Source organism: Malus domestica, chromosome 17 (genome assembly GCF_042453785.1).
Source record: "Malus domestica chromosome 17, GDT2T_hap1".
Classification (NCBI taxonomy): Eukaryota; Viridiplantae; Streptophyta; class Magnoliopsida; order Rosales; family Rosaceae; genus Malus; species Malus domestica.
Genome location: NC_091677.1, coordinates 32,172,430 through 32,316,608, shown reverse-complemented (window position 1 = coordinate 32,316,608; position 144,179 = coordinate 32,172,430). Strand labels below are relative to the sequence as shown.

Below are 144,179 nucleotides of genomic sequence, written 5' to 3'. Positions count from 1 at the left end.
CTCTTTGGACGTGAATTCTCAGCAGACCCATCATGTTCTCCATTCGATCAACACCAGATTTTGTTTATTTCTTTTCCACAAATTCAACTAGTACAAAAAATGGCAGGAGTAGGAAGGAATATGCAGGAGAGGAGGATGAGAAATTTTGTTTTCTTTGTATTCAAGTATTTGGAAGGAATTTTTTATGCTAAACCACTGCCTTTCTGCCTTTTATACACAGAACTGTCTGAAGAATCAAAGACTTACTATTTAGTTCTAATTTGGTGGTCGCTTCCGAAGACAATACTTTATGCTTTAGCTGCGACTAGAAGCCCGCCACCCAATATCCCTTTATTTTTCAACATGTGACGTTACAAAATCAACCCAACCAATACTAGTCACGCGCACTCTCAACAAAAAATATAAAAAAAATAAAACAATAGTCACGCAGACCTAGACTTTTCTCTCCACCCCAATAATGAAAAAACAAAAGGAAAAATACAAAACGATGAACCTTTCTAGTAAAATAAAATGTAAAGTGTAGATTTAGTTTGAATTATTATCTTAATGAGATTAAGTTTTAGATTTTTTTTTATTGGGGCAAATTAAGGCTTCAAACTTGTTAAGAATTGTTAATTTCCTCCTTTCTTACCATTTTTATTGCATAAAGTATAAACAATTTAAAGTTCTACAGTCTACAGAACTACTAGAAATGTAAATATGAACTTAGTGGTTTCTTAATCATCATATAATTATGATTACAAGGTATTACAGTTGGTGATTTTAGTTAAATTTGAAGAAATTTTTTTGGGTGACGGGAATGCACACATCAGTAGTGCAAGTAGCGTTCCTTTCCAATTCAATAACGTCATTTGCCCCACTAAGGCTAAAATAGTTTTATCTTTTATAGAATAATCAATAAATAATTTTTTTTATTTTAAAAAATAAGCCTCATTCTCGAGGCCCTTCCCCAACCTTCTAATCATGCCCCTCCAATTCCTCTTAGCCCCCCGACAACCACCATCGCCACCTGGGGTTTTGCCCCACCATGACCTCGTCCCCTTATCGTCCCACCTTTCTCCTGGTGATCAAGAACTGGCGTCTTCAAATCATGATGATGAAGCAACATGATAGAAGAAGATGATGGTGCCAAATTGAGATTTTAGTTGTGTGATGGAGGCTGGATCTTCCATGGGTGTTCGTGGTTGGCGTGACGTGGTTGTTGGGTGGAGGACAGATATTTTGGCGCAAATGCCGGTGACCCTTTGTCAAAAAATGCTTGGTTTCTAGTCTGCAATATCGAGACGGCGGAGGGAGATGGAAGAGAAAGGACACCGATGTTATATTAATTAAATATTTTTTTTTTAATTGCTTTAATGGCGGGCTTGGTGTAAACTCCAACTTAAATGCACAGATGTCAAGACTTTGTTGGTGGAACTCCAAATCAGCAAGAGTTATGGTACCTCGAAATATGGGAGGAATGATGATGACATGTAGGTCGAAAACATCCTTTGATATATGAGGCTTTGGGTCTTTTCATCTAGAATAAACTTTTCTACGACCATTGAATAAGTTTATAATTTGGAAACGAAAATCAAAACCAACGTTGAAACTTGAAATCATCCGTTGCTTTAGCTGCAAGCATTACAAGACTATGTACGGTTAATCGGAGGATAACATGCAATGATATTATAAGTCATTTAATATTAATGTGTAATGATATTTTTATTCACTTGTGAATATGAAATTTAGGTTTGCCTTCCGTGAATCTTGAATTCAATACCATTTCATTATAGAATTAAATTGAAATAAATAACTCACCATATCAAAAATATGTGATACAAAAAAAAAGAAAAAAAAAAGAATTATGTCCAATCTAAAGGTCGGATATTCACACACAAATCACATGCGAAAACATAAGATTTTATTATTCAGCAATAATGCTTATGTCCAGTACAGTGAGGTGGGCTGCTTTTCTTTTTTCTTTCTCAATTTTTTTTAGAAATGGGAATGGAAACTATTTCTTTGTGTAGATTCCGAAGTTGTTCCAAACAATAAGATATGAATTATTAAATCATTCCATACCAAAACAGATTAGGAAAGGAATACAACTCCCATTATCATTCTAATATTATAGTCATGCAGATGATTAAATTTATTTTGAAGGACTTGGTTGGTATTTGCTCGTATGCTTCTAGTAGTTTTATCAAATTATGACTCTTATGTGCTATTTTGCAATTATTATTCGTTTTTTTTTTTTTTTTTTTTTGCGCGGTTGAACTGTTCAAGACTGAAGTGTCTCCAAATTCACCCGTTCATTTACAAATACTTCTTGGTTAGATACGGTAGGTTCTATGATAGCTTGATCCCAATTGGTAGTGGTTGTCGAGATTAAGATTTGTAATTTAACTGAAGTTTTTAGTTGCTTGAATATAGATTATGCTAAATTTTGATAATCGAGCATATAACAGTAGTTGCAATGCGGATAAGATTGTTGACCAACCATTGTGTTTAGGTCATACTTTTGGTTTTTTTTAAGAGTGTAATTTAAAAAAATGACTAATGCTACACTTATCACATATTTATACTATGATTTGTACCATTTTTTTTTCATAAAGTTAGAGTTCACTAACACATGTGATTCTCATCTCTATTAGACTGATAGTACAAATATATAGTAAGTGTATCGTTTTTAAAGAGATAATTTATGCACTCGTTTGCTCATTCTAAAAATATCTTTTTTATTTTACTTTTTTGTTTCTTGAATTTTCATTTGATTTGTGAATATTAAAAAAAATGGGTACAAAAATTACTTTCTAATTTATTAATTTAAGCGACAAATGTTTTTTTTTTCCTCAAAATCTAAATAAAAGAAGATGTTAGCAAGGAAGATGTGGGGTAGTTTTTGTCTCCACACATCGCATGTTGACATGTTGTTTGTTACAATTCATTCTAGAATTGTGAAAAAACAATGGGCTTCGAGAAAGACAAACAAGGAATCTTGGGGTCTTATGACTGCTTATTTTTAGGGCTTATTTTTAGGGAGTATGATTTTCTCATTTTCTATTATTATCTTTCCTTCCTTCCTTTTACATATTATTTTTTGTCTTATTATTTTTGTAAAAAAATTAATATAAAATGTTGACGTGATTAAACCATAACGTTCAAATAGGAGGGGAAAGAAGGGAAGAGAGATTGGGAGGGGAGAAAATCCTCCTCCTATTTTTAGATATGCCTTCTAAAACTTAATTTAATCTCATTTTATTCATTGTAACTCAAAAGCTGTCATTTTACTCTTGAAATTCAAAGTTTGTTTCATTTTTTTCCCTCTAAAACTCGATCTTGACTCCATTGTGCCCCATAAAACTTGAAAGGTGTCTTTATAAAACTCAAAATTCACTCTACATTGTCTCAGGTCTATTAATTTTTTATGTGGGTTTGATTTGAGTGCGCCAGGCTAATCAATTTATTTTTCATTTTTTTTCATCTCTTCAATTTCTTTCAAACTTCATATTCTCTTATTGTTGAATGTTAACAAATAACAGATATTTATAATCAAATTTATTGCACATGTGTTATAGTTTTGTTGGACGTTAGGTCCCACATATGTTTTAGGAGACAACCTATAAGTTTCAAAGAGAAGAGAGAGTTCACAAGTCAAAATGTAACGAATTTTGAGTTTTATGGAGTAAAGTGATGACTTTTAAGTTACAATGCGTAAAGTGAGATCAAAATAATATTTCAAGAAGCACAGCTAAAAATAAATCTTACTTAACGGAACTGTTTTACTGAATAAATAATTGAATAGTTGTTTAACTAGTGTCATTGTTAGTGTGCTTTTTTCTTATCAGTCTCTTTCGACATTATCTATATAGCAATATAAATATGTATTTCAAATGTCTTTTTCATTTGGTAAACCATCTGTACATAAACTTCTAGTCTATGTCACTACGACATAATTGCCCATTTACGACGTGCAAAATACGTCGTGAAGTAGCATTTAAGACGTATAGCCTCAATATGAGTCCGCGTCGTAAATAATCTCAATTATGACGTGCACGTTAAGTTGTGAGTGATGAAAAGAAATACGCCATAAACTATTTTAAGGCATCTAGTGGACTATGTAATACATTTTTTTACGATGTTCGCTGAACGTTGTAAAATAGTATTCATGTAGAATTGAATGTACAAAGTTTTTTTTAATAAAATGTTAAATTCATATTAAGGAATTGGAGAATAAATAATTTCAAATACACCATGCATAAGTCTTAAATCTTAAACTTTTCACTTATAAATGCAGAATAATACCATCAGACCAAGTGTTATGGCTATGATTTTTTTTTTATATATTTTATTTTTGTCAAGTGTTATGGCTATGAATGTACAAAGTTAGATTGGGCGAAAACATTGGGGATTGAAATTGAATTGAGCTTAGACGTAAGTACGTCCAGGTTTGGGCTTGGGCTTAGACGTAAGTACGTCCAGTTTGGGCTTGTAATATCAAATATGACTGGATAGTTTTATTGTTGCTGTGCAATTCCCAATTTTCGGCACACATATTGAGAATCAATCCATGCAGTGCCATATATTCCAATGTGTCTGACGCGTTTAAAAGTGTTTTTAAAAATAAAAAAAAAGAGTTTTTAGTGAAATTAATTTTGGATTTCAAAAGCATTTTAAGTACTTTTTAAAAGAAGCACAAGATATTTGCTTCTTGCAAGAAGCACTTAAAATGTTTTCCCAAGATTCAATTGGCTTTTTATTAAGAATTGGTTTCAAAAATATTTTCATCAAAAACGCTTTCAGTCATTTTACAAACATTTCCAAACAAGCCTATAATCTATAAGGTACAAAAAAATGTCACATTGGCTAGTTTTATTATCGATTGCTATAACATATTAAAATTATTTAAAGTTGGTGTTGATATGGTTTTCTCCAAGATTCTAAAAAACGTTAGGCGCTAGTCGGGCGGCAAGTAGGGGCCTAACGACTAGGCGGCTAGGCGGGGTCTAAGCGGACGCCTAGGCGGCCTAGGCAGATTTGAATAAAATAATAATATATATCATATAAATTAGTTAATTTTATTATATAATAGATAAATAAACATCGAGTAATACGTTATTTTTGGAAAGATATACACATATAATGCAAAAGTATAATATAGTCTGATCTTCAAAAGAAAAAATAATAAAATATTATATTGTAAGAATATAATATAATGTTGTTTTCAAAACAGAACAAAAAATTTATCTAATATATTTATTAGTTGATATTGGGTAATTATTATTTATGTTTTTTTTTTTATTATGAGGGACTTTCACACAAAACTAGGCACTTTTTCTACTTTTCTGATTTTCCCTGCTGCCTAGTCTAGTCTCTATCTTCTTCTCTTCAACCCTCTATCTTCTTCTCTCCTTGAAAACAACAAATCACAATAACTCCAACACTCCATCTCTCATCCGCACATTTCCCTCTATATGTGTTGACCCTAAAAACTACCAAACCTACGTGGCACGCAGGCCGAGTAATCTATAAACTAACTACGTCATTCAGTGAATGCGGGGCGTGCCAACTCGTCGGCCGAGCTCGGTCGAGGAGTAAATTTGTTGATGTTGCGTTGGGTGCGCGGCTGACTTCTACGTCTTGCGATTGCGGCCGAGAAAGTAACACGTCTCGGCCTCTTGGGCTCTCGAACCTGAAGACAAGGTTACTATTCTTACGAAGTTCACAAATCGCCGTCGTCGGATTCGGTCATAGTGATGTTATTCGTCAGAGTAAACTCTCGCCGAATCGACACCAAAGTGTAAGGGCACAAATACTCAAAGCGAATATAAGTCTTAATAGTGAACGTGGTTCGGCCGTCTGAATGCCGAACTCTAAATCCCACTTGGGAGTATCCAATCATAAAATAACTCGGTGTGCAATGCGCCGAGCTCAATAAACTGTAACACCTCACTTCGCCGATAAGGCTAATGAGACGACCTCAATCAATAAGGATTCGGAAATCCTTCTCAACCGAGACTTGGATAAGTAACCAACCGTCATCGCCGCAGTGCTGTTGATGCCAACGGAAGATACTGCGGGACCGGCTGATTCTACAATGACAGAGTTATCTATGCCGACTTAAGATATCACCGGTTGCTTTCACAATGCTGTTGATGCCAATGGAAGATGTGTCAGCGAAAAGAGAAAATAAAAATCTCAAAGTTGTTGAGAGAGTTTGCGCAGGGCAGTTGTGTGTTGAATTGGAGAGACTTCTTTGTTGCACAGCCTTCTCTATTTATAGCACTGGATACCTTTAAAGCCGAGTCAAAACCCTACTCGGAGTAGGTCTTCGTCTCCTGATCAAACAACAACTCGACCAGTCCTATTTTCTCTATGATTATGAACCTAGTCCTTAATTGAGCCGGATTCGCTTTCGGGTTATTAATCCTGCCTAGACTCCTTATTGCACCAGGACTCGACTTGTCCTGCGTCATGACCTAGCCGTCCTAGGTTTGGAGGCCCACGATCCATGGTATCCTTGTTGTAAGGCCTCCCGGGCCGAGAATGATTCTATACTCGGTCCAAACTAATATTTTGGGCCCAAACATTGCCCCCTCGCTTCTGAGGCCCTCGGCCTGAACCCTCTGGTCGAGCTCCGACCTTGAAGAAGCGAAATTAAAACTCAAAACTCAAATGCTCTTATTCCTGAGGCGCATTTATTAAGCATGATTGCACGATCTTGATCCTGCTAACCACCACACTACGTGGCATTCTTTTATAGGGCTAGTCCATAATAATGACGTTTGAAGCGTGCGGCTCCCTGAACCGTCATATCATTATGGCCTTATTGCTGAACACCACCATGTCGCCTCGATCTACGAACCATTCAGCATCGTGCAGACGCCAAACCGTCTTTCACCATAAATCTCACCGCCACACGCAATCGTGCATCTCCCGAAATACGAAACCCTCGATCTTTTCAACTGGATCTTCTGAATGTTCATAATGATTAGCGAATTTCTTGGTCGATTTTACCCTTCATTTTAAATTTCGAACGATTGCCCTTCCCTCCATCGTCCTATAAATACCGAAATCCTCTCATTTGTACTTTTACGTTTTCCAATTTTCTGAATTTCTTGCCATTGCTCTCCAGTGCATATCTTCCTTCCAAATTTTCATCTTCAACCTTTAACCCAGAAAGTTCTTTTCTTGTCATTCCTTCAAACCATTCATCATGGCCTCATTTATCTCCAACCTTTCCAAGGAGTGTGACCAATGCCAGAAGATCATCGATCGGAGTTCAATCAAGACCATCCGATTTGAGAGCAACATGAGCACCCCTCATCAAATCTTGGGTCCTCTCTTTAAGGCGGCGGTGTCATCGACCATTACTGCACTTCTCCAGGAGCATTGCTTATCACCCTTGCTACAAGGGTTCGACTGGTCGAAGTGGGATGTAACGAGGCCCCAAGGCTCTTGGCCCTCGACTACTACAACCTGGGCAGCCTGGGTTGTTCGAATGGAAAAAATCTTCGGCGAGCAATGGAAAGCCCTAGGCATCTACGACGCCATTCGCCTTTCATCTATGGACAAGGAGCTCCTCCTAGCGGCTTTATGCTTTTGGTGTTCGGCCACTAACACCATGGTCCTCCCTCTCGGCCCCATTGGCCCCACCATCCTCAACCTTACTGCCATCCTGGGGACTTCCCCGACTGGAATCCCAGTCGACTATGCCCTCCCTGGGTACCCGTCAAACCTTAATTTGAAGGTGCTCTTTGACAAACGGGCCCTTGAGACGCTAAGCAGTGAAGGCCAAACACCCTCGAAGGAAGAGGTTCACAAGCTTCACAAGAACTTCTTCAACTACAACACCCTCTACCTCCATTTTGCCGGCCGAGGAGAAGAAGCTCTGTGAGAAGGAGAACACGAGGCTTTCCTCTTCTATTGGTACAACAAATTCATTTGTTGTACCAAATCTAATAAGTGTCTGGTCGAGAACATGCCAGTGGCCGAGACCCTAGCTATCGGTCACACTTTGGCACTTAGCCTGGCCATTCTCGCTCATCTTTTGCGCTGCTTGGCCGAAGCGACTCAAGATAAAGTCGATCCTCAACAGAATGGGCCTCTCTGGGTCTTCCAACTCTGGCTGCAGGTCTACTTCGCTCCTCTTCGGCCAACGATTGCTGATTTCTCGCACAGGGAAGCCTTCGGCCTTCAATTGGCTCTTCGACCAATCCCCCCTCACCAAGCCAAAGAAGTATTCAGATACTTATTCGCTCTCGATGCCCTTTCTAATGACGAGTTCTTAATCTGTCGTCGTCGAGAGTACCCTTCGTCGATCAGACTTCCTACCACAGCCTGGGGTGCGGACGAAAATGCTAACCTTCGCCAATCCTGGGGGTCCTTCGTTCTTACCCGCGACCTGCCTCTCGGTTGTGAGGGTCGCCGAGCGAGTTGGGAAGTGTACCACCCCAACTTCCTCGCTCGGTAGCTTGGCTATCTCCAAGGTTGTCCAGTCCCTCTTCTTTCCTCGAGGTCGGTCCTAAGCCGCGGACGCGAACCTGGCTATTCGGAGAAGGAATGCACCGACGCCAAAAGGGAGTTCCAGGAGCGGTGCCAGAAATTCCACCTTCGACCGGCCACTCCAGAGACTCTTTGCACTAACACCTTCAGTGACTGGTGGGAGCAGTATACCGAACAGTTTTTTGGTGTTCCGGTCGAAACTATTTTAAATAACCTCTTCGGTGGTCAAATAACCTCTTCGGTGGTCGACCTAAGAAGCCATCTGCCCCCCAAGCCCAAGGTAACGGTTTACTTCTGCCTTTTTCCTTCAACCATGAACTACTGATCTCCTTTACTGATTTGTTTTTACTTTCTCAGGTAGCCGATCGTTGAAAAAAGTGGTTGTGGTTGCTGCTGCTGCGACCGAGAGAAAATCGGTCATCTTCAAGAAAGCAAAAGCTGCTGCGCAGGCCTTGTTGAGCAAACGGCTTCGTCGAGAAGTCGAACCGACCACCGAACCTTCTCGGCCCGCCAAACGGATCAAAAAACTGGTGAAGAAAGGAGAACGGGAGATTCACGTTATCTCTAGTCATACTATGGGAGCGACGACTCCCAACCTTTCCCCTTCTCCCCCCATCGCCCAAGCCCCGGTCGAGAAACGGTCAATTTCAACCGAGGAAATAGTCCGAGCACGGCCTGTTTCTGAGGTTGGTAGACCGGTTGTTATCCCACCGGTCGAAGCTACACCTGTCCTGGAAAAGGCAGTCCCTGCGACCAAGAGAAATTCCCCTGCAAATCCAAAACCCTCGATCTCCGTTTTGGAAGAAAGTGAGGGGAGCGACGAGGTTCCACTAGCAAGTCGCCCTCGTTCCCGTCATCAACCTCCTCATGTGTCTGAGGTGGCTGCCCAAGTCGGCCCTCCCACGGCCGACCGTGGCAAACGACCGGCCGAAGAGCTAACAGTGGCGACAAAAACGCCCGCTCCTCCACAGGACCAGGACCTATATTTTTCGTTCGAAGCGGCTGTCCCGGTCGGCCCTTCTACGACCGAACGTGGCAAATGACTTGTTGGAGAGCCAGAGGCGACGGTGGAAACGCCTGTTCATCCTCAGGACCAGGACCTCGATATTCCTCCGCAGGAAGCCATCTCGGCTTTCGTAAGTGCCCTCTACCGCCTTTCCTTGATTATTTTTCTGTTATAGAACTCTAAACCAGGAAAGTACTAACTGTCAGGTGCCTATACACTCTTTTCATCGAAAATTCTATGCACTGAAGGGTGTTATCTATGTCTTTTGGCCACCTCAGTGGCCATCGAACGTAGATAACCTCCATCGGCCGCGTGAGCTGAGAAGCAATCTAAGATACTGGGCTCGACCATTAAGTTCTTTAGGTTCGAGCAACGATCCTGAAGACATGGCCGAAGTCTCCTCTCGGCAGGTTTAAAAACAAAACCTTCTTGTGGTCTTTTTATGATTTCCTTGAGCTTAACCTGATTTTGTGTGCATGCTTCATGGGAAGTAGAATTTAAAGCCCTCTTGTCCAGCACCACTGGAGGGGCTGGTCCTTCGGCCACCACAACTGATGCTGCTGACTCAACTGCTCTAGCTCGATTGCGAGAGGTCTTGTCCCTTTCGGCGTCGCAAGTACTCGAATGCAAAGGTCTTGATTTGCTCGGTGCATGTCTAAATGACCTCGGAGCCGATAGTCAACTGAGCGGCGAGGCTATCGTTCAGGCGTCGTCTACCTTGGAGCGGGTTCGGAAGACCTTTAGTATCTTCGAAAACGCTCTGAAGGCCGAACAAGACTTGCAAGCTGCCACAGCCGTCCAAGATACTCTCCGCCTAAAGATTGATGCTTTGAAGGCAAAAGGAGAGGCCTTGGCTGACCTCGACCGTCAAATGGTCGAATTAGCGAAACGAAGGTCGGCCATTGCTTCCGAGCTTGCTAAGGATTTCGAGTCGGGCGGCAAAGCTTGTTTAACCGAGTATGCGACGAGCACAAAACGGGTCGAGCAGTTAAAAATGGACAAGAATAACCGGCAGGCCGATATCATAATGGGCGAGGTGCGATGGCTGGAGTTGAAGGCTCTTCTCGGCACCCTTCTTCCTTCTTCACCTTAAATGTACACTGATCGATTACCTCGATATGTATTTGTTCATCGGCCTTAATGAAATGAAATTTTTTTTATTCCTGCATCTCCCATGTGACTGGATAGTACTTCTTTAAAAACTTCCCATTGATTGGCAATTTGTGAACTAAACCAGTCCGATCTCTAAGATGATACGCGCTTTTGCCGAGAACCTTGTGCACGACAAAAGCACCTTCCCAAGTTGGCGACCATTTGCCGAACCTAGGGTCTTTAATTCCCGTGGGCAACACCGTTTGCCAAACTAATTCTCCTTCGCCAAATATTTTTTGTCGGACCTTTTGATTGTATGCTCGTTCGGTAATCTGTTTTTGTGCCACCAACAAGTTATAAGCATCGAGTCACGCTTCTTCCAAGTCTTCCAACTCCTGTCTCATGGACTGATTATATTCGGCGCTGAACAAACTACTTTGTTCAATTATTCATAACGAATTTATGCTTAGCTCGACTGGTAACACTGCGTCGTGTCCGTAGATTAGTGCATACGGGGTTGTCCCAGTCGTCGATCGGAGCGATGTTCGATATGCCCATAAAGCCTCGTTTAACTTTAAATGCCACGTGCCAGGCCTTTCTTTTATTATTTTCTCGAGAATGCCAATCAATACTTTGTTACTTGCCTCGGCCTGCCCATTTGCTTGTGGGTAATACGGTGTAGACTGTTCAAGCTGAATTTTTAAACTTGCCGTATATTCTCTAAGCCTTTCGGCTGTAAAGATTGTGCCATTATCAGTTATAATCGTTTCTGGTACACCGAATCTAGTCACAATATGTTCTTCCACAAAGTCGCAAACTTCTTTAGACGTTAGCTCAGCATACGATTTAGCTTCGACCCACTTAGTGAAGTAATCGGTTGTTACGAGTATCCATGCGTGCTTGGCAGCCCCGGAGGATGGTGTGATTTTACCAATTACGTCTATAGCCCATCCTCTAAATGACCATGGTTTAGTGACCGAATGTAATGACTCGGTCGGGACCCGCTGTATAGGACCATGAATCTGACACTATATACATCCTCGTGCGAATTCGATACAATCCTTCAATATTCTTGGCCAAAAATAACCGTGTCGCCGAAGCAACCACCGCATTTTACGTCAGGACTGATGAGCTCCGCACACCCCCTCATGGACTTCTGTGATTGCTTGAGCACTCTCTTGGGGGCCGAGGCATAGCAATAATAGACCATCTTCCCCCTTTCGATATAACTCATTTTGGTACGTGACATAGTTCGTGGCGTGAACTCGTGTCTTGCGACTATGTTTTCCATTGGGATTGTCAGGGTACTGCATAATGGGCTTTCTCCAATCATCTGGCATTGCCTCGATGGCACAAACCTCTATAGGGTCTTATCGATCTAGCAACGAAGGTAAGGACATGACTCTGGTGCGTATCACGTCGTCGCATCAGAGGATTTGCTGGTTAACCAAGGCCGGGTATAGCTATCGTAACACCGGTATTTCTCGGCCTAGCTTGCCCCTAAGGAGTTGTGCACCGGAGGCGATTTGAGCCAACTCGTTCGCGGCGGTATTATGGGTCCGGGAAATATGCTTGAAAGTAATACCGGCGAAGGATTCGGCCAAATAGTTGGCAACCATATGGTAGGGTGCCAGGGTACAACTCATACAGCGGAAAGACCCATTAAGTTGGTTAATCACAAGTTCAGAGTCGCCGAGGACGAGGGCACGGGTGGCCCGCAAGTCATGAAGGAGGCCAAGGCCGATGATAAGGGCTTCGTATTCGGCCTGATTATTGGTGCAGTCGAAATCCAACTTGAGCGAAAAATACCAACGATCGTGGTTAGGAGATTGAATGACAATGCTAACGCCGGCCGAGGATGAAGTACTTGAACCGTCAAAATACATCGTCCATTAGTTGTCGCGTGTTTCAACCATGCCGATTTTGACGTCGGTGTCCCCAAAACCATAGGGGGAAGGGCGTTGAGCAAGGAAGTCTGCCAATGCCTGGCCTTTGACAGCTTTCTGGGGCACGTATTGCAAGCTAAACTCGAACAACGCCATTGTCTATTTCCTAATTCAGCCTTTTACGATTGGCCAGGTAAGCATGTACCGGATGACGTTGGTCTGGGCAATGACTTGTGTGACCGACGGAAGCATGTAATGTCGAAGCTTAGAGGCGGCGAAGAACACGGCGAGACAGAGCTTCTCAATGGCGAAATAATTGATTTTCAGTTGATTAAGATTTCGACTGAGGTAAAAAATAGCCTGCTCCCGCCCGGAATCATTATCTTGGGCGATGAGGCAGCCGATGGACTCTTCAGCCGCCGAGATATATAATTTGAGAGGTTTACCGCGCCGGGGTGGAATAAGGACATGTGGTGTCGTGAGGGAGACTTTGATTTGTGTAAACACTGCCTGATGCTCGTCGGTCCACTCAAATTTATCTGAGTCCTTAAGTTTCAACAGCGTCGAGAACGCTTTCATTTTACCTGCCGAGTTAGCTATAAATCGGCGGAGAAAAATTTATCTTATCGAGTAAGGACTGCAGTTGTTTCTTCGTCGTCGGGGGTGGAGCACTGATGATTGCACGTGCTTTATTTTCGTCCACTTCAATCCCACGGTGATGCACTAGGAAACCGAGAAAATTACCGACTGACACACCGAATGCACATTTGGCAAGATTCATTTTGAGATTGTGTTGACGCATACGGAGGAAAGCCTGTCAGAGATCATCCAGATGAGTTCACCGTTGTTTGGATTTAATTACAACATCGTCGATATAGACTTCGACGATGGTTCCAATTAAATCATGAAATATGGTGTTCATTGCCTGTTGGTATGTGGCGCCGGCGTTTTTGAGGCCGAATGGCATAACAACCCATTCGTAAGTGCCGAGTGCCCCCGGGCAGCGAAAAGCAGTTTTGTGCACATCAGCTTCGGTAATGAAAATTTGGTTGTACCCGGCATGGCCATCCATAAAAGATAAGATGGCATGATTTGCTGCCGCATCTATTAACAAATCTGAAATCGACATTGTATACTCATATTTGGGAGTTGCCAAATTCAGATTTCTGAAGTCAATGCAAATGCGCAGTGCACCATTTTTCTTTAAAACAGGAACGATATTGGCCAACCATTCAACGTACCAAGCTGTCCGAATGAACCCGGCGTTCAAGAGCCGAACCAGTTCGTCCTTGATACCGAGTTATACTTCGGTCGAGAATCGGCGAGGTGGTTGACGGAAAGGTTTACATCCAGGCTTAATACGTAACTCATGTTCGACGAGAGTACGATCTAAGCCATGCATTTCACGGTAGCTCCAAGCAAAACAATCTTTGAACTCCTCAAACAGGGCACGAAGTTCATCTTTCATAGGTTGTGGAAGTAAAGCACTAATAAACAAAGGTCGTGGGTCATCGGCCGTCCCAACATTAATTTCTTCCAGGGGGTCCTTAACTTGGGGCCGATTGTCTTCACGCTCGGCCGGAGCAGCTTGAATTTTATCAGGAGATAAGACGGGACCATTATCTCCTTCAGCGAGGAACTCGACGAGGTTGACACCCGAATGTGGCTGCCTAGAGATAGTATACCAATGGCCCAGCAGTCGTTCCATAGTATAAGAAACCATGGCCTGTCGTTGTTCCCGATCGGTGTCAAACATCAGGGTCGGGGAGGAAGTTAGCTAACCCGAGTTTCGTCGAATCCTGGTGGACAGTCTCGGCGTCAACCTCAATAGCTTTCTGAACAGAAATCCGAGTCAACCGTCCTTCATCATTGAAGCCTTGTATGGTGATGTAGCCGACGTGGTCATCATAATACCGTGCTTGGATCATATTAACTTCGAAGGGTTGGCTATCGGCCGGGTGAACAGTGACCGATTTGCCATCCCAAAAGACGAGCACTTGATACAATAATGAAGGAATACAGCTGGTTTGATGAATCCAGTCTCAACCGAGCAGTGCACTATACTCGGTCTTGGAGTCGATAATGAAAAAAGCGGTCATGTGAGTACGGCCGGTAATATTTACTGCTAACGGAAGTACTCCTTTGGTTTGGGATTTGTCGCCGACGAAACTACTCATCGTGATCCCGGACGGAATAAGTTCGTCATTAGAGCGACGTAAGGCCTTCATGATGTTTACATGCATGATATTGACAGTGGCTCCACAGTCGACAAAAACTTTAGAGACTGGATACCCTTCGATATAGGCCGTCACATACAATGGCTTCAAATGATGAAGTTTGGCCGATGATGAACGAGGAAACAATTCGGCCAAAGCTGCTTTCAGACTATCATCTTTTGTTATTGACTCGACTTCAGCAATATGTACAAAATCGATATGACCGGCTTCCTCGGCGAATACATCACCATCGAGGAAATTCGGTTGAGTTGTGCTTGACTGAAAATCAGCAGGCAAAACATGGACCATACTGATTTCCATGTTATCCAGGACTGACAGGCCCATCGAGTTATGATCCTCTTCGCTAGCCTCGTCTATTTCCTGGTTGGCGACTGCGGCCTACGCTGCCGTCAGAGTTGGACAAAGAGACTCTTTTGCTCATTCGTCAATGGTTTGATCCCGCGGTGTTTCTTCGGCAGCCTGTTGGTTTTGCGTAAGTGCCTCCGGTGAGGCTGAGATCGAAAGTGTGCTTGGGGCCATAAGCTGAACTTGCTCCTGGTAGTGTATCCGGGCATCCCTGGTGTCGAGATAGGCATCCAACCGTGCGACACATGCTATTTCATCGGCCGTAAGGCCGAAGAGAGAAACAGCCGAAAATACTTCGAAGTGATATCGTAAATACTGAAGGTCCTTCATTGAGAAAGGAAGGTCGGCTGCATCGATATTAGTGTATGGGTCGACTTCAAAACCAAAGACACGTGTTTTTCGTATGTGTTGGAACTCGCTTTCAATCCTGGGTCTGAGGTCTTCTGAATGATTCGCTCGGCATCAGGGCAAGTTAGGACCAGATCGATTGTGTCTTGACATGCTTTCGGTAAACCATACAGATCGTTGGCCAAATGTTTCTTATGAAACTCTCGCATATATTCCAAGGCCTCCTCGAAGAATGGTGGATGCAAATTTCGTCAAATTTTGATCAAAGGTTCTCGTGTGGCCGGCGGGGCTAATTTGCTTTCAGCTTCTTGCCTGAAATGCTCGAGGCGTGCCTTCATCTCCCCAGGCCGAAGAAGAAGTTTGATCCGTTTATCAGCCTCTTCGAACGTGGTTTCGATATCTTGGTTGACCAGCCGTTTCCCTTGAACCAACTCTGTCATAATCGCTGGAGGTGGTCGTTCGTCGTCGGTGGCAATTGTGTCCTTCGGCCGCCATTTAGGGACCGAAGTTTCTTGGGCTGCCCGTCGGCGGGCCATGCAATCTATTCTTTGGTGCCGGCGTTTCTGGGATTTGGACAGTGCAGTGTAAACGTCTTTCGAAGAGTGATATGTATACCAACGTTGGTCTCTAGGTTCGGGAGGTTTGAAAGGTTTTTGGCTCCGCGATGATTCCGAGCTGCTAGAGTTACGTATATAATAGTCCTCGTCATAGAACGGAGCATCAAAATCGAGGCGCCGTCTGACTGAAGGTGTCTCTTTCATCCTCACTTTAGGACCGAGCCTATCAAAAACCCCTTGATGTTGGCCTACGTTGGTCGCCTTTTGCTGGGTTGCGGCTGTAGGTTGTTCCATTATAGGCGGAGAGGACTTTTCTTCTGGCTCAATGTTGACCTTTGCTTTACATTTACTGCATAAAATCGCCGTCCCACTGTCTTCATCAGTGCTGTAATCCATCATAGGCTTGACAATAGCGGGTCCCGTTAAAGCTGTAGGTGGTTCGTTTAAACGAAAATCGACCATGAAACGTGGCCGAGAGTTCTGATTTCGAAAGCGTTGCGTCACAACAGCTTCGGCCTTCCCTTTCCCTTTGTCCTTAGGTAGGCACGCATTGACCATACCTACTGTTGCCGTGGGGAATGGGTCAGTATCAACGCTCATCTTCTTCTCTAAAAATCTCAGTTTGCCATTATCAATCCAGCTTTGGACGTTGTCTCGAAACACGACGCAATTATTTGTCGTATGTTTACTTGAATTATGGTATTTGCAATATATCTTTCCTTTAAGCTCTTCGGCCTTGGGAATGTTATGTCCAGGCCGAAGTTTAATGATCTTTGCTGATAACAATTGATCAAAAATCGCATTGGCCTTTGTAATATCAAAAGTATAGACCTTTGACGTTTTCATTGTTTCTTCGTGGGCCGAGCGGGTTTTGGCCTCCTTAGAGTCAATTTGAGTCAGTGCCTTGCAAACGTATGGCTTATCTATGATTATCTCGGCTGCATCCACGCTAACACATTCACCTTCGGCCGATGCATAACTGACAGTAGGATTTTTGTAAATCGTCCCTCTGGACGGAGCTTTCGAGATCTTCTCTTCACGGAGCAAATAATCATACTGCTCAACATGCTGGGCTAGTTCAAACATATCCTGAAAATTTGCCCCCAAGAATTTCTTTTTATATTCCACGTCAAGACCATTTAGAGCAAGTCTTACGAACTCGACTTCAGGGAGAGGTACTCGGCACCAATTCCTGGCTGATTTAAATCTGGTAAGATAATCCATTGGTGATTCGTCGGATGCTTGAGCCATCCTTGCTAACGAGGATACTGACACTTCCATTCCTGGTCGATAAAACTGCTCATGAAATTTCTCGACCAACTTCTCCCAGTTCTGGACAGAATTCGATGGAAGGTTGATATACCAAGCAAATGTTGAACCCGTCAGCGAAAAATTGAACAGTCGCAGTTTGTGAAAGTCGCTATTGACATCTCCGCATTGCGCAGTGAAACGAGCCACATGTTCCAACGAGGATAAGGATGATTCTCCGGTAAAAAAGCTAAAATCTGAGATTTTAAAACCTCTAAGGTATTCGAACTGTTCCACATAAGCCGGATACGGATGTATAAATTTAGGGAACTTCGGCCTTTTCTTTATGGCCGAATCGATCATCCGTTGAACCTCAGTCATATCGACGGGTGTTGCTTCCACTCTCTGGTCGGATCCGTCTAACCTACTGTTTTATCCTCATCCTCTTTCCAAGTTAATTGGTTTAAGCCGAGCAGGGATTGACCCGGCCGGTGCACTTGGTAAGAGATTATTTCTCGGTGGCAAATGTTGAGCAAGATCGAAAGTCGTACCGTCGCTGACCTTACTAACCAGTATCTCGAGTAATCTGGTTTGTGCCTCACTGGTATTGCGTATCACGTCATGAAGTTTATCGATTCCTCGACTAAACATCTGCTCGACCGTCTGAGATTGCTCATCGAGCCGTTTTCGAAGAAACGACCTTGTTGGTGGATCAGATCATTCGCCACCATCTTCGTCACAATCCTCTATTATCCCTTCATTGAGGACGCATGTGTTCCTGTCGGGGATTTCGAGACTGCGAAATTGACCGCCGAGATTAACTTCCCTTTCTCGGCAAGTTGCGCTCGTGGACTCAGGTGTTACGGCGCTGATGGGATTCTGCGCCTGTGGCACACTGTGTCCTATGTTCTGAGTTGGTAAATCGGCTGTTGATTTTCCCATAGCTGTTTTCTTTTTTACCGATCGTGATTCAATTGGCATGAACTTCGTAGTTTAGCACTGGGTCCCACTGGGCATGCCAAAATGTTGACCCTAAAAACTACCAAACCTACGTGGCGTGCAGGCCGAGTAATCTATAAGCTAACTACGTCCTTCGGTGAATGTGGGGCGTGCCAACTCGTCAGCCGAGGAGTAAATTTGTTGATGTTGCGTTGGGTGCGCGGCTGACTTCTGCGTCTTGCGATTGCGGCCGAGAAAGGAACACGTCTCGACCTCTTGGGCTCTCGAACCTGAAGACAAGGTTACTATTCTTACGAAGTTCACAAATCGCCGTCTTCAGATTCGGTCACAGTGATGTTATTCATCAGAGTAAACTCTCGCCGAATCGACACCAAAGTGTAAGGGCACAAATACTCAAAGCGAATATAAGTCTTAATAGTGAACGTGGTTCGGCCGTCTGAATGCCGAACTCTAAATCCCACTTGGGAGTATCCAATCATAAAATAACTTGGGCGTGCAATGCGCCGAGCTCAATAAACTGTAACACCTCACTTCGCCGAGAAGGCTAATGAGACGACCTCAATCAATAAGGATTCGGAAATCCTTCTCGACCGAGACTTGGATAAGTAACCAACCGTCCTCGCCGCAGTGCTGTTGATGCCAACGGAAGATACTGCGGGACCGGCTGATTCTACGATGACAAAGCTATCTATGCCGACTTAAGATATCACCGGTTGTTTTCACAGTGATGTTGATGCCAACGGAAAATGTGTCAGCAAAAAGAGAAAATAAAAATCTCAAAGTTGTTGAGAGAGTTTGCGTAGGGCAGTTATGTGTTGAATTGGAGAGACTTCTTTGTTGCACAGCCTCTTCTATTTATAGCACTGGATACCTTTAAAGCCGAGTCAAAACCCTACTCGGAGTAGGTCTTCGTTTCCTGATCAAACAACAACTCGACCAGTCCTATTTTCTATATAATTATGAACCTAGTCCTTAATTGAGCCGAATTCGCTTTCGGGTTATTAATCCTGCCGAAACTCCTTATTGCACCAAGACTCGACTTGTCCTGCGTCATGACCTAGCCGTCCTAGGTTTAGAGGCCCATGATCCATGGTATCCTTGTTGTAAGGCCTCCCGAGCCGAGAATGATTCTATACTCGGCCCAAACTAATATTTTGGGCCCAAACAATATGTTACCAAGAGAACCCTCTATCTTCTTCTCTTCAACCCTCCGTCTTCTTCTCTTCTTGAAAACAACAAATCAAAACCACTCCACTCCAACCCTCCCATCTCTCCTCCGCACATGTCCCTCTATCACTCCCTTTAAGCCACCACGGTAATTCTTCGTTTTCATGCACAGAAGTTCTGGGAAAGAGGCGAAGCCACACCGACTTTAAGTTTTGATTATGTGCGATGCGATCGTACTCCTCCATCATGTTGTCGACGTCCTCGTCAGTGGTGACAGAGATCAATGGGTCAGTTTGCACATACGCAAAGCGAAAAGACGAAGGCCGCCCAGCTCCGCCTAGGGCCATCTAGCTCCGCCTAGCGCTGCCTAGGCGGCCGCCTAGATCCTTTTCGATTTCTTGAACATTTTGCCCAAAATCGCCACGGAAGCCCATTGCCCAGTGCCTAGGCGCCGCCTAGGCCGATTTTTAGAACACTGGTTTTCTCTTTGTTTGTCATAGTATTATGTCTAATAGCCTTCATGCACGCGCCCACGCATATGCAGAAGGTATTTTTTGAATCACAAAGTGCTACACGCAACTTACACTTTCTAAATGTATTTATATGCGTAAATTGACAAAATAAAAGTCAAATATTTGAATTAAATGAATAATCTTAGATCTTGCTAGAAGAAATCCCTCATAAATCAATTAAAGCAACTGAATCCACATAATAAAATCGATCTCTATTGAATTCATGGAGTAGGATTCTCTTCTCTTTTTTTTTTTCCCTCCCCTTCCCTCCCCTCCTATTTGAATGGTCACAGTTAAGCCACGTCAACATCTTATATTAATTTTTTATAGAAGGAGAAAAACAAAATAGAGAATGTGAGAGGAGTGGATGGAAGGAGATGGAAAGATGAGGGAAGAGAATCCTTGTCTTAAATATTAAGAATAAAGAAAATAATATCTAATAAACAATTGATTGAATTACATAATTGTTAGTCCATTATGAGGCTAAGCCCACCATCTTCCCCTTATTGTAGATAATATAGTTTTTTCAAAAGAAAAAATAATCATTTGATAACTAATTTAATCATATTATTATCCGCATACGAAAGACGTTTTTTATAACCAGCATTACACGCCTCTTAAGAAATTTTGAGCATGTTTAAAAATAGAAAAAATAATATTTAATGAACAACTTATTGAATCACATTATTGCTAGCATATTATGAGGTACTAATTATTTATTTATTTAAAAAACTGTACAAAAAAATAATTATTAAAAAACTTTAAAATGACGAAAATACCTTTTCCACATTTGATACATTATTTTGGATTGTTTTTGAAGTTTTTTATTTGAGGGACATTTTTGTCCAATAAATTTTAGTGAAGACGCCAAAAAACACTATTCGTCACAGCCAATTAATGTTACTAGTCAACACCACGTGTCGCATCCGTATAAATCCGAGTAGCGGATCTGCTTCCTCTTTTGTACGCTGGTTTAAGATCATTAACCGGAAGTTGTAGGCATATATTTTGTACGAAGCTAGCTTTTCATGAAGATATTCTTCTTTCTAGACAACACCTTAAATTTCTTTCCTCTTCTTGTCATCTTTGAGTCTTGAATCGTGGAGACTTCTGGTTTCTTCATGTACTTCCTTCCTTTCCTTTCTCAAAGGACTTTTGCGCGTGCCCTTCGCGCGCTGTCCTACTCCTCCTCCTTCGGTTCTTGCAAACAAGCTTGGTACTACCGTTGCCTTGGCCTTGACCCCTGAACGCCAAATCTCTTTCTTCCTCTCAAGATTCGTTTTTCGTGTTTCATGTTTAGTGTTGTTTGTTTGTTTACTTGGATTTGTCTAAAATACTCTTAGAGCGAAAAAGAAAAGGCGAAAAAAGAGTAAGAAAGCATGCTGAAGAGGAAGGTTTTGGAGAGAATTAATTTACAGAAGCATAAGAAGACCAGTACTGATGCTACACATACTGTGAAGACGAACAGGTTTTTGATCACAGTTAATGTTCTTGGAAGCGCAGGACCGATAAGGTTTGTGGTGAACGAGGATGATCTTGTAGCTCGAGTCATCGACACTGCTCTTAAATCCTACGCCCGCGAAGGCCGGCTACCTGTTCTTGGTTCAGATGTCAAGGATTTCCTTCTACACTGTGCTAATGCAGGATCTGACGGTATGCTCTCAGAAACACATATCAAATCAAACTGCCAACAAGTTTTTCATTTTCAAGTTTTAATTTGGACGTTTGTCTTCATGATGATGAGTTCTAATTCTTCTGATTTATGTTGATATGTCCATTTCGATTTCGTGGTGCTGCAGCAGCATAGCAATTAGCATTCCCATTTCTAGTTATTTTATTTCATTGTAATCAATTTGAAAGTGGTTTTGTCGTTGGAGGTAAATGCATGAAACTACAGTTTAATTAGGGTTATGCACGTAATAAACAGCGGTTTCATGCATTTAGAGAAATAATGAAATGATTCCTATCACGAATTAGCTTTGTATTTTTTTTGTTATAAATTGGAGCTAACTAGATTTACTTTGTAGCTTTAAGTCCGTGGGAAACTATAGGATCTCGCGGGGGAAGGAACTTTGTGCTGTCCAAGAAGCAGAAGCAAGTGCAGAATAATAATATTGCTGAAAGAAAGTCGGAGATAACAGCTCCAAAGGGAACGGTGAGTAGCTGGAAGGCATGGCTTAACAAATCATTCACTTTCAAGATATCATCTCACTGAGCGAATACACTCATCTTCTCTTGGGGAACATATATATTTTTATATAGTTGATATGCGACAATAATTTATTGTTCCAGTAAAGTGTGAGACAGTAATTGAAATCATCGAAGATTATATATATTCCTTGTCAATAATATAAATTTATGCATTATTACTTGGTTTTGAGCCACATTCATACTATTCTTCTGTTATAATGGAATAGAATCGAACTTTTGACCTAACTTAATCCTAACGCGTTTTCTCACCAACCTTCATCATTTGGGCTAACCCTGATAATGTTTACGGAATATTCTTAACTTTTAACTTAATTAGAATCTTTCGGCGTGATATATGTTCCTCGCTTCAATTTTTCGTCATCCTATTGGTTCAAACTTTAATAAAGGGATGCCTTGAGGAATTATTAGGAAGACGAATTCGAAGGATTACTTGGTGGGGGAGATTGTTTGGTTAAAGAAACAAACTTCCTCGCATTCATGGGAGAATAAGAATATATAACTTTGTCAAAATAGAGGCTCATGTTTAAAGGCTAATAGGACTTTATTTGTCATGTAAGAAAAGTAGAGATTAGGTTCAAATGTTCTACCAAAATATTCCAATTAGGTTGCTTCCCAAATTATCAGTTACCGCAAACAATTATAAAGAATGGCTAGAACAAAGCCGACTGTGCCTGTTGGATCTCTGTGGGCATTGTTTTGGGGGTATGTGTTGGTCCATGTTGTATTCATTGGGCTTCAAAATATGTTGCAATATTTTCGTGAACAAAAATATAATAAACCAAGGGAGTTTTAACGAAAAATTCACGGTACTGTTCATTTTAACAAAAAATCATATTTTTACACTAAAAAGTCAATCCTGATACTATTCACTTTACCCTTTATTTTTTTCTTATCGTTAAAATTCAAAGTTTACAAACCCTTTTTGTTAGTTTTCCTATAAACGAAATGCAAATTAATAAGTAGTATCCTAGCAATCTTCTTATTTGGATCTTCTTTAATTTTTCATTTATTTTGACGATCTATACAATTGATGATTTGACTTGTCTCTCTCTAAACCTTTTAAAGAGAAATTTTGTATGAAATGAACCAAGTCAAATATTATTAAAACTGTCTGATTAATATTGTCATAGTTTCAGTGTTTAACTGAAAAACATAATTTGCCCATTTATTAGATGACCAAGTATTTAAATGGTTCTGATTTTATTTAATTTGTTTCTCATATATGATCTTTAAAGGGTGACCAAGTATTTAAATGGTTCGGATCACCGTGCAACAATGCATAATGATAAAAAAGAATAAAAGGTGTTTTTTTTGTCAAAAAAAAAAAGAAAGAATAAAAGTTGCTAGAGTAGGTCCAAATGAAAAAGTTAGTTGTATTCCTTTGTTGGTAATGAAACAATAAAAGAATAATCAACAAATATAAGTTCATTTAACTTCCAACAAATTTAAGGCTTGTTTGTGGCTATACTCCATGAAACTTGAACTTCATTCCATTTTCTCCTTAAAACAAAAGTATCGCCACTTACCATTTAGTACTACAGTCTAGTGGTATTTCTCTTCACTTGTAAGTGAAAGGTCTTAGGTTTGATTCTCGCCAAAGGCAAAGTTGAACCACATTATTATGACAAACTCATTGTAAGGCTTAGCTCATTCTCTCACTCATTTAGTAGAGATACTATTGTTTGTTAAAAAAAAAGTATCACCACTTTATACCTTGAAACTTAGGGGGCAACTTGGGTTGGGTCAACTAGAACCCTCTCATGCCCAACCCAATTTCAAATCCTTTCAAGGAGGTTAGAATGAAGAAAAAATCTGCCCAAATCTAATCAACCCAATCATTATTGGATTAGGTTGTGTTGATGCCTTGCCTACCCATGTCAACTCACACCCAACATGATTTTGAGGTCGAATTCGCTCATGCACATATTAGGCATCACACTTCATGTTCTATGAGTTATGTGTAAGTATTGGAATGATTATACTTGAAGTTCATTGGTGGTTTTCATATAGATAATGAATGGTAGTGTTACTTTTACATTTCTTTTGGTTTAAACTTTGATATAAGTCTTGTAATTTATTTTCAACTTTGCATTGTTGAAACATTAGAAATAGTCTTCAAGTTGTTTGCTTTAACTTTTGTGTGGATGGTGATGTGTAAATGAAATTTTAACTACTATGGTGTTGTGTGGTTCAAAATTTGAAAAATCATGCAAAATAAAGTTTTATAAGATTGAACTCGATAAAAAGTTGAGCAAACTCAAACTTAACCTGAACAAGTCCAAACCCATTAAAATCCAAACTTAACTAAACTCACATGAACCCGAACCCAACCCAAACTGGAATAACAAAAATTGAGTTAGAGTTGGTTGACTATCCAACCGGCCCGAGTTGTACCCTTACTGAAACTCCATTTTTGCTTCACTTATGTCAAATAGGTGTGTTAAGTTTGCCGACGAGTAAGGACAATACAGTAATTTCATCCTAGTTGGAATTGTTGGATTAACAAAGCTGTCAGAACGACCAATTAAAAGTTGCCACGTGGTTCCTTTCCCACGTCCTTTACACCACCGTTCTCCCCTCGACTGATCGTTCTTTCACTTACAGTCACCATTTTATCGTTTGGGGATGAAATTCCGGTTGGGAATTGGATTGGGCTGTCTGGAGGTTGTGGAGGAGAGTGGTTGTACAAGATTAACGAGAAGACTTTTTATAAAATCATGACTAAAGGAGAGGAGCAAGTATGATGGAGAAGGGCGTTGGGCTTCAATCACATACAACAAATAACAACACAATTGAATTAGTTGTAATTATCATGATTTCTTTGGATGTGAGCTACGACAAATAAAGAAATTAGAGTAAAATGTAGTTATAGTCCCTGAACTATGACTAAATTGTAGCTATGGTCACTCAACTAAAAACTCATTAGATTTGGTTATTGAATTTGACAGAATGTGTAGCATTAGTCTCTCTGTGTTAGTTCCCTTAGATTTTCCATCAATGTGTTTACGTGGCATGAAATAATATTATTCAATTTTAAAAAGGAGAAATGTTCCAGGAGAGAGAGGTGTTGTCCCGCCATAACTCACACCTTACCTCCATCCTCCGCCGTTCGAAACTCACTCTTTTATCTCTCCCAACCGCATGGACATCCGATCCCTCACCATCATAGCGTCACCCCCGACATTCCAGCCGCATTCCGTAACCAATTCCGCATCAAATGCAGTGGGTGGGTATGATACTTGCGATGAGTTTTGCGGTTAAAGTTCTTATTGGGTTTTGAAGAGAGAATTAGGTACAAAGTTTGGTGTTGTTAGCATTGTTGCCGGTGAAGGAGATAAAAGAAAGCTCTTTTCTTTTTAAGTTTTTAAAATTTTCATAAACTATTATATTAATCATAGGTCCCATGTGGTCACCACGTCAACATATTGACGGAAAACTTAACAGTGTTAGCATGGAAGGACCAACGCTTCCAAACCTAATGAATTATTAGTTGAGGTACCATAACTACAATTCAGTCATAATTGAGGGACCATAACTACAATTTACCCAAGAAATTAATTAATTAATTAATTAGAGGTCAAACAATTATTTCGAATAATTAAAAGTTTGGGTAACTTGTAGTTCCCCTGAGCTCAAAGATCGGCTCAGGTGCATCGCGGGGTGGGTCCCACCACCTTACATCAAATCAAATAATGTGGTTGCAACATAAGCAATTTATTGGGTCTCACCATGCCACATCAGCAAAATTAGCATCTATTTGATGGAATACACGGCATACCTTCAAAGTAATGCAAAAATTGAGTTTCGGGGCATAGCAAAACATAAACCTAAATTTAATAACATCAAACACTTTGGCCGCTAGTGGCAAGGACTCTATTAGATAACCCAACGGGTTTATGGATGATTTTAGAAGCCTCTTCTTACGTGTACCAGTTGTAAATTCCTACTTAATATAGTTTTGATGTAATATGTATTAATTAGAATGGGCGGCAACATATTTTGACACATATTTTGACACCTATTTTATAGAGTTCAATTCATAACTTTTTTTTAATAATCCAAACCATTGAAGTTCTCCTCTAGTGTCTCTTAAAACCCTACATGTGCATCCACTTCTCCTTATTGAAGTTGATCCTTCTTCAAACCCTAGCTTCCTAACGGTAGTGTCTCCTTTTAGTTCTCTCATTCTGGCCCTAATACTGCTTACTTTCTCCAACTACCCGAAATTAATTACCCTTTTTGGCTTCATCAACTGAAAGCCTTTCTAGTCGGTCATGATCTTTGGACATTCGTTGATGGTTCTTCTCTCTTCCTTTTACTACCATTCTCTTCTCAGAACTCATTCTTTCTTTAACTGTCGGTTGCGACACTTCCATGAAGGTTTGGGATTGTCTCCCAACCTACTTTGCTCAACGTTCCGTTGCCCGTGACTCGACTTCCACAAGGGTCATTTGGTATTCGTCGCATTCATTCACACATTATACCAGTTTTGTAATCCCTCCTATTGAAACAAGATAGAACTAACTCAATTAAGTATCCAATTAAGTTATACTAAGCATGCAATAGTTGCGATCTAGCAAATTTATCATAAGAGGTGATGGTCGTTCAATCATAGGCTAAACACAAAAGATAAAATTAAAAAGTAGTTTGGCTCTAACTCATTGTTTTATTTCTTTTATACGTGGACACTGCACGTTAATAAATTGACAATCTAGTAGATCTTATTAGAAATAAATTTGATCCAATGGGTTCAAGGTTTTAAAATGCGCTAAACGCTAGTTGAACGGCTAGCAGGTGTTTAGCGCCTAGGTGGTTTTTTAATTTAATTAAATTTATTGTATGACATATAAACAAATGGGATCAATCATATAAATTATATTGAAATACATAAATTACAAAATAGAATGATATATAAATTATAAAGTACGATAACATGTTAAAAACATGGGGAAACATATAATGAGTGTTCATCCGAGTATCAAACAAATCTTTTTCAAATTGAAAAAATAAAATGCAAAATGAAAGTTATCTATTTTCTGTTTAAGTGAGAGTCGCAACCTAAGTAGGTGCTTAGGCGGGGCTAAGCATGCGTCTAGGTAGGTTTAAGCGTCATTTCTTATTTTTTAAATGCAAAACCTAAACTCTTCACTTTAGTATTGAAAAAACTAGTTAATGGTTCTTATGAATCTAATTCCTTGAAATTCCATTCATATGGGGTGGTGGGGACTCTTAAAACTAAATGGGTTAATAACTTAATTATAGTGATATATAGCAATCTCCAACAGTGAGGGAGAAATTAATAAGCTTTTGACAATGAAGTGTGAAGCAAATCCTATTTTTCTAATCGCATATTATTTAGATAATTCTGTATATTAATAGTGGAGAAAGCATGTTTACTCACTCATGGAGAAAGAGACATTGGAGAGGGAGTAGTTACTGAAAAGACACCACTTCAAAAGTGGGAGCTGTAAAGAAAAAGCTTTCTCATGTCTTGAAGGGCCCTTGTGTTTCTGAAAAGATGAAGACATATTGCATGTGTGATGGAGGCTGACAAAATCAGTGGAACCACTAGTCAATTTCAAGGCCCCAACACCATTGTTTGCTGTATATGCTTTTATCTTATAGAACTTGACCATTGATCGACTCAACTTGTCGTTCTGAGATTTTGGTTATAGGAGAAAGAGAGTGTGATGATACAATTGTCACCATGTCAAGATTTAGAGTCAGACTAGCTGCAGCCAATTATTATTCACATTGGTACTGTCCAAACTCAGTCATCTGTATAGCTAGATAGGTGTAATTTTATCACAAAAAGATTTGGTGCAATGAAGAGTATAATCATTCAATATAAGAGATGTTGTAATTTATTCTATCAAATTTCCGATGTAGGATAGCATTCTTCAACATCTAATGTTATCAATCATCCAATCATCGTCTCGGTTGCATAGCTTCAATGCAAAGCTAGCAAGACCACCTATCTGCAAATGTCGTATTCTCTGGGTTCTTCTGAGTGGTATAATTAAGTGAAACGATCTAGTCTCATATGCTTATCAATGATCGTCTCTATATATTTGGGTTGAGAATAATCTGCTGCAAAAAAAGTTGAGAGAGAATGCTGAGAGAAAATTAACATAAAAACGTCACATTCTAATATGCTGATATTTCAAGTCCAAATTATTTTTATTTCAACTGACATTAAAAGTGATCCAAAATTCATAGAATAATACTTTCATTCCCCTGGGAAGGATTAGCTTATTCTTACATTTGTAATAATGCATTTTTGACGGAAAAAATTCATAATCATAACCGTTCAATGTCTTAATATTCAGTGAAGATCATCATTACAAACAAAATTTCAAAATACAGATCATTTAATCCTCCAAATATATCAAATAATCTACGTTTCATTATTTATTTTTTTATTTTTTTGAACAAAAATTGACGCTACATTATTAATATGCTTATTGATACCTAGACCGTTAATTTATTAGATACATTTCAAATAACCCAATTATTTTTTATACAAAAAAAAAAAGCAAACATACAAAAAAATATGGAGAATGCAGTTGTAAAAAATAAAGTAAAATTTAATGCCCGGAAAAATTCTCAACACTCAAGGTTAAAATATTAGGAAAACTAAAGAAAATTTCAAAAAAAACTTTAGTTTTAATGAAAAATGACAAATAAAGGTGTAGTGAATAGTATCAGAAAAAAAGGTAAAAATGTGGTTTTTCGTTAAAAATGAATTGTATCATGAGTGTTTCGTTAAAACTTCCTAAAATATTTGACATCGGGTTAAAGGGGTTGCTGACTAAAAATTAGGACCTTGGTTTAAAAACGGATTAGTGCTTTTTGAATATAAATTGGGAATGTTGTCCTGATTCGACGGTAGATTAGTGATGAATATAACTGGAAAAAGCCGCCCTCTAAAGTTGCAAATGCGAAACGGTGGACCCATGACTATGAAAAATGACTGCTCAATCGTGGAACGTTGTCGTGGTTGATATTGGGTTAGTGCTTGCTAAATAGAAACTAGGAATGTTGTCCTGGTTTGACAACGGGTTAGTGCTTGCTGAATATAAACTAGGGACTTTGCCATGGTTTGACAACGAGCTGGTATGCCCTAAGATAGATGGTTCAAATCATAAAAATATAGTGGGGTGTAGTTTTACAACCAGAAGAAGCTTACTTCATAGACACCATCTGAGGGCTCATCCTGCAACACTATGTAAAAACCGTCTACTTTTTGTTCTTCCCTTAAATATTATTTTTAATAAAATCACACAAATTGAAAACTATATGACCATTAGATTATAAGGTGATTATTCAGTGAAGCACTGTGTTTGTACATTTTCTTCACGGTTAGAAGTCTTACGAATTCAAATTTGCCTAATTATTTAGAGCATTGAAATAAAATTAAAGTGGCGCACACAATGGTACCCCTTTCAATTATTCATCCAAAGATATTTTCCTAACATTATTATTCCTAAGATAATAACCATCTTTACATGATAAAGACTGAAGGTGGGTCCTCAAATACTGAAAAAAACAACGTTCTAGAACGTAGATTGAAATGAATAAACGGTGGAAGACATAACAGTACTATATAATGTTTAGTGATGAAAATAATAATCTTGTTGCAATCTTAGTTTAGTTAGGAATGTGGTTGTGTAAATTCTAGTAAATTTTTATTGGGATTCTTTAGTATATTTTAGATGATTTTTTTAATACCTAATAGGTAAGTAATTTACCTTCCTACTACTATAAATAAAGAACTCACAATAAGGTGAAAAATCATACCTCGGAATTCACTCAATTCTCTCTACTCCTTGCTGCACACTCTCTCCATCCCTCTATATAATTTTTCAATTAAATAGTTTAACAACACGTTATCAGGATGCTCATGACGCTAAGCTAAAGAAAGTGTCCACATTTAATCATGGAAGTAATACGTTTCAATCATTCTCAGTATGATTAACCTTTTTATTGATTGAATTAATATACTTATATTGATTCAATTTTTTTCTTCTGCGTTGAACGTGATACAACGTATTGGAGCTGAAATTTCAAATTTCCGGGAAGAATCTTCTACAAATTCAAAGTTTTTTTTTTTTTTAGCCAATCAGGTTCTTCCAACCCAACCAAACAAATTTTGGTTGGGTTGGTCGATAAACGTACTAAAGTGCTCACCCCTATACAAATCAAATGCTCTGTTTTATTTAAGAGGATGGGAACCAAAACGACGTCAATTTGGACTAATTGTTTCTTCTTCCTCCACGGTTCCACCTCCTGTAGTTGTTGCTTTGCCGAGTGAATGCTTCTTCACAGGCATGTTTCAGGTCAACTGGGTGGGCAAATTAGGCTCCGGTCAAGGGGTTTGCCGGCTTCTGGATGGGCAACCGTTGCCGAGTTGGTTGTACCATTTCATCGAACACATGGTATGCACGAAATGCCCCCTGCCCAAGCGACCATGCGGTCATCAACCCGAGGCTCACCTAGCCAACTTTTCAACGTCCACAAGATCAACTGACCCACTTTGACCCTTTGTGGATCCGCCCCTCACTAGATGCATCCTCTTTTGCTCCACATTGTCCTCGATGCATTCATGTTTAATTTCATTCCTATCTTTTGCTCTACAATGTCATCGATGCTTTTATACAACTTTTATTAGTCTACCTACGTAAAAATTCTAGATACTCCAGAATATTGAATAACCCGAATATTTTAAATTTTTTTTTAACAAAAATTTAACGGTTAAAACGTTCAATATATTCCATACTCTGAAGTATACATGAAAATCCTCTCGCTAGGAACCTAAATGGAAGTCAAAGTAGCCCGAAAAATTGTTTTAAGTTCAGGTTTTCCATCATGATCTCTGCCCCAAGAGCCAATGAATGCCTTTCCAATTTTAATGGCAATGTGTCGACCTAATGAAGTTCCTCTCCGGTGGTCCAATCTTAGAACAAAGGTGCCTGCCTGGCTGCCTGCAGCTGGGATTATTAATCATGCCACGGTGTGGTCCACTGTAACACCTGATTTAGTCATACAAGGATCGATTGATCATTGCAAATTCCTAGTGTTTATCCTTATCTTCTATCTTTGAGCATCCACAAAATCACTGCATGCTCCAAGTTAATTAAATTCAGTAATTCACTGCATTTAGTAAGTACTGTGTGCATTGTGAGGCCTATATAATTACTATGGATGTATTTGGTTGGTTGGTTGAAATAAGTTGTGACCAACTAAAATGGACTTGAATCTAGTCATTTGTTTATTGTGTCAAAATGTGAGATGAACACAATTAGATACAGGGCTGGCCCAGGTCCAGTCTGGGCAGGACGACCATCCGGGGCCCAAAAAAATTAGGGGCACCAAAATTATTAGTGTAACATATTTATATACATTTTCATAAGAGTATAAATTTAAAAAATTTGGTTTAATGACAATGAAATTTAACTAGAACTTGTGATTTTGTTGTTTCAATTTAAGAAAAACTAATGAAAATGGCTTAAAAACTTTGAGTTTTAACGATAAGGACAAAATAAAGGGTAAAGTGAATAGTACCATGATTGACTTTTTAGTGTAAAAATGTGGTTTTTCGTTAAAGTGAACAGTACTGGGAGTTTTTCGTTAAAATTCTCTTTAATTTAATGAGGAGGTTTTGAGTTCAAAACACTATGTGTGCTTATTTAAATTCCAATTTTTACAAATTTCTTCTCATAATAGTATAAATTTATAAAATTTGTCTAAATGATTAGAAGTTTAATTAGAAGCGATGATTTTTGTATTTAAAATCAACGGCTACAAACAGGGGTCCACTTTAAAAGTTAGAATAACTTTAGTCATTTGACCAAATTTCAAATGCCCGTATTGTGTGCCTTAATAGATTTGGTGGAAATGATCCGGAGATGATCCTTTCCCTTTACACATAGCCTTCTTATTACATTTTATTAAATTACATTTGGCCAAAAAAAAAAACAAAGACAATGTTCATATTTTTCTTTATAAAAAATCCCCAAAAATTCACTAAGGGATTATTGACAGTTTACTCTTATATAAACCACAGAATCATATACATGCCCTTTAAGGGAAGATATTCTCAATTTTTTAATCACACGATGAGCCGTTAGATCAGTTTGAATGAGATCATGCGGTTTGGATTAAATTTTTGTCATAACCCTATCTTCATCTGAATACCAAAATCACACGTGAAATCATTAATTGTTGCTTCCTTCTGAAAGCACTTGAACTGTTTTTGGAATCTAAAAATAGTTTATCTAAAAACAATTTCAATCATTGTAAAAACACTTTTAAATGAGCCCTAAGCCACTAAGGACTAGACAAATTCTTTGAAGATATTGAATAAAAATGAACACGATTGCTAACTCAAGCATCAGAATGCTCTTGAGATCTTGAACCGGGAGTCTCTAACTTTACATGTGCTTTCGTAGTATCCAAATAGATTTGCACATCAGCTTACAAATCCTTGAATCCCTAGTCAGCCAACTATTCAAAATTTTACCTTTGATTTGAGTTGGCATTTCATGGGTAAAAAAACATGTCGGGGGAATTCCGAGACACAGAAAACAACCGTTGGGAGGATTTGGTTAACTAATCTGTAAAATATTCAAATACTTTGCTCTTCACATAAAAAGGTAAAATCGGAAACCGTAATTTTTTTTGCAACGTAACAAAATGCAAGTTGCCACTTATATATATATATCCACTTCAAAGACAGATAAACAAGAAAACAAAACACAAAATTGAGTCCAACTTAAAACCGGGAGCACTTTGCTATAATATTTATCATGCTTGTGTCACCTGCAGTTTCTCTTTCAGATGGTGACATATAGCATATGCAGGCCATGTTTCTATCTTTAGAATCATCAACATCAGCTAAGTCCACCCTACGCTTACGCAGGGAAGACAACTTAGATGGATTGGTTACACCGACACACGCGTCTCGGTTCAACAATACAATACTGCTGCTAGTTTTACCGTACATGGCATGATGTTATTGAACAGAGATACCACAACGACAACGTTCTCAGTACATCTAAGCAGATCCATAATAATAGACACATAGAAATTATTGTACGTCAAATAACATCAAAAGTGTTGGTTTTAGAAGATGGGATGTCTAATGTTTTTTCACCCAGAGAACTAATGGGATGTCTAATGTTCTTATACTGGATAGAATATGAAAATGTGTCAAATTTACAGAGAAAGCAAAATGCTTTATTTCTCGTTCAAGAATCAATAATACAATGTAATCTTACTCCACTTGACGTGATGTTATTGAAAAGAGACGTCCCAGTGGCAACATACTCGTCCGTGTGAGCCCTTCTATTAGGCTATAGATGATAAGGACGTCAAATTTGCAGAGAAGGTAAAATGCTTGCTTTCTCATTCAAGAATCAATGCTCATCATTTTTATTCAAGAAAGAAAGATAATTACACATTCTCTCAATGATTCATTGATCCCCCTTGTTGGAAGAACTCTTCAACTTGAAATTATGCAGACGGGCCTACAAAAAGGGAAAAAAAAACCTAGAAAATTTAAATACAAGGAGAAATCTGACCGAGAGTAGGAGCCACATCAGGAAAATGACTTGCATAAACCTCATTAACCGCTACATAGCTTTCCTATTCAATAATGCATGATCATGTTCAAGTTTTCCTTCAAATGACAATGCACTATTAAATCGAAATGTCATGCAATAATGGTTCCGCTCTATGTAAGTTGCTCTTCCACCTCAGGCCATGAAAAACGACCATTACAATTACAACCACACAGTATTACACCACTTGATTGGATTGGATTGGTTTTACAGTTTCACATTTGACTGTAGTCCCGACTCTCTCTCTACTGACAAGTCACAACTCACATGGTCACAGTGTCGCACCCCATTGGGTGCCCAGTGGTTCAATCAATCAATCACCACCCCCAAAGGTTCTTTTAGAGTCGGTTCTCTATCTTACTGAACACTGAGTTGACTCGCACACTCACTCGGTTGCGCTCGCCAGCTGCCAAGCCGAGGTGGCTATGAGCGGCCGGGTGTGCCACCCAAGCATGAGAGACCCATTGTTCTCCTCCACCCGATACCCATCTCCGCCGGCGAAAAGAGCTAGCAGCATGCTAGCCTGCTTGAACGCGTTCGAGCCAAGGTGGACCGGGTCGAACCCGGCCGAGTCCATCCGGCCTCGCCACTGACTCAGCGTCTCGTGTCGCTCGACTCGGTCGCCACCTTCACATGCCATCACGTTGCATATCTGCCTGCCCAAATACACCTCGGACATGACCAAATCTTGACTCGGCCCCGATGATCCCTCCAGCGAATCAAACAAGTTTGAATAATAATGCAATGCCTCCGTGAACCGGTCCAGGAAAACCGGCCCGTTATGGTTCGCCTCCTGCTCCACAATTGTCACAATCTTAGGCTTCATGGCCTTGATTGATGACAACACTTTATCTACCGCCCCGGGTCGAGCCAAGAGGCGGTGAAGCTCGAAAACCGAATTCACCGCCACAACCTCGCCCTCTGACGGGCGGATGTCGAGCATAGACGGCGTGAGGTCCGCCAGACTACTGGCGACGAAGCCTCGGAATTCAAACTCAACCCCGATAGTTTCCGCCAGTTGGGCCAACTTCCATCCTACCTGCTGCAAGGCGTCAGTGTTGTCGGGCTGCGGCGGGCCAATACCCGTCAGGCGAAACGCAGGTGGCCCACCAGGCCTGAGTGCCAGCGCCTGCATGAGCGCTGGCCATTGCATCCCCTGTTTAAGCCCGAAATCGATGACGTGTACTCTGCTCGCGGTGGCAAAAGCCTCGAGTATTGCCTGGTTGGCAGTGAAGTGAGCAAATTTCAGATAAGGGCAGGTCTCGTAAAAGTGCATCTCGAGGATGTCCGAGTAGGAAGAATCGAGGCAATCCTGAGGGTAAATTCGGTAAATCCGACGAGCCAGAGCTTCAGCGAAGTACGTGGCGACTTTTCTCATAGCGCCGGTTTGGGAAGCCGCGAGTAGGCCCACGTGCTTTACAAGCGCGTCTGCAAGCTTCAAATTTTCCTGCTGGACAGCCTCTGCACAGGCCATGAGTGTGTGGACGAGCCGCACGCCGGTTTCTTGCGAGTCAACCAGGACCCGAGGCCGAGTCGGATCGGATACAGCGCCGGAACTAGACCCATTAGAATCGGACCCAATTGAGGTCTTCAATCGCTTTCTCGTACTCTCGGAATCCGACGGCGAATAAGCTGGCGGGTACGCCGCCACGCCCGGAATAGCCCTGAGATCGTATTCGGAATCGTCGCTGAAAACTCGACTCCGCTGGGAATTGGAGAAGCTCATCGAGGTTATCGACGAGGACTCAGCCGGAGCGAGAAGAGGGTCGTCGATTGAGGGCATATCGTCGCCGGTGTTGAGCTCAGAGAGCATGCTCTGGACCCACCCGGAGAGATCCGACGGGTTGTAGTGGACGGTGTCAGAGAGCTGAGAAATCCCATCTTCCTGAGCCGACCCCATGACCATTTCGAGCTGCTCGAGCTTCTCCGCCACGTCGGCCATGTCGTCGGACCGAACCTTGTACCCCAAAACGGCAAGCAGCTCATCCATGTCGCCGCCGGCGCTGTACCCGTCTTGGTCATCTTCCCAAATCTTGGCCTTGCCGTTCAGGGCGGAAGACGGCGGTGATGAGTATTCCGGTTTGGAATTGTTTTGACGTGCAGTTACAGTTGCACGGCTATCGCGGTGATCTCTCTTCATATTTTGGGTTTGTGAGAAACAGAGGAAGAAGGCACTGAAAGATATAGAAGAAACCCCCACTAGGCTTTGTCCATGTTGGTCAAATGGGATTTTGGGCTTGTAATTGTTGCAGGTTTTACTTTTTTATGAGAAAGACTGAGAGAGGAGAGAGGAGAGAGGAGAAATTTATAGTTACAACGGCAACCCAACACAAGTCGTACATCACGTGTTTGTATGTAAATGGTAGAAAATTTTATTTTTTAATTTATTAATTTTTTAACACATATATCTCACAATTTATATAGCGATACGTGGTGTACCATCTCGTATGAAAGTCACATTGAAAAAAATACGGGGTGGTACATCACATGTTATTATATCAATGGTGGAATATGTGTGGTAAAAAGTTAATAACTTAAAAAATACAATATCCCACCACTTATATAAAAACATATGATGTATCACCAATTTCTCATCACAATGAAAATTTTCTCGTACATTACGTGTTTTTATATAAGTGGTAAAAAAATTTTAAAGTTATTAACTTTTTAACACACATATCTCATTATTTGTATAATAATATGTGATGTATTACTTCGTGTTCCGAATAGAAGAGATAAGGAAACATTGGAGGCCATAACAAGTGGGATATTTTTTATTTAATTTGTGGGCTTTTGGGATTGTGATTATTTATTTATTTATTAAATGGTGAGGGCTGATTGGGGAGTTTGTGCGGTGAGTGTAGAAATTTGGTCCGGCAGGTACGTAAACAAGCGTAAAAAAGGATAAGAGCCGTGGCACCACGGAAAGGATCAGGAGACCATTAAATTCATCAAATTCATTAATTCAGATTTTTAAAATTTGATTTAATAATTAAAATTATTATAATTTTTAAAAAATCATATATTTTTAACTGTTATATCAAATTTTAAAAATCCGAATTAATAAATTTGATGGATTTAATGGAAGAGATCGGAGAGAATCCCTTTCCGTGGCAGCACCGCCACGTTACAAAAAAAAGATGCTGATTGCGAATTTGTTAGTGATGAGAGAGAGAGAGAGAGAGAGGAGCAGGAGGGCACACGGCGAACAAATCAGGGGGCCGTACGCTTCCATCAATTGAGAGCCATTCCCATTCTGAATGAAATACAAGGTCCAGCTGCGTTGTGTACCTAAACGCATTTGCAAACCCCCACTGCCCTTCATCAGCACGTCTCTATATGCTAACGAGTAATGCTACATTTATTATATACTTGTACAATTATTTGTACCACATTTTAATAAAGGTAGAGCCTGTTAACACATGTGAGATTTATCTCAACTCATCAACACATATGAATCTTATCTCTATTAGAGATATGTTACAAATTATAGAACAAATATGTGGTAAGAGTAGCATTTTTGTATGTTAATTGCTATATCCAGTAGAATAACGAGAAAATTTGAGCATGTTTTCCTGAATTTTAGTTGAATCATAGTTTTGATTTTTCCATTAGGAAAAAATATTGAAAATGTCATATGAAATTATACATCATTTTTAGTTTGTTATATAAACTAAAATTTTGAGTTATTTGCCGTATTAACTTTCAAAAATTATTAATTTGTTATATCAACTTAACTCTGTTAATTTTTTTCTCAAAATAAGTCATGTGCCTTGAACATGACGTGGTTTCAAGGTTATTCCATACTTTTAACTCCCCATAACTCTTCAAGATTATTTCGAACATTTCAACATTTTTTTAAGAGGAAATTATAGCAATGGTCCCTCAACTAAAAATCAATTATCATTGGTCCCTTAACTCATTAAAACGTGTAACTATGGTCATTTTCGTCAACTCCGTTCAAATTTTCGTCAAAATGAGTTACGATCAAGGGGCAAATATAGAAAACCAAATAAAAAAAATTGTCACAATGGTCCCTCAACTTTAACCCAATTAGAGAAATGGTCCCTCAACTTTAACCCAATTAGAGAAATGGTCCCTCAACGTTAACTCAATTGTAGCAACGGTCATTCCAACATGAATCATTTTGATGAAATTCTGGTGGAGTTAATGATCATAACTGCACATTTTGATGAGTTAAGGGACCAATGATCATGAATTTTTAATTGAGGAACCATTCCTCTAATTAGGTTAAAGTTAAGAGACCATTGCTACAATTTTCTCTTTGAACAAGTGGACCGCGTTGAATTCTTAAAGTTTGTAATTAGTTAAACTCCATGTTAGTGTGCCTAGTATACTTTTTTAGTATTTCACCATAAGTTTTTGAAACGAACATGACATGTTTTTTTACTAGTCAAAATTTTTGGTTCGTACCAAAAAGAATTAACTTGTGAAAAGGAGGTTATATGTCTGAAATAAATTTATTCATCCATCTCCTAGTGTACATATATCTTTCTATTATAAATATAAAGTTAAAAATCCAAAATAATTCAAACAAAAGTCATATACAACGCACATGACTTATTCAAATCTCGATATTAGCAAGTATTGAGTATATTTTCGTGTGCAATACAAAGGATCAGTGAATACATTAATATAATTTGCTCCCCCAACCAGTGATCAATATGACTGAGATGTCCAGCGAGTGTCAACAACACCTGCTCTAGGTCGAGTCGGAAGAAGTAGTTTCCGTATACAAAACCCACATGAGGAGGGGTCTGAGGATCAAGTCTTACGGGAAAGGATCTTTTTCATGAAGTCCACTAAGGTATATAATTCGAGTTTTTGAAATTTGATCAAACGGTTACAAACATGATCTTACTTTAAAAGTTTTAAAAACTTTAATCATTAGATCAAATTTCAAAGATCCGGATTGTATGACTTGATGATCTACTTGGTGAAAAAGGATCTGAAGTATATCATTTCCCAACTTTTACTTCACACTTTGACATCTGGACTAACACCTCACCAATCAGATCGAGCTTAGTGTCAGCATGTTGCCACGTGGAGAACCCTCAGTGCAAGTGCTTTACACGCCCCCCCTCCATATTGTAAACACCATCTCGAGAATACCATCCAGCCTATGTATTCAAGGGGGGCCCACGATGAGGCGGGAGTGCCGGAGGCTTCAAATGTCGACATCGTTTGTGGACCCAGTGGGACCCGCCGAAAAATAAGTATACTTCTTCTCCTCTTTGTGGGACCGGCTAACCCAATTTTTATACACGGAAATGGGTACCGCATCACGTTTAAGACTAAACGGCGTTTTATGTAACGGCCTTTTTGAGGACGAAAATGCTTTTTGTGTAAGAGGGGGTCCGCTATCCGAACCTGACACCTGTCCAATAGGGCTGACACCTGTCACTGAAATTGATCCATCACCATTTGATTCTGCCACGTGTTTTTTGGGTCCATCGTGCAAAGCGTTCAAGATTCTCTCAATCGCGGTTGTCCCAGACAATATGAGATCCGCTCCGGGGTTTTGTCTCTCAAGCATGCAGTTTGAGAGATTCGAACCATTTAAAAAAAAAAAAAAAGGATTAATACTGTTTAAATTTTTTAGTTTTTGTGAAGTTGATTAGTAAAATAAATTAATAAATATCGTAAAATTAAAATTGAATGGCGCAATCTTTCGAGGTGCATACTCCAAACAAAGAATGCTCCTCACTCACACCACCTCTACGGCTCCATGTATCCCTCGCCGTGCAGTCCTTACCTTTTACTTTGCGTTAATATCTATATTTTCTGTTCTGCAGTCCACATTACACTTTACGTTTTAATTTTTACTTTTTACCTTCTCACGGTAAAAATATTTGCATTAAGCATGGATGTTAATCATTCCAATATTCATTGATATAAACTAACAAAAGTGGTAACGAATTACCATTAGGTTTAATCTCATTCAGCTCACAAAATCTACCAACTATTGGAAAGCAATCAAACTTTTTATTTGTATAGAGAGAGTTCCTCTTGAAAATTGTTTGGAAGCACTTCTAAAACAATTGAAATTGTTTTTAGATTATAAAAAACGCTTCAGATAATATTTGATCAAAAAAATTTAAAAGCTATTTAAAGTTGAAAAAATAAATACTTGAAAAGTTTTTATAAGAAGCGCTTGTATTTTTCTTAAAAGTTTCATTTGAAAGAGATGCTTATTTTTTTTTCTTCTCCTTTGTTTTTAAGTATTTTCAAATTAAATCATGCTTGTAATTTTGTTATTGGCCTAATACAAGTACTATTCCTCCGGAATTTGACCTTGTTTATTCCTTGAACACACAAAATTAATTCTTCTTCCAAATACAAAAGCCAATAAGATTCCTCCATCGCAAATTACAATCTCATCGGAAAGCTACTATCTTGTCGCATTACGTACGTACGTAATCCCACAATTATTTCCAAATCAAACATATTAAATCGCTAATCTTGATGTACGTATTTGTCATTTGTTAATCATATAATGTTGTATAGATTAACAGAAAACATGGTGTGTGTAAATGTTAAGGCTTTTTGTTAATCATATTACTTATGACTAGATGCTTAGATTAGTGTTTCTTTAAATATTCGCGCCGGCAATTAACGATCAGAAACAGGTACAATAAACAAGTCGTTTGAGATTTAATTAATTAATCACACATCCTAATCTGAGCTCCTGTTGATTACAACAACTTATTCCTAGAAGTTTGAAATTTAACAATAAAATACCCATCAATTATGTAGATATTGTCATAGTCGATGAGATCATGAAAGTAATGGAAGAACTGACCCATTAAAACCATATTATAAAATGACGAGTGACCGTGTTTAGAGTATAATTAACTGAAATAATACATGAGATTAAAATAGGGTCGAGTCACATTCCACATGGTGTCCTACTTGCCGAGTCAATTTACTCGTTAATTATTTTGCTACTTAATACTATAGTTTAGTAGTATTTATTTTTATTTGTAGGTGAGAGGTTTTAGCTTCAATTTTTGTCAAAACAAAATTTGAACTATATTATTGATAGTTCATTATGAGGTTAAATTCATCATCTTTCTTTTATTGTGGATAATATCATTTGTTCAAACAGAAAAAACTCATCAATTTTTTTATGTAACAAAGAAAATAAAGGCTTGACACAAAGGTAGGTTTCGAGAGGTGACAATCGGGTTGTGTTCGAACATAAGCTACTAAGACTTAATAGCTCAAGTGTTCGAACGTGATCTTTTATTCTTTTTTAGTTTACACATGTTATTAATTATTTTAGGTACTAATTTTTTATGGGTAGTGTTATCCACACATTTTTACCTTTCACGCACTCCTCTTAAGTATCGGTTGTAAAATCGAATGAATTGAAGAAGATCAATGAACAAAAATCATCAAGGGTGTGTATGAGAGGTAAAAATGAGTATGTGAATAGCCCTATCCTTTTTCTATTTTTTTATTTTGTTAAATGTGTGAACTTCAAAAATAATATTTGTAAATAAAAATAATAATTAAGAAAACATTTGCAAATCTTAATAAACTAAAGATGAAGGCTAGTATCGTGAAATTCGCACTTTGCTACATCACTTAACAAAGAGCTTGACAGAAAACTTAACGGAAATATTAAAGTATTAAAAAAATCAAAATTTAGGTATGTAAATGGAACAAAAAAAAAAGTGTAGCAAAACGATATTTAATGGTAATCAAGTGATAATTATCCAAAAGTAAATTATGAATCTACAATTTGGTTGGAAGGGAACAAAGCTTCAGTTTATGTGTCTATGGGCCATAGAGTAGTACATCAAAACGGCATGTGGATGGCATTGGATTTGAATAAACCTTCCTTCAAGCCCATCACTTGAGAGCCCACTCTTTCTCTTCTTCTAAGTAGCTAACGGGCGTGTAACTTGCATTAGTTTAATTCGAATCCCCCCCAAGCTCAATTCGATTTTAGACCTGATCGGACAGGTTAGAATGAAGTAAGCATCCACTCAAATCGAATCCGACCTTATCTCGATCATTTATTGGGTAGGTTGATGCTTTTTTTTGCCATGTCAACTCAAACCTAACCCAATTTTTAGTCTGAATTCTCTCATGTGCATATTACTGATCCCGCTTCATATTTTATAAGCCAGATACAAAATTGAATGACTCTAATTGAAGTTTGTGTTGATTTTTATTTGAACAATGAATGATAATGTTGTCTGTGTTGAAGGAAACTTTAGAGAGTGAGGATAGAAGAAAGATGACAATAGAGAAAGAAAAGGAGCTTAGTTGGTTTGTAATTGCTTGCTTTTCTCTCGTGGCCTTATATCTTTATTTATCTAAATCACATGAGCTTCACTTGCCCTACAAGTAATACAAGTCATAAGGGGTTTGGATTCCCAAATCTTATTGGAATCCTACTTCTAGATTTGCACACTCAAACTCTTAAATAATAGTAACTACAACACTCTTCCTTGAATATGTAAAGCTTAAGAAGTAGTTGCATCAGGTCTTCTCGGATGATTGTTGAGATCTTGATATGCACCAAATCTCAGGTTTCCTAACTCAACCTACAAGTAGCAATGGCAATGGTATAATAGAGAGGAAGGGGAGAGAGAGAGAGAGAGATGTTTTTGTAATATATTTCTTTAGTGGATATAACTAATCACTTAACAACTTAATTAAAAGAGAGAGAGAGAGAGAGAGAGAGAGATGTTTTTGTAATATATTTCTTTAGTGGATATAACTAATCACTTAACAACTTAATTTAAATACTTATTTAATAGCTAAATTGTGATTAATATAATCACAGCTATAATAGATCTTCAAACAACATAGGAAGTTACACACACGTGATACATCCCGACTCAAAATATTCACCTAGACTCCGAATCAAGTTGTGCTGGCCGATACCATAAAGGTGACGAAGCCAGAAAGTGTAGTGATGTGGAAAATGTGAATGAATTTAAACCTAAAAGTGCCTAAATCTAAGAGTGCGCTTGTGAGCGGGAATGAATCCATTTCACACGTGATGTCAGAGTATAAGTAAAGTACAGTAGAGGTAAGATGAGAATTATACCATTGAATGTAAACACCTATATCAAAGTTTGCCAATAATCCTTATTGACACGAAAGCTCAGCTACCAAATCTGGACGGGCGAAAAACAAGGGTAAATGGGCCTAAAAACAAAACTTTGTAAAACCTTTTCGAAAATATAATAACCCCTCGTCATAAAATAAGTATGGTTTCCAAATATAACATACTACGTATAGTATGAAAATACTTACCGTAACAGTAAAATCGTCAAAGATGCAATACTTCATAATATTTCGTAAAGAAACACATATCACCCGATAATACCAATATCTCGAATAAACAAACATATACTAACAGGTGCTCATTGACGTATGTTGACACACGAGTTCATGCAGAGGTATTCTGAAATGAATAGAACTAGGTGTAATAATGATTTACGCTCTAGTACTACAATCACGTGAAGACTAACGCTATGCGCATCACATATGAGTCCTAATTGCCTATAGCAATCTAGGACATGATTGACACCTACAATGGATCCAAAATGAGCATATGGTGCACTGTGAGCATACACGGGAAGCCTGGCCTTGGTTCGAGCGAGTACAAACACCAGTGTAGCATGCATGATGAGCAGTAATATAAATATGATCATACTACAGAAATTTAGTAATTGACAACGATAAAATGATAATATTCTTGACCATAATTATATTCTTGGCCTCACGTCAAAATATGCATAATCGTGCATCCGTAGAATTTACGAGAATTTCATAAATTCTACCAATACACTATTTCTAACAAAAAACGCTAGTCTAATCTAGGCGTAACGTAGAAAATTCTTTATTAAATATATAAATGGAAACTAAATAAATATATAATATTTAAAAGTAAAGACCCATTCACAAATCATGTTGTCGGGTTGAACCCGGCTCGCGAGCTTTGAAGATCCTTGCGATGCGTTTCACCTAGAAACGAAACTGTTGATGCACAAAATCAGTGAGGACTTTGGTACAACAGAAAGTGTTAAGTTTGTGACCTTCACTAGATTTCTCCGGTCACTAGTGTGGATAAGTATGTAAATGGATAGAGACAGGGAAACAAACACAAGATGTACGTGGTTCACCCAGATTGGCTACGTCCACGGAGTAGAGGTGTTCTCATTAATTGTGAAGGGTTTACATAAGTACATAGGTTCAAGCTCTCATTTTGTGAGTACCAGTGAATGATTTAGTATAAATGACATTAGGAAATATTGTGAGAGAATGATCTCTATTTATAAAAGAGAGTTTCTAGTTTCATTCTGACATTGACACGTGTCGTGTTGTGATTGGCTTCTGATGTTGACACGTGTCGCGCTATGATTGACTTCTGATGTCGACATGTGTCGCGCTATGATTGGCCTCATGGTCGGAGGGAAACTCTTCTGGGTCCTTGACGGTATAACGTTGACCGGTGCTCAGTAGTTTCGGGATTTGTCAAGTATGGTATAAACAGAAACCATTAACGTAAATATATAATGCACTAACGTATAAACGCGTTTTTCGTACAAAGTACAACTAATAAAGGAACTATTTTTAAATGGTCGAAGGTCAAAAAACGGAGGGTGGATTTGGATTCAGCAGGTTGAGAAACCTAAGGATGGACCTCCAGTTCCTCCACGCACCGTTACAAGGTGGCTGCATTGGCAACCACTCGCCGACCATCACGCACGCCATGTGCCGGTCACCACGCACGCCACGCGTCTTCTTTGCATGTTTCCAAATTTTGCAGATTTTCTTCCCAACTTTGAAAGATCATTTCGAGCTCGATTCTTAACTAAATTCGATGATTCAAAGGTCAATTTGAAGCTAGAAATGTAGGGAACAAAACCATACCAAAATGGGGCCAAGTTATGGTCGGCATTAATCGAAAAAATATTCTAAATGTGGTTATATGGTCACGGACCCTTGCTGGAAAAACTGTAGAATTTTCTTCTTCCGAGTTATTTCAACATTAACCCTTCACCAAAACGCTTGAACTAAGTCACACATCCATAATTTCAATGAAAGAAGTTAAATCTAGTGTTCTTGGACCTTACCTTAGTTGGAATCGACAAGAAATCGTTGGAGAAGATGATGAACAATGGTACTGGCTACTGTGCAATGCAAGCTTCACGTCTGGGTTTGATGTTCACGATCTGAGCTTAATAGAGATGGGGAATAACAAGGTGTGGTGGTGGTTTAATGGTTTGGCTCACCGGAGTTGGCGAGTGATGGTGGTTCAGGATTACAGTTCACAAAGACTGCAGAGACGAGAGTGAGAGAGATGAGTGAGCTCGAGGCTCTGTCCCCTTGGTTCTTGCTTCATAAATGAGTGGTGATCTGTCGTGATGTTGATGGGCGTCATGGTACTCTGACGACTCTACATTTGCAGAGAGGGAGAATGATACAGAAGGTTTAAGAAAAAGAGAGTTATGGTGTGGGCTGAGAAAGAAAGAGAGGTGAGGTGGCAATGAGAAAGAGGAGATAGTTGAAGAAAGAAAAAATAATAACAAAAATGAGAGATAAGGAGACACAGGAGAAAGGGAAAAAGTGGGGTGTGGGCCCCATTGGCTCACAAAACAAAGCCACAAAAGAAAAATAGAAAAATATCTCCCATAACATGAATTTACAAAAATTCCCTTCACGCTCTGTAATTTGTAAAATCTTTGTCGTAATTCCGTATTCAGTTTTGCTTGAGCCTACAGTCAAGTACTTCAAGGATACGCTAAAAGAATATTTTGTATGTCTCACTATGCGCTGTCAACGAAAGTCAACAACCTTGCCTCTAGGAGTATTTTTCGTCAATTCACTATTTTCAAATTAATAAAATCATAAAATTAGGAACGGATTGTTACACACGAATCTAAATTAAAATTCCATTAGGGAAACATAAACTCATAAAAACCTGAAAATGGTAAACCCCAAAGCGGGACAAAACCTAAAGATTTGGTAAAAAAAAGTGAGAAGTGCAAAGTCAAAACTTGAAGAAAACAAGCGGTGATTAAGGTTTATATCAAGTATGACCAACCTATAAGTGTCTCGCTGGAACCTTGCCAGGTTAACAAAACCGAGTCGCATTTTGGGAAAAAAATTTAAATAAATAAATTTGAGACGTGTTTGCCACGCGTAAAGTTACAATCTGGAACTTCTTGGTACACAAAATCAGCTGTACGGAATATAGCTAGCTCCAGTATCACTCTTCGCCACTCCTAATCAGGCTAATCTCCACGATAAGCTTTAGAAATTGCAATGTTGACCACCGCCAAAATCCATCCGGCAGCCTCCGCTGTACTCTCCTCCAGCATTAAACACCACCTCCGGCCGCCTCCCAACGCCGTCGTATTCAGAACCAACCCCAACTCCCTGCGGCGCCGCGGCACCACAAGAACCCTCACGGTGGCAATGGTTGCCCCTCTCGACGTTTGCGCCAAGGCCTCCACCACTGTTCCCAACAAGCTCGGCGACTGTAAGTCTGTTTGGTGTCCTAGAAACTGCGGGAAAAATTCGCAAATTTCAATTGGGTCTTTCTTAGTTTAGCATTTCTTAGTGTATCCATGTAGCAGATTTGTAGCATTGCCATGTTCGCGCTTCCAGTGCTCCAAATACGTAGAAATTGATAATTTAGCTGTTCTTATCTATGTTTTGGAGGAGGTAAAAATGAGTGGAAAGGTTTGGGAATTCCAATAGTTATCGAAATTATGGAACTTAATGTGAAAAGATGATGTCTTTACATTAGAGCTTTACATTGTTACTTACATAGACTGAACGATGCAATGAGCTCTCATTGTTAGTGCAGATTCTGGAACCGAAAATTACCAAAAGAAGAAACTAAACATTTGACAGGCATTATTGGAAATGTCCGATATGTATGTCGATTTAAACTCTTGAATAATTTTATTGTTATGTAATGGTTTATGATTATTGAGTGGGAAATCGTTTAATGTGTTATTGTACGTAGCCGTAGCATTTGAATCGGGGGGAGCGCATGGTTAACTGTTTCTTTGATAACTTGTCTTTCCTAGGTCCCTTTTGTCAAAGGGTGTTGCTGACTCTAGAGGAAAAGCATCTCCCTTATGACCTGAAGTTGGTAGACTTGGGCAACAAGCCAGAATGGTGATTATCTGAATTGATCTTGGATTAAATTTGATTTCTTTCGTGTTGTTTCTTTCTCTGTGGTTGAAAAATAGTTGCTTGGGTATGCTGTAGCGCATAAATGTAAATTGAAATTAGCTGCTGCTATGTCGTTTTATCATTTCAGTTCAATGATTTTGTTTTATCAATTTGTTCCTGCTTTAGGTTCTTAAAAATTAACTCGGAAGGTAAAGTTCCTGTGGTCAAACTTGATGAGAAGTGGGTTGCGGATTCAGATATTATTACACAAGCACTGGAAGAAAAGTACCCAGAACCACCTTTGGCAACCCCCCCTGAGAAGGCTTCAGTGTATGTTATATGTCCTTTACTGTGCATTACTGTTTCTTTTACTTTTCACTAGGACATATCACATATGTTATGGGCTTGACGAATGGCGAAATATTGGAGGGCCAATGGTAGTCTTGTCTAGATTTTCATTTTACTTATTCTGAGTAGTGCTTCCATCATGATTATAGAACCAAATTTATTTTCCTGATATCATGGGGCTGTTTTGAGAAATATCTTATGTTAAGTTCACCTTCAATTTGTTCGTTAGTCAAAACCTGTACTGATTTATTTTAGAATTCTAGTTTTGACTTTGCTGTCTTGTCATAATATTTAAATTTTTTAGAATTATATTTCAAGCACTAGAATAAGAAATTCTGATTCATCTTTGCAGTGGATCAAAGATCTTCTCTACATTTATCGGTTTCCTAAAGAGCAAAGACCCCAAGGATGGAACTGAACAAGCTTTGCTAAATGAACTTAGCTCTTTCAACGATTATCTCAAAGAAAATGTGAGCCCTTCTACATTCCTTCCAGTTCATATTAAGGAAGATTTCATCACATTTTTGAATAACTTTTGCCTTGAGTTTATATCAACTTGCCAATTTTGTTTTGCTTGTTCTTGAAAGATGATTTGTTTGCATATGAATAATCAAATGAATAGCGAGAATGGGTTTTTTATACAACTGAATAAAAAAGTCTGCACCCAACAAAAATACTAGTGATCAGTCCAAAAATTGGCAAATGGTCTGTAAATTTCCTATCTATAACACACTTACCCTCAACATTTGGTGGCTGTTTTCTGTTTCTTAAAGACTCTTTGAAATGTCTAGTCCAAAGAACACCTTGTATTCTGTTTTCTACTTTCTCACTTTCCTTGAATAAAATTTTCTTTCTTACAAAAAACTGAGCCACAAATGATTGCTTCTTCCTCCTCCTGAGTCACAAGATTACCGTGTGTGAAGGTATGATGGTCAGTCATTGATCTTCTGTTTGATAGGAAACTTTAGAGAGGCATCAGTATGTGCCTCGATACGGAGATGCCCTGTAGATTAATAGAAAGTACCACAACCTAAAGAACCTTTGAGGTACTTCAAAATGCATGAATACATTCATGAGACCTGTGAGGAAGTCGTGCAGTGGTCAATTGATTCACAACATTGATTGCATGGGAGATATTTATTGACACGTTTTGGAGCCAAGGCAATATATGTCTTTCATTTAGAATGTCAAACTATGTAATTCCTCTAAGACAAGTGATTCACAACAATGGTATCTTAGCATTCTTATCCTGCTAAATCCATGTGGGATTAAACCATCAATGGTTATAACACAAGATTAAAAACAGGGAATCATGTTGTAACAATTTCTTGTTTACCTAAAAAAAAAAAAGCAGCTTTAGGTTGTGGTTTCGGTGTAGTAGCCCTTGATGCATGTGCATTTTGTGAAGTTAAAATCTTCTTGTACAGTCATGCTTAGAAAAACCAAATTGAATGGTTATATCTCTGACATTTGTCTTTTGATTTATGTAAGGGTCCTTTTATCAATGGGAAAGAGGTTTCTGCTGCTGATTTGTCGCTTGGACCCAAGTTGTATCATCTAGAGATTGCTCTGGGGCATTTCAAAGATTGGTCAATTCCTGATTCCCTTCCATATGTGAAATCTTACATGAAGGTATGTGAATTGACATTTGTGTGTCACTAACAAGTTTACACTGCTAAGGAACAAGAGGTTTATCTTGATTATGAAATTGACACCACAACTCCTGGAATTTTGCTAAGAAATTAACTAATTACATCCAGATGCACTTTTCCTGGACTCTCATCAGGAATTTTGAAATTGGACTTGCAAGAATGTCTAGGATCGGATGAACTTATCCCATGTTAATGAAAGTACTGTAATGTCTAGGATCGGATGAACTTATCCCATGTTAATGAAAGTACTGTGACCATATTGTAAAAAATTTTGCGATTGTTTGAGTTTATCCCATCTAGTTCTTGCTTTTTACTCATGCTTGTGGGAGGACTAGAACCCATTTTGTACATAGTGATGTATGTTCCTAACACTGCTGAATTTCTGACTTGCAGAGTATATTCTCACTGGATTCATTCGTTAAAACTAGTGCCCTGAAAGAAGATGTCATTGCGGGTTGGCGTCCGAAAGTCTTGGGTTAAAATGTCTTGCCGCTGTTCTCTCTAGGTATATACTTTAACTTTACCTGTACTGTACCTTAATCAAGTCAATCATTTCTGTATCATTGACTTAGTGTATTGGAAGTCACATTGTCAGATGAGAGAGTACACCGAGTTCATAGACTCTGGCGGGAAAAAGAAAAACAAGGTCATTGAACGGGTTTAGAGTTTGGAGTGTCTTGTGTGTATTGTAAATTAGAAACTCCTCAGTTAAGTATATGTGTTGAGTTGCTAAGTGGATTCAAATGCTAATGCAGATGTTGGAATATCTCAAGTTTTGCCATCCTTCTGTTTTTTTATCTACTTGCCACCGAAGCTCAGCGAGATAATAGTACGTTGAGGCTGAAGCAAAGTGAGTGATCTTGCATAGCTCGAGTACAGAAGGTGAAAATATAGTTACATAAAATCGCCTAAACAACAGTTTCCAGCAGGTTTCAACACAAGACGATAAGCATCAAACGCTAACATTGAACTTTTCGTGCATATTTTTCGTGTCAATTGTGCATCATGCAAATGAACCCTGCTCGGTTGGGTTTTTGTGCACCCGAATAATAACGAACAGAATTACAGTGTTCAATATTGTTCCTCTACCTCTGTCTCTTGGCTACGAAATTAGCGAAACAGTACAATGGAGCCGCCCTAGCAGCATCGAAATGAGCAAGCTCTTCCAATGCTTGAGTCTTCAACTTGGCAGCAAAATCCTTTGCCCCTTCAATCCCCATCAGCTTGGGATATGTTGCCTTATCGCTTACCAAGTCTTTCCCCGCCGTCTTTCCCATTTCCTCCGACGATTTCGTGACATCCAAAATGTCATCCACCACTTGATACAACAGGCCGATGGAACCAGCATACTTCCTCAACCTTTCTACCTCAATGTCGTTCCCTCCTCCCATTAGTGCTCCACAAACTGCCGTAGCCTCAAAGAGCCTTGCGGTTTTATGCGCATGAATGTACTCCAGTTCTCGCAGCGTCACTTCTTTACCTTCGCTTTGAATGTCCATCATTTGACCCGCCACGACGCCTAATGACCCAACTGCCGAACCAATCTCTGCAATGGCTCGAACCACGCGCCCCGGCGAGACTGCTTTTATTGTCTTAGCCGCAATGTGTTCAAAGGCAAGGGCTAGAAGCGCATCACCGGCTAAAACCGCAGCATCTTCACCAAAAACCTTGTGGCTCGTGGGTTTTCCACGTCGAAGATCGGCGTTGTCCATGCAGGGGAGATCATCCTGGATAAGTGAGCAGGCGTGAATCATTTCGAAAGCACAAGCTGTTGGAAGGGCAAGAGACTCATCCCCCCCAACTAGTTCACATGAAGCAATGCATAAAACTGGGAGTACACGCTTGCCGCCACCCAAAAGCGAGTACCTCATTGCCCTATGGATTATGTCGGGATGTTGCACCGGCACCGCCGCATTCAACGCTTCGTCCACCATCTTCGCCTTCGCCGCCTTGTATTCGTCAAATTCGAACACGCTAGAGTGACCGGTAAGTTTTGTAACGGTTGAATGAAACTTCATGAGGCCAATGATGGGGTTTCTGAGAAGTGCTGGACTTCGGTAGCTTCGGAGGATCGCCGCAAAAAGAGCCATAGTTTGGTGTGGAGATTAATCTGAGTCAGAAAATAGTGTTTGGTTACCAGGAAAACTACAAGTAGAGAGAAAATTTCATCAAAAACAATTGATGGTTTGGTTGGATCTGAGGCATTGGTTAACATAATCAGAAAAGTTTATTTTATTTATTTGTTTATTGTTACTTTTCTTGAGATCGAGGTAGCAAGATGGGTTTCTATAACATAATATTATCATTTTCATTTAGTGTGTATCATGATCTGGAGGCACGTGAGTCTACAGTCTAGTCGTCGAGAGGCCGTTCCATAACCACTAATTTTGCAGTTTTTTATTTTTTATTTAAAAAAAAAAATTCGTCCGAGGTTCGCTACAGTAAGGTCAAAATGAACTAAAACATTAGGAAAGTTTGCTTATCTAAAGATATGGTTCAACATTATGCATTGAAAATCAGAAGACAATCATTTAATATCATTAAGCTGTCAAGTAGTAGGGGTGGGTTCGGTACGATTATCGTACCAAAACCCTTGTACTAATTACCGTATCAAACTTTTGGTTTGGTAAAATCTATTACCATTACCATACCAAACTTTCGGTATACCGAAGTTCGGTATTGCTAAAAATTCGGTTGGCATGGTATGACAATGGTAATTGCCATTTTGTTTTGGGACAAAATATGTTTTTGTTTTTTTAACCCAATTCAAGGGCAAAACTTTTTTTTTTTTGTATCTTTATCTCATATATTATAGATTAAATTCATCATTCACAATTCACACACATAATAATTCAAATGATGCATCAAGATTCATCATTAAAATTAAGCTTACAATCCAAATAGAAGTTATAAACCAAAACAAATAGAAGTTAACAATCCAAATAGAAATTAAAGTTTCAAACCAAATGAAAATTGGAAGTAAACTTCAAAAAGGAGAATTAATTGATTAGTTATTCAAGCTTGAGATGTCGAAGCTTTTGGAGGAGGCATTGAACTTGTAGAAGATTGAATTTGTGTCAAGCCTACATTACAAAACAAAGAAAACATATTAATTAGTAGCAAGAAGAATTAAAGTTGAAAACCATTTAATAACAAATTTACTAAAAAAATTAAAGCATATCTTTCTTGTTTTATCTTCTTCCATTTCCTTGTAAAATTGAAGCATATCTTCCGTTGGTTCCTTGTAGAAGTTTACTTCATCTGCCCTAAGCCAACCACTAGTACGTACTAGTGCCTCCATTATTTTAGGAGTCAAGGATACCCTAAAAGGGTCTACAACCCTCCTCCCTAGGCTAAATGCATTTTCACTAGCAACAATAGAAGTCGGGGTTACAAAGATATTTTGGCTATTTTTGAAAGAATTAGGAACTCTTTTGTGTTTGATTTCCACAATTTCAAGAGATCAAAGTCACCAACAACAATGCTAATATAAGTAGGGTTTTATTTTCAAATTATTGGAATATTATAAATATGTGTTATATAATTATCTATTATATAATTTCTAAATGATATATTATATTGTATTTTCGGTATGGTACGGTAATACCGTGGTAATGGTATCCATTACCAATACCGTACCATGAAATTTTGGTACGGTACAATACCGTACCATTACCGATTGGTACAAAAAATTTGGCACAAAATCGGTATGGCACGGTTGGCAATTCGGTTGGCACGGCAATTTGGCAAAAAAATCCACCCCTATCAAGTAGTATCATAAATTTTCAAAATTTTAAAATAAAAACGTGTTTAGTAACTATTTACAATTTTTTTTTAATTAAAACAACTCATCTGAGTTTTCAAAATTTACCCTTACAGTAATTTTCAAAAAAATGAAATTGAAAACCAAAAATAGAATAAAAATAAAAGTAAAAATGAAATGGTTATCAAATGGTCATTTAATTGATTAAGACATAAACTGAAACTCATTGGTTGCCTAACTCCGTCGGACAAAGGATCATCTCCGGATATGAGCCTAGGGATCAATAGATCTGGGTCATTGAAATTTGATCCAATGGCTACAAATAGACCCCCCTAAAAGTTATAATAATTGAAGTCGTTGGATCAAATTTCAATGGCCTGTATATATTGATCCCTAGGCTCAGATCCAGAGAGGATCTCTGTCCCTCAATGTACCACACTTAGGTATGGTTTGGGGTTGAGGTGATTTAAAAAAAAAGCTGGTATGAAAAAAAGTTAGGAGAGTTTTTGGTGTTTGGTAAACTTCCAACTTCAGTTTTTTTTTTTCACAGTTTTAGGTGAAAAAAGCCAAAAAACAGAAGCAGCAAAAGACAGCTTTGAAAAACTGGCTTTTCAGCTTCTGCGCAAACCTCTAAAACACGGGTGAACAATGACCCTTTAATGAAAGTTTTTGGCAATCCTACCCTTTATCTCATAGTCTGCTTCATATAAGAACTCATCAATCAATGCACGTATCAACATACAACACCAGCCAAATATCTTTTTTCCGAGAAACATTTATGCAAGGGAAATAAGAGAATCAACCAGAAAAAAATCAAATTGAACCTAACCCCTCTATCCCCTCCTTTAAGAAAATATTTTCCCGAAAAATGGGTTAGAACCCTACATTTTGAGGTGGAGCTCTCTACGAGTGTGCACAAAGTAAGTTTCTAAACTATACAATCCCATATTTACCTAAGGCATAATTTAGCTTGCTTGAAAGTGGAAAAAAGTATAAGCAACTAACTGAAAATTTTCTGGGTCAGAAATTTTCTCGGGAAACAAATAGAACCCATCGAAGCGAGTTCTGGACTTATTGAAATAGAATCGCAGGAGGAGTGGAGGGCCTTGCGGTGCTCGAGACACTGCGCCAAGTTGTTGATGTCCCTTTAGTCCTTCAACACCTTCACCAAATCGTCGTTGTACGAAACCAGCTTCGAAATTCCAGAAGCTTCTCCCATTTCTCGGAGGAAGCTTCTCCCTTCATCTCTATCATCCCCTTTCTGCTCCTCCCAGCTTCATCTCTACCAAAGATCTTTGATGATGAGGGAGAAAGTGGCGAAAAGAATGGAATTTGGTGATGAGAGAAAAAGTGAAGAGACAGAGACAGAGAGGCAGTTGGACGGGAAGGAGAAAAAAATGGCGATGATTCTAGAGAGAGAGAAAAGGAAAAATGTAATAGATAGATAAGCTTGGTTTTGGTCATTTCACATCGTCACAGTTGTTTTGCATAAAAGTTTACCAAACACTATCATATTGCTTTTTTTCTTCCAAAAGTACTTATATAAAAAAGTTTACCAAACACTGTGCCACTTTATTTCACAGCTGCTTATTCTCATAGCACAGCAGAAGTAGTTTTTTTATAAAGCACATCAATACCAAACCAGTCCTTAGAGCCTAGCTACAATCATTATCAAGTTTCTCCATAGTGGAAATGAGTAATTATTAAGTGAGTATTTTAACTTAGCTTCAAACAAAGTTGCCGATAACATAATATATTAGCTAGAATTGACGTGGTTCAAACAAAGATTTTCAATACAACACTATTTGGTTGATATGCAAATACAAAAACACGGAAAAGGATCCTCTCCGGATCCACATTGTGGGGATCCTAGAGATTCTCACATCTTAACCGTTCATTGTACATTATGCGGTCAATTTCTTCAAATACTATTTGTATTTAATTTTAAATAAAATAAATAAATGATTTCTGACAGCACGATACACGATGAATGACTGAGATGTGGGAATCCTAGGATTCCCACAAAATGGATCCGCACGGATCCAATTCCCAAAAACACAGTGTTCAAATCTTCTTCACCAAAAAGGACATGGTCTCTCTCTAAAAGTGACACTTGTCCAATTACTGACACACCTAGCGCTAACTCCTATGTTATCTCCTAAATTTGAAAAAAGGGTTTTTGAACTTTAATCCTTGAAGAAAATTAAAATTCAATAAAAACCTGGTATTAGATTGGATATTGATTTTAGTCCTCTAATGTGTACTTAATTCAAATTTATATTATATTTTTGTTTTAATATTTAATAGATATCTTATTTAATGTCATTATATTAAAATTAAAATTATTTATTATTATACACATTTTAATTCATTATATTTATTTTACTTCCTCTAATTAGTGTACCTAAACGTCTGTATCATAATATATTTTACTAAATTAGTGTACCGAAATGTATGTACCTAAATATATTATAGTGAATTAGTGGCACATAAGAAAATATGCAAAAACATGTGTACTGAAAAAAATTTATGAAAACATTTTCTTATATAGGATACTTATCATATTGAGAATTAAAATTTATAATATTTTCATAAAATTTAATTTATGAACACCATAAAATTATAAATAAAAAGAAGAAACATTTAATATGCTGACACTAAATAAAGTTTAGCGACAAAAATTAATTTTTAATCTTGTATAGAACATTTTTCTAAACTTCATCTTATTTAAAGATTAAAATCTAGTTTGCTATTTGAAAAATACGCAAGAAACCAAGCGGCTCTGATATTCTTCTCTACCTTTTCTGATACACAACTTTTTTGCACCCAAAATCCGTCATAGCTGGCGCTCTACCATAAGTACGTGGACGAGCAGAGCACGAAGGAGATAAAGAACATCCTGGTGAAGTACGACAGGAGTCACCTGGTGGCAGAGCCACCTACCGTTGAGAGAGGATTGCCCTTTTTTCAATTATCGAAATGATCTTAATTAGCATGTTACTGGTAGTAACATATGGCTAATCCACCGACGAGCAGACCTAAAATCAACTAATGACAGTAGAAGCCAGATCGTTTTTAACATCAAACCATCTCCCCAACGGAGCTGCCTCCTTCACCTGCTCCTTTGCTCTCTCCATTCCCACAAATATTGGATATTCGTCTTGCAGATGCAAATCACGGGCAATATCATTGACCCTGATCTGGTATCGTCCAATCTCCAACAAAACAAATTTACAAGAAAGATGCCAATTGGGACGATACCTTTGAATGAATAGTAAGTATTATATTTTACAATGATAATACTTCCAAACTATATACCAAGGGAGCCACCCAGAATCCAAAAGATGAATAAAGATGCCAATTTGGGATTACTTATTACAACTTCTCTTCAATCGAGTCCCAAGTATTACTCATCGCCTCGTTTGACACACATTATTAATTTGAATGGATAATTCACTGGATTCAATGTACTTAAAAATAAATTACCTTTCAAATTATCTCCGCGCAAAAGAAATTAGATTAAAGTAGTCATCAAAGAAACTCATATACCTTTGTAAGTATAGCAATGCACAAACGCACTTAAACGTCTCTTCGATAAGCATTGTATAACAGGTTGATATTAGGAATAGGCAACGGTTATAGTGGGCGGACCGTTTAAGCCCTTACCCATATAACCGTTTACCCATTAAAAAATTGTATAAACGGTTATATCCATATCCATAACTGTTTATAAACTGTTGATCGTACTCATAACTGCGTACCCATTTAACCGTAATTGCATACCTGTTTATTGTTTTTAAGCCTAAAAAAAGGTAAACGGGTAAAAGGTAAATGAGTATGCAGTTAAATAGGTACGCGGTTATGAGTACGGTTAACTATATATAGACGATTATGGGTATGGATATAACCGATTATACAATTACTCAACGGTAAACGGTTATGAGGGTAAGGGCTTAAACGATTTTGAGTAAATAACCGCAGTTACCTGCCCGATATTACCGTTGTCCATCCCTAATTGTGGTTTGGTAATTGGAAATGATAGTTTGAGGGTTTGAAGAATGTATGTAGAAAATAAGATGAATAGGAAATAGATTGAAGAATTCATTTTTATAGAGAAAGGGTAAAAAGATAGATAACAATCCGACGGATGAGATTGAGATAACAAAATCTAATCCAATGGTTGTAAAAACTTGAAATCTTATCTTGATTCATAAAGTTCATCATATTGGAGAATTCATTTTTATAGAGAAAGGGTAAAAAGATAGATAACAATCCGACGGATGAGATTGATATAACAAAATCTAATCCAATAGCTATAAAGAGTTGAAATCTTATCTTGATTCATAAATAACTTATATCATGACATAGGCATGACATACTCAATAATAAAGGCATGACATAATCAATAATAAAGGCATGACAAAATCCAATTATTATGTAGTCATTCTAGTAAGTTTTTTGCGAAGAAAAAAAATGTGATATCTAAATTTGAAATTTTTTTTGTCGAAATGTTCACAAAAATGTTTTACAACAGGAAAATGTAAAATTAATTCAAAAAAATTTAATGCAAACAAAAAATTATCACATAAAGTTGTAAAAACCTCAAATTCCGGAATTCTACTCTAAGAAAAGAATTTCCCATTTGAAGCAATATTTTTTTCAGGAACACAAAAATTTCCTTTAAATCCCTAAAGTCCTCATATGTAGCGTTTAGAGTCCATTGGAATGCTCTAAGTAAATGGTAGACTCTACACGGTTCAATATCAAAAAAAAAAAAAAAAAAATATGGATGCTAATTTTCTACTTTGAGGTTCATGTAAAAGATTTAAGCCCATCATGGTGACTGGGCTGCTTGATGTTAGTTGGCATGGTGCTGGGTTCGATATTTGTGATCGCTTTTAACTCACAACCGACATGTTGGTGGGTTTGAGTTTGACCAAATACACTTTCATGCCACACCAAACACCCAATTTCATGCCACACCAAACACACATTAATATGAATTTTATGATGCAGAAAAACAATGAAACAAATCTCTTGAATTATCATGATTATTTTTGTTAAACGAAATCATGCAAATTCCCAATATTTATGAAGTTTTAACTTCAATTTGTCTCAAAAAAATCCATTAGTTTTGTTGTTGTTTTTTAGCAAGTCGGGAGAGCTGGTTGCATAAGTTGTCGGGATGCCTTTGTAGGTGGAATTAATTAGAGCCAAGTGAAATTTCTGCCACACCATGTGACTCGAATTTTAAATTCTCACAGGTTTTGCTACTTTGTTTAATTTTGGTCCCAATTTTCTAAACAAATTTCTTCCTCTGGTACATCAAGTCACCTAAAAAAAGGTAGCGTTTAATCCTAGTCAATTTATATTGTTTGTTATCTAAATCACATCATCATTCTCTCCCACTACAACCCACGTCTACATCGTGCTACTAGGGGAAGCAGTGGAGAACTCCAGGAACTTCATTTGGTCTCCAAAGAGGTAAGACATGTAGAATTCATCAGATCTCTCTTTTTCGTTCAACTTGATAGTATGTTATCGAAGCTTGCATTGTGCTACTGTTGGCACTAGTTCCAATGTTTGCTCGAGTTCGTTTCAGTTCCAAATGCAGAACTAAAGAGAAAAATACAGAAACCAGGTTAAATAGGACATTTCAAATATGCACACACCATGCACAACAATTGGATAGAAATGTAATTTTTCCTACACCTTGAAATGACATAATTGCCCTTGTAAATGGGTTAATTTGTCAAACCAAGTCAGCATTTCTCCCTCCTTGTTCGAAAATTTGTGGTGCCCAACCCTTAGCTCCAAGAACCCTAGCCCCAAACGGCGCGACCCTTTTCCACCTCAATTTCGACAGTCGCAACCTTTTCCACCTTATTTTTGGCCGACGCTACCCTTTTCCACCCCAATTTCCGACTGGCGCAACATTTATGTCTGCTCTATATATTTAGAAGGTGTTGTGATGTGCATTTGCACATCCTTTTGAAATATTTGAAAAAGTTGTTTCCACCCCAACATTTGCACATCCTTTCCAAAAGATTTCAATGGAAAAATCCCAAAAGAGGTATGCTTTGAAATGAAATTTCATTATTTGAACTTAGGTTTTGTAAAATCGAGAATTTTGGGATTTGAGTGCGAATTAGAGTTTTGTACTGTTAAGTTATTTGATGTTAATTTGTGTTATGCATGTGCTTTACAAGTTGGTGGAAGTTAATTGATTGAAACATGTTCATCAATTCAAGCACTATGTGCATAACCCGCGCATGTCTATATGTTGGGCACGCTTGAATTTGGTTCATGAATTCGTTGAATTTATGCATACTATATGTATATTTTGTGCATATCCTTTTGATATTATTGAAAATATTTGATTGAATTTTGTTCATGAACTGGTAGATATTGTGTGCATATTCTGTGCACGCGTTGATGTTGGCCATACTTGGTTGTATTTGGTTCATGAACTGGTTTAATTTAGGTAGACAATATGAATATAATGTGCATATCCTGTATGCATGCTTATCTTATTTAATTGATTTTCTTATGTTCTAAACATTGCATGTCAGAAGTCAAATCTGCGCCTCCGACGGAACTCATGTGCCTGCCAGATGAGGTGTTTCCTGTAACCATCTATTGTCTGTCATACGCCTTGGGGTGTCTAGGTAATATTAAGGCCGATTTTCAAAGGATCTATTGAAGAAATTTGAAGCTTTTTGTTTTGGCCATTTAGTTGATGTAGACCGCATTGACTGGTTCGAGCAGCTCACCCATTGCATTATCCTTAGGACTATTAAGGATACAGTGAGTGATGATTCTATCTCTTTCCTTTTTTAGGAACATGTCGTGATTTTTGGGAGTCGCAAGTTTTGTTTGGTGACGGGACTCAGTTTCGAAGAATTTCCCCCTCCCCAAAAGAGAAGGAAGATGAATGTCGTCTTAGAGACATCTATTTTAGGGGGAAGAAGAAGATAACCCTGAAACAATTGGAGGATTAATTCAACATGTGCCAACATCCAGAAGATACGTACAACCTCGGCTTACTGTACTTTGCCTACTTTGTTGTTTTTGGGTAAGGATGAGTTAGTCATTGACTACTACCTGCTTCATTTGGTAGATGATGAAGATAAATGGGAGACATATCCCTGGGGATCCGCATCATTCCAAGTGTTGATGCCAAACATATCCTTAGCTGCTTTGACCTGCCACAAAGTTGTAAAAGAAAAATTTGTAGAGAAACTAGGGGGCGCGATCCGAGACTCCTATAACTTAAGAGGGTTTTCATATGCTTTTCAGGTAATTTCCTTTTTATTTTGTTGTTATAACTTGAACGCACTTTTGCATTCGTTTTCGCTGCAACTTATTCACATTATTGCTTTAAATTTTGTAGATCTGGTTGTTTGAAACTTTGTCGTACTTGAGGTCCAAAAACTATGCGAGGGTGCACATAGAGAACCCTCAGTTTTTGCCCCGGATTTGCTGTTGGGACACATACTTAAATTCGTCCCAGCATCGCCTACGTACTCATTTTCCTTATTAGATGTAACCGACCTCCCACTATGACAAATCATTATAGGTACTTTCCTCATGTTTTGTTGCACAAACCTGAAATTACACATAACATAGGTGCATCAGAACTAGTAAACAATTGCGCTTGTGATATTAAAGTACAAACATGCACACCATATGAACAATATATGCACAACATATGCATACCATATGCACATTTTATGCACAACATATGCACACAATATACACACCATATGCACACCATATACACACCATATGCACACCATGTGCAAACCACGGAAAAAAACTGGTCGAATATCTGAATATGACACTTCAAACAAAAATTGGAACATACCCACCATATCCATAAATCATTGATATAGAAACTTGGAAATAAACACCCTACCTTAGTTCCCTCGAAAACCAAGCAAAAATGTGCCTACTGAACCTTCAATCGCCAGAAGAGATAGAATTTTAGTCACCAAAATAATTTCTTGTGTTTGGCAATGAAAGAACTTCTTGTGCTAACACAGAAACAAGAAAGGGAAAAATGACAAGAAAAAGGTAAACCTTGGAACAATGTGCTATGGGCCTAGGGATTATCTTAATCACCTCACCTTTATCGTCACCTTTATTGTCAACTTGGGTTCGCTCCAAAACTGGAATGCCATGTACAATGAGAGGGAAACCTACAAGAGTTCATCAATAATAATATATTATAAAAGTAAATGGGTTTGAATTGAGGTTTTGTTTGAGTACTTAGTGATGTAACCTTGTATATAAGGTAAAGGAGGGGAAGACTTTTTTCTTCCCACAAATTGGAATCAACTTTCAAGTTGGGACAAAAAAATGACTGCTGGGAATTCCTACATCGTAGGTCACATCCATCAAATCCTCACCACATAAACACTTTCAACACATTCCCTATTTTACCTAACAGGTTTTGATCCACATCATGCTTAAAAGGCATTCCACTTCTTAGATAGCCAAAACAATTCACAACACATACATGTCCAAGTGGAGACATGAAATTGAGGGTTTTAACGTCGAGTTGCAAAGGTGGTACAACCTCATTTTGGGAACTATTATATGATGATAATTGTGTTCTGGAATGTTTTTGCTAATTATTATACGAAAATAAACATAAGGACTACATGTGTTTCTTATCTGCGCCGCTTACCATGTCCTTAAGTACCTTAACGTGAAAAGTATGAAATATGTAAATACGCACTATATACACTGTATATACAACATGTATATGACATAAACACTATATAACGGTGCATAAGTCATGCAATGGATATGCGCATGTCATGCACATGCAATGCATATGTAATGCACATGTCATGCACATGACAAGCACATAAAACATACAATGTATGCACTTGTTATGCATAAAATTGGAGATTGGGCAGCGAGTTGCATCTACCATTTATAAGACACCATTTACGGCATACTATTCGTATAGTGGATACAATTACAATATAATCCACAACAATTACATATATCCAAAAGATTGCAATTTGCACATTACACAACTCACAATGTTAAATTCGTCAACCAAAATAATCATATCATATGTAACGACAGTAATGTGTATTTTACAATTCACAAAGTCAAATTGTATACATATAAACCAAAACATTGACAAAAGGCTGTTGCAACAACCCCAATATGTCTGCCTCAACCACATAACAGAAGACAATGATGGATGGTTAGATATTGACAAACCTAACTGAGCAAACAGCAACAACCACTTCGATAACTTTGTTGAAATCCACTCTCGAAAATGTAATATCATCAGTCCCAACAAAAAAAACTCAAATATTTTACTTCAAATCCTTAACAAGCCAGTCAATGACTATCAATATTTGTAGAGTTCTTGAATGATATCATGAACCAACAAACTTCCTTATAGGTGATGGATTTCAGATCCCCGGATAGCGAAATACGTTGGTCAACACATGATTCTAATAAGCTCATATTTACATATATATCTTACATCAAATTCACTTGTCATTTCTTAGATAGTTCCTTATATTTTTGAGCTATTTACCTTGTTTTTTTGTTTTGTGGGATTTGTCAAGCAAAGAAAAGAAAAATAGCACAAGTGGGATTTTAAGAAAACAAATTCGTCAAAACTGCTTGTGTAGATCAGCTGACTTTGGAAGCAAGTTGCAGACAGCTCAGAATGAATTAGAGAATGAACCTTATATGCTTGGAAAACTATGGATGTCTATTTTCTGGAACATTTCACGGATTGCTAATATCATTTTTCTTGAAGAAGTTATGGCCGTTTTAACACTGAAAGGTTCCTAAGAAGCTGAGCAGTTTGTAACTGACAAGAAAGCATTGAAAGCAATAAATCCAATAAATCTAGCAGCCAAAACTGATACAGCCAAGAACAAACCAGCTGACACCTATTCAAATATCAGAGGAAATGGAATTAAAGATGAGGATTAAGTGGGACTAATGGGCATAAAGGCTACCTAAAGAGTTACAATTGTTTTATCATTTCCTCTCACTTATTGTCATCACTAAATGGCTGTTAGTAGGGTGAGTTATGGAGAAGAAACTGGGGCAGCAAGCAAGAAAAAAAAGAAGGCTGCAGGTTGCAGCGGAAAGGAAGAAAAAAAAAAGACAAGGCAGCAGCGTTGGGGAAGGAAGGAAAGGAAGGAAAGGAAGGAGGAAATCTTGGCATTCTTTTCTTTCGGTTTTATCTTCTCAAACTCATGTCCTTCTTTTGGTTTTATTTGAGAATTATGTGTAACTAAATTTTTAGTAGTTAGGGGCTGTTTTGAAACCCCGAATATGATTCCAAGTTTGTTATGACATTTCGTTTAAATTACTTTTATGAATGGATGAAAATTGGTTCACCACTTGTCTCATTGATGAATTCTTTGTATTTTCTACGGATGCATACTTAGTAAGCATATATAGGATTCTAATGCTATAAATATGTGTGTGCATGCCCTTGTCGAATGAGGACCTACATATGTTCTAGAGTAGTACTTGTTAATTGCGATTAACATGTAAACTAATTTCTAGGATAAGTAAGACAACGCTAGTACTTACGATGCCTTGTGATGACTCAAACTCTTTTCGTTCTTAATGATTTCTACTTGTTAAATCTATGAGCACGCCATTCTAGATTGCATGCTAGGGACTAAGTTAAGTTGAAAACGTCATTCTCTTAACATACTACATAAGAAAGAGTAATAGGTTGAGTTCTAACATTGAGCCAACTTAAGCATGATTATTTGGTGGTGGATAGCAATTCCCCTAACTCGTTTTTCTTAATTTGTGAACAATTTAAAATTTGTTTCTGTCCTGTTTTTGTTTGATTTAATTTAAATAGAAAATCAACTCCAAAAATCCTAAACATTTGTATGAGTGTAGCTCTGTGTGTCTAGTGTCTGTATATAAAATTTCATAGACTTTAGATAAGTGTAAGTTGGTCTAATAATTAGTTTTCAGTGGCTGGTCAGTAGGGACACTAGCCCAGTTTTTGTGACATTTTAAGTAGTTAGATAAAATTCTTATGCGGGAAAGACTCTTATTTTCATATGCTACAATTGACAAATCTTAGTGTTAATAAGGAAAATCAATAGGACATTTGAGTTCTACTTTGTGGTGTGCTTTTAATCCTATCAGATTTGTAGGTAAAACTAACACAATTCATATGTAAAACAAACACATTCATATGTAACAAATAACACAAACATCGATCAGTTCAAAGTAAACCACCACATATGGGCAACCGTATTCCTTACAAAGTATGAAAAGGTTCGCTTACATTTCTTATGAGAAACCTTCTTTAGACGGAGCTTCCTTTTTGTCAATCTCGTTTACGTAGTACCAACATCGGAATACCATTTATCGATGCCTTACTTAAGAGGTCATGAAGTTCTGTTCTTTAGACTTGCAAGTTATCATAATCAGCAGCATCTACAACATAACTGCAACATGAAAAAAATGGACAAATTCAACAGAACATAAATTGGTTTCAAAGATAAAACATCTTATGGAAGATTGACATCATTGCATATGTAAATAAAAGACTAATAATTCTACTGTCTCACCAGCAATAACTACATCTTTACTATCATAGTTGGGAAACAAAATAAAACATTCAAATCATCAGCCTACAAAATGTACAAGTAAGCACACACATACACAATAGAGAACTACACGACAATATTTTTCTCGCATGATTCGAAACCTGGGTTAAGCACCAAGATCCCACAACTTTATTGTTGACATTCCCTTTTCTTACTTTCTTCATCCAACCTGTACACAAAAAAGATTGCCTCAAGTAAGATAATTGTGGCAATGCAAATGCCTTAAGTGAGATAACCTGTGCATGTAGTGTGTATTTCGTGTATAATTTCTTACTTATTGTACTAAGACTTGTAATTCACAAATATTTTCAAACAAACATCAATTCGAGATTGAATTCACAAACATTTGCAAGTTCATAAAAAAATTAACAAATATTGAGCATGAATTAAAACGCAAAACTCTAAGATTGAAACCCAAAATATAAATAACAAAACCCACAAACAAATGAAGACTTCCAGAACACATTCCGAGCCCTCTCTTCCCTATCCCTCTTTTGTTTGACTACCCATCTCTGCAAATCGAAAAACCTAACTGAAGAAACAAGTAAGTATTGCAGAAATGGATACAATGATCGAGTTAAAGAAGGAAAGAGATGAAAGAGAGACGAACCAGATGGTTGTGGAAATATGGATGTCGAAGCTTTACTGGCCGGAAAGAATGGAACTTTCCGGCCAAAACACAAAATCTGATACAAAAATTTTGTGCATGGTTTGCATGGCTTGTGCATGGCCGGTTTGTCTTACTTTTGTACCAAGATTAAGAAATTGTCCTATTTCTAGGTATTTCTCCTTTTTATCACTTTGTGGGGTCCATTTATGGAGGCAACCAATCAAATTCTTAGAATACACAACAATATTTATTATATATTGCATTATATCTACTAAAATAATGCTCTTGTAATGTTAAATCACAAACTAGGACTTAAGCTTGACTTGGTCTTTACAAACTAGGACTTAAGCTTGACTTGGTCTTTACACATCCAGTCAACTTTATTTAATTAAAAAAATCAAAATTAAAACTTAATTAAAACTCTTAACACTCTTCCTTAAACTGATTTCTACTGAAAAATAGTTTAGAGTTTAGACACCATTACGAACTCTTCTTCAGCTGCATCCACCATCACAAGTCCTGCCAAGTCTTCAAACCACTATTTCTCAAGATATTGAAACAAATGCACTTCAACCAGCTTCTTCAGTTTTTCAAAGATAGGCTGCTTGATTGATTTTGTATGTATATATGCCAATTGATCACCAGTCTTGCAGCACTCAAGCTTAACAACTTCTTCATTATAGAGATTTCGCACAAAATGGAAGCGAATATCAATATGCTTACTCATTCCATGCAAAACTGAATTTCTTGATAACTTGATGGCGGTGATGTTATCATAGAAAACAGTTGTTGACCCTTCTTGCTTCACACCAAATACCTCCAACATTCTCTTTAGCCAAATAGCTTGGCAAGCACACGAAGCCGTTGCTACAAACTCAGCCTCAGTAGTAGATAGAGTTACCATCTGTTGCTTCTTCAAAGACCACGTGATTGCTCCTGAATTTAATATGAAAACATGTCCATAAGTACTTTTACGATCATCAAAATCTCCAGCATAGTCACTGTCTGTGAAGCCAACAAATTCTGAATTTTCTTGCTTCTTGTAGAACACATCATAATCAATTGTCCCCTTTACATATCTCAGAATTCTCTTTGCTACATTCAAGTGTATTTCAGTTGGCCTTTCCATGTATCTACTGATAACACTTACTCCATACATAAAATCAGGTCGTGTGAAAGTCAAATACATAAGACTTCCCCACAATTTGCTTGAAGAAAGTGCTGTCAATTGCTGCTCTATTTCTGTCTTTGCACAGCTTTAGTCCAAGCTCCAATGGTGTTCCAATTTCCTTACAATCAATCATCTGAAACTTCTCTAGAATTTATTGTGCATACTTCCTTTGATAGATGAAGTTTCCAATGGCTTTTTGGATAACTTCAACTCCTAAAAAGAAACTCATGAGTCCGAGACCAGTAATCTCAAATTCCTCCATCATCGACTTCTTGAACTGTTCTATCATTTCAACATTTTTACCTATATATATCATATCATCAACATATAAGCAAAGAATCATCATTTTACCTTCAGTTCAATGCTTAACATAGAATGAGTGATCATAGGGACATTTATGAAACCCTAGCTTTGCAAAATGGTCATCAATGTGACTGTACCAAGCCCGAGGTGCTTATTTCAGTCCATAAAGTGTCTTCTTCAATTTATAAATTTTCTCTTCTTTCCTTTTTACCCATACCTTTGTGGTTGTTCAACGTACACCTCCTCATGCAACTCTCCATGCAATAGCACAGTTGATAAATTAACCATGAATATTGAGCTGCAAGTGAGATTACCAACCTTATTGTGTCTTGCTTGGCCATTGGAGCAAACACTTCTTTGTAGTCAATTCCAAGCTTTTGTTTGTACCCTTTTGCCACTAGATGAGCCTTGTGCTTGTCTATTTCTCCTTTCTCATTAACCTTGGTTCTAAAAATCCATTTAACACCATCAATCTTATGTCCTTTTAGGCAAATCAGTCATCTCCCATGTATTGTTTTTTTCAATGGACTATATCTCACAATTCATTGCATTTTTCCTTGTTTCTTCTTTTAAAGCTTCTTCGAAACTGATTGTGTAACTATCTACAAACAATGTAAGTGAGCATTGTCATCACCTGAGCTTGTGTAACTTGTGTCATAGTCCAACATCCAAGCTGGCCTCTTTCTCGAACCTTCACCTCCTAGATTGTATCTTTCATCTTCAAGTTGCTATGGTACTTCTTCAATTTGAGGTGGCTATAGAACATATGTGTTTTCATCAGAGACATCATCAACTGGTATTTGTTGTTTGGTTGTCTTGTTCACAGACCAATTCCATGTTGCATTCTCATCAAACACCACATCGGCTAATAATAATATTCTCAGTTTCTGGATTGTACAATCTATAAGCCTTCTATACATCACTCACACCAAGAAAGACACATTTCTCACTTTTGTTGTCTAGTGTTTTCCTTTTCTTGTCAGGAACATGTGCATATGCTATGCATCTAAACACTTTGAAATGCTCCACTGAAGGCTTTCTTCCATTCCATGCCTCTTGGGATGTCATGTTTTTAACAGAAAAGGTAGGACTTCTATTAAGAACATGAACTGCTCAAAGAAGTACTTCAAGCCAAAACTGTTTTGGAACATCTCCCTTTGCTAGCAGACTTCAAACCATGTTGAAAATGGTCCTATTTTTCCTATCCGAGACGCCATTTTGTTGTGGCGTGTAAGTAGCAGTAAGCTGCCTTTTAATTCCATTTGCATCGCATAAGGCTTCAAATTCATTCGAACAAAATTCTCCTCCACTATCAGTGCGCAAACACTTGATTTTCTTTTTAGATTCATTTTCCACAAGAGCTTTGAAGCTCTTAAATGCATTGAACGCCTCTAACTTCTCATGCAAAAAATACACCCACGTTTTTCAATTAAAATCATAAGTGAAGAAGATGAAGTACCTTTTCTTTCCATTTGAGATTGGATTAATTGGTCTGCACAAGTCTAAATGAACCAATTCCAGAATTAAGTGAGCCATGGTTACTTTTCAACTTAAGAATGCTTCGCTTGGCTGCTTTGTTATGACACACTCATCATAAACCATAGTTGGCATTGAAATTTCGGGCAAGCCAGTAACCATTTCCTTCTGGTAGAGAGTTCTTAGGTCATTGAAGTGCAAATGACCAAATCTACGGTGCCATAACCATGACTTTCATCTTCCTTCGCATGCAAGCATGCATTTATAGTCTTGAGCTTCAATGGGAACAATTTGTTTGGTGACATCTTCACCACTGCAATGGAACCTCTCTTCGGATCATATATTTCACATTCTCCTTGAAATATAGCAATCTTATACCTCTTGTCTTGAAGTTGCTTAACAGGTTTGCTTTCAAATCAGGGATGAAAAAGACATTTGAATAGTCTCAATGAAGTCATTCTTGGTCCTAATTTGAATCTCTCATTTTCCCATAACATTCACCGTTGATTTGTCTCCAAAACTAACATTGGTACGAAAACTTTCATCCATATTGACAAAAGAAGACTTACACCCACTTATGTAGTTGCTGCAATTAATGTCCACATACCAAGTTTCTTGACCAAACTCCTCCATAGCATGGAATGCCATTAAGAGTGTCTATTCCTCCTTTTTCTCAGCAAAGTTTGACTTCTCTCCCTTCTCCTTGGGAAGCTTAGTGTAGCACTTATTTTTGTAGTGGCCATAATTTCCGCACCTGTAACATTCAACATGAGACTTGTCGAAGTGCTATTTTCCTTTGCTTTGATGATCATCATCTTTCTTGGAAACATGAGATGATCTGCTGTCATCCATATTCCTAAATCTTCCCCCTGCTCTTGGGAGCCACCACGATTCAGCTTCTGTTCATGGACAACAAAGGAGCTTTGCAACGCATCAATTGACATTTCCTCAATGTCATTTGACTCCTCAATGAATCAGACCACGTAGTCGAACTTGGGAGCCATTGATCTCAGGATTTTCTCCATAACTTCATTGTCTTCAATCTTGTGATCGTGAATTCTCATCTTGTTAGCAATTGCCCTTACTTTTCCAAAATATTCGTTCACACTCTCCATTCTTCATTTGAAAAGTCAAAGTTTCTTCTAATCGCTTGAAGTTGTGTTCGCTTTTCTTTTCTTGATCCTTGATATTTCTTCCTCATTGATTCCCATATTTGATAGGAAGTCTCATTCTCAAGAATGGTTTCTAGGATGGATCTATCGATTGCCTGGAACAAGTAATTCGTTACCTTCAATCCCTTAGCTTCAATTCATCAACCTTCTTCTGTTGCGTCGTCGTTAGGATTCTTTGAGGTATATCAACCCCTGTTTCCACAAGGACAAAGTACTCTTTGGACCTTAGGAAATTCTCCATCAACAATGCTCCATTGGTCGTAGTGACCATCGAACTTGGGAATGGCTAGATGCACAAAGCTTTCACTTGCCTTCTAGATTGACATTGTTTCTTGCTATTGCAGGTTTTTTTCTCTCACTCGTTTTTTTTTTTAGGCAGTAAAAACTAGCTCTCATACCAAATGTTGGTTTGAAAAACCCTAGAACCCCAAAACCCTAGTTGTGCTCTTGTAATGTTAACTCACAAAAAATATTGAACTGTTTCTTCTCATTAACACAAAAGGGAAGATTACATCCTTTTAAAGGAAAGCAAATAAATAAACTCCACTACTGAGATAATGTGCAAATTTTGTGGAGATTACAACCCTAAACAACTGAAGCAAATTTAATCATGGTGAACAAGCTTAATCATTACTCCTACAAACTAGGACTCAAGCTTGACTTGGTCTCTACACATCCAGTCAGCTTCATTTAATTAAAAAAGTAGAATTTAAACTTAATTAAAACTCTTAATAATTTTCATTTTTGGTTTCTGGGTAAGTGAATGCTTGAAATTTTTAATTTGTATAATTACTTTTTAAGTTGGTTTCACAGGAAAAATACGGAAGAAGTATATTTTGCACCATCCGACTATGAAAGGTTTCAGCCTGTTCATTTGTCTTCTTTGATGTACACTGCAAGAAGTATATTTGACACCCTAGGATCAAGAGTCCCCAAAACAGAGTCCTATTCAGTATAGAGTTTCTCAACTTTTACAAACTGCTTGAATTTCGCAAGCGAAGATAGCATACATGTATACTTAGCACATTCATTTTGACAATCTTAAATAGGGATTATAAATTTGGACCATTAATACATAGTGGGCAAACGTTTCATTTAGTTCTTTGCATTTACTAATATTAATTTTCTGTCTACATTCTCCTCATTTCTTTTTGGTTTAACAGGCTTTGGTGCAGTCATTCTGTTTGTATTTACAACAGGTTGCCTTTCTATTAAATTCTTTATTATATACTAATTTATTAGTTAAATAATGGTTACTCATAGGGTGGGGGGATTTTAGTTTCACTGTCCATTTTAATATGATGGTTTTCAATTTATATTGATTACTTATATAATGCAAGGTAGACTTACTCATTAATCCTGAGTGATGAAGATATGGCTATCAAGTTTTTAAGGTACGCTAATATGTATTTTTATCTTATTTTTTCGTGATTTCACGAACCTCTAATTGTGTTGCACTATTATGTTAATAATTTATGGTTTAATTTTATTAAGGTATTGTGTATCTGATACGAAATGACAGTAATTCCATCTATGTATATATATTAGTTAAAAGTCATAACTTTATTTTGAATTTAACTGATGTTTGCAGGGATTAATAGTCTTAGTCACACCTGCTGTAGTGATCCGCATTGCTATAGCTACTTTGGTTGCCCTTTGTTTCAAATTGCTACCACTCAAAAAATTGGAATTATCACAAGTTTGGTTTACTAATGCTTGGAATAGAGATGGTTTCAGGGAAGAAAAGATACGCCGGAGTAATACTTTGCATAGGCAGCTTAAGGGAGAGGAGAAACATGCCTTGGTTTGCATGCATGTGAATATTGGTTTCTCCTTTTTTGCTAACATTTTTATCATGTTTTTTTTATTTTATTGCTGATACGATTTTTCTTCAGTTTTGAGGAATATGAGAACTAATTTCAAAATATTATTAATACTCTCCAAGCCCCGCATAGTGTGCCTTGAAGTAAAAAAAAAAAAAAATCTTTCACACGCTCATATAAGAAAGTCTAGTTCTCATAACCCCTAGGAGACAATTACAAAAGCTCATTAAATGAAATTTTTTAGAAGGCATGAAAACACCGCGGGGAATCGAACCCGGAGTCATCCCTGTCTTACCCCTTACGCCTTATCCGTTGTGACACAAAGCATAAATGCAATCAGACCATTACTTACGCTATTTATATCAGTAACTATAGTAAACCCTAAACCCTAAACCCTAAACCCTAAACCCTAAACCCTAAACCCTAAACCCTAAACCCTAAACCCTAAACCCTAAACCCTAAACCCTAAACCCTAAACCCTAAACCCTAAACCCTAAACCCTAAACCCTAAACCCTAAACCCTAAACCCTAAACCCTAAACCCTAAACCCTAAACCCTAAACCCTAAACCCTAAACCCTAAACCCTAAACCCTAAACCCTAAACCCCAAAAAATTTGATTTCCTAAATTACCTAACGGAAAGCCCAGTTTGCCCAATTTCTCTCCTCTGCGCTCTGATTTCAGCGGAGCACAAGATTCCTATCACCATTTCGGCGGCAACGCACCACCTTTCGACAAGATTTCGCCGGAAGCGGCCCACTTCGGAAGAGACTTCCTCTTCCCCAGACGGTATTTTGCTTCAGGTTTTCTCCTCTTCTTTCTAATCTCTTCAGCTTGAACTCAGTTTGATGAAATTTGATTTATGAAACTGTAAAAAGTTTTAATTTTGAAGTATAATTGTATTTTTCTTTACGATTGAGAGGATTATCGGGCAGTATTATTAGGACAGAATTATGAGAGTGAAAAGGCAGAAGCGTCACCGGAAGAGTGTGAGGTTCTACACTGCATGCTACGGATTCAGACAGCCGTACAAGGTGCTCTGCGATGTCACTTTCGTGCACCACCTCGTCACCAATCGCATTACCCCCGCCAACAAGGCCATCTCTAATGTCCTCGGGGAACCTGTCCTGCTATTCACCACCAAACTAGCCGCTCTTCCAATCGTACAAAAGGAATATCTACTAGCTTGGCTAGAAGTGTAACCATCGAAAAGAAAGAGAGCGGTCAAAGTGTGATGACCCGGCAAGATGTGCGAGATGCAGCTCGCTCACATATTGGAGATACTGGCCTTCTGGATTATGTGCTGAAGTCAATGAATAATGTGATAGTTGGGAATCATATTGTGTGCCGTGCAGTGAACCCAGCAACTCGGGTTTTGGAGTATACAATTCATGATCTTGCAGATGGGGTTAAGGTCTCGGAGCCCGCTCAGTCGTTTCAATCAGCAACTCTAGTTCCTGGAGTTGATGTGTACAATGATGTGCTTTATCTATATGAGCACGTGCTGTTGGAATACCCGGAATCAGAGCAAATGGTTTTGGCTACTCAAAGACTATTGGGCGCCAAGCACTTTGTGAAGGAATGTTCACACAGGGATGATGAAGAGCAGTCGTTGACAATCTTTTGCCAACTCTTGACTGATATGGAATTCGTATTCAAAAGGGAGCTGCCGCCTGGTGAAGTAGTAGTTTTGCCACTGCATGCAACAGTCAGGGAACTAAAGCGAGCAGCTGAGAGTGCACTGAGAGATACTTACTTTATCACAGAACGGTTTGAGGTCATGGCAATCGAAGGCTTGGGTGAAATGGAAGATATGGAACCCCTTTTTGGAGTAGCTGAATCGGGAGTAGTAGTTGGTGTGAGAGGAAGCGGGATAGATTTAGACACGCCACTGAGGTATGAAGGCGGATCTGACATTTGGATTGTGAGTTGTGACTGCGGTGCTACAGATGATGACGGGGAGAGGATGGTGGCATGCGACTTATGTGAGGTGTGGCAACACACACGCTGCCGCGGAATTGAGGATGCTGACACTGTTCCACCTGTGTTTTTCTGCTCTGCATGTTGTGCTCTACTGGCGTCTCCTACATATTTCCCATAATTTTATAGTTACTCTGATTTATAAGTTGGGTTTCTACAAATTTCTGTTTAGGGTCATGAACTGGTGGTATTCCAAGATTAGTCTCAGTTGCATTGTGGTTCTCTTTTTGTGACTGTAATATGATTGTTTCTTTGGTTTATCCGTTTTGTTTCTTGAATTTTTTCTGTTTGGGCTAGAATTGGTCATTTTTGTTCCAAGAATTGCTTATCTTTAGCTTTGTTCCTTGGTTTTTTTGAGTGGGGGTTCTACTTTGATGTTGAAGATTTTGGTTGAAAGAATTCTGTAAAAGCAACGACTACATCCAGCAAACAGCAACAATTTCGTCGAACAAAATTTTCGACATCATACACTAATCTAATCTGGTGTTCATACATATGGGATGGGAAATATGCGTGATTAAATAAGCGTCCTCATTTGTCACGTTGATCCTTTTATTTTCGGGAACTCAACTAGCTGCAAATGCCACCAGCTTTTAGGGCTTTCTTTCTCATACACTTTCGCTGGCACCCTTCCAGTTGATGACTTTCCATGTTCTTCAGATAATCCGGTCTCAAATTCTTGTACTGCAACTCGAAAAACAGATGCGTCTTAATTCAAACTTTCATTTCGCATGATATACAAAAAGGATAGCAAAAAACTAATACAGCGTGACAAATCACAATATCCACATAAAAAACACTAAGTTAATACAAGAGTATCCAATAATACGATATGAATGTTATCGACCCGAATACATGACCATATATATACGTATATATACAGCCATTGGGAAGTTAGGTTCGTAACTGAAACTCTACAATGAATTACATAAATACACCATAACAACATAACGGTAATATCCACAATTAAATTTAATATGGTTGAATATTTTTTTAATTGAATTTTCAAAGTTATAATATACAAATGTTTAGGGAATTATTATTGGCACTCCAAAAATCTCATTTTGCAATCTAAACTTTGTATAATTAGTAAAAATAATACTTGTAAGTAGTAATGAGATTTTTGGAATATTAATAGCAGTTTCCAATATTTATAGAAAAGAACCGTATAATTGATTCTTATGGTTGATACAATTGATACAGAGTCAGGAAGGTAAATATCTGAATGATTGTTACAATCAATGCTAAGTAAGAAGGGAATCGTTTCAACATATGTGTTCAAGTCACCGTTGATTGGATGGTAATTTAGGCAAATATATTGTGTTGATGCACAAAACCGGATGGTCTTGGTACAACGTAAATCCGACCGTGAATCTGCATAAAATGTAAATGACACAAGAGTTATCGTGGTTCACCCCAAGGTTTGGGCTACGTCCACACTGATTGTATTATATTTATGGGGGGCCAAAGGCCTATTTTGATGGATCTCTCTCTAGCCTCAACCTTTGCCTCAAATTGGCTCTCCCATGAAGAGAGTGAGGAGTCCCTTTTATAGAATAAGGGTTCCTCACTTAGTACATATTTACCCCTTCACTTATTGCATAATTACATTTGAATCCTCCGAGTATTTATACAATGTCTAAATACGGAGGCCCTAAATATGGTATAAACATATTGTATAATTGTTGAATTTCTCAATAGGCACTAATCACCCTTAATTAGTATTATTAACTCCTCTTGAAATATGATCAGTTGATCGCACTCTATTTGAGAATTGAGAGAGGATATTTCCCTTTGTTCATTCCCCATTTAATTACATATAAGAGAGTCTCTAATTATATATACTTTCAAGTCAAAGACTATCTTGTAAGCTCCTTTAAAAATTTATATTCAAGCATAAGTTCTATCTTAGGAAGTCATAATGCTTATCAACCCATTGATATAGAGTTTTTATTTTGCAAATTGTTATTAGCATTCTATAATTCTCATGTTACACTCAAAACTTTATATGTTTAAAAAGAAAAATATACTTGTGAGGAATGTAAAATGATATTAAAAGCTCATTTGTCATTTACGATATTCAAATCTAAAACCTCTTAGCCCCTCATACTTAGGAGTGTGATTGGAGATGGATGTTCCAACTCATCCCTTAAATTTTATTAGGAGCCCGTTCAAATGATCAATTGAAGATGCTTTGCGTAATTACATAAGTATAAACTACATAGAAGTGCCACTTAATACTGCATTAGTGGTATTCTGTTTCACTTGTAAGTAAGATGTCTTAGGTTCAATTCTAACTAAAAGCGAATTTGAACAACATTATTGCTAACTCATTATGAGGCTAGCACACTTCCCTCTCTTTAGTGTAAATAATATCTTTTGTTCAAAAAAATAAAATTGATGATCATTCACCTTGTATAGGGCCATTTTTATAGATCTACCTCTGCTTTTGTATTTTGATGAATCAAACCATCTAATTTTAGATCGAATTTTCATTATACAAAATTCATTTGTTCGGGTTTTTATTATGAATGGTCATCGAAATTGAATCTCCCTTTACTTTTTTTTTCATTAAATTTCAGCATCGATCAATCAATGTCATTACCGAAATGTGATAAGCACATCTCCATGTCGTCAAATTTTAACAAATTTTTATGGAAAAATGAAAAAATCACATGGACCAAATCCGAAGTGGATCCATTCGTAATCCGCTGCATCATGTTTCTCTGCCCCTCAAACTAAAACCCCCCTTCTTCTATAGCTAAAGTCCTACCAAGGTTTATGCTGTCATTTAGCCCTAGTTTGGGAGTGAGGTGCTTAAAAAAAAACACCCATGAAAAAAAGTTATGAGGGTTTTAGGTGTTTGGTAAACTGAAAAAAAAAGGGCTTATTTTGGAAGTTGCTGTGAGAATAAGCTGAAATCAAAGGAAAAAACTGAAACTGCTATTTGCAGCTTTGAAAAACTGACTTTTTTTCAAAGCACATCGAGCTACAATGCTCCTTTAATGAAAAGACCCACTATCAGACTGCCTTTTTTTCCAAAAACACTTTTACAAAAAAGTTTACCAAACACTCTGCTGCTTTATTTCACAGCCGCTTATTCTCACAGCACAGCCGCTTATTCTCGCAGCAGCTTTTTTTCAAAGAACCACAATACCAAACCAGCCCTTACTCACCTGGAAAATACGACCTCGTAAAACGAGCCTTTCTCTCCAAAACGATGATTCTCCAAACGACATTCCTCGGCCCCCTCTCTCTGGTCCTCGTGCTCTGCTCACAGGCTCCGTCCTCTTCTGTTCTCCAAACGGCGTCGTCGCGCCAGTCTCTCCTACTGGCATTTCAATCCTCTTAAGCCTAAACACTTGTCAGGTGATTATTACCCTCTCACTTTCCCTTAATTCTTTGTTTGGTTGCCGAGAAAATTCGGATGTAGCTTTCCTTTCATGTTTCCCACTGTTATCAGTTGGAAAAATACGGAGAATTGAGCTTAACCAATCAAGCATTTGAATTTTAATCACTTTAATTCGTAGAATTTTGTTCGTTGAAGTTTGTAGAATTTGTTGGATGGTGCATTTATCAGTTCTTGTTCTGTTTCAGTTGCTGCTTCCGAGAATGGTGTGTTTACGTCTCCAGAGATTGCAAAGACCTTTGATTTTACTTCAGAAGAGCGGATATACAATTGGTAATATTCTTTCTTATACGCTTTTCTTATGCATTCTTTCTGTTATGACCAATAATTGGGGTAACAATAATAAATAAATACAGCTTTAGTATGGGTGCTTTGGTGTTATGCGCATTCTCCGTGATTTTCTTTTTGTTACAATTCACTGTCGATTTTTTTTTTTTTTTCTTAACGTGAATTGGGGAAGCTTCTGTATCTGAAGGCAGGTGTTGGATTTATAGGGTCTGATGTTGTCTGATATAATGCTATCGTTCTACTGTTAGTTCTGAATTTAGAGGCTTTGCAGTATATTTAGTGGGACCGCTCTGCTTATGTGATGTTGTATTGCCTCATTGTGTAATGTACTTTTTGTCATGTATATGCTAAATTTGTAACTGAAGTTGTTTTGTTGGGATGAAAGATGAGTTTTCCCATTTTTTGAACTGGTGTTGAGGAAAAAGTTTAAGTATATTCAATCATTGGAAAGTAGCTTATACAATTCAGGAGGCCAGCACTTTTTTTTCTGGGAAAATGTTTGGGTTGGAGTTCACAGTTGACACCTTTCTTGAAGAGTCGGTTACCAATCTTTTTCCAGGTGATACTTTTGCAGTGCACCTGACATCTTTTCAAGTTTTCTTGTTGATGCTCCAAAGTGCTTTATGCAGGGTTAGTCCTGATACTTATGGGGCGTTGTATAGAAAATAGAAAATAAATTGGATACCAAAAATATTATGAAAGTTCAAAGTATTTGTTCATTTTTTGGATTATTTTTTGTTTTTGGAATTTGGTGTATAAGACAACCAAGCTAGTTTTCCAGTCTAAACTTCTAACTCCATATTCCATGTTGATCCAATTATCAGTGAGTGAAATTCTTAATGTTTAATTCCTATGGAAGTCCACAAACCCTGTGCCTCCAGAGCACTTGGGTTTCTTGTGGCTTAGTTAAGAGAGAATCACTTTTTTGGTACCTTACCTGTTATTACATTTCCTAGTTATAATCGATCTACACCATTTCTCTCCATTAGTATGAAAGATTTAAGTTCCAAGAAGCTGTTTCAGATATATAGTCAGATCTCTGACTTACACCGGTGATAAAAGTTTCAGTTTCATGCTGCATTAGCCTATGGTGTTTCTGCATGTATTTAATGTAGCGACCGTAATTTTTAATAATTTATAATGAAAAACACATTCTAATTTCAACTTAAAAAGAAATTATGTAGTGACTGTAATTTTTAATAATTTATAATGAAAAACACATTCTAATTTAACTTAAAAGAAATTATGTTGCTGCATGTGTGTCTTGACTCTTGCCTGTACTTTCACATGCCAGTTTGCAGATTCTATCAAGTGGTGCTTACTAGTATATTGTTTTATGTACAATCATTGCATATTAATGAATTCATTTGATTGTTAGGTGGGAGTCTCAAGGTTATTTTAGGCCACACCTTGACCGAGGAAGTGATCCTTTTGTAATCTCAATGCCGCCTCCAAATGTTACTGGTTCTCTACATATGGGGCATGCGATGTTTGTGACTCTTGAGGTTGTGAAAGGTGTTTATAAGTATCGGATCTTATCATTCTCTGTCATTTTTTGTTGAAGTGCATATTAGTGTTTGCACCTAGCCATGCTTCTAGTTTTCTAGGCACAGGTAACTGCTGCTTATCTGTCACGTGTGGCCCAAGAATGTGTTCATTTTCTAATTGCACATACTGGTGCGAGGTTGTATAAATAATAGTTGACTAAGAAATGGAAAATATTTTGGAATATCTAAATATAGGTACGCGAAGTTGAAAGATTGGAATTGAATTGGAAGAACTAAGGACTACATGTGCAATGAGATTTTGTACAGAATGTCAAAGCATAGCTGATAAAAATAGTAATCCCAAGTGTCAACACAAAGTCAGTTGTACCTTTGGGCCTTGTGGTGTAGCCTGTAGTTATATAAACCTCATAAATATTGAGATTTTTACAATTTGAATAGCTTAATTTGGGGGATTTCAAACCCGCATTTTACTGTAAATAATGATGATTGGGGCAATAATCTAATCTTGGATTTGTCAAATGGTTAGAAGGACCTAATCTAAGAAAAAGAAAATTACTGAATGTTTGTCTGAAAAAATGTGGACGAACTTGGTTCAATTTTCCTAAATTTTAATTCAACTGCTTCTTACTGCTGCTTACTTCTTCTATTCACTTTTCATTAATTTCTGTTGTAGGACATTATGGTTAGATATCATCGGATGAAGGGGAAACCAACACTTTGGCTTCCTGGGACTGACCATGCTGGTATAGCAACTCAGGTTTGTCTCTGTACCACAAAGCCTATGTTTCAAGACAAGTATTTCCACTGTTTTCACATCTTTATTGCAATACTTCACATCATCTTCATTTATAATTTTCTGTGTTCTACAAGCGTATTGCAACTTCCTTTATAATTCTGGAAGAGTTGAAACTGCTTTGATCTGATTCTTTCTTTATTTTTTTGAGCTCACGATTGGGATTTGGTTTTTTATTGATAACTTTGTTGGTCAATTTCGGAATCTATATTTGTTCATTGGCTTTGATTTTGTCTTAATTTGCACCGTTTTGTATTAATTAGAATCGTAACTTGCCTATCTTAGTTTGAATTTTTTGCTCATACTACTATTCCTCTTTTTCTACCAGCTGGTTGTGGAAAAAATGCTTGCTTCTGAAGGAATTAGAAGGGTTGACTTGGGTCGAGATGAGTTTGTGAGTAAAGTTTGGGAGTGGAAAGAGAAGTATATATTCTTATCTATCTTCCATTGTTTATCTTCTCTCTCTCTCTCTCTCTCATGCATTCTACCGTACTATATTTTTTGTGGTGCTAGTAAAAAGAGAGAAAAACTGTTGTTTCTTGTCACAACATGTAGAATTCCTTGTACAGGATGTTGCTATGGCCTTTATAAAGCTATATTGCAGTTTGGTATACACTGAATCAATGATAAATAAAATTGTTTATTTTAAAAAAAGAGAAAAATCATGGAAAACAATTTTGGTGTACACTGAATCACTGCTAAATATATACTTTGGCCTATGGTATATCTACTGAACATGTTAGGTTTCTCCTTTAATGTTGTGCATCATCTCTTCTAAATATCTAGTTAGTTCTTTATTTGTAAAGATGACTTTTTGGAGAATGGCCACTTCATGAAAGACCCTGAAAGCAAGCTAGGATTGTATGGAAGTCTCATTTCACAAGTCAACATTGGGTGGGCAATGTAGAAAAAGTTAATCAACTGATTCCTACTATTCATAATTTAATACCTGCAGCATGATTGAATGATCATCATTATTCTGCTTCTGAAGATTAGCTAAGTTAAAGATTCTACTGAAAGGTACCCTATACCAGTCATTCGTTTCAAAAAGCATGCCTATTTTAAAGAAATACCATAAAGTAAAATCTTGTGTAGTTATGATTCTGTTCTGAATCATATATGATTAGATTTGCAATTTACTAATTTATACTAAATACAATTCCCAGAAAAAGTGAATTGCTGCCATTAATGTTCCAATGAAATTTGTTGTTTCCATTTATACTTGTTATTTTTTAATAGATTATAATATCAGGTATGGTGGAACCATCATAAATCAGATCAAAAGACTTGGTGCTTCTTGTGATTGGAATAGAGAGCATTTCACCCTTGATGAACAGTTAAGTCGTAAGGCATTTTTCTATCTTGTAGAACTCTAGTCAACTGAGAAAGTATGTATGAAATGTAAGCCCCAAGGGGGCACGGTATGTCGAGTTCCCATGTGTAGTATAGGGCACCGAATGAGTTGTCTAGGAATATGTGCAAAAGTTATTGATTTGTTGGGGGATGGGGGGAACGGAACCTAGGACCTCGGGTTCATGAGTAAATGCTTTTAACCACTTGAGCTACAACCCCCTTGCAAATGCACACTTTATTAAAACTTTTCTTTAGGGCTCCAAGATGTAATAAAAAAGAGCAGTTTTAACTTCAAAGGTCACTAATGTTGTTAGGAGCTAGTAAATGTTTGTATTGTGATCATTTTTATTATTTCTCTCTGAAAAAATCAAAATTCATATTGAGGGAAAAGGCTTTATCTGTCAAGGCTCATATCCTTTTACTCCATGCAGGTGCTGTTATAGAGGCCTTTGTCAGACTTCATGAGAAAGGTTTAATCTATCAAGGTATAGCCCTAAGTTCCTTTTAAAGTTGTTCCATAATCCTAGACTCTGAAGAACTTTGTTGTGGCCTGTGTCCCTTTTTAATGGAGTTCTGAAGGTGGGTTTGTTTTGCTGCTGAATCCCATCCATTGTCTTTAGTTTTTGTTATTCTCTACTTCATGTTGTGACAACTATTCTCATCATTTGAAGTTCTTAGCTTCAAGTTATGATCATACATGTGGGATGGCTGGTTGTCTGTAACCATGATATATGCTCTACAGCATGCCAACTTTGTGAAACATTACGTTGATTCATTGAATCAGTATTTAGTTGAGTTTTTCTGTTAAAGGATATTTTTTTTATTAATCTATGTGGTGCCATTTTAGGAAATACTAGAATTTGTACCCGCGCGTTGCTGCGGGATTAAAAACTATATGAAAGATTATGCAATTTCAATCTTCATAAATAATGTTTGAGTCAAAAACTGAGTTACCAATGCCAATGCAAATTATACACAAACTCATCATGAATGAAACAAATTTAAATATCCAAAGAGAAACCAATTTCGTCTATTAAAAATATTACAAAGTTCTTTGGATACGAAAAAACACAAATTGCTTCCTGTCCAAAAACATTAATGGGAAATGTTGTTTACTGCAACACTAAAAGTTGTCCTCTACTATGTTGGTCTTGAAGCATCCCAGGCAAGGGAAAAAAAAATTGAAATAAATTTATACAGTAGAATTATATCATGAACAAAATAAGGATTAAGTGTGTTTACCTAGTGTTTTTGTGTGCAGAAAGAAGGCTGATTTTGCACAAAATGGAGATGACCTTCTCTGGCAATTCTATAGGACGTTATCAAACTTTTGTGCATTTCCAACTTGCCATGCAACCAAGTTTCTACAAAAACAGATCGAATTCAAGAAAGTAAATAGACCAAGGCATAAGAGATTATAAGAAAAAGTATAGAAAATATAAACCACATAGACCACTTATTATACTACTTTGTATTCCGAATACACCTAAAAATATATCGATTTTCTAGTGAATGGTTCGTTTCCAATTAATTCCACTCTAGTTTCTTTCTAACCCTTCAACTTATCCTTGACTTTTTTTTTAACGGCATCATAATTAAGTTAGCTTCCATCAAATCCTTCAACCAATCCCACCCATACCTCTCTAACCCTTCATTTAAAAGCTTATTTTCTCTACAAAATCATAATAGTTTGTGTCTTAAATCACATTTTTAACTCTTGATAACATTAATTTCCATCTCAAATCAGAACGAACCTCCAACATTAGAAATATGAGTAAAAAAAATGTTTAGTAAAAGAATTTGCCAATTCTAATTAAGAACTGTTAATCAAACTGTAAAAGCAACATATGAGTTTTTCCCAACTTCAAATAGAGAACCAACAGCGAGAATCCAAATTGGAAATGGAATATATTTGACGAAGAAGAGTTCATTACATAGTGTGATGGCAACTGATCAGCAGCAGAAACTGAGAAGAGCGAAGAACTTGGCCTCAGATTTTCTCCAGAATAATTGAAAAATAAATAAACTTAACATGTAGGAATGATGCTGTTATTTTCTCCAGACAATAAACATCATCTCTTAAAATATTAAAAATAATGTATGTGCATTTCAATCATATTTCTATTCACATCATAAACGTAAACCTCAAAACACAACTCATGAAACAACTTTTCGTACTAAACCCTAGAACACATTTTAAAATTTTTAAAATAGTTCTCATTTTTTATTTTCTTTGCTAAATTCATTCATGCGTTTCTTAAATTTAAATTCAGTTTATAAATTTTCACATCAATCTTTAGAAAGTAATTTTTTTATGTAATTATTTAAAATATGCTGTATAAAACATACTTATTGCTTCCACTTAAGAAAACTGATAACACAAAATGAATTAAACTGGGAGGTTAAAGTAAGCTCTCTTACCAAATAACTGAAGCCAAATTAACACAGAAGCATATCAACGTAGCATCGTCACAGGTACACCATTAGCAACGTTTCTTTACTGATTCAAACATAAACATGAATTAATTAAACGCGTTAAAAAATGAAATAACACCTCAATCAAACGCATAAACAAAAGAAAATGATTTTAAATAGTTCTCATTTTTTGTTTTCTTTGCTAAATTCATTCATGCGTTTCTTAAATTTAAATTCAATTTATAAATTTTCACATCAATCTTTAGAAAGCAATTTTTTTATCTAATTATTTAAAATATGCCGTATAAAACATACTTATTGCTTCCACTTAAGAAAACTGATAACACAAAATGAATTAAACTGGGGGGGGGGGGGTTAAAGTAAGTTTTCTTACCAAATAACTGAAGCCAAATTGACACAAAAGCATATCAACGTTGCATCATCACAGGTAAATCATTAGCAACGTTTTTCTTCTGATTCAAACATAAACATGAATCAATTAAAAGTGTTAAAAAATGAAATAACACTTCAATCAAATGCATAAACAAAAGCAAACGTTAAGCATTGGAAAATGACATTGAGAAAAAAGCTATGTTAAATATTGTAGGTATTATATTTACAATTAATCTCTATTTTTAAATAAATGAAAATATATTAAATTCATAATAATATGCATAAACATTTTATTTCCTCAATCTACCTCTTTTTCCACCACAGTAAATAGTAAAGCTCTGCAATCAGAGCTAAGAAAAGGCATTGAAAAACCACACTTAACCCAAGCTCAAAGATTTCATCTTTGTCATCAAATCTCATCAGTACTACCCACAAAAATAAAAATAAAAAGCAAGCTCAAATATTTCATCTTTGTCATCAAATCTCATCAGAAAGCTACTGATATCACATCAATACTACCCAAAAAAATAAAAATAAAAAGCAAGCTCAAATTAACCACAGTTAATTTTGGGAATTACCCAATTCACCAGAAACCTTGAAACTAAAGGGAAAGGTTAGTTTTCTGGGAATTTCTGAAAAAGTTCCAAACTTTTCCATGAACACAGGAGAAACCAAAAAATCTAGAACAATCCAAACAAAAACCGTCGAGAAAAACCCACACAAAAATGAAGAAAGTCAGAGAACCCAGAGCAAGATTAGAATTTGGAAGAAACCCCATTTGAGAAAAACCCTCAAAGATGAAGAAAAGTAGCATCAAGATTAAAAGCAGAGCAATCAGAACAAAACCCATACGAGAAATAGCCACAAAGATGAAGAAAAAAAGAATCTTGGGGTTTGGGATGTACCTGAATGAAGCAGTCACGGAAGAAGAGGCGCAGCAGCTGAGCAGAGACATTCTTCTGGTGGGAATAAATCTGCACCATCGTCGACCTCACAATGGTCTCAATTGCTGGGCAAGTCTCGCGGTAGAAATCGTATTCAAGATCCGATTCACCTCCATCATTCATCTCCTCCATGACAAAATCTTGGCCGCCATCGGAAAAAGCCAGAGAAACCAGATTGAACAGTGGTTCTTGGGCGGAGGAGGAGGTGGAGAGAAGCAGGGAAACACGAAGGATTTACGCAGGGAGAAAAGCACAGAAACAGAGAGGAAGAGAAAGGGAAAAGCAACGGAAGAAAATGGAAGAGCCTTCGAGCACATTCCCCACCAAAAAATGGAGGGTGGAGAACTGTTGGAATCAGATTAACGTGTCGACATCGCTTAGAAGCAAACGGACACGTGGGTACAAATGAGGGAAAAGAATGGGAAGGCTGAACAGCACAAACGAAATGCGTGGCCAGAAAGGGTAAATCCGCCACTTCTCTGTATAGAAACGGAAAAAATAAGAACTCCAAATAGTAAGTGGAGGACAATTTCGGTAGTTCACTGTTCACGAACAGTGAAAAACAGTGCCACCCGAATTTGGGTTTTAGTATAGGTATAATATGGTGACATATTTGTACCGCGAATATGGTACTAGCTTTGTGTTAGATGTGTTCTCTGTTTGTGAGAATTTGAAAGAATTGAATTATTTGTGAAAAATTGAAATATATGGTGACATATTAATCTTATAAAGAACTGGTATGTCAGAATTTTCGTTGAAATTCTTGTATATTGAAGTCTTCAGTTATGAATAAGCTGGCAGTTTTTTCTTGTGAATAATGGCAAAAGTCAAGATGTAAGGAATTAGATCTCTTCTGTATTACAACAATCACATTTCTATGGTGACTGAAACAAACATTCTCTCTAGTCAGAACAGTTGAATTTATATTCACCTTATTATTTTACACTTTTGTCCTGAAACTCTCCCTCTAGGTTTTGAGTTGATTTTTGGAAGAGTAAGCTGTTTATCGTTTACAAGAAAGTGTGACTTACATGTATACTTTTTTGTTATTTGTATATACATAGGGTCCTACATGGTGAATTGGTCTCCTAGTCTACAGACTGCCGTTTCTGACTTGGTAAGTTTCATCTGGTCTCATGTATGTGTTACGCTCTAATCTCGATTGAGCTTGTGCTTTAAAATGCAATATTTGACATGGCCCTTAATATTTATGAACAGGAAGTAGAATATCATGAAGAATCCGGAACTCTTTATTATCTTAAGTATCGTGTTGCTGGAGGTGTAAAGTAATTGCCAGCTGACCATTTCTGATTCCCTTATGAAATGTGTTCTTAACGTTATATGGTCTATTAGAGTGTACAAGCATATGTCTTCTGTTGTGCTATTACTGTGTGCTGATGCAAAATATTCTGTTGATATATAGTTGCTAGTGCAGATCTTATGTTAATCCTCTCAGCTAGAGTTGGCTTTTTCTCTTCCGGGTTCTGGTTGGGGTGGTTTGCTTGACCACCCTTTTTGCTGTCTCTGCTTCTTTCCTCTTTTAATATAATTTTTATTTATAAAAAAGCAACTTGGTCCCTCTAGAGAGGAAAATTTATTGGCACAATAACTGTGACATTCATAGTTCGAACATTGGTAGGTTATTTTGTGTTTGACAACTAACTAATATTACAACAAAAAGATGATTACTGTTTACAAAATTTTGGGAGTACTTAAGTTTTACGATCTTTAGCAGTCGTTCACTTATTCGTTTGTAAATTCTTCTACTGCTATGTCTATGGGTGAGTTCTAACAATTTTCCGAGTTACATTATGCACTCTCATTGGTACCTTCTGTACTTAGGTCCGACTATCTGACAATAGCAACAACACGTCCGGAGACATTATTTGGTGATGTAGCTATTGCTGTGCATCCTGAGGTAGGGGTTATTTTGCTTACATTTCTGGCTTCCTTTAGGAGTTTAGTTATGGATCGACCAGGTGATGACAGTTCTTTTATGGTAAATAATGTTTAAGCAATTTAGAAAGGTTATAGGGTAAAATATTTTTAGACATTGCTTTTGATTTTTTTGGACCAACATCTATGTAAACCTAATCTTTTTATATAAATTCCTAACCTGGGCTTTGTGTGAAGGCCTAGATTAATAAATTGGTGCTCAAGTATTTAGATTTTATTCATGTATTGTTTACTTAAAAAAGTCGGTACATGCACAATGGTCTTAGGTCTGTGCATATATTGTTTAATTTTCTGAATTCTACAACATGAAACCTTAGCTTGTGTTTACATAGTTGTGTTTGTTTTCTTCCGTATTTAGTATTGTTTAATTAACAACAAATCGAGGCGTAAGAAGCCCTAGACGTATAACTGTTTTGAGTGTTGAAATTTCTCTTTCTATAAACGAACATTGTATTCCCTGTTTGGGAAATTCTAATATGTTTGATCTTTTTACTCCTACGGGTCATGTTCACCAACATTTGAGTCCAAGGAGTCTTTTTTTTCTTTTTCTTTTTCTTTTTTTCTCAATGAAGAACCCTCATTATTTATAAAGTGAAAAATGCCAAAGACTAACAAGGCTTGAAATTTTCACTTTATGAACTAAGAGACCTAAAAGGCTACCATCAAAGCCACACACATAGACATAGGCCAATTAAATAGCATAATACTGTTGCCACACCTAGTCCAGTACAACAGACCAGCCTAGATGAGTCATACTAAAGGGGACATGCCTAAAGTGTTTTGGAAAGCATGGCCGCAAGAAAGCAACTGTCCCACAATGAAATCAACTTTAAAAACTCCCCAACAACTCCCTCTATGCCAAACACAAGCCAGAAACTACTCTTAATATGTGACCCAAAGGAGCAAGATAGGGACATATGTTTGGAAATTTCACTCAGCTGTTTTACCTTATCCACATTTTATAGTTTTTCTTTCTATTCTTCTTAGCCAAAGGACACTAAAACACTAATTGCTATACAAGCTGTTAGTCCGAATGGTTTCTAATGTTTTATAATGTCATGCAGGATGATCGATATTCTAAATATATTAATAGAATGGCTATAGTGCCTTTGACATATGGCCGTCACATCCCTATCATCGCTGACAAGGTAAAGCATCTTGGACTACTTTTCTATCTTCATTGTATTTGCTGTTGTAATTTTATTGTTAGTATGATGCCAAATCTCGATTACTGATGCTTGGATCTCTGATGGGTATCATGCTCTAACAGTAATGTCTAGGGATGTTTAGAAGCAGAAAGTTAATATGGGAGTGAATTTATTAGTACTACTGGTAGCCTCTTCGACTGGGTATGGGTTTGTGCGCAATTCCTTCTACCAAGTCCCTTACCTAGGTTTATGTGTTGGTTTTTGTTCTGTTTTTCTTTTTGGTGCCTGCCTGAATACTTTCTTCAGTTATTCCCCATTTCAATTGAGTGCTCTTTTTTATTTTTCTTGATGCACCTCTTCAGTTTATTCACTTGCTGTAAAGTTTGTAATGTGGAAGAATACTTATTTTAAGCTTTTTATGCTCCCTGCTATATAAAACAAACACAAGGAATATTGTGGTTATGTCCTTGCAGAACTATAAAGTGGTTGCTGTAAGTTTTTGTTTCCAATACTAATACGTAATTAATTAGAATCCTATGTTTGTGCAAAGTAATATAAGAATAATGTTTTTGAAAAGTGAAAAAGTAAAATAGAATTCTGTCCTTGGGAAAATTCTATCTGATTTGGTAACTGAATCAAGAGGATTATGCAAATTACGTCGTTATATTTTCTGCAAACGGTGGTGCAAGGCCTGCTGTCTGGGGCTATATTGCTTTACATCTTTATAAGGCGTCATTTGTAATCAGAAAATGTGTAATGTAACCGGAAGATAGATATTTGTTTTTGTTTTTCCAGTCCACTATTTGCCTTGACTGCCTGCCTGCTTCTCATATATTTCCAGGTAAATAACTTGATTTGTGGACCATTAATTGTTTTGGCAGCATGTTGAGAAAGACTTTGGCACTGGCGTGCTAAAGATAAGCCCTGGACATGATCATAATGATTACAATCTTGCAAGAAAGCTTGGTCTTCCAATACTTAATGTCATGAACAAGGATGGAACGCTAAACAAGGTTGCCGGACTGTACTGGTAAATGCTGTATAAGTTCTTGGATTGTGAACTTGAATTTATTGGAGAACTTTATCTTTTATCCTATATCTTATATTTGGTAATGAAACCTGTGATTCTGTCAGTGGCCTTGATCGGTTTGAGGCCCGGAAGAAACTTTGGGCAGATCTGGAGGAGACTGGTTTAGCTGTAAAGAAAGAGCCACATACCTTATGAGTTCCCAGATCTCAGCGTGGTGGAGAAGTGAGTTGAATGCTTTTCGCATTTGGTTTTTGAACTATCATGTTTTGAAAAATTTGTGATTTTCTATAAAGATTTTGTTACCTTCATTATATAATATATATACATTCTTCCTTTTGTCCTCCAATTCTTTCAGTGGTTTGTAACGATGGAGCCCTTAGCTGAGAAAGCCCTTAGTGCTGTTGAAAAAGGAGACCTGAAAATTATACCTGAAAGATTTGAAAAGGTATGCGCTATTTGGCCTCATATTGACTCTTCTGGGACACCAAGTAGTTTTCCTCTCTTTTCAGTTGGAGCCTTCAAGTACAAAAATAAAAGCTATGGAGCTGTTTTCTTTTATTATGACTAGAAGCATAATTTTTTTTCTTCTTTTTTAAATTTTTAGCTAAAGCATCTGATCGATGATGCAGAAAGAGAAAATTTAGTGAGAGAAGCATAATTGATTAATTAAACAGTGAGTTACTTTACAGAGTTAACCTCAATTTTTAAATCTGATTAAATATTAACTCAATTAAAAGTAAACTTAAAAGGAGCATAATTGACATTTCGTACTCTTTAGTTGACAAAAAAGGTTTTCTCTAATAAAATAGATTAATTAAAGTTGCTGGTTTCATGCCCAATAGGACTCTGTACCGAGCACGAGTGCTGATATCTGTTCTGTGCATTGTCGGTCAAGTTTGTTTTACATTTCTATTTCTTTGTATTGCATAGCAAATTGAGTACCTTATGTAAATAATGCAACGAGTTCTCTTCCCCATTTAGGCAGTGGCTTACCCGGAGAGATTCGCTATATTCTTTCACTCACACCTGCGCCTTCTATTAAATAACAGATTTACAATCACTGGCTATCAAATATTAAGGATTGGTGCATAAGCAGACAACTGTGGTGGGGTCATCGAATACCAGTTTGGTACATTGTGGGTAAAGATTGTGAAGAAGAATATATAGTTGCAAGGAGTGAGGATGAAGCTCTTGGGAAAGCTCAAGAAAAGTATGGAAAAGATGCAAAAATATATCAGGATCCGGATGTTCTTGACACATGGTTTTCGAGGTTTGTTGCTTACGGGATTGCCAGTTAATAAAGTTTTTGTGAAATTTGTTTTCTAGAAACTCTGAAACTTCCCGCTTTACTTTTACAATATGAAAGCTGCCTAAATTTTGGGTAGGTTATCCAAATATTACCGTGTTCTGTGCTATGTAGAATATAAAAGGATGTTAGCTCAAGTGGTGAGTGGAGGTAGGAAAAAGAATTAGAACTAGGAGATGTCATTAAATAGACCTCATCCAAACAACAAAAGATTTTAAATATATCCATTAGAATGCTTATACTCAATCATGCTCCATGAATTCAAGAAGTTCTTGCGCAATAAGTTTCAAATTTGTGTATGTTGTGATGGCAGTGGGACAATCTATTTTCATCCAATGTGTCTTATATCATGAAATCCATGTTTAATTGATGCAGTATTAATTGGTCTATCATTTCCGAATTGTTCAAAGTTTCATGCTTTAAAATTAATTTCCTGAAATTTACACGGAGACTGACATTGTCATTCTTGGTAAGAGGGACTTTACTATTTTCTTTCATATAATACCTAAAACTTTGAAGACTCTAGCCAATGATTCCAGGATTTGAGATTTAACATGCCCTATTTAGCAATTTTGTCTTAACCCATGGATACAATTTTTAATGCAGTTGTTTGAAGGGATTATGTGACCAAGATGACTGTTTGTGTAGTTGTAATGGTAATTGTACATGATCTTTCAAACTAAAATACCGAACTAATTTGGTAACTTCTAAACCTAACTAATATCTGATTCATTATGTTTGGTTTGTAAGCAATGAAGCAGCATATTGGTGTATTTAACAAAAGAATGAGCATTGTTTTAGGCAACGATAGTTTTTATTAAATTTCTAGTGTTTTCTTTCTGCTGCATGTGGAAGCTTTTGATTTCACAATTAATGTATACTTGGTCTTTTTTTTCAATCCACATCAAGGTTTCATATGTTTATTGCAAGGTTTCATATATTTGAGATGCTTTGTAGTTTTACTAAATATATCATATTTTCCTTTTCACAGTGCACTGTGGCTTTTCAGTACTCTTGGATGGCCAGATGAGTCAGTTGAGGATGGCCAGATGAGTCAGTTGAGGATAGGGATGGGCAAATACCCATTGGTTATGGGTAACCGCGGTTACCCGCCCATTTAAATTAAACGGTTACGGTTATGGGTAACCGTTTAGATAAATAAACGGTTATGGGTATAACCGTTTACCCGCGAAATTTAAATGGGCGGTTATGGGTATTAACCACGGTTATAAACGGGTAACCGTTTACCCATTTATTTTATATATGTAAAACTAACACAAATCATGTTCTCAATCCAATAATACTTAGCACCCAATAAATTAGCAAGGAATTCATCGGTCCTTCTCTCAATAACACTACTACAGGAATGATGATTCTCATCATCAAGGAATTGACCAAATTAATTTAAATTCCTTGCGGGTAACCGTGAAATTGACAGAAATGCTCTGACATAAATGTCTTCTAAACAATTTTTGTAACCCAATAATACTTAGCAAATATTATATTTACCGTCATTGGTAACAGTTAAAAATATCATCCGTAAACTATTATTTCAATTATTGGAATGGTATAAGGACTTAAAAAATTAAAATATCGACATGTATGATGAATGTACCTATAACGGTGTTTAATTGTCAAAAAAAAAAATTTATGACAATTTTTTTTTAATTTTCAAGTTGTTAAAAAACATGTAGACGGGTGAAAAAAGGGTAATGGTAAAAAAAAAAAGATAAACCGGTTAAAAAGGATAAATGGGTAAACGGGTATTAAACGGTTACGGTTAAATGGGTATGCGGTTATGGATACGGTTAACCGTTTATAAACGGTTATGGGTATGGGTATAACCGTTTAGGTAATTACCCAACGGGTAAACGGTTATGCGAGTATGGGCATAAACGGTTATGGGTAAATTAACCGCGGTTACCCGCCCACATAACCATTGCCCATCCCTAGTTGAGGATTTTAAGCGGTTTTATCCTACAACAATGCTTGAAACTGGGTATGTGCATCCCATGCTAAGCATTTGCCTGTCATCTGTCTTCGTTTTCCCATGTATGGCTGCATTTAATATTGAATTTTTGTCATATAAGTAGCCTTGTGTACTCTCTCTCTCTCTCTCTCTCTAAGCCTCCATAAACCTCTCCTTCTATACCTAGCTCCTAGACACCTACTTCCCTCAGCTTCTCATCTCCCTTTCCTTTGCCACCAAGACTAACCATCTTCTCATTTAGGGATGCTTCTCCTAGATCTCACAAATTTTAGTATGGCTCTTGGTTTCTTAATGGACATAATTGTTTCTAGATTTGTTCTTCAAGCCCATTCCATTCCCAATATTTGGGACTGTTGTCCCCTTTGAGCAAGGGGGTGTAGATTTATCACTAATTGCGATAGGTTATTACGAAAATTTGGAAGGTTTGTAAACTTTATTATTATGGTGATTGGTGATCAAGCTTGCTCATTTGAAAAGATTGTTGAAGTTTATATTATTGCTTGCATGTTTGAAAAGGCATGACATATTGTTCTTTTGGGTTGCGAGGATGGTCATGATGGGAATTGAGTTCACAGGGACAGTGCCATTTAAATACATTTATCTACACGGTCTCATCAGGGATTCACAAGTAAGTTGAAACTGCACTATAAATAGTACATCATCAATGTAGATATTTTATTTTGATTGTCCTTTTAGCTTGTCATTTCTTCTTGAGTGTGAAATAGATTATTCCCAACCTCTCCCTTGTGTGCTTACTTTGAGGATCGTCAAAATTCCTTGCTAATGAAGTGCCTAATTATATGGATGTTGTTGATGCACAAAATCAGTGAGGACTTTGGTACAACAAAAAGTGTAAGTTTGTGACCTTCGCTAGATTGCTCTCGTTACTAGTGTGGATAAGTATGTAAATGGATAGAGACACTGAAGCAAACACCAGATGTACGTGGTTCACCCAGATTGGCTATGTCCACGGAGTAGAGGAGTTCTCATTAATTGTGAAGGGTTTACACAAGTACATAGGTTCAAGCTCTCTTTTAGTGAGTACTAGTGAATGATTTAGTACAAATGACATTAGGAAATATTGTGGGAGAATGATCTCTTTTTATAGAAGAGAGTTTCTAACTTTGTTCTGACATTGACACGTGCCGTGTTGTGATTGACTTCCGATATTGACACGTGTCGCGCTATGATTGGCTTCTGATGTCGACATGTGTCACGTTGTGATTGGCCTCCTAGTTGGAGGGAAACTCTTCTGGGTCCTTGATGGTATAACGTTGACCTGTGCTTAGTAGTTTCGGGATTGGTCAAGTATAGTACAAACAGATGTCATTAATTTGTTGGTTTGTTTTGCATGGTGTGCAAGGTTAATTGTCTTTTGGGAGAGTGCTAATTTGATGGTTACATCCTAGCCTCTCTATTTTAATAATCTTTTGGGAGAGTGCTAATTTGATGGTTACGTCCTAGCCTCTCTATTTTAATAATCTTTTGGGAGAGTGCTAATTTGATGGTTACGTCCTAGCCTCTCTATTTTAATAATCTTTTGGGAGAGTGCTGATTCTGCACTCTCTTTCTTTCCTGTTAGTTTTCTTTTCAGTTCTGGGTGGTTCTGTGGTGACCACCTGACTTCCTCTTTGTATTCTGCTCGTGCAGTATGATTGTCTCTTTATTGAAAATATTATTAGCACAGTTATTGGGTTGTCCTTCTTGGATTTTTTTCTATATTCCAGTTTGCTTCCAACAAACTTTCTGATAAGACACCAGTTGCATTTCACAATTCATGCATGGTTGATTCTTAAATAATTTATGGGTGAGAATTAACGCAAAATGGCTTGGCCTCTGCACGCCTTGTAGCACGAGGTCTAGCATAATCAAGCAACAAATCAGAAAAGCGTACACAACACAAAGGTGCTTGCTTCGCCAAAGAAAGTGCAAAGACGCTCGCACCAGATCTGACGAGAGAGAGAGAGAGAGAGAGAGAGAGAGGGGATGGCGTGTTGTCCTACATGTGAAGCGTAGCCGTTTGAATGGATTTCTTTTACCGAAACTCCCAAATGGACATTCTAGCTGAATTGAAAGCAGAGAAATCTTCATGGACCCAGAAAAATTTAAAGAATCATTAAAATTAAACCGAAAATCCAATCTATTATTATGATTAATACAGAAAAAAAACTGAAAGGTTTACGTCTCACCTTGAGGCCCTAAACACCTCTACTTACACCTTCACCTCTGAAAACATTGCTATAAACTACTGTTTACTACATTCTCTAATTGTACTCTACTCCTATGTGTCTGATATTCAGATATATGAAATAACGTAATGATTATTTCAGGGTCGAAGGATGTCGAAAACATTGGGGAATGTAATAGATCCTTTAGATACAATCAAGGAATATGGCACAGATGCTTTAAGATTTACAATTGCTCTAGGGACTGCTGGCCAGGTTTGTGTTGTTGTCACTTTACTTATGTGTCAGTTCTGCATTTATACAAAATTATCGCTTCTAAAAACAAACATTATTTTACTATATTTGCTGACCAGAAATATGTGTATGCAGTCTTCAGCTGTTGCATTTTAAAATACAATTACCATTTTGGCTGATTTGGTCTTGTTTTCCAGGACCTTAATTTATCCACCGAGAGGTTGACATCCAACAAGGCCTTCACTAATAAACTATGGAATGCTGGAAAATTTGTATTGCACAATTTACCCAGTCAAAACGATGCATCAACTTGGGAAAATATACTTTCTTATAAGGTTTGTTTGCTAAACTATCTCAAGTCATACGATTTCGTGCTGAGCTATGAAGTATAACTTATTATTGACCAGAAAATGCTCCACTTATGATTAGCTCCATCCTGTCTCATGTATGTATCTCTAAAATTTTAACTTCCTCTGGAGGATTCACGAAAACTTGACCTGCTATGTCTAAAGATAGCCCCATGCTGCTCGTATATGTATAACAAACTTGTCTGCAAGGCACATCATGTCTGAACGTGTCCGAATGATTTAGCGAGTTCTCAATTACTAAAGAACTTGGGCAGAGGCTTAATGTCGGCGTTTGATGCAACTCTTTTATAATTGAAAATTATCGGTAGATTTCTTACAAATTACTTCACTTGCTGTCCTCGTATGCTTTCTGCAAGTCATAAAAGAGATGGTTGTCTTTCCTCTTTCTTACTTTCTGAATCTGTCCATAAAATGTGTTAAATAAGACAATAACACACTGGCTGAATGGGAACCAAATGATTTTTCTTTGTTTAACCATTCATTTTTCTCCCTTTTTCAGATTTCAAAACTTCATTTGCTTATTGACACAGTCGCCACAAGCTATGACAAATTTTTCTTTGGAGATGTAGGAAGAGAGACATATGATTTCTTTTGGGGAGATTTTGCTGATTGGTATGTTTTGAGTTTCCATTAAATGTTTTCAACCAGATAATAATCAAAAGCATAGTCTTATGTTATGTCCATATACAAATTAAAAATAAAAAATAAAAAATCTCTTTAAGCAACTTAAACACAAACTGGTGGAATACCACTCCAAAGTCGTTTACTGAGAACATGTAATCTTTGTGGATCCTAAGTGTTGCATGGAAATCTTCAATGTTTATAGACTTTCCACCCAATGCCAATTGGTTTTAAGTTGAATACTGACTTTGAAAATTTATGCAAGGGTAATCCACGTGTCAGAACCGGCGCCTGCTGGTGCTCCATATCTCCCAATATAATTCATCCATGTGTTTAGTTCAGTCACACCCAGCCTAAGTGGGGTATAGAATCCCATATCAGGAGTTTGAAGTGTTGCATGGCAATATGCAACATCATGGGCTTTTCCACCCATTGCCTACTGGTTTGGGTTTGGTTGCTACTTTATCCACGTCCATTGGATATACTGAAAGACTCCCTTGTGTTTCTGTTTGTGGGCCACTTGTCCTATTGGACAAGGGTGCTGGATCTCGCTTTACTTTTTCTAAGGTTTCCTATCCAAAATAAAAATTGACTGATTAGGAGTGATAATGTTAAATATATTTTTCTCTTATATAAAGTCAATCTCTTGTATATCTTAAAAGATTTTGAACCTCCCCAAAGAAACCTCTGAATCACAATATGGTTTCTGAAACTGTACTCATTTTGGTTTCTGTGGCTGATAACAATGCAGATTGGTATTATGATATGATTAGGTATTTTCTAGCATGTTGATGTTTGGCCAATAAAATCTCTAATAGATCAACTAACCAGCTGGACCAAACTTTATATGTATGCCACTGGAAGGAAATGGAGCTTCAGGATTAGTCTTACCAAAAGCTTTTATCAGATTTGCCAAAAGGAAAAATCCTGTGCAGGGTTTTTTTGTTAGGTCATTATATTTGTGTCATGAAGTTGAAGCCCCTAATATTTGGAGGAACACGGGATGAGTTGGGTCGTTAGTGGAATGAGTTGGTTTTTTGGCTTCCCTTTGGGCTTCAGTGTCTTCAGAGTTTACTGTCCAGCTATATTTTATTATGGTTGGAGTGGCTGATGTATTTTGGTATTCATTTTCTCTGCCGCCGTGTAATACTATGAGGTACAGCTCTGTTTTGTTTAGCCTAGCTGGACGACTGGAACTTTTCCCCTGTATTAGGTTGCTCTTTTTTATCATTGCAAGTCAGTGTTTCTTACTAAAATAACAGAAAATAAGAATGTTAACCGTTTTCTTTTTCTTTTTGTTGATATCTTCTGCCTAGCTCAGATGCACTAATTTACACATTTGTCAACTATTGACTTATTTCACTTATGTAGGTACATCGAGGCTAGTAAAGCTCGTCAGGGATTCATCAAGAATATATATGATTGGTTAAAAGATTTTTATCAAGAATAGTCTAAATATATGATTGGTTTGTTAACGTGTAAATTGATGAATTGATCAAAGAGGATTACAAGGTTGATTAGTGTTGTGTCTTAGCTCATAGGCTGAGATTGAGTGATCAAATTGTAATGTGCTAGTTAAGTCTCATAGGACTTGATAGTGGACAAGTGTCTTAATCTAAGCAATATATAAATGGATGGTTGAGATTGAATTGAGGATCCTTTTTTTTCATGGCGGCCGTGAAGACCCTTCACGGCTGGTCTCCTCCGCCACAGTAAAAATAAGAGCTCGCTTATTACCGGTACTAGTAACATCCCCACCCGTCCCCTCCACTTCTTTAATTCTCCGCTTTCGTCTCCTATTCTCTTGGCTTCTGACATCAATAATAGGACCCAGCTCCAAAGGATCCGAATCTTGAGTCCCATTGTAAACCTTTCCTTCCGCCTCCTCATGCACCACAACATTCACCTGTGTCACCCCATCCATGCCACTCAGCTGCTGCATCATAACGGAGTGGCCTTCATCCTCCATGCCCGCCGGGACGTTCAAATCAACCTGTAAGCCTCTCTGGTTCCCGTCCAAACCCTCCTCCATGCCCACCGGGACGTTCAAATCAACGCCTCTCTGGTTCTCGACCGGGACGTTCAAATCAACCTGTAAGCCTCTCTGGTTCCCGTCCGCACCCCCCTCCATTGTCCTCGCAGGTTCAACAGACTCAACCAAGACCACATTCTCAATACCCGGCGCCACTATCCCTCCCCGTCCAATTAGTCCCGCATCCTTTCGTGCCTCTTCTTCTGCTACCCGGCGCTGGTTCCGTAGATCTCCCCGATTCCCACTCCCCTCCTTAACCGGGCAATCATACTTATCTTTTTCCCCAGGTGAAGAGTCTGTGTCCTCCACATCACCGTCACGGTTATTCCCCACCCGTCTGCTCGCCTGTTCCACTCTCCCTCCCCTAGCCCCCGTACGCCAAACCCCCTGCATCCCCTCGTGATGCATGTCCCCATCCCTTCGTGATTCCACTGTTCTCCCACTCCCTTCCCCCATACTCGGATTCTTAGATTTCCACGACGGTGATCGCAGAACATTCCCCCGTAAATCCATACGAGCCTCCAAACCCTCATATGGCAGTGACCTCCCTTGTCCCAATATTTCCTCACCCTCCTCCATTCCTTGCACTCCGCGCTTTACCTGTGCCTTACACACCCTACTCACATGGCCTAACTTCCCACAATAGAAACAATAGTTAGGCAATCCTTCGTATTTAAATTGAACCCAAACTCGACCTTCATCCGGAAACGTGACCACCATTCCCCGCATCAATGGTTCTCGCAGATTAGCTGAATGCGAACCCTTAAGAACCTACCAATACATTCTCGACTAGCTGATTTGTCCACAGTGATCACCATACCAATCCCTCCCCCTATTGCCGTAGCAACCGCTGCCGTCATGCTCAATGGTGGCACCTTATGAATCTGCACCCACATCTCACCCATTGACATCTCTTCCCACCGTGCATCGCGCCTGTTTGTACGGTCAGCCACCAGTACAAAATCATTACGGAATGTCCAAGGGAAATCCGATTCTATCACTCGCTGCATATCACGTTTAGCCACAAATCCGATCAGAAACCGCCGGTCACCTAAACCCTGAATAGAGACCCCTTCCGTCCCCTGCCACAGTGATGTGAACTGGTTGATGAAAGCGTCCACATTCACAGTCCTCTCAGTTAATACATCTGCCAGTAGGGTATAAGGAAACCCTATCAGCGCCTCTTCCACATCCTTCTTCTCAATCACCACTCCCTCCTTCTCCTTATCAGTAAGGAGAAGATTGCTTCCCAAAGTCTGCCCTAGTTCCTCCATATTCCCTTTCGTATCCGAGTCCTCCATTAAACCCAGCCCACTACACAATCCCTTCTCTTCGCTACCTTTCCGTTCGCACGCAAAGCTGGCTCCTCTGTCACGATCTCCTGTCATTCCAAACCCTTGGTTTAGAACGCAAAATCTCCCAGTCTCCTTAGCTCCGACTTTCTCGGACATAACCTCCTTGCGATGACTTTCTCGAGTCATCATCTTCTTGAACTCGGTGCGCTGGACCTCCTCCAGTGAGACCGTTTCGGAGCCGTTCTTGTCTAACTTGTCGAAGTTCTTCTTCAGCTCCTCCATGGTGCAGGCAGCGCCCGGATCAGCGAAGTTGACGTGGTCATCTCCGTCGGCGTCGACGGAGCTGATCATCTTCGTGCGGTCCTTGAGCGAGTACTTCTTCTCCAACCGCTTCAGCACCTCAAGCAGCTCACTCTTGGAGATCAGCCCGTTCTTGGCTAGATTGTAAAGGTCGAACGCGTCGCGAAGTTTCTTGGTGGATCCGCCATTGATGATCCCGGCGAGCTGCCCGACGTCAATGTGACCGTCGCCGTGCTTGGCGATCTCAGCCATAATGCGCTGGACCTCCTCCAGTGAGACCGTCTCGGAACCGTTCTTGTCGAACTTGTCGAAGTTCTTCTTCAGCTCCTCCATGGTGCCGGCAGCGCCGGGATTAGCGAAGTTGACGTGGTCATCGCCGTCGGCGTCGACGGAGCTGATCATCTTCGCACGGTCCTTGAGCGAGTACTTCGTCTCCAACCGCTTCAGCACCTCAAGCAGCTCACTCGTGGAGATCAGCCCGTTATTGGCGAGATTGTAAAGGTCGAACGCGTCGCGAAGCTTCTTGGTGGATCCGCCATTGATGATCCCGGCGAGTTGCCCGACGTCAATGTGACCGTCGCCGTGCTTGGCGATCTCAGCCATAATGCGCTGGACCTCCACCAGTGAGACCGTCTCGGAACCGTTCTTGTCAAACGTGTCGAAGTTCTTCTTCAGCTCCTCCATGGTGCCGGTAGCGCCGACTCCCGAGCCTTCCGAAACCAAATCGCTCTTTGACATCGTAGCAAACACGGTGAGAGAGAATTAGACCCTTTCTGTTTCTGTTTCGTACTTTGCGTAGCAGTCTAATAAGAGATATATAGATAGAGGCGTCAGGGTCCGGACTACGGAGACATGATTTGGTGACGTGTAATCAGAAAACGTGTGATGTAAGTTGTAACCGGAAGTAGATATTTGTTTTTGTTTCTTTTTGGTGAGCATTTGTTTTTGTTTTTCCAGTCCACTATTTGCCTTGACTGCCGCCTGTGTGGACCATTAATTGTTTTGGCGGCATGCTGAGAAAGACTTTGGCACTTTCAAGTACAAACAGAAAAGCTATGTTTTTTCTTCTTTTTTTAATTTTTAGACTTCTAGAAATGCATCTGATCGATGATGCAGAAAGAGAAAATTTAGTGAGAGAAGCATAATTGATTAATTGAGTACCTTATGTCTTTTAGAAAGCATTTCCGAATTGTTCATACAAAGTTTCATGCTTTAAAATTAATTTCCATGAAATTCACACGGAGACTGACATTGTCATTCTTGGTAAAAGGGACTTTACTATTTTCTTTCATATAATACCTAGAACTTTGAAGACTTTAGCCAACGCTTCCAGGATTTGAGATTTAACATGCCCTATTTAGCAATTTTGTCTTAACCCATGGATACAGTTTTAATGCAGTTGTTTGAAGGGATTATGTGACCAAGATGACTGTTTGTGTAGTTGTAATGGGAATTGTACATGATCTTTCAAACTAAAATACCGACCTAATTTGGTAACTTCAAATCCTAACTAATATCTGATTCATTATGTTTGGATTTGTAAGCAATGAAGCAGCATATTGGTGTATTTAACAAAAGAATTAGCATTGTTTTAGGTACTATAGTTTTTATTAAATTTCTAGCGTTTTCTTTCTGCTGCATGTGGAAGCTTTTGATTTCACAATTAATGTATACTTGGTCTTTTGTTTTTTAAATCCACATCAAGGTTTCATATATTTGAGATGTTTTGTAGTTTGACTAAATATATCATATTTTCCTTTTCACAGTGCACTGTGGCCTTTCAGTACTCTTGGATGGCCAGATGAGTCAACTGAGGATTTTAAGCGGTTTTACTCTACAACAATGCTTGAAACTGGGTACGTGCATCCCATGCTAAGCATTTGCCTGCCATCTGTCTTCGTTTTCCCATGTATGGCTGCATTTAATATTGATTTTTTGGCCTCCGTAAACCTCTCCGTCCTTACCTAGCTCCTAGACATCTACTTCCCTCAGCTTCCTATACTTCCCTCATCTCATAGCACAACATAAAGCAGTTTTTTTTTTTCAAAACATAACAATACCAAATCAGCCCTAACCATCTTCTCATTTAAAGATGCTTCTCCTAGATCTCACAAATTTTAGTATGGCTCTTGGTTTCTTAATGGACATAATTGTTTCTAGATTTGTTTTTCAAGCCCAGTCCATTTCCAATATTTGGGACTGTTGTCCCCTTTGAGCAAGGGGGTGTAGATTTATCACCAATTGCGACAGGTTATTACTAAAATTTGGAAGGTTTGTAAACTTTATTATTATGGTGATTGGTGATCAAGCTTGCTCATTTGAAAAGATTGTTGGAAGTTTATATTATTGCTTGCATGTTTGAACAGGCATAACATATTGTTCTTTTGGGTTGCGAGGATGGTCATGATGGGAATTGAGTTCACAGGGACAGTGACATTTAAATACATTTATCTACACGGTCTCATTAGGGATTCACAAGTAAGTTGAAACTGCACGATAAAAACTACTGCATCAATGTTGATATTTTAATTTAATTGTCCTTTTAGCTTGTCATTTCTTCTTGAGTGTGAAATAGTTTATTCCCAACCTCTCCCTTGTGTGCTTACTTTGAGGATCGTCAAAATTCCTTGCTAATGAAGTGCCTAATTATACGGATGTCATTAATTTGTTGGTTCATTCTGCATGGTGTGTAAGGTTGTTTGTCTTATGGGAGAGTGCTAATTTGATGGTTATGTCCTAGCCGCTCTATTTTAATAATCTTTTGGGACAGTGCTGATTCTGCTCGCTTTTCTTTCCTGTTAGTTTTCTTTTCAGGTCTGGGCGGTTCTGTGTGGTCTTATTGACCACCTGACTTCCTCTTTGTATTTTGCTTGTGCAGTATGATTGTCTCTTTATTGTAAAATATTATTAGCACGGTTATTGGGTTGTCCTTCTTGGATATTTTTAAATATTCTATATTCATGCATGGTTGATTCTTAAATAATTTGTGGGTGAGAATTAACACAAAATGGTCATTCGTATAATTAGGCACTTCATTAAGCAAAAAGTCAAGAAAAGCGTACAGAACACAAAGGTGAAACGTAGCCGTTTGCATAATTAAGCAAAAAGTCAGAAAAGCTACACAACACAAAGGTGCTCGCTTCGCCGAAGACTCTCGCACCTCTGAAAACATTGCTATAAACTACTGTTTACTACATTCTCTAGTTGTACTCTACTCTTATGTGTCTGATATTCAGATATATGAAATAATGCAATGATTATTTCACGGTCGAAAGATGTCGAAAACATTGGGGAATGTAATAGATCCTTTAGATACAATCAAGGAATATGGCACCGATGCTTTTATACAAAATTATTGCTTTTAAAAACAAACATTATTTTACTTTATTGCTTTTTCAGTTTGACAAAGCTATAAACACGTGGACGGAAGGAGGTAAGGCTTGGTGGGGGCACATGCCCACTCAATTAATCATTCTTATGTTTTTTGTGGGCCATTGGATATACTGAACGACTCCCTTGTGTTTCTGTTTGTTGGCCACTTGTCCTATTGGACAAAGGTGCTGGATCTCGCTTTGTTTTTTCTAGGTTTCCTGTCCAAAATAAAAATTGACTGATTAGGAGTGATAATGTTAAATATATTTTTCTCTTATATAAAGTCAATCTCTTGTATATCTTAAAAGATTTTGAACCTCCCCAAAGAAACCTCTGAATCACAAAATACTTTCTGAAACTGTACTCATTTTGGTTTCTGTGGCTGATAACATGCAGATTGATATTATGATATGATTAGGTATTTTCTAGTATGTTGATGTTTGGCCAATAAAATCTCTAATAGGTCAACTAACCAGCTGGACCAAAGTTTATATGTATGCCACTGGAAGGAAATGGAGCTTCAGGATTAGTCTTACCAAAAGCTTTTATCAGAATTGCCAAAAGGAAAAATCCTGGGCAGGGTTTTTTTGTTAGGTTATTTTATTTGTGTCATGAAGTTCAAGCTCCTAATATTTGGAGGAACACGGGATGAGTTGGGTTGTTAGTGGAATGAGTTGGTTTTATGGCTTCCCCTTGGGCTTCAGTATCTTCAGAGTTTACTGCCCAGCTATATTTTATTATGGTTGGAGTGGCTGATGTATTTTGGTATTCATTTTCTTTGCTGCCATGTAATACTATGAGGTACAGCTCTGTTTTGTTTAGCCTAGCTGGACGACTGGAACTTTTCCCCTGTATTAGGTTGCTTTTTTTTATCATTGAAAGTGAATGTTTCTTACTAAAATAACAGAAAATAAGAATGTTAACCGTTTTCTTTTTCTTTTTTGTTAATATCTTCTGCCTAGCTCAGATGCACTGATTTACACATTTGTCAACTGTCGACTTATTTCACTTATGTAGGTACATCGAGGCCAGTAAAGCTCGTCCTTACCACTCTGGTGGTGATTCAGTTGCTTTTGTCACACAGGCAGTTCTATTGTATGTTTTTGAAAACATACTTAAATTACTACATCCCTTCATGCCATTGGTGACCGGGGAAATCTGGCAGGTAAAATTGATTCACCATATTCAGCTTTTGAGTTGAATTCAACTTCTATACTGATAAGGTATTTATTATTTTCTTATGGTGTAATTATTAAATGGAAAAGCTTTTGCTTAGGATTTAGGGTGGACTGCTTGTTCGCTTTCATTGTACTGTTGTCCCCGATAGTGTTTCAATTAAAATGAATGATTGCTTTGATACAGGCACTCCCCTATCGAAAAGAAGCTCTTATTGTATCTCCGGGGCCACTGACTTCACATCCAAGGAGGAGCAATTGGATTAAAAAATTTGAAAATTTACAGGCTTTGGTGAGTGGATATTCCTTCATCCTTCTTGTTTAGTGGTCCATACCCAAATCCAACTGGCACTTTTTGCTATCTTGTATATTTTTCTTATAGTCAAAAGTGGCTGCTTAAATTACTAAGTTTTCTTCTTTGTTATTCTTAAGACTAGAGCTATCAGAAATGCTCGAGCAGAATATTCTGTTGAGCCTGTAAAGCGTATATCAGCATCTATAGTTGCAAATGAAGAAGTCACTGAATACATATGGGTACGTATTCATTCTCCAGCAATGATTTTTATTTGGACATAATTATCATTACCACTAACTCGCTTAAATATTTATTTATATTTTGATGCAGAAAGAAAAGGAAGTTTTAGCTCTTCTCTCCAGGCTAGATTTACAAAAAGATCCATTTTACCGATTCTCCTCCAGGCACGTTTCTTCATCGATTATTTTCCATTTGGCCAAGGCCCGGAAATGTTCATGTTTATTGTCATTTATGTTTATGGCTTTATATGACCTGATGCTGAGGCATATATTTGGTGGATATCTTTTATTTCAGGGAATGTGGATCAATCAGTCCATCTTGTAGCTGGTGAAGGGCTAGAGGCATATCTCCCTCTTGCTGACATGATTGATATTACTGCCGAAATCCAACGCCTATCTAAGAGACTTTCCAAGATACAGACTGTTAGGTCTTTACTGTGTAGGCCCCTCGATATAACGTTATTATCCTTACAACAGTAGTAAATGGGTGTTAGGTGATGACTCAGCTTATGAGATATTTTGTCTATTGTGTTGAATGGATATATATCCCCCTTTTGTAATGAATTCAGGAACAATGAATGAAAATAGTCTTTAATTTCTTCTTTTCCCTTATCCTTTCTCATTTCCTTCCTTACCTGTAACTGGAACCCTAACATTTGGTATCCAGAGCCCAGGCGTGCTTCCATGGGCAAGAACAAGGCGTCGATCACGGTGGCTGACGTTTCCAACTCAGAACTTGATAGAGAGTTTCAGCAACAACAAATCATCACGCACCTTCATGAGTTCCATGAGACAGTCACGCTGATGAGCGTCTGCCAAGATGATCTGCAGCACCATCTCACTGATCTGCAGCCCACGATTGCCAAGATGACGGTCAACAGAGCCCGGCAAGAGAAATTTCAACAAACAGTCATTCGGGAACTTTGTACTCTCAAAACCCTACCCCCTTCCCAAAACAGGTCTCAGATTCCCATCAGGTCTATTCCCATTTCCCTGGGCTCCTCTCCTTTTGCGGCCATCCCAACCCCTCTTCCTCAACCAACCTAGAGTTCTCCACACTCCCAACCCCTCCCTACAAACCACCTCGCGCGGTCCCCCTTGGCCGTGGGTCCTTCCTCCTTACCTCACACTTCTTCAACTCTCCTTAGTCATTCCCCCAACTCTCGTTACATACCCCCACACTTTAGCAACTCAATCTTACACCATTGGACTCTGCCCAATTTCCCTCCCTTCACTACCCCCATCCCACACCACACCAGGGCCCCCATTTCACCCAACTCTTCCCAAACCCTTCCCCATCAATGGTGGGGCCAAAACAGTTAAAGATTGAGCTCCCTCGCTTCTTTGGCGAAGACCCGTATGGATGGTTATCCATGGCTGAAGAATTTCTGGATTACCATGAAATTGAGGACTATCGCCGCGTCACAGTCGCAGGGTTGCATCTGGGGGGTGACGCCGCCCATTGGCAACGATGGTTCAAGCTACGTTTCCTTCTTACCTCTTGGGCTACATTCACCACGCAACTGCTGCAACGCTTTGGATCGGCCAACGCTTTGAATTTCCACATGGCTCTCTCCCACATCAGTCAAACGGAGTCGGTCGAGACCTATGTCGACCAGTTTATCCGGCTTTTATGTCGTACTCCAGATTGGTCTGATGAGCAGCTCTTAGGGGCGTTTTTGGGCGGACTCAAAGAGGACTTGCAGGATGATGTGGTAGCCCAAAGGCCTACGTCCCTTGCCTAGGCTATTGAACTCGCTCGTACTTATGAACACAAAAATGGGCGCCGTTCGTCGACTCGCAGTGGGTTTTCCTGTCCATCTCCTAATCTCTCTAAGCCTCACACACTGACACCAGCACCTCCAACAGTTTTCCCTCATCCTCCACGCCATACTCCACCTGCCCCTTCCCAACCACCTTCTAAACCAATTATCCGCCTCACCCAAGCGGAGATGCGAACATGCAGGGAACAAGGGCTCTGTTTTAATTGTGATGACCAGTTTCGGCCGAGACATCGTTGTCGACAGTCCCATAATCTACTCCTTCTTGCGGAAGATGATTTCACTAACTCATTCCAAGAGGTGGCACCAATCCCACCGCTTGAGTCGACTTTGGTGGAGTAATCTGACCAATCTATTGCACTCCATGCCATTTCAGCCACGAAGCGTTCTCGCGGACAGGCGATGCGTTTGCAAGGGTCTATTCTCCACACCCCGGTTCAGGTGTTTATTGATTCCGGGGTGGATCAAAGTTTTCTTAACCCTCAAGTAGCTGCCAGATTGGGTTTTCCCACAGATTCTTCCCGTTGTGAGCTGGTCATGGTAGCAACCGGTCGTTACTTTCGTACGAAGGGTGTTGCTCCCTAAGTCTCAGTAATGATTCAAGGGTATGAATTTTGCGGGGACTTTCACCTACTCGCCGTCGCCAGCTGCGACATGGTTTTAGGGATTGATTGGTTAGAAACCTTGGGCCTTATTGGTTGGAACTTCCTCTTCAAAGTCATGGAATTCACGATAAATGGAACAAACTATCGTTTCGTAGGATCTTCCACACCACCTCTATGTTCATGCGCCCCTTCATCGGCATTAGACGCCCCTTTTGGCATTCCCCCTCAGATTGTGGCTTAACTATCCAGTGTTCCTCAGGGTTCCCTGCCTTCATCTCCACTATCGGTAATACTCCAAGCACTGCTTTTGCAATACTCGGACCTATTTGAGCCACCCACCACCTTGCCACCCCATAGGTCATTTGACCATCAGATCCCTCTCCTTCCAGGCACAAGACCTGTGAATGTGCGCCCTTACCGTTATGGTCATGCCTAGAAAGCGGAACTTGAACGGCAGGTGGCTGACATGTTATCCACCGGTATCATTCAATCGAGTTTTAGCCCTTTCTCTTCACCTGCTCTGTTGGTAGCGAAGGCTGAGGACGATTGGCGTTTTTGTGTCGATTATCGTGTCTTGAATTCGATCACAATCAAATACCGCTTCCCTGTTCCGGTTATTGATGAATTACTAGCATAACTTCACGGCGCTGCCCTCTTTTCCTAACTGGACTTGAGTTCGAGGTATCACCAAATACGGATGCACCGGGCCGATATCCCTAAAACAGCTTTTCGTACCCATAAAGGTCACTACGAGTTCACGGTCATGCCTTTTGGCCTTACCAACGCCCCAGCCACATTTCAGGCATTGATGAATTCCATTTTGAAGCCCCTATTGCGAAAATCGGTCATCGTCTTTTTTGACGATGTATTGGTTTTCAGTGACACGCTGGAACATCATGTTGCTCACTTGGCTACTATCTTTGAGCTTCTCCGCACCCACCAACTGAAATTGAAGCCTTCAAAATGTCTTTTTGGCCAAAGTTCTATTGCTTATTTGGGGCATGTTATTTCTTAGAGGGTGTATCAGTGAATTCCTCCAAAATTTCGGCCATTATGGAGTGGCCGTCCCCTGCCAATATTAGAGACCTTCGAGGTTTTTTGGGTCTCGCCAGTTACTATTGTAAATTTGTTCGGAACTTTAGGTTACTAGCAAAGCCACTCACTGACTTGCTCCATAAGGATAGTTTCCAGTGGTCTCTCACGGCGGATCAGGCCTTGGGGGCTTTCAAAGTAGCCATGACGTCTACGCCGATTCTTGCCATTCCGGATTTCACCAAATCCTTTACAATTGAGTGTGATGCTTCGGATAGCGGAATTGGAGCGATCTTATCGCAGGAGAGCCACCCTATTGAGTTTCTTAGTAAGCCCTTGGCTCCGAAACATCATGCTCTTTCAGTATATGACAGAGAAATGTTGGCAGTGGTCTTTGCGGTACAAAAATAGAGGCCTTATTTGCTTGGCCAGCACTTCAAAATACTTACAGACCACCAAACTCTGAAGTATTTTCTGGATCAACGCATTATAACTCCTGCTCAGCAAAAATGGTTGTTGAAATTACTTGGCTACAATTATGCCTTGGAGTATAGGCCCGGATCCTCGAAAGCAGCCGCGGATGCCCTTTTTCGCAGGCCGGAGGTCCTGGCCTTAATGGGTCTGTCTCGGCTCCTGTTTGACTGTATCACGGACATACAAGCTACTACGCTTCGGACCCGTAGGCTTCCTCCATTCTGAAGGATTTGCAAGTCAATCTAGCAAGTCATGCCTTGTTTAAACTACAAGAGGATCTTCTTTATTATAAACAAGGTGTGTTTGTGGCAGCCTCATCCCCTTGGCGTTTTCGCCTCTTGGAGGAATTTCACTATTCTGATTCAGCGGGTCATTCGGGCTTCCTCCGCACATATAAAAGACTGACACGTAACTTCGACTGGCCGGGGCTTAAAACGGAAGTGAAAACGTTTGTTGCTTCATGTGACACTTGCCAGCGTGTCAATTATGAGACAATCAAGCCTCCACGGCTGCTGCAACCTCTAGCCATTCCCAAACAGATTTAGACGGACATTGCGATGAATTTTGTCGAATGCCTTCCTTCAGTCTATGGCAGGAATGCAATCTTGGTGGTAATGGATAGGTTGTCCAAATACGGCCATTTTATCCCCATCAAACATCCCTATTCAGCTCCTAAAATTGCAGAGGTGTTCATTAAGGAAATCTTCCGTCTACATGGAATGCCAGCTTCTATAGTTAGCGATCGGGATTCGATCTTCATCAGCAAATTTTGGACTGCCTTCTTTAAGCAGCAGCATACCACCCTTTGCAAAAGCTCTGCCTATCACCCTCAATCCGACGGGCAAACGGAGGTGCTTAATCGCACCATTGAACACTTCTTGCGCAGTTTTGTGAGCGACAAACCAAGGGACTGGATTCAGTGGCTTCCGTGGGCAGAGTGGTGGTATAATACCACCTTCCAATCTGCAATCAACATGACTCCATTCCAGGCTGTGTATGGATATCCTCCACCTACAGTGTCCTCTTACCTCCCTGGTTCATCTCCGGTGCACAGCGTCGACATAGCATTCTGTGATCGCGATGCACTGCTTAAACTGTTGCGGGAGCATTTGCAACTTGCACAACATCGCATACGCCAATACGTCGACAAACAATGCTCTGAGCGCACCTTCGCTATGGGTGATTGGGTTTTCCTAAAACTTCAACCTTATCACCAAACTTCAGTGTCCAAGACTCATTGCCCCAAATTGGCTCCCCGTTACTATGACCCCTTCAAAGTGATTGCACGGGATTGGTCAGGTTGCCTATACCCTAGACCTTCCACCTCAATCTCACATTCACCCTACCTTTCATGTTTCCTTGTTGAAACCACAGCTTGGGAGCCATATGGTAGCTTCTCCAACTCTGCCACCACTCTCTACTACCAGTACCTTCCTGTGGACCCCTGAGAAAATTCTTCAACGCGGGTTGTTCAAGAGCAGGAACCGAGGAGTCACTCTTTGGTTAATCCAGTGGAAATGACTTCCAGAGCATGACACCACTTGGGAGGATGCTGATTCCATCCTCACCCGTTTTCCATCCTTCACAGCCTGAGGACATGCTATTTCAGGGAAGGGTGCCATGTTAGGTCCTTACTGTGTAGGCCCCTCGATACAAAGTTATTATCCTTAGTACAGTAGTAAATGGGTGTTAGGTGATGACTCAGCTTATGAGATATTTTGTCTATTGTGTTGAATGGATATATATCCCCCTTTTGTAATGAATTCAGGAACAATGAATGAAAATAGTCTTTAATTTCTTCTTTTCCCTTATCCTTTTTCATTTCCTTCCTTACCTGTAACTTGAACCCTAACACAGACAGAATATGATGGACTTAAAGCTCGGCTCAGCTCTCCTAAAGTACGAATATTTTTAACTCATATTTAAGCGCTTGGCAGTTGGCATTGATCGGAGAAAGTATTTTACATGTCTTGTTCCCTAAGGATCCATTGACTGAAATGATTGGATTTCGAACCAAAATTAAATAAAAACCTAAAACATTTGGTAAGATGAGTTTAGAAATTTTGGATAACCGGAACTTTTGGAAATTTTGCCAACATCAATTCTGCCCGCTTGATACATCCATCATCTGGAGTTTCGTTAAATTGTTTGCATCTTGTGTTAAATGAAAACAAATAAAAGTGAGTTATAGTAATTTCTTGTTATGATGCGTGCATGTTATGTTGAGTCCTTTCTTTCTTTAGCATAGTCGTTTGCATGCTGTACATGCTGTTCATGTATGCACATGTATCATACCTCTGACGATATCAGCTTTGCGCATGCAGTTTGTGGAGAAAGCTCCTGAAGATATTGTCCGTGGAGTTCAAGAAAAGGCGGCAGAAACAGAAGAGAAGATTACTCTCACCAAAAACCGATTAGCATTGCTCGAATCAAGTGTTCTGGTCACATAATAAGACCCTCAGTCATCTATGCTCCATCAGCTTAATTGGAAATATCCCACTGCCAGATTGGTACTCACTTGTCCCTGGACTCGACCCTATGGTATTTTCATCTTCTGCATTGTGCACCACTGATCGGTGAACGCTTTTTCTCGACAGCAATTTGTTACCATCGGTGTGCTGTAAACTTGGCTTTGGATCAAGAAGTGCGGATGCATAGCAACTCCCGTAACCCATGTCAACAAAAAAGCACTTGGTACACTGCTTGAAGTGGCCGAAAGACGCCGCAATTGTTGTTTTCCTCTTGATAACGTTCGTCCATCACTCTAATCTCACATTTTTCTTTCAATAAAGGGTATATATGTAGTTAGGCTCTAGCCAGTTTTGTGCTCTTTACAATCTGAAGTCAAACATTGATGCCTCAAATTTATCAGCGGAAAAAAATGAAAAATTAGGGTCTGTTTGGTATCTTATTAAAAAAAAAATCATAATTTTTCAAAACATTTCTAAAATTTAGTCTAAAATTGTGCTATTTACAATCTTAAGTCAAACATTGATGGCTCAATTTATGAGCGAAAAAAAAGAAGTGAAAATTTAGGGTCTGTTCGTTAACGTTTTGCAAAACAAGACTAGTCTCTGCTCGTTCTCTCTACCGCCTAAAGGTCTAAACCATGCAAATACTTAAAAATGCTGATTTGGTGGAATGCTTCAATGCTCTGCAAAACTAGTTTCTCCACTATGCGAAGTCTAGTTTCTCTGTTGTGGAGAGGGTTTCTAACTACCGTGATCTGTACGACATTTATTTATTTATTTTTTTCTTACAAAAACATTAAACCTAAGTTTAGCGGGAGAGGATTTCTAACTATGTCATTTATACGACATTTTTTTTTTATAACAAAAACGTAAAACTCTTGTGTATGTTCAATACTCATTTTAAAAAAAATGTAAAACACAAAATTAATTTCTTAATCATATAATTTTCATATCCTTATTTCTCCCTTAATTTTTTTTGAAGATGCCTTTAGGACAAAACGCAAGAGGTCCAAATTGGAAGAAAAAAGAAGATGAAACTTTATGTGAGGTTTTGGTTGCGATTTCTAAGGATGGTGTTACGAGCAACAGTCAACCTTTATAATTATTTTGGTTGGTGTGTGTAGTTAAGTTTGGTTGGTTGGTTGGTTTGTATATTGAAGTTTGACTGGTGTTTGTATATTGAAGTTTGGTTGGTGTGTGTATTGAATTTAGGTTGGTAGGTTTGTATATTAAAGTTTGGTTGGTGTGCGTATTAAAGTTTGGTTTGTTGGTTTGTGTATTGAAGTTTGATTGTTTTTTACATCTTGTCAAAAAATTTTTTTTTTTTTTTAAATTGAAACATTTGTACAATTGAATTAAGATATCATAACTCAAAAGTAAATAAAATTCCGTTAAAACCATTTAATTTTTTTACATTTTGATTGTTTTTTACATTTTGTCAAACTTTTTTTTTTTAAATTGAAACATTTGTGCAATTGAATTAAGAAATCATAACTCAAAAGTAAATAAAATTCCGTTAAAACCATAATATGTTTTAGACCTAAAATTTAAGTTTGAAGGATTAGATGATATTCATTGTTCAAAACCTAAATTCTGTCTTAAGACACCTAAAGAATATAGCCTATTGTACGGCTAAGCCTATCCTCCCTCTCTCTTAATGTCGTTTGTTAAAAAATAAAAAAAATGATGTGATATCTACACACTACACACTTTTTTTTATTCTCACACACCTTTTATTTTCAACTGTCGGATCGAATGAATCGAAAAAGATCAAAAGACATCAATTAAGCATGGTGTGTGGATAGCCTCCCTATATAAAAATATTATTAAAAAAATGCCTCAACACCCAAAAATCAAAACTCTCGAAAATCCATCCCCCCAAGTAGAGACAAACAGCGCGTCACTTTCACAATCCGGGACAACAACCTTCTAGCGGCGTCGCCGGAGGTGAAACCATGGCGGCAACTGATGAATTTGCAGACCTTGAACGCGCGCGGGAGTTGTTAGATCATGCAACTCGACTCCAGTACGAAGCAAAGCACCTGATCATGGCTGCAATCACCAAGCGTCCATCTCCGCAAGGTAAATTTAACCTTTATGCTCTGAGTTCCGCTTCAAAATTTGCCCACCACATGCTCGGCAAAATGTCTCACTGAGCTAATCTATCCGAACAGGTCAAACTTCTGCTCCTATTACTTCCACCGTACCGGGGATCTCAGCCCAACCGAAACTTCCGCTGCCACAATCGGTTTTCCGGAATCCGGACCCGATACGGATGATGGAGCTCCGGCTGGAGAAGGAGAGGATAAGGGAGGACATTATCACTGCTGAGACTTCGCGACGGCGAGAGCTTGAAGCGGAGGTCAGGAGAGAGCTCAAGTTGGAGCGAGAGTTGGCTATTAAAACAGCCCCTGCTGAAGTACTCGGCGCAATGCGGTTCGCTGCTCATAAGAACTTCGTATTCGAACCATTCTCGTTTGGCACAATGCCGATATCGGAGCCTGTGACCAACGGCTTCAAGTCGCCGTCCACCGCATTTGATTCGTTCTCGTTGCCACTGCTGATGTCGGAACCTGTGATCAACGGCTTCATGTCATCGCCGCCGCTACTTCCTCCTCCTTCAGACATCGGCAACAAGAACAAGTTGATCTTACTGGTCAGTCGCATTAAAACTTTTTATATTTGATTTGACAGTGTTCTGTTTATGCTTTACTGTTTATATGTGACAAAGTAAATGATAAATTGAATGATCATTTGCATTCCAAGATCGGCAATTTGTTTCGGATTGTATAATGTCACTTGAATCATGAAATACAATGAAAGTGCAAAATAAACATTTCGAGTTTGCAGGATGACCTTTTCGGGTCTTTGTTTTGCAAATACAACACATAGAGGAAGAGGACTACGCGTTCTTAGTAGCGTCTGCATTGCCTAAGGTGGCTGTGCCCATAACCGATGCTAATATTGACAAACAAGGTTTATATTGGTTTGCTATGTAGGCATGTGGTAGCCCTTTTGCTTGTGGATCAGCACTTTAAAAGTCAGTTTCAATGGGGCATCATAGTCATTCATCATGTAGATTATTTGTCCCAGATCATTATACTAGGATCGTTTACTATGACAATTTGTTATAGTGACATCAGTTTGATTAAGGTACAGAATAATCAGGATTAATGGCTCTGGTGGATCGTTGGAAATTGAATTTTCATTTGTGGGTTCTCTTGGAGGAGGTTACCCTATGTATTTGCAGCAGTCCTTTATAGTGGCCTTGTGTGAGAAATGTCGTCTCTTATGCATAACTACTTTGGAAACACAGATTCCTTCTTAATTATCTCGAATCTTTATTTTTTTATTTTTTACTCAATGCTATTAGGGTCAAGCGAACGAGTGTGCCTGCATAGATACTATTGATATTACATTCATTTGTCGGCTTAGTTATGCAACAGCAATGTAGTATCCAAAATTGAAACACATCTTGCAGATTTGCTAGACAGCACATTTCTAGTCACTGTCATGCCTTTTCAACTTACGAATACCTCAAGTTGTTTTTCTATTATTCATTCTATATTTGCAGCAGAGGGTAGTGCACTTCATATTTGGAAATGCTGTTTAGGTTTTTACCATCAGTCAGATGTTTAGCATTGAACTGTAAAAGACTGCCTTGGTATGTACTGTGTATAAATATCTTTGTTGCAGGAAAAACTAACCCAAATCTTTCTGGGGGCAAGCGGAAAAGTTCACCAACAGTGGGTTCTAGTGAGCTGCCTCCATTTGGGTTGAAAAAGAAACCCAGGGAGGAATGGAGTTGCACCCTGTGCCAGGTTAGCGAAACAACTGAGAAAGGCTTAATTCAACACATAAATGGTAAGAAGCACAAGGCCAAGGAAGCGGAATTGAGAGCTCAGCAACTGGACAAGAGCTCCAGGAATGCACCATCTACACAGTTTTCTAAGCCTAAAGAGACCAATGGTATCACAAGCTCCAAATTAGAGGCCAAACAAGTAAGGAAATCACTGCTTGACCATAATGAAACCGGTGATGGTTCAGGCCAGAAATTGCAGGATCAAGGCACTTCAAAAGAGGACAAAGGGGAACCGTCAATGCCAGAAGACCAGTGTGGAGGGGATTTGAAGAATAAAGACAAGGTTGAAACGGCTGATGGACTGGAGAGAAATGAAGATGTAGCAAAACAAAGTAGATTTAAATTTTGGTGTGAAATGTGCCAAAGGGGTGCCAACAATACAAAGGTGATGTCACAACATATGAGCGGCAAGAAGCACAATGCTAGGAGTCAGAAGGTTACACCAAAGAATGTTTCAAGTGCAAGTTCCATGGTATCAGCAGAGGCTAGTAAGGAGCCAGAAGATGCTGATGCAGCCAAAGAAACACATGAAAAGTTCAATGCCATCGTCGCAGAGCTAATGAGAGCACATAATGCTGTTCTGGCAAAAGAAACAGAGAACACTGCAGAAATTATTGTTGCAAATAGCGATAAACCAGCTGAATATAATCTTCCGAGTGCAAGTTCCGTGGCATCTGCAGAGGCTAGTAAGGAGGCAGGAGATGCTGATGCAGCCAAAGAAGCACATGTAAAGCTCAATGCCCGTTAATTGGGGACTGCCCGATTAGCGTTTCACTCATTGCAGTATCAAACCCCAATCATGTAAAGTTTTGTGAAAAACCTTTGAAAAATCATGCAACCCTAAGAGCGTGATATTCGTCTTAGGTGAAATTACAATTATCAATCACAAGAAGCAATACTCAATTCTCCGGTTATATTTCGACCGAATTACATCTAATTACTTATCTAAACATCTTAATAGTAGCTAAGCATTAAGATACAGAGGCAGTTTAAACACAACGATTAATAATTCAAAGTACATGCATAATATCATAAGCAATTAAATAAATACTACATATTCATGGTAAGGCTCGTGGCCTCATCTAGTAAACGGAAATTAGTTACGAACAACCATAAAACAAAAGGAATTTTTATTGAAATAGAAAAAGGATAAAAAACACATTGAAGGAAAAATACAAATCGTCAAAGCATAGCTAAGTTCTCCAAATTGATGCATTCCCCCATCCTAATGGCTAAATAGCCTTATTTATACTACTAGAAAATAAAATCCTTCCTAGAAAATATCTTAGAATAAAACAAGAAAATATAATAGAATAAGATAACTAGAAAATACATCATTTTCTAACTTTGAGAAATCTACACAGCCACAAAGAATCCCATGTTTCTGGATCTTCATGGCTCTAAAACATACCCAAAATGACTCGAAATAAAGCTTGAGATCTCCCGAACATAATTGCAAAAGGCCTCAAACCCAAAAGATACCATCTTGGACGCCAAATAAGCCCAAAACGTCACTTTGACAGCACTGCACGTTGCTCCTTTATTTCATCGCCATAAATTAATCATTTGGTAGAAAAATCTAAAACTTTGATACAATCAAGTAGAAAGACCAACAAACATCCTTCAAATGGAATCACTCCATAATTTGTATGATCACTTTTTTCTCAAGAGGAATTCGAATGTCCTACATTGGAAATATAATTCAAAATATCAAAATTCTCACAAAATAGCCAATAAATTATAACTAAGAATAGGGTAAAATATACAGTATAATATCAACTCACCAAGATGCTATTGTAATAATATACTTGTATCATGTAAGTCATTGATATTGGTCGTCTCGTGATATCGATCAAGTGAGGTTATGGGACGGCTGTGATCATGGTTTCCAAGCATGTAATTATCCAACTCCACCAGTTGTGAGCAAGGGATAGTGAGGAGAGGCAGCATCATAGAGGCTTCTGTTAAGTGTAGCAAACGTGAGTGCTCTAACCGTTTGACAGGTGTAATAGATTGCAAGTATAAATTAGAGCTGTAGTTAAACACAACTGTCAGACTTGTTGTATCCCTTGCTGCAAATTTCAATGGGAAGATCAAGCAATCAGATACATTTTATGGATTTCTTGCCGAGGAAGTATATATGGCACAACCACATGGCGGATATTTACTACTACTCATTTAGTTTTTCGGCTGCACGAATCTGGTTGGTTTGAAACAGGCTCCACGAGCTTGGAAAGAGCGGTTTACAACTCGTTTTCCTAGCTTTGGTTTCAAGCAATCCATCTCATAGTCATCTCTCTTTGTTCAACAATCTTGTTCAACCATTATCATACTTGTATTATATGTGGTATTTTTGACTGGAAATATCTTGGAATCCTTTGTTTAGGCGTTGTCAAGTTAAGAATTGGACTTGAAGAATCTTAGAAAAATATTGTGGAGTGAGCCCACCGTGTGGTCACCATTATATTAAGTTACTAACTGATTAGTGCTTTAGTACTTTTATATATATGATCAAAATAAACTAAATTTAGAATACTATATACAAAATATAATAGATGCACATATTTATTTATTTTTACTTTCTTAGCACACCGTGCTACACTTTATTCAAAAAAGAAGATGCGATCTACTCTATATATGATTATTAACTTAAACTTTATTATTGCCCTCCATATGGCATATGCAAGTTAACATGAACAAAATATGGCAAGCACATTATAAATATGGAATAGCAACCGCTTTAAGAGGGTATTTTCTACGTTTGGTTAAACCAGTAGACTCGGTCATGTCTAAATCCTCCGCTCTTGCTCCGCCATGCAACTCCCAATCGAATTTATGCACCAAATTTGCCAAACCAATTTCATTAACCGCCATGGCAAACTGAATTCCTGGGCAGCCCCTCCTGCCAGCTCCAAATGGAATCAATTCAAAGTCATTCCCTTTATAATCTATACCACTATTCAAGAACCTTTCTGGCTCAAACTCCTCCGGTTTTTCGTACGATTTGGGATCTCTTCCGATTTCCCATGCATTCACTATGACTTGTGTGTTGACTTTAATGTCGTAGCCATGGATTTTCACATCTTGGGTTGACTTTCTTGGCATTAGTAATGGAACTGGAGGATGTAAGCGAAGAGTCTCCTTGAACACTGCCTTCAAGTAGTGCATTCCAACCAAATCATCCTCGGTTATTATCTCGGTTTTACTTCTTGCTATTCCCCTTACTTCCTTTTGCAGTTTTTTCATCACCCTTGGATGCCTTAAAAGCTCAGACATTGCCCAGTCTATGATTGTATATGTATCAGTGCCAGCAGCAAACATATCCTTCAAGGAGAATGATCCACCGACGTTAATGAATAACAGAATTATTATGACTAGTAACGCTAGATAGACCATATTATTCATATCATTATGTATGACTAGTACAAAATATTTAAACTGTTGAGTCACCTATATTAATAATTCATATGTATGTAAAATGTCACGTGATGAAAGAGATAAATATATGTATTTCTGTGCGATGTATACAAAAGAAGTTTATGCAGCACAATCGGATAGAAATAGTTGTTTTATTGAACTAAAGTGAGTTGAGTTACCAAGATGAGGGCCTTTATGCTAACTCTAGCAAGAGGAAAACCAGCTAGATTTTCTTTCTGAATCCAAAGCAAAACGTCTACAAAGTCCTTTTCCTCATGCTCAACTCCACTCTTTGCACCATCTATATGCTCTTCAACAATTCCATCTAAAAAGTCATCAAACCTTTTAGCCACCTTGTCTAGTTTAGTGCCCAACCATTGACACAGCTCAACCAAGCAAGCCATGGGATATAGTCCCCAATCACAAGACGTCCCAACAACTCCATAAACTCCCCCAAAATCTCCTTAAACATTTTCCCTCCTTCTCCACCACAATACTTTCTCCCCAACGCAATTCTACATATAACATCAGTAGTAAGAGTCACAACCATTTCAGTCAAATTCACAACTGAAGATTCGTTAGTACTGCAAGACAGATTTATTTTCTCAATCATCAACTTGGTTTCATCTTCTCTCACACAGCGAAAGGATTGTACCCTTTTGTTGGTCAAGAGATGAGAAACACATATGCTCTTCACCTGCCTCCAGTACTCACCATATGGCGCCGTTGAGACGTCTTTGTAGTTGTAGAGGAGCTTCTGAAAGATGGTGGACTTGGGTCGGTCAGAAAATGTGAGGTCATGAGTTTTCAAGATCTCCTTGGCTGCCTGAGCTGAAGAAACAACAAGGACTGGGACACTTCCAAAATGGAGAAGCATGAGAGGGCCATGGAGTTGAGATAAGGCTTGAAGCGAGCGATGAGGGTACAATCCTAGTTGGTGAAGGTTTCCAATTATTGGGAGCTTACGTGGAGACGGTGGTGGGTTTGTGGCTATTGGAGTTGAGAGACATTTGAATAAGAAGATCAGGAAAATGAACACAAATACTAGTGCGAATAAAGAAGATTGCAACAAGGTGAAGATCTCATTCAACATTTCTACGTGTATGCGTTTGTATTTTTTTTTATACAAAGCAAGGTACTGAAGAAGGTAGGAATCAAACTCGGAACCCCAGAGATGAATGCTTTGAATAGACGGAACTACAAACCCCAAATATGTGTGGGTTTGGAAAAGAAATTGAGTACATGCTATTTGTGACACGAGTTGGGTCTATTTATATGATTGGTTTGGCATGGTGAAGATAACATTGAACCAATCAGTAGACGGTTAGCATATTTCTTCATCAACATAATACGGCGGAGAAATTTTCATTGTAATGGAAACACAGATGAATACGGCGGAAAAATTATCTTCTATTCCATTACCTATTTTTATAAAAATAATAAAAAAAAAATTATTTTAAATTATTAATTTTTTAATACACATATTCCATAATTTATGTAATACACTTTATGCATCTTTTTGAACATGGCGATGCATGCACGTGCACTGACATTGTATTTTAGTTTAGTTTATTGCTTGGTTTTGGCAACCAACCCACTGAGTCCGATTTAAAATGAAGAAGTACTATTTGCCTGTTTTATCTCGGAAGATGAAATTTTTTCTTTTTTATTGTTTGTTGCATGTTCTGGACATGTGAAGAGTGGCCGTGTTTAGACTCTTTTTTTTGTTTGTTAGTTTGTTGCATATTTTGGACATGTGAAGATAAGATGGCATGTTTTGTGAATATAGGTAAAGTAGGAATGGCAATTGAAGATAAAATGGAAGAAAATCATTTTGTTTGTTTGTTGCATATTTTGGACATGTGAATATAAGATGGCATGTTTTGTGGATATAGGTAAAGTAGGAATGGCAATTGAAGATAAAATGGAAGAAAATCATTTTGTTTGTTTGTTGCATATTTTGGACATGTGAAGATAAGATGGCATGTTTTGTGAATATAGGTAAAGTAGGAATGGCAATTGAAGATAACATGGAAGAAAAATCATTTTGTTTGTTTGTTGCATATTTTGGACATGTGAAGATAAGATGGCATGTTTTGTGGATATAGGTAAAGTAGGAATGGAAATTGAAGATAAGATGGAAGAAAATCAGTTAAAGTGATTTAGATATATAAATTGAAGACCTATAGATGCTTTGGTTAGAAAATACAATTATAAGACAAAAACTCAAGAATAAAAATGTAGAAGAAGACGTAAGAAGGCTTGGAAATAGACTTTAAGAAAAGACATATAGTACTACTTGAAGCTAATAGAAGACCTGACCCAAAACTCAACGCTCATTTTAAGATTTATACAGCCGATCCACTTAGCCAAAAAAGAATTTGTAGTTGTTTATTTGTTGCATGTTCTATATTTTTCACTTGTGTGATGCAAAAATTTACAGTCACATAATTCATTTTTTGTGTAATGCCAATCACATCAATGGAAGGATTCAAACTTACGAGTTTTTTCAACATTAGAAAGATAAGTACAACCACGTGGTTATAGTGCCAGTCACATCATCAATGGAGGGTGCACCAATATGTGCAAGCCCTAGCACGCTGATGATCAATATGGAACTGCAATAGCTATTTGGGGGGATTTTTTACGCAAGGTCAAACTGTTGGATTCAGCCATGTCTAAATCTTTATCTGATGTTGCCAATTCCCAATCGGACTTCTGCACTACATTTGCCAAAGAAAGCTCAATAATAGCCAAGGTAAACTGAATTGATTGATTTCGGTTCTCTTCCAATGTCCCACACATTGACTACTTGCGTGTTGGCTTTAATGTGGTAACCATTTGTTTTCACACCTTGGGATGATATTCCGGGGATAAGTAATGGAATAGAAAATAAACGAAGTGTCCTTGATCACTGCCTTCAAGTAGTGCATTTCAACCAAATTGTCCTTTGTTATTACCACATTTGTATCACATTTCTAATAGAGGTAGGGCTCACCAACATATGTAAATCTCATCTCTGTTAAAGAGACGGTATAAAGTAGTATGAAAAATATTGTAAGAATAACATTTATGTTCCATAAAACAAAATGATGACACAATATATAATCAGCGAACCTTTGTCTAACTGCACTTTTAAGTTTATTTCTTTTGAGTTGTGAACTTTCCTGCCTTGATGGTTGTTGTGTATGGATTTTAGAAGTTTCAGTTTATCCCATGTTAATAAACAGAAAGGAAACCTTTTGCGGTGTAGTATTACAGCTGAAGCTTCTAATCAAGTGGGCTTGTAAGAATATCATAAGTTAAATGCATATGTGTGTTCATAAGGGGTTGGTTACTTTTGGGATGTGACATCAATACCACTTAAATATCAAGTAACTTAAATAATAAGTTATTTGAGAATCGAGTGATTTAATTAGTAAATCATTAATATTCACGACAATTGGTACTGTAAAGCCCAACATGCACAGTGTCTTTAGAACAAGAGCAATGAACAACATCCATACAATTACATAACAAATGAAATTAATAGTCTTATGATCATCATTTGGGGTTAACTTTATAGCATACGCATACAAATTATCGAAGGATAAGGATCGATTGAGGAATTATTGAGTTAATAATAAAGATGCTCAAATTATTAAGGATCCACACATACCAACCCAAAATCTAGGGCAACAGATAACCAATAAAAGGCTCAAACAGAATCTCAAAGCCCAATAAATAAAAAGGGCAGCCCAAACCCCAACAAACAACAACAAACCCAATTACAAGAAAAACCCTAATCTACAATATCAAAGCACATCCCGACACTTGCAATCGTGAGCAGGCGAAATTCTCGTCCGTACTTCATTTTGCTTTGCGATAGTTAAATCTAGATTGCCAATTACGATGTAATGGTATTTATTTTAATTTGTAGTGAAAGGTTTTAGTTTCGAATCTCATAGATAGTGAATTTCATACCAAATTAGGTTTTTCATTAGATGACTTAGCTGAACTCTCTCTTCTCTTTAATGCAGTGTTCTAAAAATCGGCCTAGGTGGCGGAGCTTTGACCTGATTTAGACCAAACTGTTCAGTTAAGCAGGGAGGACATAAGCGCTCGCTAGGCGGCAATCTAGGCGGTTTGAATCTCGCTGCAAATCCCAAACTTGCTGTAGATTTCGCAAAGGATCTACAACTTTTGATCTCGTACGTAGCAATAGATCCCCAAAAAATTTCTATAGCTTGTTTATGTGAAGATGAGGGAAGAGAGAGTGCTGCCGGTGAATTTCTACAGCTCGTTTGTGAAGATGAGGGAAGAAAGAGTGAGAAGAGAGAGAGACTTAAACATTTCATTATGTGGTGGTCCAAGGTCAAAAGATGATGGTTTTAATTATGAAAACCATGGATTTTGATGGTTTTAATTATGAAAACCACCCAAGGTGGATGGGTGATGAGAAGGAGCAAATGTGAGGTAGACGACATGGTTTTAATAATGAAAACCACCTACTATGTGGGCTTTCTATATTTTTAAAAGTTTGGGATATATATATATATATATATATATATATATATATATATATATAAACGTTATATAAATTATAAATTATTTAGATAATATTTTGTTTTTTTTCCTAGGCAAACATATTATATATCTACATAAAACATTCACATATGTATGTTTTTCTATAAGAAATAACATATTAGTCAATAATTATTTACATTTGATATAGTAAATTCAATTAATTCATAAAATATATAAGAAATTTACCTAAATCCGTCTAGCCGCCTAGGCGCTAGGCGCCAGCCTACCGCCCGACTAGCACTTAGCGTTTTCTAGAACCTTACTTTAATGTACATATAAAATATATCGTTGGACCAAAGATAAAAAATCTATTGTAGTCATATTTAAAATAGGAATGTGATTGTGTAAATCCTAGTGAATTTAGGAATATCTCTTATATTCATAATAGGGGTTGATTACCTATTAAGAGTTGTAATCCTAAAAGGGTAAGGTTTTTGCCTATCCTACTACTATAAATAAAGGCACAATGGAGTGATACAAATACGCCTCACAATTAAATCACTATCTTCCCTCTTGCTACCGTCGACCCTCTATCTAATCCCTTAGATTAGTTCAATCAAATAGGCCTACAACACGTTATCAGCACGCTCTTACCAGAGGCTGAGGAATTTACGAATCATAAGAGGAGGCTATCTTCCACAAAATTCAAAGGCTTTTCTTTGTTTTCTGCTAATCAAATACGCTTAAAATAAAGGAAGATATTTGAAACGTCCATGAAGAATGAAAACATTCTCCATGATGCATGAACCCTTCTATGTTTATATTTTCCTTACAATATATATATATATATATATATATATATATTTCATGCATTACGCAATTACATTGCTATGTGGAATTTGTGAGTCAAAGCATATAAATAAATTAGAAGTATATTAAGGTTTTTCAAAACCTTAGAAAATTTTGAAAAAGAAAGGAAATTGGGACAACGTCGTTTGACATCTCGGACCTTTGTCGAAGCCTTTGGGATTCACTGCACACTGTGGACAACTAGGTCGTCTGCTTGGTTTGGTTTCTTACCACGGGCCTGTAGCCCCGACCCACACCAGCACATGTTGGGCTGGTCTTTCCATGTCGGCCCACACCAAAAGCTTGCTTCTGGGTTAAGCCTTTGCCACAGCCTGCGCCTCAGGCAGCCATCCCTTGGGGCTGGGCTTAGTCCCTGCGACCCAAACCTGAAACCTAGTTGCAGTTGGGGTTTCTTTCGCACCCGCAAGCCTCTAGGCTTGCTCTCGTGCTATGGTCTTGCCCAATCACGCCAGCAGCTTGTTGTAGGCTCATGTCTCTCAGCCCGTGGCCTGTAGCCACATATGGGCTGCTTTTACAGCCATACTCAAGCCCAAACCCTTTTTTGGGCTATCCTAAATAATTTTAACCTGAATGTTATTATTATTTTTGCTTACATGATCGACCTTGTTTGGTCCTGATCTATTGAATTAATCAAAAGTGACCTGCAATCCATTAATCTGATAATGAATCCAAGATTATTGACCTGAATATCACTTTTGGAATTAATGATTCAATAATTTATTTTTATACTTTGAACCGTTAACATACTTTCGTTGTAACGAAGCTCTTACACTTGAGTCCCTGGAGAACCTCAAATCCACTACACTTAAATCAACATATTGCATTATGTGTTTCTTATAGGAACCTCTAATTTATGAATTAATCGTTCATAAAACTAAATTGAACCTGTAGTTTCAAATTTTGTACCTTTGAAACCCGAAGTTTTCATTCAAAACTTACCGCATGAAACCTGCAGTTTTCATGCATAAATTAAACCAATACATGTTTATGGAACATGAATGTTCTACGATATATGTCTATGGATTACCATATGACTAATCACGTTTTTTTTGTACCCTCCGATTTAGGGACATGTCGAACTTGAACAAGCTCGATTTCACCGCTCTAGAAGTCTCCGAAAGAAACTATCTGAAGTGGGTTCAAGAAGTGAAGCTCCATCTTACTGCAAAGGGCATTAGAGCCACCATCGAGGCACCTACCGACAACAAACCTGTCGACGAAGCTCAGAAAGCTACTACAATGATCTTCATTCGAAGACATATCCATGATGCACTGGAAACTGAGTACCTCACTAAGGAGGACCCACGCACCTTCTGGCTTGCTCTGGCCGACCATTTCGATCACCAAAAAGACGTGTACTTGCCTAAAGCAAGACATAACTGGCAGCATCTTCACTTCCAAGACTTTAAGTCCATGAATGAATACAAGTCTGAAGTTTGTAGAATCCGATCATTGCTGAAATTCTGTAAAGTGGAACTAATCGAATCAGATCTTCTGGAGAATACCTATTCGACCTTTTAGGCCACCAATATTGTCCTACAGCAACAATATATGGCATAGAAGTTCACCAAATTTTTGGATTTGATCTCTGTACTATTTCTCATTGAAAATCAGAACCAGCTTTTGATGAAGAATCATCAAGCTAGACTGACTGGCTCAAACGCCGCACCTAAAGTGCATGGGACGAATTCTAGCAGCCACAAACGACGCAAGAACCGTCGTGGCCGTGGCAATGGGCCACAAGTCCAACCATGGGCCCAAGGTCAACAGAGTGCCGGCCCTAATGGAGGAAATGTGACCCAGTAGCGTCCACCCCTTGCCCTAGTACCCCGAACTTTAAGAATAAGGGAAAAGCTCACATTCAGTCAACTTCCAGTGAAATGGATATGTGCTATCATTGTGGATCAAAGGATTATTGGCCACGCGTATACCTAGCTAACCTTGAGACTATTGCCAAGTATCATTCCTGTTGTGAGTCTAACTTTGCACATGTGGAACATCCGGAAGATGCTACTGCATCAATTAAGATATTGGATTTTCAAGAGGTGTTAGCGCCTATGGACAAATAAATTAGACATGTTTTTAGGGTGTTTACCCCTAATGGCCGAACCCACTAGGAGCGGTCGACCCCTCACTCCTATTTTTTAGGTTTATGGTTTAATTTTGAACAATTTTTCTAAGTATTTGGAATAATTTGTTTGGTTTTGGTTTTTTTGAATTATGGATTGTTATTTGATGGATATTATTTCTCGAATTGCTTAATTGAATGAATGGAATTATATTTATGCACGTGACCAATTCAATCAATTTATTTTTAGGTATGTCTAGTGGGAAAGTTAGTTGTCTGGCTGATAATGTTACCACGCACACCATCTTGCATGAGCGACACTATTTTACTAACTTGATACCCAAGAAAGCACCTCTTATAACTCACTCAGGCCCATCCAACCTAATTGAATAATACGGAAAGACATGTATCATGTTGTCCAATGGTACAATCTTAACCATTACAGAGGCACTCTATTCTCCACGTTCCAGAAGAACGTTGCTGAGTTTTAGACATATTCGAGATAATCAATATCATATTGAAACCACTGAAGATAATGGTTCTGAATTTCTTTGTATCACTTCGTACAAATATGGTCAGAAGCGTATTCACAAGAAGTTGGAACGTCTCTCGAGTGGGTTGTACATCACAACCAAGGGCGGAGCCAGGATTCTTTTCTTGGGTGGGCTAGCTGAGATTAGTACAATAACATCATATGTTATTTTTTTGCTTATATAATAATTAGTATAAAATGTACATTCATTTGAAATTTGCAACAAAAATAAAGAATGGCGAAGATAGGGATTTAATTGTTGATTTAAAAAAATTATTTTTCTTTTCTTGAGTAAGAAGCACAAAGGCTAAATTGCATAGGGTGAATGATCTTTTTTCTTTAACGAATAGGATAAAAGGGGGATGAGAGATAGAATTAATTTATAATTTTTAGTATAAAACGTATATTTACTACCTATCATCTACTAAATATACAATAAACAATAACCTGTATTGAAATTGAATGGGCTATAAGCATGAGTTTACAAAAGAATGGTGTTGTCCACACATCCGTTTTTACCTCCAACACACCCTTATTATTTTTTTGCGTTTAATCATCTTCAATTCATTCGATCCGATAACGACAAATTGAGAAGGATATGTGAGAAGTAAAAATGAGTGCATGGATAACACTATCCTTATAGAAAACCTCCCTAGGCTACATACCATTTTAGCCCTGTAGAAAACCTCACAATGGACTAGCAATAATGTCCGCACTCCTCTTTTTAATTAGTTCAATTGGTGATAATAGTGTAGCGTAACCGCGTATAGAGAGGTAGTACTTAACAAGTAAGAAAATAGAGTACATTTACAATTTCTAACACTTTAAACCCCACTATGTACAAAATCATACTACTTTGATATTTCTTTGTACTTCCAAATCCTAATTCAAATTCAAGTACTCAGACTTTATCTTTGAAGCTAATTTACCACTTTAGTTGAATTTTCATCTTTATTGTGAGATCAAATGGTATTTTTTTGGAAGTTTTAACAAAACACTCTCGGTACTGTTTACTTTTAACGAAAAACCACATTTTTACCTTTAATTGGCACTATTTACTATATCTTTAAAAAATGTTTTTCGTTAAAAGAAAAGTTTTTTTAAACTTTTCGTTAGTTTTTTTTTTTTTTTCTGTTGAAAACTTATATACAATTAAATAATACCATTCAAATTTAAGGATCAAACAAAATAGTTATTAAACACAAAAAATTGAAAAATAAATTAAAAGTTGCAGGACCCATCGTATTAATGAATTCCAGTGAGACTACTGTGTCTGTCGACTGGCGATTCGTTTCATCCAAAATCACTCACTACAATTCGTTACCTCCAGAATTAAAACAAGAGTCTGACAATCCAAATCTCCTTTTGCTGACTCGGCTCTCACAAACTTTCACATAAATAACCTGTTGTTTACATGCAATGTAGTGTATTTTTTTTTTTTAGGATTGAGTATCTAAAACACCTTAATTGTTTAGTGTCATTTAAAACTGGTCTCAATCTTTTTAAACATTCCAAATAAGTATCAAACCTATTGAAAATGCCACATCCATTAAGCCTCAATTAATTTTTTTCAACATAGATTATATTCAAAATACACCAAATGGGTATATCATGGTCAACATTAATATTAGTTGCCTCAAAATTGAAATTTCAAATATAGATTATACAATATGAAACTCAATGATCAAACGGCTATTAAATTGAAAAAAAAATGGACCCAAATTGAAATTACATCAAGAAGACAATATTCTAACAAAAGAGAGGCTTATGACTTCAAATAGCGTTTCGAGGAGCTTGTTTTTGCTCATTTATTCTCCTCATACGTCGATTCTCATCTCGTAAAACTTCCAATTCTTCTTTGGACGATGACTATGGTGGTGACCACACCATGGCAATCTATACCATTTCAGCAACCTCCATGACCTTCTCGATGTCGTCGGCTTGAGTTGTAGGGTGGAATTGGGGGTTTTGCGTTGGGTTTGGAGGTGATGGCATGATGAGGGGTTGTGGTAACCATTAGTTAGTGGAGGCTATGCTTCCATGACCCTCTATTGATTCTGGAGACAAAGTAACCCCTAGTTGATTTAATAGATTTTAATTGGGGCTTAACATATGTGACATTTTCAATGGATTGGGTACTTGTTTGACATGATAAAAAAAAGGTTGAGACAAATTTGAAATGACACTAAAAGGTTTAGGGGTTTTTAAGTACTTATATTTTAATAGTAATTGCATTACTACTAAATTATGTTCAAGGAATTAACTTATATTTTAGGTAAAATATCGGTAAATTAATTTTAAATCATAACAACATTTTTTTATTGACGATAAAGTGCAAAATTGGACCTCGATAAAAACATTGTCGAAAATTTTAACCCAGTTGAAGAGAAAAATTGTATCACGCACTTACAAACTTAGAGTTAACTATCCTCATCGAAAGCACAAACAGTAGAAACTAAAGAGATCACAAAGAACTATCGTGCATGAATACATCAGTGAGAACATCGGGTGGATGCTCCCACCATTGCGCCACCAGTTGCTGACCAAGCCCAACCCGTATCTATATTATTAGTACAAAAATATAGACATGTTATCTGATTTAAAGTTATTTTACTTATATTCTAGGTTACTTGACAAAAATATATACCATATTTTATGAAATTCTATTAGTTGGATTTAACGTTAGGATATCATCAAATTAGATGCATTATGAAGATATTGAAAAAAAAAAAAAAAACACTGCCTTTAAAACGCATGAGGGCCATTATGAATTCTTAGTTATCTTGTGAGCAAGGGATGATGAGGAGAGGCAGCATCATAGAGGCTTCTGTTGAGTGTAGCAAACACGAGTGCTCTAACCGTTTGACAAATGTAATAGATTGCAAGTATAAATCAGGCGTTGTCAAGTTAAGAATTAGACACTCGAAGAATCTTTGAAAAATATCGTGGAGTGAGCCCACCATGTGGTCACTATTATATTAAGTTATTAAATGATTAGCGCTTTAGCGCTTTTATGTATATGAACAAAAGAAACCAGATTTATTATACTATATACAAAATATAACAGATGCACGTATTTATTTATTTTTACTTTCTTAGCACACGGTACTACACTTTATTCAAAAAAGAAGATGTGATCTACACCCAATATGATTATTAACTTAAACTTTAGGGATGTGATATCCACACACCCCATTTTACTTCTCACACACCCTTTTAATTTTCAACCGTCGGATCGGATGAATTGAAGAATATCAACGGATAGAAATTAACAAGGGTATGTGAGAAGTAATTTAGGGTGTGTGGCACACCCCTAAACTTTATTATTGCCCTCCATATGGCATATGCAAGTTAACATGAACAAAATATGGCAAGCACATTATAAATATGGAATAGCAACCGCTTTAAGAGGGTATTTTCTACGTTTGGTTAAACCAGTAGACTCAGTCATGTTTAAATCCTCCGCTCTTGCTCCGCCATGCAACTCCCAATCGAATTTATGCACCAAATTTGCCAAACCAATTTCATTAACCGCCATGGCAAACTGAACTCCCGGGCAGCACCTCCTGCCAGCTCCAAATGGAATCAATTCAAAGTCATTCCCTTTATAATCTACACCACTATTCAAGAACCTTTCGGGCTCAAACTACTCCGGTTTTTCGTACGATTTGGTATCTCTTCCGATTTCCCATGCATTCATACTTTTAATGTCGTAGCCATGGATTTTCACATCTTGGGTTGACTTTCTTGGCAGTAGTAATGGAACTGGAGGATTTGTAATCGAAGGGTCTCTTTGAACACTGCCTTCAAGTAGTGCATTGCAACCAAATCATCCTCGTTTATTATCTCAGTTTTACTTCTTGCTATTCCCCTAACTTCCTTTTGCAGTTTTTTCATCACCCTCGGATGCCTTAAAAGCTCAGACATTGCCCAGTCTATGATTGTGTATGTATCAGTGCCAGCAGCAAACTTATCCTTCAAGAAGAATGATCCACCAACGTTAACGAGTAATCGAATTATTATAAGACAAATAAAGCTAGATAGACCATATTATTCATATCAGTATGTATGACTAGTACAAAATACTTAAACTGCTGAGTCACCTATATTAATGATTCAAATGATCCGGGCCATTGAAATTTGATCCAACGGCTACAAATAGGAAACATCTCTAAAAGTTATAATAATTGTAGTTGTTAGATCAAATTTCAACGGTCTGGATCATTTGATCCTTAAACTCTCTTTTTTTAGATCCAAAGATGATCTGTACTCGTTTAAAATGAAGATGTTGTACTATTTGCATCCTTTAGGTTTTGTCTCGGAAGATGAAATTTTTTCTTTTTTATTGTTTGTTTGTTGCATGATCTGGGACCAGGATGCAGCCACCGACGCAGACCCTTAACCGAACATTGAAATCAAGGATACTGATTTTTTTCGGTAACATGACATGGATTTTAATTTAAACATTGTTATATCAAAGAGTAGTTGGCCATCAGCTTGTGGACCGGCTACAACAATTAATAATGAAAGGACGTAAAGCTTATTTGTTTTATTTTTAACTCGTATTTACTCTTATTTGGTTAACCGCAACAGTTTAAGAACTTATTTGATAAGTGTTTTTAAACGACTGAAAGCACTTGTACATAAAACAATTTTAGACTCAAAAAGCACTTATAGTGCTTCTTGTAAGAAACACTAGTTATGTGTCTTTTGCAGAAAATATTTCAAGTATTTTTCCATGATTAACTTGCATTTTGACTAAGAATTGGTTTAAAAAACATTTTATTTAAAATTTCTTTTAGTTGTTTAAAAATACTTGTCAAACGAGCTCTAAAACAATATTAAAATTAAACCTAAACCGAATATGGAGTGCTACGAAGAAGATCTGGAGTTACAAAGAAAACTTCAAGCTCATATGTCATGGATTGAGAACGAAAATTGAACTCTATGAGATATAATTTGCATCATCCCCAAAATATAAACAAATATTCGTTCACATGACAAAAGAAAATAAAAAGGAAAAGAGTTGCTATCAATCATCAAAGCATCCAAAAGGAATAACGAAATGAAACACTTTTTACTTTCCCAATTTTACAAGAAAACACAAAGTAAACAAATCGAGCCTTACAAGCCAAGCAATTATCAGCTGACTCAGCTCTCGCTCTTCCTATCGAGAGATGTTTCAGTATGATCGGTACACGAAATAGTACATTATATATCATTATATAAATTGTGGGATATGTATACTAAAAAGTTAATAACTTAAAAAATAAAATTTCTCACAACTTCTAATACAATATGTAATGTACCACTTGTATTCCCGTCACCATTAAAATTTTCTGCTCCGTGCTGTTTCTGTCAGCCACACACACTATCTTTCTCTCCCCCACCACGTACTGTTATAGATTACTCACTTCCCCATGTAGCCGAACCCATCGACAATGCCTCAGTTGCATGTTAAATGCTCTATTTAATCTGCCCATTTGATTAGAATTTTGGGAATTTTGAGCAAAATTGAAAGAAACCCAATTGCGATAAGAACAAGAGAAGCTCAGAGAGCTATGCTTCCTCTGCCTCCCGTTGATCTCAAAGATGTTCAGCAGAATCTAGCAACGCATTTTCGGCCATGGCAGCGCTCCTTTCAGTTCTGGGTTCGAGCTGCTGATATCTACACGGGCTACAAGGTCCATCTCTCTCTCTCTCTTTCTCTCTGTTTATATATATGTATATATATGTATATGTTTTGATGGGTGTTTTGGTTGGGGTTTGATAGGTGTTTCAGCTGAGAGTGAGTTTGGTGAAGGATGCGAAGAAACAGGAGGAAATGTGGGAGAGGCAGCATGAATTTGCAGCTGAGAAGATATATGCTATGTGCTCGGACCTTGGCGGTTTCTTCCTTAAGGTATTCGATGAATTTACTGTTCGATTCCTTTCACTGCTTGCTCTTGTGAATACTGGATTTGATTTTAGGCGACAGAATTGCGAAATGACATGGATTATGTGCTGTTTTGTACTGAAAACTATATTTTTTCTGTATGATTATTGATTAGTAAAGTTAAAGAGTCATGCTTTATCGTTTTTGCTTCTTGTTGACGTGCGTGTTTAGACAGTCATCTAAGACTTCGAGCAAGTGAAAGTCAGAGACCGATCTAACTTGGTAGTACCGCATTCACACACATGCACACGGGATTGTAGTGTTTCCCCCATAACCGGGCTACGTCTGTTGTAGTATACATTGTAGTGTATTTGAGTATGCATATACATATTATATTGGATAGTCATAAGATAAGAGCCTAGAGAACTTGGGAGAGAAGGACAGTGCAGACGAATGGGAGGAAAGCCTCCCTTGCTGCCTCTACGACAGTCCCTTTCATAGGCTTCTAAACTTCCTATGTTAGTTCCAACTTGTGGCCACAATGAAGGGGTAATGTGGCCTAATAGAAACCACTCAATAATGAGGCCCAATATGGTCTAAACAATTATTGTTCGTTTTGATTTGATTTCCAATTGGTTTTCAGATTTAGGGTAGTTATCAATGAACCTTTTGGTTTTAAAGAACCTTGGAATTCATCAATGGTGGTTTTTGGTTTTTGTAATATTTGTGCTGAATACTGAGTTGCTTCTTGAATGGGGTTTCAATTAGGTTGCCCAGATCATCGGGAAGCCAGACTTGGCCCCGGCTGCATGGGTCAAAAGGCTTGTTCCATTGTGTGATCACGCTCCTGCAACGCCATTTGATGCTGTTCAACTTATGTTGGAGATGGAGTTGGGCCGAAATGTTGGTGAAGTGTTTGAAAGATTCGATGTGGATCCTCTTGGCTCTGCCTCAATTGCCCAGGTATTTCTACTCATGAGTGATTTCTAGATTTTGGGAGCAGCCTCTCCATAAATGGGGGTAAGGCTAGCCGACATTCACCTCTCCCAGACCCTACGTAAAGCGGGAGCCTTGTGCACTGGGTACGACCTTTTTTTAGTGATTTCTGGATTGCTACAAGTGCCACCATAGAAATTGCAATAGTTATTAGAATTTACAAGTTAATATTCTTAGCTAGTATCCGTATCAAGTCTTTAATTAAGAGAAACTTTCTGAAAGCAGATGTAACTTGATGCTGATATTTGTTGTTCTGCTATAAGTTTGTAATTTGCGTCAAGAGCTTTAATAATTAAGATTCATGGTCAGATATTACCATTAAGGAAGAGTTTGTCAAATTTCAGAGTTCTTCAATGTTGGAATGTATATTTATATTTATATTTGCATTTAATTCCTTTTTAGGCTAGCTGTTTTCTATTGGAGGGAACCATACTAGAAATGCTATTACAATGCTTATCGAAGTGTATACATTTTTACCTGATATGTGTTTTATGCTCAAACTAGGTTCACCGAGCAAGATTGAGAGGTGATAAGAGTGATGTTGTTGTCAAGGTGAGTGAACATAGAAAATTCTATGGCTTCTTTATGCTCTGTGAACTTCTAATTTCTTGTGGTAATAGGTGCAACATCCTGGAGTTCAGGATCTAATGATGACCGATATTCGCAACTTGCAAGCCTTCGCCTTTTACATACAGAAGACAGACGTCAAATTTGATCTATACTCTGTAACAAAGGAAATGGAGAAACAGGTGCCTTATATGCACAAAATATGGAATCCTTCTTTTGTTAGATTACTATCTGAATTGTAGTCATCAATATCCAGATAATAACTATCTTTCATGTTTCCAATTCAAGATTGGATACGAATTTGATTTCATGAGGGAGGCTGATGCTATGGAAAAAATTAGACATTTTTTGTATGAGAATAACAATAAGTCTCCAGTTTTGGTGCCACGACTCATACGAGATATAGTCACTAGGTATGTAATTCATACCCCTTTCTCTTCCCTTCTGATATGATGGGTTGATAAATTTGCCTTGCCAAATCATTGCAACATCTAATTGTGGGTGCTGTTAAGTTCATTTGGTTGAACTTCCAGTGATAAAGTGTTACTTTGTTTGGTCAGGAGAGTTATAGTTATGGAATATATTGATGGAATCCCCATCCTGAATCTGGGTGATGAAATTGCAAAACGAGGCATAAATCCTGGTGGTAAGATTGCAGTAGCGGCAAAGCAGTAAGCATCTAGTCCGTACAAAGAGTATGCTGTCTTTGTTATTTACTTTTTTATGTATATAAGTTGCATTTGATTGTCAACAAAGAGCTATTATTAATTCTCATTATCTAATTAATTTAAGTCTTTCATAAAATTTGTAGACATCTATGAAATATTCAAACTTTCCTTGTATCAACAAACAGCCATGTTAGGTAGCTTATTGTACGTCCCTTTTGCTCCTTTGATCGGCGATCTCTTTTTTCCTGTCTTATCTCTCATATTCATTTGCTAAAGCTTTTATTTTTGGAAACTTTAACGAAAAGCTCCCGATACTGTTGACTTTAACGAAAAGCTCCCCTTTTTCTTCTCAATCTGGTATTGATTATGAAGATGCTTTCTGTTCTAGCTCTTAGAGAACTTTCTCACTACTTTTCACTTAATTAAATAGTTTATTCTCTCATAAGAAATGGAGAAGGTCATTGATTAATTTCTTCTAAAATGCAGGAAAATCCTCCAAAGTTTGACGCTGGCATATGGGCAAATGATTCTGAAGAATGGTTTCTTTCATGCCGATCCTCATCCAGGAAATATACTAATCTGTAAAGGCTCAGAGGTAAATGACCAACGTATTGAATTTACTGCTTAGTTGGACAAAAAGCTAGGTACTTGTCTCTTTCTAATTAATAACTTACTACGTTATAGATAACATTTCCTTTAATTTGAATAGTAAATTCATAAGCTGACTTAGAATTTGCATAATTCTTCCAAGTTAGGTTGCCTTGCTGGATTATGGCCAAGTGAAAGATCTACCGGATGAGTTGAGACTTGGTTATGCTAATCTTGTCATTGCCATTGCTGATGGTGACCCTATTAGAGCATCAGAGAGCTACAGGTAATTACTTCACTGATGCTGCCTTAGTTCAAACTAAGCTACTACGGCTAGAGAAACTAAGGCTGAGACATGACCTGCAAACTGCATGCAAGTGCATGTGAGTGTGAGGCTTATGGAGACAAACTGGCAATAGAGAAAATAGGTGAATTAGATCATTAAATGCTGTATCAATAACTGAGATCGAATAGAATGGAATGTCATTATTGTGCTCAACTTGGATATAAGAAACATGGGCCTAATTCAAAAAATGACAATTTTTCATTTTTCGATCTCAATGTCAGAGTTTTGATGAGGTGCTTTCAGGGTTGATATTGTGTGCACATTGTACTAATTTATTTCTCTTTACAGGGAACTTGGCATAGAAACCTTAAGCAAATGTGAAAATGAACAGCATGAATTGTTAAAGTTGGCACAGACAATGTTTGACACAAAATTACCCCCCGGAGTGACAATGCTGCAGCCTTTTTCCGAGGAATCTTCAATTAAAAAAATTGGAGTTCAGGTAGGATGAATTCCAAAATTTTATTGACGACCTATTTTCACATCATTTCATCATATTGGCGGCTATCCACTCGTGATTGTTACATACTGTTTCGTATATTGTCCCTGGCTCTTGTAGGCTTTTCCAGAGGAGTTGTTTTCTGTACTTCGGACAGTGCACCTGCTGAGAGGACTTAGTGTTGGTTTAGGAATCAACTACTCTTGTGCGGAACAATGGAAACCCATTGCAGAAGAAGCTTTGTTCCGTGCTGGGAGATTAAAAGGTGGCGTTTCCAAACTCCTTAGCTATGGAAATAGGGGGCTCATATATTATGTAGTACATTAATACACACGCGCACGCGCACACACTCTTGTGCTAACTCCGTCATGACAAAGCATGTTCTTGAAATTGCTCTTATTTCAATGCGAAATTTGAATACTACCCCTTGAGTTGTTTTCTGATGTCATTTCAAATACATTGTCACTACCAGGTAGGCCGATCAAAGCCAGAGGTCGTCGGCGTGGTTTATCGAGGTTATTTTCGAGAGACTGATTATCTTGTAAGAAGAGGTAGCCCTGATCAGGGGAAACTTTGTGTGATCCAAAATTGTTAGCTTGCTGATATAGTGAGTCCTTGTCCTATTTATGTGATTAATGTTAAACGTGGAGACCGAAAATTCAATTCACCACGGGCGTATGTCTCCGCCAGCGCTCCAATTGCTTTCAACTAGAGCTGTTATTTCGGAAGTTCTTTGTGCCATTAAATTAAAAAAAAAAAAAAATATTCGAAGTGCTATTCACACATTTATTTTTATTTCTTACCTCGTTTCAATTTTCAACCGTCGGATCGAATGAATTGGAAATGATCAATGACCATAAATTGACAAGGGTGTGCATAAGGTAAAAATAATTGTGTGAATAGCATTATCCAAAAGATTCTTAAGCATCAGCCCACAGAGCCCAGAATTCGATGACCCTCTGTCTAGCCCAAAAGCCTAGGGATCAAGTGATATGGACCTTTAAAATTTGATCAAACGGTAAAAAATTATTATAGCTTTTAAAAGTTTTTACTAACTTCTTTGTTTTTAGCTGTTGGATTAAATTTTAAAGCCTGAATCACTTGATCCCTGAGCTTTGAAGAGAAATATCCGGAGATGATCTCTTTCCAATTTTACCCAATGTTAATTGGATGTTCATCCATGTGGCACAAATTTAACATTATATCAGAAAAAATGTGGGACTCACAGTTGACATATCATCAATTAATGATCAAATTAACGGATCTATGATATTGCAATGAATTTGTAAATTGATGTATGACGTTACAAAGCTCAAAATATAAAGTAAAAATGAAAGAGTTTATTACGTGAAAAATAGGCACAAAATGTAATTCGCCCAAAAGCATATTTCCCACTTGAGGAAAAATGAAATGGTCCATGAACTTTAGTGCATTAATGCTGCTACTTGTTAGGCATGCACAAACCTTCAAACTGCATATTTTACATGTGTCCCGAAAATAGTCTCTTCTCCTCGCAGACGCCACCCAGACCAATACTGGATTGGAATCCAACCCAATCCAATCCAAACCAAACTTTGAAAAAGCTGTAACTGCCAAAGCACGTGACAAACTTTTCATAACATGCAAAGAAAGAGAAGGAGAAGGAAAAGGTCCTTTTGCTTTCCCCACACCTTTTCTTTCTTTAGCAAAGCATGCATAAAGTTGACATGTTGATATCCAAACCTGTTCAAAAATATTTAGTATTTAGTTTTATTTAATTTTTCGGGTAATTTTAGTATTTTACGTATTAGGTTTTATGAGGTATATGAAAAATAAGTGAGTCAAAATGTTGTCTCGTAGTCGTTGTGACAATTTTGTTTATTTGTTTTTCTAGTTAGTAACATAATTTACATAGTTTCACAGTCTATTTGACAATTTGTTTTGCATACTCTGATTTTCAGTTACTCAACCATCTAATTTTGGATCATCGATTATAAATCTTGCATATTCAATTATTTTGTAATACAACATACATGATACGGATATATTGCTGTTATAACGCCTCATAACAATTATATAGTACTATAAAAAAAACCTCATGTTGTGGTCTATTTTATCTGACAGAGGGACTAGGGCCGGCGGCAGAGAGAGAGAGAGGAGAGAGATGTGTGTTTGTAGAATTGTAGGGGAATGTGTGTGTTGTTATCCCTCCTACATTGTGCCTTTATTTATAGTAGTAAAGGGAGAGAAGATATTCCTTCTCCTCCAAGTAATACAAGTTGTAATAGGAAAAGATAACTAGAATCAAATCTTATCTAGGATTTACACAATCATACTTAAATTAGGAATGTTTACAACACTCCCCCTTGAGTGGGTAAATACTCAAGGTAGATTCAGCATCATGCAGAAGTTGAGGAAGTCGACTCGTCGGCATTGATTCCAAGGAACAACGCTTATTCTCAATAAGGTAGGAACTTGCATAAGTAGTAAGTCTCACTAAAAAACCCTAAGGCTATGGCAAAAACCCAAGTAGGGACAAAATCCATAGTCTAAGGAAAAATGCGTGAGAAATGCAAAGTCAAAAGAAACGTCTACAGGACGTCATCAGGGATATGACCAGCCCAAGGTGGGTGCCTCGTTAAAACCTAGTTAGGTAGCAAAAACCCAGTGGGAAAAATGCTCCTAATCGTTGGGAAAAAGAGTACATTAAGATCAAGCAAGTATCTAGAAGATACTCCCCCTGAGTTTGACATAATTCCAAAGAGAAATAGCAAAGTTACAACTCAGAAAGTTTACGCATACCAATTCCATGAACAAGCTTCTGAAACGTCGCCTTCGGTAGTGATTTGGTGAAGAGGTCGGCCAGATTGTCTTGTGATCGGATTTGCGTGACTTCAATCTTCTGATGCTCTTGTTGTTGATGTGTAAAGAAGAACTTCGGCGCAATATGCTTGGTGTTGTCTCCTTTGATGTAACCCTTCTTGAGCTGTTCGATACAAGCTGCGTTGTCTTCAAAAATCGTCGTCGGGGCATTAACGGCGGGATGAAGATCACAGGAGCTTCGAATATGGCCCACTACTGCTCTCAACCAAAAGCATTCCCGAGTTGCTTCATGTAAGGCGAGAATTTCAGCATGGTTAGACGAAGTGGCAACTAAGGTCTGTTTAGTTGACCTCCAAGATATTGCGGTGCCTCCAACGGTAAAGACATAACCCGTTTGAGAACGCGCCTTGTGCGGATCAGATAAGTATCCAGCGTCGGCATAACCAACAAGGCGAGAATCAACCCGATGAGCATAGGGTGCGGCATCACTCGAGGATTCGTAGGGATAGAATAAGCCCAAATCCGTAGTACCCTTAAGGTAACGGAAGATGTCTTTCACGCCAGTCCAATGTCTGCGTGTTGGTGCATTGCTGTATCTTGCCAAAAGATTAACAGCGAAGGAGATGTCGGGTCTAGTGCATTGAGCTAAGTACAATAAAGCGCCTATCGCACTTAGATAAGGAACTTCAGGCTCCAAAATCTCTTCATCATCCTCCTTCGGACGGAAGGGATCTCGCTTTGCATCTAGCGTACGAACGACCATAGGAGTACTCGAAGGCTTCGCTTTATCCTCATTAAAACGGCGCAACACCTTCTGGGTGTAGTTCGATTGATGTACTAGGATTCCATCTGAACAATGCTCTATCTCGAGGCCGAGACAGTATCGAGTCTTACCTAGATCTTTCATCTCAAATTCCGACTTCAGGTGCGAAGCAGTTCTCGCGAGCTCTTCAGGAGTTCCGATGAGATTCATGTCATCGACATATACTGCAACAATCGCAAATCCGGAATGTGACTTCTGAATGAACACACAAGGGCATAGTTCGTTATTCACATATCCCTAACTAGTCAAATACTCACTTAAACGGTTATACCACATTCTTCCGGATTGTTTCAAACCGTATAGTGAACGCCTCAGCCGAATTGAGAGCGTGTTCCGGGGTTTGGAAATATTTGAACCAGTCAATGTAAGTCCTTCGGGAACTTTCATATAAATTTCCGTATCAAGATCCCCATATAGATACGCGGTTACTACGTCCATCAGCTGCATATCCAGTTTTTCGGAAACTACCAAACTGATAAGGTATCGAAAAGTAATCACATCCATAATGGGTGAGTAAGTTTCGTCATAGTCAATCTCGGGGCGTTGTGAGAAACCTTGTGCTACAAGACGAGCTTTGTAACGCACAATTTCGTTCTTCTCATTACGCTTCCGAACGAAAACCCACTTGTAGCCAACGGGCTTCACATGTGGAGGAGTAGGAACTACAGGTCCAAACACCTTACGTTTCGCAAGTGAATCAAGTTCGACTTGGATTGCTTGTTTCCAGTTTGACCAATCAGCTCTACGTCGACATTCATCAACGGAACGCGGTTCAATGTCATCGCTCAACATGATTTCAGTAGCTACTGCAAATGATAATGCATCGTCGACAATCATCTCATTTCTACGCCACACATCATCTAAGCTAGCATAATAGACCGAAATCTCACGATTCTCGGGAGGAGGATTCGTCTCTTCAAGGACGCTTCCATAATCTAGAATTTCCTCATGAGTTGGGTAAAATGAGTAAGCGATAGTCGGATTCACGGTAGGCTCTTCATGACCTTGTGCCGTGGTTTCCCTCTTCCGGGGGGTGTGAATCCTTTGAACCAAGGGGTCTGCCACGCTTTTATGTAGGGGCAGATGATTGGCTAGCCGCTAATGTACGTGGATCACCAGAATTGGCGTCCCGGGCTTCCAGGAGGGTAGTCCGTCGTACATTTGGTACATCCATCTTTGCAGGCGTATTCGCAGCTGGAATATGTGATCTTGTCACGCGCGCTAGATCGGTGAAAGCATCTGGCATGCTCTGGAGATTTAATATGCGCTGCATTTCAGCTTCAGACTGAGCGGTCACTACTACAATATATGCTATCACCGTCGGAGTCAAAACCGACAAGAAATCAGATTTCTGTCGCAATTTTGGAAAAAATGCGACATAAAACAATGTAATGTCGCATTTTCAAAGCGACACTATTGCTAGCGTCACGAAAGGGCTTTAGCGTCGGTTTGGTGGCTTAAACCGACACTACATAGCGTCGCTTTAAAGCGACACTAAACTAACGTCGGTTTAAAGCGACGCATACTTACACGTTACGTCGCTTTAAGGAAACGTTCATTAGCAATTTAATTGTAAAATATAATTCCTACTGTCGCTTTTAAATGACACTGAAATAATATTAAATCAATTTAATATCCCATAAACCGACGCCAAATAACAATTAAATAAATAAAATATGCAACCGAATAACGGTCTTAACCGACACCACCTTTGTTAATAATAATAAAAAAAACACACAAATCGCATTCTTCTTCGATTCATTGTAACAGAAAAATTTTATATAATTATATTAATTAATTTCAAGGTCAAAAAAAAAACATTAATAAAAATAATTAAAAAAAAAGTCTGCCAACATACACAATATTGTCCATACATTAATGAAAATAATTAACAATAAAAATAATGTCAAAATATACAAAAACCCATCCGTCATAACAACTACTAAATCCGACATTACAAACATAACATAAAAAACAAAAAAGATAGAACGATTAAAGTATCATATTTAACCGACAAAAAAGCGAACCAAATAAACTACGGAACCGAATCTGCGCCTGAACGTGGCACAGATCCTTCTCGCCCTTGAGGTCCTATATTTGATGCCAACATCCTCGACAAGTCCACATCAGATCCAACACCCGCAAGCATTTCAGCAAACCCCCCAGCTGGAAATTCAGGACAAGGCGCAGCCATCTCGGGTCGATATACTGGCACTTGATAAGGCGGCTCCTGCATGTAAGGCATGGGAGGCTGCTGCATGTATGGCATAGGCGGCTGCTGCATGTATGGCGTGGGCTGCATAGGCAGCGGATACATAGGATACGGAGGTTGCTGATTATAGCCAGCATAAGGATATGCAGGGGGCGGCTGACTTTGACCCGACTGTTGAGGATGAGGCTAACTCTGGCCTGACTGTTGGGTTCCCGGGCTAAACGGTGGTTGTGGTTGTGCTTGTGGCTGAAATCTTTGGAAAAGCCACGCAAACAACTGACTTTGCTTGTTCTCTAGGTCCGAAATCCGTTTATTGTTATTTTCGTCCCTCAATTTCAACTCATTATTTTGAGTCATCAGCAATGCGATTGCACTGTTAGATGACCTCTTGGAGGAAATTGATGTAGAAGACGAAGAAGATGCATAGGAAACCATATCAGGAGTCACCCCATGACCGTATCCTCTGACTCTATTATACCTCTCAGGACCCATTGTGTCAACATACACTTGGGTCCTAAGATCTTCATTATCCTCTTGCCCCGACTGAATCAAAGTTTGCAGATTGCTCTCCATTGTTGCCTAGCATTACAATTTTTAAAAAGAAAAATTCAATCGTAAAACAGAACAATAAGCTATAGATAATAAATTTGAATAATAATGAAATACCAACACAGTAAAATAAATTACCCCTGTACGCTCCGATTCTTCATCAATCCAAGCTTCATTTTTTCGTGTATGACATTCACGAAAAAAGGTTACAGGATCAGCTTCTTTCCCATGTTTCTTCCGCTTTACCAAAAATAAAATTTCACACAAACAATTTTAGGCTAACCTCGTTAAAATTAAAATTTATAACTATTGAATATTTAAAATAACATTTCTTCAAATGGTACAATCCATACATATTCTTGCCGCTTTCTTGCAAAAGATTTTGTACCAGTAGTATGGTTCATTGTTTTCTTTTGCCGATTAATCTTGTTTTTTTCAGCAACCTCCTGAAAATAAAAATAAAAAAATTATTACACAAATTTATAGTTATAACGAAATAAACTACATCGTTTACCTTTGTTTTATCTCCACTCCAGTATGCCAACAAATTACCCCACTGGGTAGGATTCACATCAGGAGGAGGCTGGGGACGCTCCTCTGCAGCTCTGTTGGTATAATATTTTTTTTTTAACTTATTTCTGTACTCCTTATGTGCATGCTCAGCAACCTTAAGCGTCATAAAGCGGATCAAAGGCAATCTTGGTATATCAGCATCTTCAAAAACAATATTTCCCTACATCCATAAAATAAAAAATAAAAAAAATAAATCAACCAAGTCAAATATTATAACAATCATTGAATTATTCTTTCATTTTCTAATAAAAATATAAATACCTATACCTTAATTCTATTCCAAAAAGCTTCCTTATCTACATCCTTAATCTTACGCCAATGCTTCGCCAATGGGAGAATTCTGTGGTCTCTAACCTCCGATGCCACATATTTTGAAAATGCACTAGAGTTATCACTAACGCATTTTCCAGACATATCAAACGAACAAAGCTGTTTCGTCCATTTGGGAACTGAGGGTCCTCGCCTCCGTTGAGAAGTTCCTTGTTCATAACAAAACCACAGTTAAAACAAACCAAAAAAGTTGGAAACAGATGTAAACTTTCAGTTTATAAGGATAATAGAAGATTAAACACAAAAAAAAAAAAAAAAAACGAATCCAATAATAATGTAGAAAAATAACCAGCTTCGACCTCCTCCCCTTCCACATGAAGTTCCTCATCACGTTGAGAATCACAACTACTATCCATAGCAAAACCAAAGGAAGAAGTGCGGAAATAGGAGTGAAGGGAGTGAAGGGAGTGAAGGGAGTGAAATGGGGAGTGAAGGGAGTGAAATGGGGAGTGAAATGAGAGAGACGGAAATAGGTCGTAGAACCTTAAATATGCCAAAAAAATTAGCGTCGAAATATGCAACTATTACGTCGCTTCAAAGCGACACCACCTCTGCAACATTTTTGACTAGCGTCGAAATAGGGTAACATTGAGTCGCTTCAAAACGACGTTAGGTCTGACAGATTTAAATAGCGTCGAAATAGAGGCTAATTGCGTCGATTTGAACCGACGTTATTCTGACAGACAGTAATTGCAGTGGCCTCGGAATTGGACGTGCGAATGTGACCGAGGCTTCGAAATATGGGCATATTGCGTCGCTTAAAACCGACGTTATAGTCTGACATTTCTAACTAGCGTCGAAATAGAGAACAATGACGTCGGTTTTAACCGACGTTATTCTGACAGACATTAATTGCAGTGTCCTCGGAATTGGACGTGCGAAAGAACCGAGGCATAGAAATAAATGCCTGCGTCGAAACAATAACTGGTTGCGTCGGTTTAAACCGACGTATAATACAAGGCGTCGAAATAATAAGTGGTTGTGTCGAAATAATAAGTATTTACGTCGATTAAAACCGACGCCACTACTTATTATTTCGACGCAACTATTTATTATTTCGATGCTTCGGTTCTTTCGCACGTCCAATTCTTCCGATCCATTTCCCCGTGCAAAAAAACCGGGAAAATTCCCGCCCAACAAAAAAATAAAAAAAGAGTTTAACTAAAAAAGAAAAAATGGAAACGCAGGAGAAAAAAAAAATAGTTAAAATAAAAAAAGGTTATTTCTTATAATATTTTAATATATAAAATTTAACTTATACATAATGCTTAATAAAAACACAAATATAATTTTAGGAACATTTTGATATTGATGGCTTATATTTGAATTGTTTTAATCAAACATCTATAATTTTGAAACTTTTGATCAAACATTGTTCGGTTTATAATATCCTTAAAATTTTGATTTTTATTGTAAATAATTGACCAACTAGTTCATAAAATATTATGATAAATATTCTAAATTCACCACAAATATTCTATCTTAACTTATCATTATTCGTTTAAAATGAATTTTTCTTATGCAAATAATTTGTTGTATTAAAACGATACATTCACTAACACTTAAACAGTTTATTCATACTTTCATTAAGTATAACACAAGATTTTGGGATATCCACTAGTGTAAATATTTCAAATTGAAGATCGCATTCATTCACCGTATTCATATAGGGTGAAGGAGTGTACATATAAAAAATCATCAAAATCGGAGTTAAAATAACCGTTACATCGTGATTTTTCGTTAATAACCGTCGAATAAGTTTTTCCCGTTACTGTGTCTCAGAAAGTTTTTTTTTTTTAATTTTTGGCGTATGCGATCTCGAAGTATACACAAACATGTTTGACGGTTCGATCGTTGAAATTAGTTTCGTAGAGTTCGTATTCCATCAAAACGATACATTCACTAACACTTAAACAGTTTATTCATACTTTCATTAAGTATAACACAAGATTTTGGGATATCCACAAGTGTAAATATTTCAAATTGAAGATCGCATTCATTCACCGTATTCATATAGGGTGAAGGAGTGTACATATAAAAAATCATCAAAATCGGAGTTAAAATAACCGTTACATCGTGATTTTTCGTTAATAACCGTCGAATAAGTTTTTCCCGTTACTGTGTCTCAGAAAGTTTTTTTTTTTTAATTTTTGGCGTATGCGATCTCGAAGTATACACAAACATGTTTGACGGTTCGATCGTTGAAATTAGTTTCGTAGAGTTCGTATTCCATCAAAACGATACATTCACTAACACTTAAACAGTTTATTCATACTTTCATTAAGTATAACACAAGATTTTGGGATATCCACTAGTGTAAATATTTCAAATTGAAGATCGCATTCATTCACCGTATTCAT

At 38.0% G+C, this 144,179-nt stretch overlaps 10 protein-coding genes, 2 long non-coding RNA genes and 2 pseudogenes across 22 annotated transcripts in view; 8 read left to right on the top strand and 6 right to left on the bottom strand.

Moving 5' to 3' along the window:
* The window catches only part of LOC103432302 (protein C2-DOMAIN ABA-RELATED 4-like), a 1,128-nt gene extending 832 nt beyond the window's left edge, over positions 1–296 (bottom strand). Inside the window, exon 1 of the mRNA XM_008370490.4 lies at positions 1–296. This exon is cut by the window's left edge and continues 68 nt beyond it. Coding sequence (XP_008368712.2) covers positions 1–43 — 43 coding nt within the window. The 5' untranslated portion in view covers positions 44–296.
* An 11,752-nt stretch (positions 297–12,048) lies between these two features.
* LOC139193485 (uncharacterized) lies at positions 12,049–12,627 on the bottom strand. Its single transcript, XM_070816510.1, has 2 exons — positions 12,499–12,627; positions 12,049–12,351 (listed from the first exon to the last, which is right to left on the bottom strand). The coding sequence occupies exons 1-2, from the start codon at positions 12,625–12,627 to the stop codon at positions 12,049–12,051; spliced, it is 432 nt and encodes a 143-aa protein (XP_070672611.1).
* Positions 12,628–20,762: 8,135 nt separating this feature from the next.
* LOC103426195 (uncharacterized protein At4g22758-like) lies at positions 20,763–22,229 on the top strand. The gene is made up of 2 exons (XM_008364290.4): positions 20,763–21,498; positions 21,873–22,229. The coding sequence occupies exons 1-2, from the start codon at positions 21,225–21,227 to the stop codon at positions 22,058–22,060; spliced, it is 462 nt and encodes a 153-aa protein (XP_008362512.1). The 5' UTR covers positions 20,763–21,224; the 3' UTR covers positions 22,061–22,229.
* Positions 22,230–34,062: 11,833 nt separating this feature from the next.
* LOC103405830 (DELLA protein GAI-like) lies at positions 34,063–35,817 on the bottom strand. The gene is given in 1 exon segment (NM_001328741.1): positions 34,063–35,817. A coding segment is annotated over 1 exon segment (1,755 nt).
* A 10,012-nt stretch (positions 35,818–45,829) lies between these two features.
* Positions 45,830–49,941, top strand: LOC103432300 (glutathione S-transferase DHAR3, chloroplastic-like). Of its 7 annotated transcripts, none has more exons than XR_003770596.2 (8): positions 45,862–46,209; positions 46,766–46,856; positions 47,040–47,183; positions 47,554–47,671; positions 48,693–48,833; positions 49,247–49,358; positions 49,449–49,499; positions 49,609–49,941. XR_003770596.2 is itself a non-coding variant. In XM_008370485.4 (7 exons), exons 1-6 carry the CDS (start codon positions 45,993–45,995, stop codon positions 49,331–49,333), a joined length of 798 nt encoding a protein of 265 aa, XP_008368707.2. In that variant the 5' UTR covers positions 45,830–45,992; the 3' UTR covers positions 49,334–49,358; positions 49,437–49,619. The 7 variants fall into 7 exon arrangements, 4 of the variants coding, with proteins under 4 accessions (XP_008368707.2, XP_008368710.2, XP_008368708.2 ...); XR_003770595.2 differs by having other exon boundaries at positions 49,437–49,499; XM_008370485.4 differs by having other exon boundaries at positions 45,830–46,209; positions 49,437–49,619.
* LOC103426193 (geranylgeranyl pyrophosphate synthase, chloroplastic/chromoplastic-like) lies at positions 49,695–50,943 on the bottom strand. Its single transcript, XM_008364285.4, has one exon. The coding sequence runs from the start codon at positions 50,941–50,943 to the stop codon at positions 49,939–49,941; it is 1,005 nt and encodes a 334-aa protein (XP_008362507.2). The 3' UTR covers positions 49,695–49,938.
* A 21,033-nt stretch (positions 50,944–71,976) lies between these two features.
* On the top strand, positions 71,977–73,061 carry LOC103405828 (PHD finger protein MALE MEIOCYTE DEATH 1-like). Its single transcript, XM_029097004.2, has one exon. It carries the CDS (start codon positions 72,038–72,040, stop codon positions 72,902–72,904), a length of 867 nt encoding a protein of 288 aa, XP_028952837.1. The 5' UTR covers positions 71,977–72,037; the 3' UTR covers positions 72,905–73,061.
* A 2,946-nt stretch (positions 73,062–76,007) lies between these two features.
* LOC103417428 (valine--tRNA ligase, chloroplastic/mitochondrial 2-like) lies at positions 76,008–104,032 on the top strand (annotated as a pseudogene).
* LOC103432299 (uncharacterized) lies at positions 81,122–84,196 on the bottom strand. Of its 3 annotated transcripts, XR_011578296.1 has the most exons (6): positions 83,848–84,196; positions 82,944–83,022; positions 82,556–82,634; positions 82,069–82,100; positions 81,377–81,498; positions 81,122–81,284 (listed from the first exon to the last, which is right to left on the bottom strand). It is a non-coding gene; the product is annotated as an uncharacterized lncRNA (long non-coding RNA). The 3 variants fall into 3 exon arrangements; XR_003770597.2 differs by lacking the exon at positions 81,122–81,284 and having other exon boundaries at positions 81,306–81,498; XR_003770598.2 differs by lacking the exons at positions 81,122–81,284; positions 82,069–82,100 and having other exon boundaries at positions 81,306–81,498.
* A 5,147-nt stretch (positions 104,033–109,179) lies between the features above and the next one.
* LOC103405989 (uncharacterized) lies at positions 109,180–110,222 on the top strand. Its single transcript, XR_003770599.2, has 3 exons — positions 109,180–109,224; positions 109,650–109,835; positions 109,923–110,222. It is a non-coding gene; the product is annotated as an uncharacterized lncRNA (long non-coding RNA).
* Positions 110,223–111,626: 1,404 nt separating this feature from the next.
* On the top strand, positions 111,627–114,561 carry LOC114822648 (uncharacterized). Of its 2 annotated transcripts, XM_029097495.2 has the most exons (3): positions 111,627–111,878; positions 111,971–112,452; positions 113,493–114,561. In XM_029097495.2, exons 1-3 carry the CDS (start codon positions 111,752–111,754, stop codon positions 113,574–113,576), a joined length of 693 nt encoding a protein of 230 aa, XP_028953328.1. In that variant the 5' UTR covers positions 111,627–111,751; the 3' UTR covers positions 113,577–114,561. The 2 variants fall into 2 exon arrangements, with proteins under 2 accessions (XP_028953328.1, XP_028953326.1); XM_029097493.2 differs by having other exon boundaries at positions 111,637–111,878; positions 111,971–114,561.
* A 1,637-nt stretch (positions 114,562–116,198) lies between these two features.
* LOC103405824 (cytochrome P450 736A117-like) lies at positions 116,199–118,319 on the bottom strand (annotated as a pseudogene). Its single transcript, XR_011577719.1, has 2 exons — positions 117,255–118,319; positions 116,199–116,982 (listed from the first exon to the last, which is right to left on the bottom strand). The product of XR_011577719.1 is annotated as a cytochrome P450 736A117-like (transcript).
* A 5,203-nt stretch (positions 118,320–123,522) lies between these two features.
* LOC139193484 (uncharacterized) lies at positions 123,523–123,972 on the top strand. Its single transcript, XM_070816509.1, has one exon. It carries the CDS (start codon positions 123,523–123,525, stop codon positions 123,970–123,972), a length of 450 nt encoding a protein of 149 aa, XP_070672610.1.
* A 6,402-nt stretch (positions 123,973–130,374) lies between these two features.
* LOC103427683 (uncharacterized) lies at positions 130,375–135,197 on the top strand. Its single transcript, XM_008365751.4, has 12 exons — positions 130,375–130,735; positions 130,825–130,953; positions 131,695–131,889; positions 132,427–132,474; positions 132,543–132,671; positions 132,778–132,902; positions 133,050–133,160; positions 133,644–133,752; positions 133,913–134,031; positions 134,380–134,533; positions 134,651–134,795; positions 135,003–135,197. Exons 1-12 carry the CDS (start codon positions 130,613–130,615, stop codon positions 135,062–135,064), a joined length of 1,449 nt encoding a protein of 482 aa, XP_008363973.2. The 5' UTR covers positions 130,375–130,612; the 3' UTR covers positions 135,065–135,197.
* Positions 135,198–144,179: the final 8,982 nt, after the last annotated feature.

Coding starts and splice junctions, on each gene's coding strand:
- LOC103405828 (XM_029097004.2), top strand. CDS start 72,038: ATGACCCGGCAAGATGTGCGAGATGCAGCTCGCTCACATATTGGAGAT.
- LOC139193484 (XM_070816509.1), top strand. CDS start 123,523: ATGTCGAACTTGAACAAGCTCGATTTCACCGCTCTAGAAGTCTCCGAA.
- LOC103432300 (XM_008370488.4), top strand. CDS start 45,993: ATGTTGACCACCGCCAAAATCCATCCGGCAGCCTCCGCTGTACTCTCC. Junction 46,857..47,039: donor TTGGGCAACAAGCCAGAATG/GTGATTATCTGA, acceptor TTCCTGCTTTAG/GTTCTTAAAAATTAACTCGG. Junction 47,184..47,553: donor CCCCCTGAGAAGGCTTCAGT/GTATGTTATATG, acceptor TCATCTTTGCAG/TGGATCAAAGATCTTCTCTA.
- LOC103426195 (XM_008364290.4), top strand. CDS start 21,225: ATGCTGAAGAGGAAGGTTTTGGAGAGAATTAATTTACAGAAGCATAAG. Junction 21,499..21,872: donor TGCTAATGCAGGATCTGACG/GTATGCTCTCAG, acceptor TTTACTTTGTAG/CTTTAAGTCCGTGGGAAACT.
- LOC114822648 (XM_029097493.2), top strand. CDS start 113,399: ATGCTGTTTAGGTTTTTACCATCAGTCAGATGTTTAGCATTGAACTGT.
- LOC139193485 (XM_070816510.1), bottom strand. CDS start 12,627: ATGGCGTTGTTCGAGTTTAGCTTGCAATACGTGCCCCAGAAAGCTGTC. Junction 12,352..12,498: donor CCGACGTCAAAATCGGCATG/GTTGAAACACGC, acceptor ACCAATAATCAG/GCCGAATACGAAGCCCTTAT.
- LOC103426193 (XM_008364285.4), bottom strand. CDS start 50,943: ATGGCTCTTTTTGCGGCGATCCTCCGAAGCTACCGAAGTCCAGCACTT.
- LOC103427683 (XM_008365751.4), top strand. CDS start 130,613: ATGCTTCCTCTGCCTCCCGTTGATCTCAAAGATGTTCAGCAGAATCTA. Junction 130,954..131,694: donor TTGGCGGTTTCTTCCTTAAG/GTATTCGATGAA, acceptor GGTTTCAATTAG/GTTGCCCAGATCATCGGGAA. Junction 134,796..135,002: donor CCGTGCTGGGAGATTAAAAG/GTGGCGTTTCCA, acceptor TGTCACTACCAG/GTAGGCCGATCAAAGCCAGA.